Genomic DNA, 102,690 nt, shown 5'->3' with positions numbered 1-102,690 from the left:
GTTCTTCTTTTTGTGGTTTGTTTTAGATTCGATTTTCTCTTTATTGTATTTGATTGAATCTTTGATTTTGGAATGACCAAGTTTGGGTACATTTTCGTCGTCGCATTGGTGCAATGTTGGATCATCGAAGACTTCTTCTTCTTGGCTACTTTCGTTATTGTTGTTGTTGTTTTGTTTTTGCTGATCTGACATGTTGGTACTAATTTGTACCTTCTTAGTATATTTTGTTGTGTCGTGTTTTTTGTTGTTGGTTTTTTTTTGCTATTTTTTGTTCTAGACTGTCAAAAAAGGTTGAATTCAAATTATATAATTCTGAACTAACTAATTACAATCAGTGACAAAATATGTAGCAATTTCTTGAATAATCACTTCCCCCTAAGTAATATCAGTGTTCATGTGAGCTTTTTCTCGGCATGGTGACAGCCTTTCCACCTATCAACATTACCGAGTTTATGTATGTGTGTTTTTCTGAGACGAAGACAGTAAGGTTCTAATTTGGCTAGATCCTGACCAGCTGAGGACGACGGTAAATCAGCACTTTTACCGTCCTCGATTTTGCTGGTCAGAACTGCAGGTTTTTTCAAATCGCGTCAGTCACTCTACTGTCCTCAAAAGAGCAAACACATAAACTCGCTTTTGATACTTTCTTGTCAATACAATTTTTGCCACAATATTTAGTCACAGATTGTAGCTAAAATCCCTAATTATCAAATGGAAACTTCAGTAAAATAGTACATTATCCTACCAATTGCTTACACGTCATTTTTGAACAAAAAACGAACAACTTTCTCCCCTTTGGGCACCGCGGAACCGCGTTCACAAATTCTGCTTTGTCAGCTTATAGTTACTTTCTATGTCATAAAAAAATATCTTAAATGAACAAGAATCGCCCCCTCTGTGACGTTTTAGCAGCAGTCATATGCACGCTAAAAGACCAAAATATCGTCCCCACTGGAAAATTATCATCCAATTCTTGTCCCCACTAAAAATAATCAAATAAAACAATCCTCACTTAAAATCATTATGCTATTTTAGACAACTAATTCAGACATGGTAGAAGATAAGCAAAAAAAACTATGGAAAGGATAAATTGTAGTTTGATTTTATACAAACTGATTTTGTCTCATAGACAATGTTTCCAGTGAGAAAGGGGTCCCAGTGGTTCTGTGAGGAGGGGGTGTATAATAATATCAAATGTTTGTGGTTATTTATCAAATTGTTAAAAAATTATAAGCGTCTAAAATAGGATTTTGGAAATTGACCTCCAATTAGAGAAGGGTCAAGGGTAAGTACACGTTTTTTATAAGAACAAACTATATAAGAACAAAAGGCTTTGATGGAAAAAAATGTTAAGTACAAGTTAAAAAACAGTTTAAGGCTTTGCGGACTCGAAAACACCCGATTTCCTAGGAAAATGGGTAAAAATGGTCAAAAAAATGGTGAAAATAAGAAAATGTTAAGAAAATTTTTAGGCTTAAAACCCAAAAAGTTAAGAAAATTCGAAGGCTTCAAAAATTTTGGATGTTCTAACAAAAAAAGAATCATATTTATATCATTTCCGATCAAAAGAAATGCACCCTCCTTAACTCTAACATTCGGTAGACAGCTATCGAAAGAGGAGCATTCAGATCGCCAACGAATGCTATCCCCGGGGGATACTAGGTTTGCGAGGTGACGGGTATGTCCGAGCCTAAAATCGAAAATCGACCCTTAGTTAGAGAGAGGGAAAAATGGCGTTTTCGAGACCCTTAGAGAGACTTTTCTCAAAATTGTTTGTCGATTTTAACTCGATTTTGTTATTGAGACTCAATTTTCCTTTTAATGGTATTTGTACCCCTCCTTTGAGAGACTTTCACAGGTGTGAAAAAGGGACCCGTATGGTTCGCACATACCTAGCACCCATTTTGCCTAGGTGACCCCCTCCGGGATGCTATCCTAAGACTTACTTGTAACAGTCTGCCTAACGAAAGACTCGCTATAAATGCACCATAAGAGTATCCTATACAAAACAAGAATGGTAGTAGAAGAAATATAAAGTTTTCATTGACACAATTTTGTTTATAATCAAATTATTTTGAGAGTCAGGTTAAGTAAATGTTTTCACATTGCAAAATTGATTTACATCATGTAATAATGATTATGAATCATCAGAGAAAAAGTCCTAACAAAAATCTTCAACATATAAAAACTACAATCATACGTAAAAAATGTACAGTTGTATTGTAACTGGAATCTTTCATACCAACGCCACTCTCAACGAGCCCTCCCACCAGCGGTAACTCTGATCACGATATCGCGCAATTCTTTGTCTTCAATCACGATCACGCAAATCAGCAAAAAAATGGACAATCACGCATCCTTTTGAAAAAGTCCAGCTCACGTATCACGGCTCAAAAATTTTTCAAATCACAATCACGTTTTGACATCTCATCATGCAATCACGCAAAAACTTCCAAATCATGTAATCACGTTACAAAAAAGTCCTTATCACGTCATTGCCCAAACAGTTTGGGGAGGGGGCTTCCTCAACGGTAAAATACCAATATCCAGAAAAAGCAAATACAAAAATAACACAATACTTTTCAAGATTGCTGAACTTTGAACTACAATCTCTATTTCTCTTTTAAAATTAGAGTGTATGAAAAACAAAATATGAAACACCTACATCTCCCCAAGCTTGACGATGAACGACTTCTACCATCAGCGAAAAAATATGTGGAAATTTCTGGAAAAATTGCTTCCCCCTAATATCAGTGTTGATGTGAGCTTTTTCTGAGCCTGGTGGCAGCCTTTCCACCCATCAACATTGATACTAGGGGGGAAGAGAATTCTTGCCACAATATTTAGTCACAGATTGTAGGAGGTCCAACCTTAACCGAATTCGCTTAACGGAGAAATATTGTGATAGAAAGCAATCAAAAATCTAGAATAAAAATGTACAATTTTAAGAAAAAGAAAAGAGACAACCAACCTACATAAATCAATGGAAAGACAGCTAATTAGACGGTCTAATATAAAGAATACTCATGAGAAATTACGGCGCAAATATATTATAGAGCAGGATGACATGACATGACATACAACATTTTCCATGTCTACTCAGATCTAAACGAAATGCAATGAGTTTCAAAAGCACAAAATTCATGTCAAAAATATTCTCAAAACAATACCTAACCACATACCAACATCGTTTACTTACGATAAAATGAATTCAAATGCAATTTATTAAACAGTGAAAATTTCTAACCACAGTAGTACGTTAAATCTCTTGAACTAATATTTGAGAAAGGAATATTTTGAACAGAGAGATAGACATTATGCAATAAATGATAAAATATTCGATCTTTAGTCAAATATCTCACTAAATTTTGCTGTGTTACCGTGACTGAGGCAAAAAAATGTACTCCTCGTTTGTCAATGGAGATCTTATAGACCAGAAGTTTTATAAGATAATTTTCTGTATTTCAATTCTTATCAAAGTATCCATAGCCAACCTTATACGGCTCGAAAACTATTTTAATCATGAGTATGTGCCTCGCTTTCATATCCGAAAACTTATAATATTGGATTTTCTTTCATTTAAAGATTGGTTAGAAAGAGGAAAAAAAACAACGTTTTTTTGCTAATATCAGCATAATATAACAATAGGCAGACACTGTCCTGATATGAAATGGGAACACTTATATAAACATAAAACCTTTCAAGGGGACGTCTGCTTTGGTAGATCATTTCAGTCATTATTCTATGCCAGATAGCTAAATTAGTAAAAAAAAGTTTGCAGAAAAAACGAACAAAATCTTTAGTTTTGACTGACATATTCAGATTTTAGTGTTTTACAACAGACGTCCCCTTTAAGTTTTCGGATGTGTAAACGAGGCATAATAACTCATGATTAAAATAGTTAGATTTTTTGCCTTATCATTCACATTTAGTAATTTCACTGACTACTGTATTTCAAAATAGGTATCCATGAGGAAACTATCATATGCATCTTTTCATAACAGATAACACAACATTATTATTTTTGCTGAATAAACAAAAACACTTTTATTTGTCTTGCTCCACGTCAGTATCAATTTTAAAAGCAGAGTAAGTATAAACCAATCAATAAAGTTGACAAGTTAGAAAAGTACTTTATTTAATTGATAAATCATTTAAATAACTGGAATATTGCAAATCGAGCTGACAATATATTGCGGACACCTTAGCAATATATTATCTGCACTCAGCAATATATCACCAATAAATTGCCAATATATTGCCTGGTAATATATTGTGTAGTGTATGTTAGCCCTTCAAACTTTCAAGCAAAAAAAACCCATCAGTATCAGAAAAAAAAACGTCTGCAAACTACTCCCAAATGAAATAAGTGGAAAATGTGATAAAGACTGAGTATGTGCATAATAACAGTGAGAAAGGTTTAATTTTTACACTAGAATAAGAATCCTTCTATTTAGTGATAAATATCATAACAAGTACAAATCTCAGAAATGGTTAGAACATTCTTATAAAGAAAATTAACGTTACTTTTAAGTACCAAATGATAATAAAATATAAACATAGACATTTTCTTTCCTTAACCTTATCAACATCACTCATAAAACCTTTCCAATCTTTCTTATAAAGTACCATACATAAATCATATCTCAATAGAATAGTGGTAAAAAAATTAAAAAGCATTTTTTTATAATACTGTAATAGATCAATATCTCGCTATGTTCCATTTTATAATGGAAATGCTAATAGCTCAAAAGGAAGTTGTTTTAAAGATAGAAATACAGTTTTTTTATATGAGAACAAACTTTATAAGAACATGTAAGGCTTGGTTGGTCGAAAATTTAAGAACAAGTTAAGAACATCTTGGCTTTGTGGACTCAGAAACACCCTATTTCTTGGGAAAATGGTCAAAAATACTCACAAAATAGTCAAAATAAGAACATGTTAAGAACATTTTTAGGAATGAATGAATTTTGGATGTTCTTATAAAAAACGTGTCGCTTTAAAAGGAGGCTGTTTTAAAATAGAAATGATAAGTGATGAGTGATGGAAAATTATATCGTATTTTTATAGTTAAATCATATGAAGATCACAGATTATAGGTTCGATCGTTGTTTGAAGTTCTAAATCTTCTATAAAGTAGGGGGCAACTTTTAAGATCCGTAGCTTTTGTGGGACTCAACCGCATGTGATTGGTTCTTGGTTCGAAAGTAGATAAGATTTTGAGACTTTTTTGAGAGGGGGCTCGCGGATTAGGCACCCCAAAAATGAGTGAAAATTGACAATTTATTTTTCATTTTTCAAAAAATCCTATCGAGGGGGGGGGGGGGGGGGGGTCAGGATCCAGATACCAAACCCAGGGCCGGGGGGTGGTGTCAATTTTTTTTTTCAAATTTCAAAAAGTCAAGTTGGTATCGATACCACAATGAGGGGTGGGTCCCCCTTTTTGATTTTGCTGGTAATTTTGGTTATCTGACTTAAACTGTGTATATGTAAGTAAAAAAAAATTTGAATCTTACACTATACCCTATTCCATATAAAGCATTCTTCTTCCCTAATTATTCAACTTTTGCTGCTCTCAATCCTTTCAATCAACCAAAATTCATTCAAAACTAGAGTTGAACAAACTGAATCAAGCAGATATCTTAGAACTTTTTTAGTCGTGATAAAATTTTTCTGTACATAACGTTCATCCGGGGGGGGTACTAGGGTTGGCGAATGAGGGGTATGTGCAGACGGGACCTCCGAAAACCAACCCTTAGAGAGACTAATTTAAAACTTTTTGATTTTTCTGCCCTTAGAGAGACTTTGAAAGGGAAAAAAACCCGACCCTTACCGTCCGCACATACCCATCATCCATTTTTGCCTAAGTACCCCCCCCCCCGGGTCTCATATTAGGGCATGTACAAAGATGCGGTGCCTAGTAATACAATGAAATTTTTATCTAGTCTTGTTTTATGAATTTGATACATTTTGCCAATTTAGTTCACGAAACTTAATTTACTTTGTGTTAGAATGAGAAAAACTTGTTTTCATCTTCAGGCGTCTAAAGTGTGGTACATACAGGGACCGCGGCTCCACTTTGAAAGTGATAGAGCCATATACTGACGAATGAGGCCCCACCATTTTTGAGTTTTAGCACTTCTAGATCTGTTTTAACGTTATTAAACAAAATTTGGCTTGATTAGTAAATTTTCTTTTTACTTTGAAATAATGTGGTCGGGACAAGGCCGGGTGCCCCCCCCCCTGTGCCGCGGCATAATATAAGTGATTAATAAGAGGAATGTTCTTTGAATAAAAACATCCACAGATTCTGTTTAGCGTCCCTTGTATGCAGTATCTTATGCATGTAATTTCTTGCATTTTTACTGATTGTAAATTTAGGGGGGGGGGTCCCCCTTTTTCAGAAAAATCGGGATTTTCAAGTTCGTATCGATACCAATTTAGGGGGGTGGTCCCCCCCTTAGAAAATTGGGATTTTCAAGTTGGTATTGATACCAATTTAGGGGGTGGTGGTGTCTACTACTTTCAAATCTCGAAAAGTCAGGTTTTTGGGCCCTGGGTTGGTATCCTGGACCCTGACCCCCCTGTCCTATCTACTTTCGAACCAATCACACGAAGTTGAGTTCCACGAAAGATGCTACGGGTTCTTAAGTCCCTACTAATAGGCATTTTAACCCTGATATATTCGATCATATACCCCCTCTTGAGCATTAGAAGAGGCCTAACATCGTATGTTCCATGATTTAGACAAAAAACTTGACATAAAACTTTTCACTAAGCAATCCGAAAAGGAATCGGCTTAGAAAGTTGGGCTAAAAAAAGTTAAAAATCAGGTTAATCAGATTCTTTTTTTAGAATCTGAATTGAAACCTTTATAATTGTGCCTATAAAATGCCACCTGACTTAAGATTTTAAAGGTGAATGAAAATGAAATGGGAATGAAAGCATACAAATTAAAATGTACCATGTCATGACGATTGCTGGTGCGTCAGTGTTGTTTCATCAACAGCATTTCCTTTGCGTTGCCATTCAATTGAAGACACTCTGCCAAATCCTCCATGGCCCAATATTTCTATTTGGGGATTTAGACGATCCACTTTCTCAAGAAATGAGATTTTTTACACAAAATTCTTCAAATTCTTCCCACATTGGTACTTTTTTGGTATTTTATATTGTTAGCAACTAAAAAAAAATAACAGAAATTGAAGCCATTTTTCAAAGTTAAAAATTTAAAAACAGTCAAGCAATATCGGTGGTATCTATCACCATTCTTAAGCTTATAAAAATTACCACCGAAATATATTGCTTGACTGTTTTTAAATTTTAGATTAAGTTGATTAGCACAGACAACATTGAAGCAATTATTTCGGAGCGCAGTATAGCCACCAACCTTTATAAACCCTGTACTAAAATCTACAAGTCTCATTCTTATAATAACTAAACCCTGGATTAAAGTTTATCCGACATCTTTGATCGAAGTTGTTTTTTTTGAATTGGTACCCGTAAAGAAGCCATTGCAGTGTTTCAAATTAACGTCTACCCAGCGCTACATCATCAAAAGTTTTCGAGGAAAAGTAGATCTAGCGCTCTCGATGCATTTACACCGCTATTGAGTAGTGCCGCCATTTAGAAATACCACTTTCCATAAAAAATCCGATCAAAGATTTTGCCTGGCCAGGATTGAGAAACTTGGTCCAGGTAAAGGTCAGTGATTAAGACAGAAACAGGGAAAATCTGTCTGATTGATACAAGAAGATAAAAACGATGGAAATGTAATGCATTATAGTTTGAATTCTTCAAGGCTCTTTTCATGTGGAGGATTGACACAGCAACAAAGATATCATTATAGGAAATTTCTAAACAACTATCCGGGTCGGGGCTGTGGACAGCAAAATTTGTCGTTTCTTTTCGTCTATTTTTAGTATTAAATGCAGAATGCGTAAAGTTAAAGCCCTCTATGTCAAAAAATAACATGATACTAAAACAAAGATATCATTATATGAAATTTCTAAATAACGAAAAATAGTATATCAACAATAAATTCATAATAAAATAAATGTCTATTTCTAAATAATTGTAAAAATATCTACTAACTACTTTCTTAAGAATAAATTATCAAAAAAAACTTGTACCTTGGTATATATAATTCTAAATTTTTCTTTTTTAAAGAAAATCTAAAAAAAATATCTATAATATAAATCAACTTATCGAGGAACTTATCTTTCACCGCACTGCACTCGATAACCCAAGAAAAGTGTATCGCCCCTTCTACTTCATTCTCTCTTTGGTAATGTACCTTGAATCAAGGGAAATACCTCTCGTCTGGGACTGGTTTTCTTCAAATTGGACGAGACAAGACATAAAATTATTATGCAGAATCATTGTAAAATCAATAAAAAATCAAATTCTGTTACTTTTTCATGGGTACCATTTCCTTAAGTTCATATCCGTTGTCGAGGATATGAAATACACAAGAACTGCGCTCAAACAAAACCTCCGAGAGAAACCCTTTTAAATAAATCTATTTCCATCTAAGGGACAAGCTTATAGCTAGGTGATAGAGCTTGTAGCAATCCTACAAGAGAAGAAACAACTCCAGCCAGACCAACTGTTCCTTTACTCACTGTAATTTTGTTCAACATATTCAAAGCCAGAATCATATCTCCTCCATTTTTCACCAAATCTAAAACTAAAGGTGGATTCTTCTCCAAGACTTGTTCAATATTAGAACCACTGTTCCGTTGAGCCATCTTGATTTCGTACAAATCTCTTAGTAGCATTGACAATAAAGCCATTGCCCAAAATTGTGATGACCTGTGAGACAACTTTTGTGCATCTGCTTTCACAAGACCTGCTTTTACACTCCAAGACAGCAAATCATATAGGAAATATATAGCTTGGGATAGTTTAGATAGCATGAGCAAGCTCCTCAAGACAGGATCATGAATAAGATAAGCTTGTGTTGCGCCAAATAACATATCGACAGTCTTGAATAGTCGGAAAGCTTAAAAGTAAAATAGAATTTAAATTTAGAAAAGTAGGTGATTTAAGTATGATTTGATACTTTTTATTTGCAAATTTAAAAACAAAATCTTTGATAATTTTGACAGACTGGTGAATCTCTCGTTTAATGATGAAAGTGAAAATTAAAAATTCTTCTTGACGTTTCAGTGAATCTCTCATCCTTAAATTTTCATAGTGTCTTTAACTGACACCTGTTGGTAACCGACGAAAATGAAACCTAAAAGACTTCTTGCACAAAATGGAATTCTTACTTTTACGACTTGTACTAAGTATTCCTTCAAATTGTTTTAGTTTGACCAAAAGATTTGGGTCAGAGATATGGTGACCAACAAGCTTCGAACAATACTGCAAAAGCCTAGAGAAGAAAATAAAATGAGGTTGTTAAATTTCTGCGATGGAAAAAGTTTATGTTGAATAAATCAGGTATTATATACAGTGAAGACAAATTCAAATTAGGTTAGGAGCCAGAAATTTCTAGATTCTCTACATAACATCATTTCTTCCTGTTCTATAATTATGATGTACCTGTAAACTTTATCTCTGCTGGCAACTTTGCCACTTTGTTGCAAATAAATTGAAAGAATTGTCATCTTTGTTTTGTCTGTTTGTTTGTTTGTTTGTTTTAATACATTTTAGATACCTAAAAGTGGATAAATCAGTTATAATATAAACATAAATAGCCATCAAGGTGTATTTAAATTAAAATCTTTCCCCTAAGTGTTTGTTTTTCAAAGCCAAGTAAAGTGTGAGTAATTGACCTGAATTGACCAATAAGCCCTGGTTACGGACGAAACAGAATTTAATATCAATACCGATCAGTGAGACACAAAAACTTAACAGTAAGAATAGAATTTATTGGAATGTTTGGAATTCATAATGATACCCTGTTAAAGTTATAAGATTAATTAAAGTGAAAATAACACCTCCCAATGTTTTGCTATGTGGAAAGGTTACGGACAGGACACATTTTGTATACAAAAACATGTCTTTTACAAAAAGTAGGATGAGAAAAGCAAAAAAAGCAGATAAATGTCATGCTACAATTTAAAAAACTATTATTATCATAAGGTTTAACCATTATTAAAGGAAGAAACAGTCATACAGTGGAAACGAAAAAAACAGAAATATAAAACTTGAAAAATGGTCAAATTTAGAAAAACGCTCAAATTTCAAACTTCATATACAATTTTAAAGACAATAATACACAACTTCACTTTTTGTAAAGTTTGCCTTAAATTTGTGTAAAAGTGGCTTAGATTTAATAGGAAAAAACTTTATATATATCATTGAACCTTTTCACTTTTCCCCTACGCTACAAAAAGTGGTTACGGATGGGACAGTACAGATTTAGTGCAATTCACCTGGGCGTTCTGCGGGTGTTCTTGGCTCAATCCTCAAACAGCACACAAAATAGTAGAACTAATTTCTCTACTAATTTTTTCACCACCCTTCTTTAGAGACAGGAATAATATGAAGGTTGGAATCGCTGATTGAAACTATATTTTTTGCTTAGCAATCATGAGGAGTCCACCAGTTATTCTGAACTTCCTATTATTCAGTACAGCAAGTATCAATATTTGAGCTATTACGAAAATCGCTATTTTGGATGAATTTTGCTGTACTGTAAGCGCTTTCGTTTTTAACATAAGGTCTTAGCAACGGGTAAGTTGGAAGTAGCAATTCTCAAACCTCAAATCTACGCCGGAGATATCCGGCACATAAGCAGCAATTTCCAGACTGGCTTTGCAGAGACCAGAGATAGTTACTAAGGCGATGGGAATTTGATGTTCTGTTTACTGTCGTGTTTAAAAAAATATTTGATTGACCTACCTGGTGTTTCCAAACTCCAACGAAGTTGAATTCCACTGTGAAATCGAGCTGCTTTCGCTTTCGGAATCAAAATCTTTAATAAAATACAAAAACATGAAAAAAACGACCAAATTTCAACAAAAAACGGTATCGCCTAGCAGAATTTCAACAAGAGATGAAATCGAAAATGTTGCAAATCGATGTACAGAACAAAATTGCATAAAAGATGACGACAAAATGAGATTATGTCATAAATGTCAACGAACACTGCATTATGCATGCACAGGACTACCATCTTACCAAATACAAATGTTCCTGAATAAAGGCTATCGAAAATACCATTGCATAAATTGCTGTTCCATCGATCAAGAGCTATACTGAAAAATCTTGGACCAATCAGAGAAAATCAAAAGCTGCACACATAGCCGTAAAGAAATTGAAGCGTGCGAAAATATTATCAAGGTGAAAAACGAGAATGAAAGGAAGTTGAATGTTGCGGTTAAAGAATTACAAGCTAGATGTCAGGGATACGTTAAAGAAAGGAACCATGTTGCCGATACGATTCAAGCTCAATTTTTAGCGCTGGAAACTAAACTTACCACTAAAATTGAAGATACAATGAATGCGAAACCTACAGATTTAACAAAACGAAAACAAATTCAAGAAGTTTTGCCGAAATCACGAAAACCAATGACGAGTTAAATATATCCAGCATGAAACAAATACTTCGCAGCGAAAAGGTCGAAGAACAAATGGAAGAACAGAGAAAGCAATCAAGGGAAGTTAACATCATCATCCATGGAGTGGAAGAGAATGGCAATAGAGATGAAAATGATTTCGTAAACGAACTCCTAAACGACGTTAAAATAAACACAGAGCCAACTTAGTCTCCCGTATTGGTAAAGAATCAAATCGCACACGACCAATCAAAGTTGTATTTAATGGCGGGCATGTAAAATAGAAATTTATGAGAAACTTAAGGGAATTGAAGCAGTACGACAAGTACGCCAACATGAGCATCACAGACGATTTAACAATAATGGAAAGAGACCCAGTAAAAGAATGGAGAAGTAAGGCAAACGATAGAAATCGAGCAATGCCACAGAGCGATTACAAATGGAGAGTGCGAGGAAGTCCTCAAGGAGGATTATATTCAAAAAAGATATTTTGTAAAACAAGATCGGTTTAGTAACCTTTGTAATAAACTAACCAATGTATGAGCGATTTATAGAGGCCCATGTGCATGCACAGTGGCCTGGAAATCTGTAAAACATTATTATTATTATTATTATTAAAATGACATGCGCGAAAATTTAAACGCGTTCTAGACGCGTCTAAAACGCGAATTTCTAAAACGCCCTGATGTCGCCAATTGCTTAAAAGAATGCCTGCCCCATTCGCGGACGTGATTGGAACCATGTTTTTACTCGAGGCCAAATTTGGTTAGCGAAGATGTTATTTTTGATTCACTTTGAGTGTTTTGGATAGCTTGGCACAGGAAAAGAAGAAAATAATGAGTTTTTAAGAAATAATCAACTTTTTTGAGCGGTGGCTCAAGAGCATGCGGGTGGTCGACGGTAAACAGAACATCAAATTCCCATCGCCTAATGCATGATGGCGGACTTAGACACGACACTGAGACAAGATATGTTGAAATTACACAAGGCTACGGTTACTCTTAGGTTCCAAATAAACGGCCCCCCCCCGCTTGTTAATTTTTCGAAAATTTTCCAACCCCCGGACCTTATTAGGACCCCCCCCAAATTATTAATCTCAGCTGAATATTTTCAGCTGTCAAAGAGAAGGCCCCTTATTTTGCTACGACCCATGGCATGGCCTGAACATGTTCGGGCCTCTTGATTAATACTTTTTAAAAATGGCCGCGCAGTTTCGGACCATGTTCCGGCCAGATTTTCGAAAACTTGCTGCGATCGTGCGTGTAATTTCAGGACCCAAATATTTATATTTTAAATTCCTTATTTTAGCAAACAAATTTAAAAATTTTCATCCTTATTGAAATATATATTGTTCAAATATAAAAGTTAATCATCTATTTTCCAATTAAGTTAGGAAAATTATTAAAAAGAATGATTTGAATCTTACATAATATGGTCTTCTTTTTATTCTTCATCCCGTTCCCTTTTCTCGTGGTCTTCTCCTATTCGAAGCATAATTTTTCTGGATCGTTTTTTGTACTGTTATACAACTTTGTGAATCAAACTGGTATTTGGAACTTTGAATTTGTCTAATGAGAATATTTAACAATGGATGATGATAAACCAGGAAAGGTAAGGCAAATCTGGATCAATTGTAAATACATGGCCTGAACATAGTCCGAACAAAATGTTCGGGCCGATTCAATAATACTTTTTTGTGGCCCGAGCATGGTCCGAACAGGCTCGAACATGTTCGGGCCATGCCGTGGGTTGTATTTTGCTCTAAATAGCCTGATTTTAGCCTATTTTTACCTTATTTTTGGGTTTCAGAAGTACAATTTCCAACCTCCCCCGTTTATTATTAAAATCTAGAAAATTTTCCAACCCCCCCGTTTATTCAAACCCCCCGTTTATTTGGAACCTAAGCTAAGAGTAACAAATTACTCCAGTTAAGTAAATTTAAAACATAAAATATCTTGTACCTACACCTTTATACCGTGAGAACGGTTAACTTGCATCAGTGGAAGCTAACATGATGCATCTCAAATGAATGACCTGGCTGGCTGGTCATTAAAATACAAAGTTAAATCAAAACAAAATGGTAGTAGAGTAGAGCTGCGAGCGGAGCTGCGTAGTTCATTTGTTTTGAAATTTGAATTTTGAAATTTGCTTTGATTGGTCATTCATTTGACTGTTTGATGGCTATGCAAGTTTCCCTCCACTGATGCCATGCCAAGCAATCGAAGCAAGTTATCCGACTTCACGCTCACGGTAGCTGTACTGTAGCATAGAAAACTTATGAAATTCTAAAGAAATCTATTCTTCTAGATATAGAATGGAACATTTCATCCACAACAACCGTAACATGAACTGGTCCTCTTTCTGGGCATCTTGTTCTTGTCTTGTAGCCAAAGTAGAAGGACCAGAAACAACCAGACCTGATAAAAGGCTGCAGCAAAAAGGACGATACGGTGGGCTTCAAAAAGATGCGACTTAGTTGCGATAATGGGCTTTTGAGGTAAACGCGCTGAAAAGCTCAAAATTGATTGGAGCAAAATGACGTATGGCTGGTCCACAAGGTCCGAAAAGACAACTAATAAACAAAAATGGCGGGAAATCTTTTAGTTCACCAATCTCGACACCCCTTCTAACTTCTAATTCTATTTTCCCAAAAAATGTTCGTACATGGGGTTCGGAGGATATATTGTCCAGAGGGTAGTGAAAAATATACAAAATGTGCCTCGTCCTCGTCCGTTGCCTGAGGCGTGAACGGTGAAATATTATTTTTTGTCTAGAACTCTAGAGCACAAGAAAATTTGATAAATATACATCCTAAATCTTTTAAACACGCTCCATTATTCGATAATATTGAAAGTCACCGTCAGCAAAAAACCCTCATAAACGACGCGCGCTCTACTATTTGATACACTCCCTTTGATGCCGCCCTTAAGGGTACCTTTTTTGGATTTCCAAAGTCCCGCTAAGGGTCGGAAAAATCAGAAAATCAAATTTCAGTCCAACTAAGGGTCGGAAAAAGAGGAAAATTTCAACTTTCTACCACTGAAAGATCGAAATTAGTCAAATTTCTCCCGCTAAGGGTCGAAAAATTCCCAAAATTTACTTTTGTTTTCTCCCTTTTAGTCCCGGTGGTAAGGATCTATAGTTCGAAAGTCGGGCGGCACCCCCCCCCCCGTCAGCTCCCAACCCTAGTACCCCCCGGATAAATGTGAACTGCTCCAAGCCAACCGACCAAAATTTAGAATTTGGGCTTACAGAAAAGACATGAAACCCGATTTCACAGCCACAACAAGAAATTGTACGACAAAAATACTCACAAAATGGGATAAATTAGAACACTTTTATAGACTTTAAAGTAAAAAGGTTAAGAACATCCGAAGGCCTCAAACTTTATGGGCGTTCGTATAAGAAGCGTGTACATAAAACTTTTTCCACATGTGCGTAAAATTTTACTTAAGACCTTGAAGGGTGGGGAATTCCCCTTAGCTTACGTAGTTTTTTAAGGCCTTATGTAGAGTTTGCTTACGTTCAAAAAGTTTTGAACGGAAGGAAAAGTCTCCAAAAACTCTACATAATGTCGGGGAAATTCCCAAAAGACAGCCTTAAGGACAATCTTCCGTAAGGTCTAAAGTAAAATTTTACGTGCATGTGAAAAAAGCTTAACAACAAAAAAGCGCCTTTTATTTAAAACAAAAGAAGTGAAATTATTTCGAGGCTCAGGAATAAATCTTTAGAGATTACTTTTTGAGATTTAAATTAAGCTTTACCATGTTGTTAGCTTGCACTAAATATTTGAGCAATCGAAGCCTTATGTTCCTACATAGTTTGTTTTTTAAATCTAAAGACTAAAGAGTGTTTTTCAACATAATTTTTTTTCACAAATTTTACAACAATATATTACAAATGTTTGTTATAAATCTATTATATGGCGCGCCAAAAGGCTTTTTAATACCAACTTTTTTTTTTGATACCAACTTTTTTTTTTGGTACCAACTTTTTTTTTTTTGGTACCAATTTTTTTTTTTTGGTACTAACTTTTTTTTTTGATACCAACTTTTTTTTTTTTGATACCAACTTTTTTTTTTGATAATGATAGTGATACTAACTTTTTTTTTAAACCAACTTTTTTTTTAAACCAACTTTTTTTTTTTTATACCAACTTTTTTTTTTTTTGCCAACTTTTTTTTTGATATCAATGTTTTGTACAATACCAAATTTTGCCTCGATGTTTAATTGTTCAAGTGTAGAAGGGCCCTTAATTTTTTTTCCGGGGTAATAAAGTCGGGCGAAACCAACCTCGTTCCCTGCGCATCATCAGCTTTTTTATGATTTAACTATATGGCCCTATTCTCTGGCGTCCATCAGTAGTGTAAATAAAGCCTGGTATACACGGGCACGAGGTTGGGGCGAAACCTGATAACTGGAATAAGTTAAGGCAAGACACGGGAGAAGATAGACTAGGTATTAGTCGGTTTTTATAAAATATAGCTAGGAAGATAACCACGGATCGAAAATCGTTAAATTTTATTCCTTCGCCCGTACTCTCCTCCCCCATGCAAACTCTCAAAGCATCTGACAAGGAACTTTTTTGAAGTGAAGAGAAGCCACAAAAACCACAACAACAAGATCACATTACATTCCAACCACAGGACAAACATATATAACAGGCAGGAGAACTAGGAAGAAAGGAGGAACCACGCTCGATTTGAAAGCAGCGAGCGTGGATTTTTGCGTATGCGCGCATTATTAAAGCCCCATCTACATCACACAAAAGAAAATAGGAGTAAACGAGACAATAATGTTGATGTTATAAAACAAGGTTAGTATTACGTCGGTATTACGCCAATACTACGTCGGTATTACGTCGATATAATGTCGGTATTATAAAAATAAATTGGCATTGTAAAAAAAGTTGCTATCAAAAATAAAAAAAGTTGGTATCAAAAAAAAAAGTTGGTATTAAAAAAAAAAGTTGGTATCAAAAATAAAAGTTGGTATTAAAAAAAAAAGTTGGTATCAAAAAAAAAGTTGGTATCAAAAAAAAAAAGTTGGTATCAAAAAAAAAAGTTGGTATTAAAAAACCTTTTGGCGCGCCATACTATTATGTTACATGATGATATAATTCAGTTAGGGGCCGTCCACATAGTACGTACGCACTAAAATGTCGAAAATCGAGTACCCTCTCCCCCCCTGTACGCAAACCTACGCAAATGGCTATACCCCCTCTGGTAAGTACGTACTTTTTCATTCCCCCCTCCCTCGGTTGAAGAAAATTTCGAATTCAAATCGTTTGGTTCGGACATTTATTTCATACATGAAACTCAATGTTTATCAATAAACTTTTTCTTTTCCTTGATGCGTATAACAAGCGTGAAAGTCGACAAAAAAACAAGCGAAAAAGGGCTGTGAAAAATTTTTCTCGGCGTACGTACATTTTCCTTTGACCCCTCCCCTCCCCCTGTACGCAAGCATACGCTTTTGAGAAGACCCCCATCCCCCCTTAGTGTGTACGTACTATATGGACGGCCCCCCTTATTTTATGATAATGGTCAATGCTGGCAACAAAATTATTAATTTTTGGAGTTGGTATGATATATAAAAAACCTTAATATTTTCAGTTGTTTCAATCTCTCAGTTGGTAAAACCGTAAAAATTTTGCCTCCGAAAAAAACAAAAAAAACAATATAGTTTAAGTGCAATAATAATGATAAATAATTTTATAAATATTAGTTATATTTCCTATATGATACTAAGACAAATTTCTGAAGTAAATATTTCCTATAAACAGTGGCGTTGTGGGAAAATTTTTCTGGAGGGGCCAAAGTCAATTTTTTTTAAATGGCGCCCCCCCCTTCAATTTTCCAAACTGGTGCCCCCACCCACCAGTTTCTAAACTTTTACTAATTCATTTGCCTACGCATTATGACGAAGGGAATATTTAGTGGAGAATCTTTGATGAATGGAAAAGCAGGCCCCACCATGGTTGGGGCCGACTAGAAAAATTTTAAAAATCGACTGCCAAGACACCCTAAATCACTAAATAAAAATAGACAAATTTGACACTTGCTAGAGGGAAAAGAAACTTAAAGAAACAATGTAAAATGCGAGCGAAGCGAGCGAAAAAATTGATGTTCTATGATTTCAATATTGTTGTCAGCAAATTGGTCTTGGGGCGCAGTTAGATTTTCATTTAATAATGCTATATTATACACAAAAAAACTTATAAATAAGCTAGATTGCAAAGAAGTTACCAGTTAAACTGTATTGCGAGCGAAGCGAGCGAAAAAAATTGAAAGTATTTTAAGATTATCTCAGTAAAGTTGGTCCTGGGCGCAATTTAAGGCGCATAAAGTATGATTTTTAAGATTGGGGCGTTTAAAAAAATCTCTTTTGGCGCCCCTTGCTCTTCGGCGCCCCTTCAAAAAAGCTCCGCTGGGGGGGCCATGGCCCCCCCGGGCCCCCCCGGCCCCCCCTGCCACAACGCCACTGCCTATAAAAATCTTTAAAATTGTAAAAATTCTCAAAAATTAAAAAAAAGACAAAACCTCATAAAATTCTTACAAATAACTCATCAGTTAAAATACAAGACTAAAAATCGTCATTGAGGAAAAAGGGTTTTTGTTTCGAAAATATATCGATTTAGACCAGCGTCCGAGATTCAAAAAAGGCCTTTAAAATGGTTTTCGTAGGGCACCCCTTAGATCAGGGCAAAATTTTGATATTATGCTCCTAATAGGGTGTAGAATTAACAAAAAAAATTTGCCCTTCGAATCTCCTGCAGTTTTCGAGTGAATCGATTTTTAGTTAATCGATAGAACTTATCAAGGGTCCCCCCTTTACTAATGGTTTTTTCGATGTCTGAAAATCAAATATTTGAGAATACCAACGGATTCAGCGTGAAAAGTAGATAAAGAAAATGGGGTTATTTGTTAAGTTTCGACCACCTGGTGCTGAGAAATGGCATTTTTAAGGCGAAAAATCGATGTTTTTGGCGTTTTCCGATGACGTCAGCATTTTCCTATGAGCATTTTCAGAAAAAATTATTCCCACAGCTGGATAGCCCTGAATTAGTAGTATCCAAAAATGGTATGGTTTGTCAACTTTCAATGTATAGATCTCGAGATAATTCATTTTTAAGGTGGATAAATATGCTGAAAAACTGCTGACTCAGCAAAAAATATCGATAATTTTCAATATTTAAACTAAAATATCTCGAGATCTAGACATCGAAAGTTAACAAACCATACCATTTTTGGATACTTCTAATTCAGGGCTATCCAGTTGTGGGAATGATTTTTTCTGAAAACGCTCATAGGAAAATGCTGACGTCATCGGAAAACGCCAAAAACATCGATTTTTCGCCTTAAAAATGCCATTTCTCAGCACCAGGTGGTCGAAACTTAACAAATAACCCCATTTTCTTTATCTACTTTTCACGCTGAATCCGTTGGTATTCTCAGATATTTGATTTTCAGACTTGGAAAAAACCGTTAGTAAAGGGGGGACCCTTGATAAGTTCTATCGATTAACTAAAAATCGATTCACTCGAAAACTGCAGGAGATTCGAAGGGCAAATTTTTTTTGTTAATTCTACACCCTATTAGGAGCATAATATCAAAAATTTGCCCTGATCTAAGGGGTGCCCTACGAAGTGACACAATCCACTGCCTCGGCCGCTGGTCTAATTAAATCCCTGTGCCTCGAAAATTAAAAAAAGGTATTATTTCAATTATCCATTTACCGCCCTGAAAAGGAGTATTTGGATACTCTTGTGTGCTTAATTGTAGGGCGGGGGGGGGGGGGTGGAATAAGCAGGGGGTGGGTAGTCCAGATAAAAATCAACAAAATGGAGGGGGGGTCATAATTAAGTGCTATTAACCTGATTTTGTTAAAAATCCCTAGGAAAATGAAGGTTTTTGGCCAATTTTGGCACTTTGTAACATAAAGGTCATAAAATAGGGGGTCATTATAAACTGATATGGGGATTTTTTTCCAAAAATTGCAAAATAAACCCCCCCATACAATTAAGGACACAAGAGTATTCAAATAAACGCTGTATACCAAAAATATTGGGTTAAATATTTCATCACCAATAGAACACATAATATAATAATGACCATACCATATTGATCACGTTGGTCTCTGAAAAATGGATCGTTTTTTGATAGGTGTCGAGTTTAGAATGTCTATAACTCATCATGGCTCTTCCTTTTACCTTAAAAATAACAAGCAACATGCTGAATAGACCTACCTGATGATGAGAATCAGATAAAAATAGGACAAAAGTCGCATGACTTATAGTCGTAGATAGTAAGGTGAATAAATATTTTAAATTATTTTTTGAAAATCGGGCTTCATCAGATTTTAAATATTACCATTTTACATCCAAGTGTAAAAAAATCAGAAAAATATCAATCCAAGCGCGAGAAATGCTCTTTTCCCCTATAAATGACATAAGGGAATTTGACAGTTGTAGGATATTTTCTGGCCAAAAACCTGTTTTAACTGAAGACCTGAGAAGCACGAATGTGCATGGAGTGGATGAGTAAAACCAATCAAATTTTGCGGAATTTCGTTTGTCGGATTGTGGTATCAATTTTGACGGATTTTGGCTGTATCCCGCCCGCAAAATTTTCTTTCCGCCAATATTTCTTCCTTTAACCCGAAGAAGTAGAAGGGGGGATTTTTTCTGTACGGTGGGCGATGTCCCACATCCTATTCAAAACATTTTTTAACTATCATAAACAAGATGTGTAAGTACTCTCAGGTACCTAATAGCCGTCCTCCCCCCCGCTAATTAATTTTTCGAAAATTTTCCACCCAGGACATTCTTATTCCAACCCCCCCCCCCCGCTTATTAATTTTTGGGAAAATGCTTTTGAAAGTTCCCTTTTTTGTCTTAATTCTGCTGTATTAGCCTCCTTTTCAAACATTTTCCACCCAGGACATTTTTATTCCAACCCCCCCCCCCGCTTATTAAATTTTGATATTTTTTCCAGCCCCCCTGCTTATTCCAACCCCCCCGGCTATTAGGTACCCGAGAGTAGTTGGGAACGACTAGACAACGGTTTAATGAACGGTTAGGATAGGGGTTAGAAATCGTATTTCTGAAAATCAAAAAATCAAGTTCTGATAAGTAAAGTCGTGCGATAGAAAATTAGGCATTACGAAATTGCTAAAAACATTAAATTCAAATAATAACAATTCCTGTGGTTTTATCATTAAAATAACATCTAAAATTCATAAAATACTTCGTCTCCAATCAATTGTCTCAACAATACAACACCGATATTTGTTAAGTTTATCGTGGCTTGGATCGCGAGATTAACGGTTGGCTACGTTTGGAGAGGTGCTTCTCTCATCATCGGACACAACACCCTTCAACGTTTGATTTATCATAATCAAAAGTATCTATATACAACCTTGCAATGAAGTGGTTATCCGGAATTTAAAAAATATCTAGCTCGCGATTGAAATTAGAGTTTGAATATATTTTTAGTACTATACATATACATTGTGGCTTGTATCAATTCTTTGAATCAAAATAATAAGCCTCTTCTGGAAAGTTTTAGGCCGGAAAAAAATGGTCGAAATTCCTTCTCCAGGGGGTCAACGATGCTTTACTTGGGGTTTAACCCGGGGGATAAAAAATCTGTCCAGCAGGAAGGGGAGCACTTTCCATACACTTTCTTTCTGGAAGAGTCCAAAAAATATGATTCAAATTGTTATTTTCCATTTCAATAAACTCCAAGCGTGACAAACATTAACAGGAATCCACGAAAACCAGGGATCATTTTGGCGTAGATGAAAACGTTCAATATGCTGTTCATGTAAAATATACCAAATAATGGGTATGTTATTGCAGTATACAACATGAATATTTCGTAAAACAACGGTTTGGACGATTGAAGATATATATCTAATGCCCATGTGAAGAAAACGTGAATTCGTATCGGCATTACAGTGATAATGAAAATGGCAATTAACCCGTTGACGGTCCTCAATGCTGATCTATTTCTCGTGCAACTCTGGTGATTGGTCGGGAATAATGAATGGTTCTCGTCGAATTTCATTTTTTTCTTCATTTTATAATATAAGATAAGCATTATACCAGCAGGTAGAAAACTATCCATGATAAAATTACATAAAATTTGCACTAGACCAAATGTAAAACATAATTGAAACCCAGGGTAGTCAATAACTTTGGTATTAATAAAACCAAAAGTATCAAGATTAAGTACTGGCGGCAAAATCCAAACCAAAAAACAAACGACCCCATATTTCTTTTTATTGAGTTTGTAAGCGTGTAAAGGGTATGAAATTGTGCGATACCTGGCGAAAGATATCAATACCAATAACCAGCTAGATATTATGGGCAGAGCATTTCCAAGAAAAATTCTCAAGAAAACACATTCCAATTCACCATATTTCCATGACGGTTGACTCATAAGAGGGTAATTTATTGAGCAACCGACACTAACGAATAAATCAGCTACGGCAAGGTTGATTATAAGGAAATGGTACACACTCATTTTATTTAATTTCTTGAAGTTAATTTTGATGAAATATATAATGACAAGGACATTACAAATTGAACCGAACCCAAATATAACTGGTTCTATATAAGTTAATGAGTAGGTTATCATTGTCTCTGCAATTTGAGAAAGCTTGACTTCCAGAGAATGACGTAGAGGTGAAGTATAGTTTATAGTACCGTTGCTTAAGCTAAAATTCATCTTTCAATCTACAATTTTCTTAAATTATTTTAGAATTTACTATATCTCTGAAATATTTGTTATCAATCATCTTTCTTGGTACCTACAGCTGCTTTTTAAACTAAATTCTTAAGCTTTCAAACTTTCATCTGTATAGCGAAATTTTCGCCATTTTGTTTAATAGGTTTTTTTAATTATAATTTTAATCAATCATTTATTAATCATTTATTAGTACTGTAATTAAATTAGCACACCAACGTTTACGGCAGGTGAATCCTTTAAATTTTTTAATTTTATATTGCAAATAATATTTCGTAGAAACGCTTATTTCAGTTTCCTCATTGGACCCCCCCCCCGCTAAATTAAATGTAAGCAATTTCACAAGGGGCAACGTAACCACCCCCGGATAGCATTTATATTTGAGGTAGTTATAGAGAAGAGCGGTAGATTATCATAGTAGATTTCACTTTTCGCATCTTGTTTATTAAGCAACCAGGTTGCCAATACTCAAAACAGGGAATCACCTAAACTGTTAAACACTGTAGTAGGGGGAAATTTGTAAAATCGCTCGATTTTTTTAGTCAAAGCACTTGTTATACATTTTTGGAAAGCTAAGGGGTAGGGGAATCAAAATAACTTGGGTGCCAATTTTGTTTCGGACACTTTGGTGTTTTTTTCGGACAAATACGACGGTCTCGGGCAAAAATCATAGGGTGAAAAATTAATGAAAATTTCAGCTTGAGAAAACGGAGACCTGTTGTATATTTTTGGAAAGCTCTCAAAAAATTAAGATTAGTGATATATTGCGAGTATAGGTGATTTCAGTACCTAACTCGAGATATTGAGCTTCCGAAAGCGCAAAAACTGGACAAAACAGCTGTTTCTGGCTGAAAAACACTGAAAAACTCTGTTTTTAAGGATTAATATCTCGAGTTAGGTAAAGAAATCACCTATACTCGCAATATATCACTAATCTTAATTTTTTGAGAGCTTTCCAAAAATATACAACAGGTCTCCGTTTTCTCAAGCTGAAATTTTCATTAATTTTTCACCCTATGATTTTTGCCCGAGACCGTCGTATTTGTCCGAAAAAAACACCAAAGTGTCCGAAACAAAATTGGCACCCAAGTTATTTTGATTCCCCTACCCCTTAGCTTTCCAAAAATGTATAACAAGTGCTTTGACTAAAAAAATCGAGCGACCTAAAAAAAACGAACAAATTTCCCCCTACTACTGGTTTTACTCTTGAATTTGTTCAAATAAATGATGGCAAAATCCCGGGCAAAAGATAGTCCTTGACCCGATACATGTTTTTTTTATATTTTTATTATATATATATTTTTTGCACTTATAAGTTATAAGCATATCTAGGCTCAGATATGGGGAAAATTAAGCATATGGCAAGCATTACTTGAGCCTACGAATAAAGTTTTTTTCCTGATTTTGGCTTTTTTCGACTGGAATTTTACGGAACTTCAGTATTTCCCTAAATTTTTGCTTTTGATATAAGCATCCCTCAAGCATTTATCAGCCTTATTAAGCTTTCGACATAAGCTTCTCTGAGCCTGTTTTCGGATTTTTGTATGCTTATAAAAAAAAACATAAGCATAATAAATATTGTCAAAAATCGGTTAACTAGAAAATTTTGCAATGTTAGGCAATTCCGGCCTAGAGCCCAAAATGAGGCATGCTTTTGAAAATAAATTCAACCTACTATAAAATGTAATATTTCATAGTGAAAAAGGCAGGGTTTCAATAGGTCCTCGATACCAAAACACCGTACAATTTTTCCCGATTGCCGAAATACTAGACAAAATAGGGCAATACCGTGTCACCGAAATCCCTGACACCCTCCCCCATAAAAGCTTCACCATATTTTTTTATAAGAACACCCCTGTCTCAGTGTTTTAAAATGTCAACGGGGTTGACAATGTACTCTTTCTAATGACTGGCCATGACAGGGGATGTCAAATCGTTTAAAGTTTAACAAGCAACATGCTGAATGGACCTACCTGATGATGAAACTTAGATAGCAATAAGGAGAAAAACAATCATTAAGAAAATATAGCGGTTAGCGAAAATGCATTAAATTTCGTCATTGATTGTTGATGGGGGGAGAGGTTTAAGGAAAAAAGAAATAGAAAGTTCCGGTTGCAAAATTGCAAAAGTTTTATAGACAATTGAATCATGCTTGATGGTGGCATTGTTATCAATAATTTTTTAAGTGAAAAAACAAAGAAATATATGGAAAAAGCCCAATTCAAATCTGCAAAAACGGCGATTTCCGGCATACTTCCGGCATTTTCGGCCGGAAAACATGATTCTCAAAAATCCGAATCAGCCACACTTAGGGCATTGCTGATACACATCTTTGTGCAAAAATCGGGAAAAACGATTGATGAAATCTTGACAAAATGGCAACAAACCGGTTTTGACAGCATATTATCGGCATTTTTGGCTGAATTTTTTGGACCTACCTCCGGGTGCCCCGGTGGAGGTCCTATAAATTAACCCAGTCCGTTCGTTCGTTCGTTCGTTCGTCCGTTCGTCTGTTACCAGCTTTTCTCAGGATTGGCTCATTAGTTTTTTCTGATTTTTTGCACAATGATGCAAAATGGCAATACCCAGAACGTGACGGAGCCCGATTTTTGAGAAAAAATTTATTTGGGCAAATTTGGGCCAAAAACTGCCTAAAAATAGGGTTTTTTGGACTTTGTGCAAAATCCTGTCATTACTTTTTTCTGATTTTTTGTACAAAGATGGAGGGCAAGATCCTCTGAAGAATGGCTGAAGTGGTTTTTCCTGGAAAATTCTTATTCGCCTTAAAAAACGGATTTTCGTATCTTGGGGAAATTCCCTTTAACCAAAGAAGAAAATATAGCTTTTCTCAAAGTTGACTCGTTATTTTTTTCTGATTTCTTGCACAATGATGCAAAATGGCAATGCCTAAAATGTGACGGAGCCCGATTTTCGAAAAAAAATATATTTGGGCAAATTTGGGCCAAAAACTGCCTAAAAATAGGTTTTTTTGGACTTTGTGTAAAATCCTGTCATTACTTTTTTCTGATTTTTTCTACAATACAAAGATGGAGGGCAAGATTCTCTGAAGAATGGCTGAAGTGGTTTTTCCTGGAAAATTCTTATTCGCCTTAAAAAACGGATTTTCGTATTTTGGGGAAATTCCCTTTAACCAAATAAGAAAATATAGCTTTTCTCAAAGTTGACTCGTTATTTTTTTCTGATTTCTTGCACAATGATGCAATATGGCAATGCCTAAAATGTGACGGAGCCCGATTTTCGAAAAAAAATATATTTGGGCAAATTTGGGCCAAAAACTGCCTAAAAATAGGGTTTTTTGGACTTTGTGTAAAATCCTGTCATTACTTTTTTCTGATTTTTTCTACAATACAAACATGGAGGGCAAGATTCTCTGAAGAATGGCTGAAGTGGTTTTTCCTGGAAAATTCTTATTCGCCTTAAAAGACGGATTTTCGTATTTTGGGGAAATTCCCTTTAACCAAATAAGAAAATATAGCTTTTCTCGATGTTGACTCATAATTCTTTTATGACTTTTTGCACAATTATGCAAAATGGCAATGCCCAAAATGTGACGGAGCCAGATTTTTTAAGGAAATTTTTTTTGGCCAAATTTGGGCCAAAAACAGCTTAAAAGGTTTTTTGGGGCTGAATGGTTTAAGTGATTTTCGTATTTAGGGAAATTCCTTTTTACCATTTTACATTATTCAACACACAAGCTTTATTTTTCCATTCTGAATTTTTGTACAATTATTGTCACTTTTTTCTTATTTTCATCTGATGTTAATCATTAGGTAGGTCCATTCAGCATGTTGCTTGTTTTTTTTAAATCAGGCTCCGTCACATTTTAGGTATTGCCATTTTGCATCAGTGTGCAAAATTTCATGAAAAAATATGAAGTACAGCTCGGGAAATTCTAGAAAAACCGTTTTTCCGGCGATATTCGGCTGTTCTGGCGATTTATAGAAAGTCCCGGCATCAAAAATCAGTTTTATTCACAATTGAACCATACTTGATGGTTGGCATTGTTATCAATAATGATTTTGCGTGAAAAAACAAAGAAATATCAGGAAAAAGTCCAATGAAAATCTGCAAAAACGGTGATTTCCGGTATATTTCTGGCATTTTCGGCCAAAAAAGAATTTTTCTCAAAAATCAAACTCGGCCATGTTTAAGGCATTGCTATTACGCATCTTTGTGCAAAAAATCAAGAAACCGGTTTTTCCGGCATTCGGTAGGAAAAAATGTTTTTCGAAAATCGAGCTCCGTCACATTTTAGGTATTGTCATTTTGCATCAGTGTGCAAAATTTCATAAAAAAATATAAAGTATAGCTTGAGAAATTCAAGAAATACTGTCTTTCCGGCGAAAATAGGTTGTTCCGGTGATTTTCAAATAGTTTCGGCTTCAAAAATCAATTTTATTAAAAATTAAAACATGCTTGATGGTGGGCATTGCTATTAAAAATGTTTTTGAATGAAAAAACGACCAATTATAAGGAAAAAGTCCAATGAAAATCCAGAAAAACGGCGATTTCCGGCATATTTCCGGCATTTTAAGCCGGAAAAAAATGTTTCTAAAAAATCTGACTCGGCCATGTTTTGGGCATTGTTAATACGCATCTTTGAGCAAAAAATCAGAAAAAACTAATGATAAAATCTCGAGAAAATGCCAAAAAACCAGTTTTTCCGGCATTGCCATTTTACATCATTGTGCCAAAAATTAGAAAAAAATAATGAGCCTGAGAAAAGCTGGTAACAGACGGACGAACGGACGAACGGACGGACATCGATTAATTTATAGGACCTCTAAGGTAGGTCCAAAAAGTGTTGACAACTAGGTTTAAAATATTTCTTTTTATGATAAAGAAAGGAGGGCGTGCCTCATATGCTGAACAAGCAAAATTAACAAAAGAATTTCACAAAATTTGAGCTCAACGCACGGCACTGAAGGGAGAAAAAATTGTCCTTTTTGCTCCAGCCACGCTGAGCATTAAAATGGGTATCATTCATCGGGCGTTTAAGACTTCAAAAATAATTTCCCGATCTCACTTTGATTTCTAAACTTTCTTCCGATATCGGGTTAACTTTTTGGGTACTTTTAGCGTGCGTTGTTTTTACAAATCATAGTGTTTCAAGATGGCGGCTCAAGCGGTAAGTCAGATGTGATAGGTGTTGTGCCAAAGTATTTCCAGTGTAAATCTGTTGCAAGCTTCAATTTCTGTCATTTATTTTTTTAACTCGGCAAATCAAACACATGATTTTCATCAAGGGGATTCTTTTTCTACATCTTTTGAAGGTTTGAAGCCTTTTGCTCAAGTTTTTTTTTTTTCTGATACTTTTTATTGCTGCTTTTTTTTATTAGTTTTTGCAATAAAAACATATTTTTCTTGTTTGCCTCTAGGTGGGATTGATGGTGTTATAATGTTATTGGAATTTGATAAAGTTTACAAAAGTACAGCTACTGTCTAAATTTGATAAAGACTGGATGCAATCGTGCTTTTTTGGACTTGGTTTGGACGTGTTTGATAAGGCGAATCGCAAAAAATTGTTTGGCTCCCGTCATTTCTACTTTAAAAAGTGGTGGTCATTCGGTCGGTCGGTCAAAAATATTCTTCTTTTAAGAAGCAGCTACATCTTGTTGAAAGGGAATCCGTGTGAACTGATCCGAATTAAGAAATTGACAAACCGTGGATAAACTTGTTTTCGGTTTACTCCATTAGCATGCGGCTCGCTACTTCGATTTGAAAACTTGTAAACACAGAGGGTGCAGAGGTCGACAGTGGAAATCCAGACTCTCCAACTCTAAATCAGGGTCGGTCAGATGACGGGAACCAAATGATGACATCACATCTCCTATTATGGGACTTGCAAAATTATGACAAATGGTCTTTGGAATTTGATCAATTATATTAATATTAATATAAACAGTTCTTGTTGAAATTGATCAAACTATTTTTCACGCAGTTCCTGACGCAGATTGTGTTTTTCTAACCTTTTCTAACCTTGGCGCACGTTTTGACTGAATTATGGAATGGAATAAATGGCGATAACAGTTTATACATATCTCTTATCAGACTTGCAGAAAACGGGCTGCAGAAAGTTATGAAAAATGGTTTCTAGAATTTAATGAATTATACCGTCAAGTTACACAACATGCACACTCACTTGTTTTTCTGACCTTGCCAAATTTTGGCTTTCACTGAATACCGTGAGAGTGGGTAACTTGCATCAGTGGAGGCTAACATGCATAGCCCTAAAATGAATGACCTGGCTGGTCATTAAAATAAACTATATTCAGCTCCGCTCGCAGCTCTAGTCTACCATTTTTGTTTTGATTTAACTTTGCATTTTAATGACCAGACGGGTCATTCATTTGAGGGCTATGCATGTTAGCCTCCACTGATGCAAGTTACCCACTCTCACGGTAGCAGTCAGTTTTTACGTACCTCGTTGGCCTTGCAGACAACTGGCAAATGGTTTCTGTAATTTGACCAAGTCTACCAAAATACAGTTCCTGTTGAAATGTTATAAATATGAACTACGTTTTGCAAAGATTTTGATGCAAATTGTGTTTTTCTGGAGTTTGCGCTTTGTGACTTAAAGTTTTACGGTTGATGGTTTCTAGATATTTAGGTTGTATATTTTCAATTAAAAGTGTTTTGGGATTGTTCGCACCCCGTCCAATTTTTTTGTGACCTCAGCTGCCTGACTTTGACTATTTGTACCTTAAAGGAAGAAATTTTGGCGGAAAGAAAATTGGGCGGATTTGGCGGATTTGACTGAAATCCGCCGAATTAAGTTCCCGCCAAAATTTCTTTTTTCTGCCATCCGCCAAATTAAATTCCCGCCAAATTAAACATTTTGAAAATATGATCTCTTTTAAGGTGTTTTTGCTATTTTTTCGCTGTTTTGACGCCATCTTAAGGTTAAATTTTTAAGCGACCGCCAAATTAAATTCCCGCCAAATTTAGTTTTTTCGTCCATCCGCCAAATTAAATTCTCTTTGAAGAAACTTTTTTGGCCATCCGTCAAATTAAATTCCCGCCAAAATTTCTTCCTTTAAGGTAGCTTGTTAGTTTAAAGTGTTATTGTAGTTTTATCAAGTAAAACAAAAAGTACAGTTTCTATGTATATTTGATGGATATCTTTATTTTGGTTCTGACGTTTTGGCAATTTTCTTATTTATTTCTAGATAACACTTTGGTCAGATATGGATACTGTCTACATCCAACAGAAAAAATGTATCATAACTGACTGGAATGAAATTAACAAAAAGTTTAATTACACTATGTTTCTCTTTTATTTTATAGTAATGAACTATAGCTTAATTGTTTGATGTCATAGAAACAGTGCTACAAATGCTAAAGAGAAGTTTACTTTGATCTTCTCGTGGGGGTGGGGGGTTGGAGGAGCTCTCAGGCTTGTTTTAAATCATTTTAAATCAAGTTATGAAATGTTTCACATTTTGTACATTATTCAACATTATTAGTCTACTCTGTTTCAGTACATCTCTTACATCTGTTAACCCACTTATTAAAGCTATCTAGTTAAGCTCTATTGGGTGACCTTCCAGCCTCGGCTGGTTTATTTCGCTTGTCCGCCAAATTTAAGTTTCTCAACCATTCACCAAATTAAATTCTGTATTTTTCGCTCATCCACCAAGCCAAGTTAAATTCTCGCCAAAATTGATTCCTACCTTCTTTATTTTATTCTGTATTTTAGATCTATTTAATCCAATCTCTTATAACGTAAAATTCGCACACGTTTTTACTTTTCAACCTTTGTCTTCGTTCAAATCTTTGTGCTAATAATCCTTATAGCTGGAGCTTCCAGCGCAGCTGGTTTATTTCTGTTTAAAAATGCTGTATAAGCAAATGGTAGGAGATACGTTAATGATATCCCTTAAAATTCCATCTCAGTTTAGAGTCACTGGTCAAAATTCTTGCCAAGATCTTGTAAGTTCCAATAAGATCCTGCAAGATCTTGTCATATGTCAGATTTTGCAAGTTCTTACCAATAAATCTTACCAAGAAAATCCAAGATCTTGGATAATATAGGATCTTCCAAGATCTTATCAAGAATTTTGACTAGGGAAACTTCTTCATTGCCCCGCAGGGGCTTTTGTTGCTTCACGTAGCGGACCTGCTCGCCAGAAAAATATTCATGTTTCTTCCGATTTTTTTCGTAATATTTTTTAAAACTTTCGTGCATTTTACACAGAGCATTTGTGAATGCGAGAAATCGAAAGTCCCCTCTGCACTGCCAGTCCACACGGCTAAAAGCTTTCACAAACAACAAACAGCACACAAGATTTTTGCTTGGTTAATATATTTTTAACGTAGTTGCTCAACTGGATTTACTTGAGGGACATTGTTTGCTACTGAATGAATAACTACTGATATTAGATCAAACCTTATACGATTGTCAGAATGAACGATGGACATCTTCAATGACAGTGTGTTACACACACACACAGAGTGTTATGCGCTGCTCTACCGAAACCCTGCTGATATTATAAAGGCATAGACAAAAGGGAAATTGACCGTTAATTCATATTGTTTACCTATATAGTGATTTCATTTTGAAGGAAATTAAATTGAAATTTTTGGTGGAAAGACCAAACCCAGAGTACCCTATAATTATATGGATATTGCATGCGCCGAAAGTAATTTTTCAAAGAGTAAGCCTTGCGCCAAAGCGTGCCAAAAACTGGTACAAACATCGAGTTTCTTACAAAAGGTTTAGTGAGTGAGACATACCAATGAGAATATACTATGACTAACATGAACTGATTCATTCTCGTGGACATTTGAAGCACAGTGTTACAGCAAAAAAAAATGGTTGAGCATGGGAAGCAGCGAGCAGAAAAATGTAAACAGAAGCGGAACAAAAGCCGAAAACGATGGATTATGGAGTATTTGATGCTATTTTGTGAATAATTCTTTACCCCAATATCGAAGCTTAAGCAAACTTTGAAAATGCTGTTTATGTCACTGTGTCAGAACGGTACTTCGATATGTAATGTACGCCGAAGATTTTCAGCCTCATATTATGAACAGACTCGAACACTCTCTCTACTAATACCACCACGGCACACTGTACCGTATTGATGTTGAACGCAGGAGCATACTTTGCTCAAATCAAAACTGAACAAACTTTTTGACTTTTTAGAACCAGACGTCCAATAAAATACAAACACAATGTTGTACCTACCTGTGAATTGAAAAGTTTTTAACCATGTTGACATGGTTACAACAGGACACGGTATCTGAAATTCCCCTGGCAATTTTGAGAGCAACTATCAAATTCATATCTTTAGTATCCATGAAGAAATTTTATTCTAAACTGAAAACTTTTTGCAGAAACACGTATAAAGATTGTTAAAGTTTTTCAGATAATTTTCAGTAACCGTTGATACAAATAAATTATATCTACAGTATGCCACCAGTCCAAAGTTACTTACTTTTTAAATTTCAAATCAAATGACTGAAATTGTATTCAATTTCATTTTCGAATTCACCTTTTAATCTGCATTATGTACCGTGAGATTGGGTAACTTGCATCAGTGGAGGCTAACATGCATATCCCTCAAATGAAAGACCTAGCTGGTCATTAAAATACAAAGTTAAGTCAAAACAAAAATGGTAGACTAGAGCTGCGAGAGGAGCTGCGTAGTTGTATTTTAATGACCAGCCAGGTCTTTCATTTAAGGGCTATGCATGTTAGCCTCCATTGATGCAAGTTACCCAATCTCACGGTATTCTTTAGGAAAGGGAAGCACTTTCAGTTTCACAGTACACATTCTTATGTTTGGGTTTTCAAAAGGGATTTTTATCTGTTGATTGAAGAAAATCAACTTTGATATCATTCTAGTTCTTAATATGTTGCGAAACCTGTAATGGTTTTAATTTAAGTCACTTTGCATCAGAAAGGGTAGATTAAACATGTTTTTTTTGGATTGACACTTTCGTTATGTATGGATCTTACAGGGCCGGCGAATCAATTTTGAAAGTGGAGGGGCCAAATAGTAAGTGTCTAAGGAGGCGCCACCATGGTTGGTTGGCTTAGCAAAAAAGTGGAGGGGCCATGCCCCCCCCCGGCCTCCCCCGTTTCGCCGGCCCTGTCTTACTGAGAAAATTTTAACCGCATCGGCTCGTGCTTCCTAACTTTAGACAGCTCTAGTAACATTGAGCACTTTTTATGAAGACTCATTTCACCAATTTATAGTCTGATTATGATTCCCTTGCTCTCTTCATGACTAAGTTCCTCTGGGCTAATATCTGCTATCGGCGGGGCATTCATCTCAACTATAACTTTTGATTATTTTTTACCCTAAAAAAACAATTAAATAACCGTCGTGCTCACGGAAGAAACAAAGTATAACTCTAAATCTTTAATCTTGGGCAGGGGGAAGAGTATCTTTAACCCATTAAATGTCACGGTCATTTTTTTCTAAATTTCTTAAAGAAAACTGTCAAACTTTAAAGGTTAATATCTCCGGATCTAGAAGGAGTTAGAAGCCGCGCGGACCTGCCTGAATGATGGAAAGGTGACCAATGGTAAAACTTCAAATTAATTCACTGGAGGACAGAACCAAGTGAAGCAAGGCCAAATTTGGGGGTCAAGCTAGAGTTTTTACAAGTTCTTTGATGACTCTGTTGGTCGTTAAATGTTGAGACAAACGATTTTATTACTTTTTCTAAAGAACGCGTCATCCCTATTGTTTAAAAATAACCAATCAGCTAAGCATCTTGTAAAAACTCTTTCTAACTCAAACTGGGCATTACAGGAGGGCTTCGCCCTCCTACATAGCATACGACATTGGCACTTAAAGGGCTAAAGAAACTGAATTAAACAATGATAACATGCAACATATTAGAATCGCAAACCGCAAAGGACCGAGAGCGTTACAAAAAAAAAAACGAAGCTTTTATTTACCAAAGTTATAGGTAGATCCAACGTGGGAGGGGCGATTGAAAATTAAATATATTTATTCAGACGCTAAAGGGCCACTGACGAACTACCTTGAGTGCAATGTAGATACATCTGCTTTTTTTATTTGAGTATCTTAAAAATCATATTTCATCATAGTCAGAAATATCCTATCTACCTCCTGAATCAAAGAAAGGATCGAATCGATCTGATTGGTTGGTTCGATGAAGGTAGGCGGTTTGATTGGACGAAAGAAAAATACAATGGTTCAATGACAATATGAAAAGTCAAAGAGGAACCTGCATTGCAGATATAAACAAAAAGACACAAATCCACCAAGGAGGTTATACAGTTCATTCAAAGTTCTTCACTAGTCCATTAAATAGAAAATATACAAATGATAAAGCATTTATTTTTCTTTGGTCCTTACACGAAGAAAGATGACGAATAATTTTCTGTTGATGATGTTGGTGACGATGTTACCAGAACTGAATGCAACTAGCACTGACCATGATGTTAAAATGTTGAAATTGCAATTCAAAGCTTTAATGAAATTGCAAACAGATACAAGTCAGAAATTAACAAACACTAACCAAGTGTTAAGTCAAAAGTTAAGTCAAACAAGACAAGAGCTAAATGCTCTAAAATTGAAAGATCAAACTCTCAATGGATACTGCAAGATCAAATCCAATCAATGTGGTTCATGCTACTGCGTCCAAGATTTCAACATTCCTTCAAAATTTTATTGTGATTGTCGAGCGAAACCGGCGAGAAGAGATTGCAAAGAGCATTACATGCACGGCGAACGGACCAATGGGTTGTACAGAATCAATATCAATACATATGGAATGATCGTTCCAGTGTTTTGTGCTCAAACAACTGATGGAGGTTTGTAGCACTGACTTTTATATACTATTTGACCGATCATTAAAGAGGAAAATTTGAGTAGAATTTCTTTTCAGAATTTTTTCGCGAGCATAAATTTTCACGAATTACTCTCTCAAGAATTTTCAAAGACATTTACTTTCGCGAATAGGGCTAAAATTCGCGAAAACCGCAAAAGTTTCTGCTCGCGAAAGTATATCCCCTATCTTTGCTTGGAGTTTTTAGAAAAGTGGTACCCAAATGGTAGCACTACTCGATGCAGTTCACCTATATTGAGTAGTGCTACCATTAGGGTACCACTTTCAAAAGAATCCAACCAAAGAATTTGGGTGACCAGGATCGATTGTCAGTGGTTTGTAGTGACTCTCATAATCTTTTATTGAGCATTTCATTAGGTTATTCACCTGCTACCTAATAAACAAGATGGGTTGTAATGGGTAGACAGGCGAGTTTTGTCAAATGATTGATTTTCTTCAGGACATCACCTAATTTTGAAATACTAAAATTTGAATTACTCCTGAATCTGCGTCGATGCATGTTTGAATCAGGTCCATTTGTTCGTCAAATCCTTATTAAAAGCAAAACACGATTTTTTTTTAAGAAACTAGTTTTACCAAGCAGCCTCAATGTTTCTTAAGAAATCGGCCTTTTGAGCCTTAAATGTTTCTTACATGTAAAAAGAAACGTTTTATGAACTTCTTTATAATTTCATTTTCATGAAAAGAAAAAAAACACTTTTGTTTTGATTGGAAAGTTCTTAAAAAACCGAATTAAAAATGTTATTTTCTCATTCTCAGCCTCAGCATGTTTCTTAGATGTTTCTTAGTTTTTAGGCATTCTGAGCCTCATGTTTATTAAAAGTGTGTTTCTAAAAAAAACGTATAAAGCAAATATCTGATTTTCAAGGTGGATGGACCTTGGCGTGTAGACGGAACAACCAACTTCTTTCGCAATTGGAAAACCTATAAAGAAGGCTTCGGACAACTCCAACATGAACACTGGTTAGGGAACGACAATCTGCATCTCCTCACTGCACAATCTGTTTTGACTGGATCTGAAGTTCGTTTCGATCTTCAATACAAAGATTCTACATCATGGAATTACGCGAAATATTCGACCTTCCATATCGATGGTGAATCAAACGCATACCAATTGCATATTTATGGATATTCTGGAAATGCTGGTGATTCGATGGCCATTCAAAACGGAATGAAGTGGACAACTCCAGATAGGGATAACGATGTATTGTGGGCTGGAAATTGTGCTTATCGCGATCAAGGAGTATGGTGGTATAAAGATTGTACTTGGAGCAATCTGAATGCCTTTTGGGACACGTATAAACACAAGAGAGGAGGTTTCGCGTTTCAGTGGATGCACAACGGGCACCAAACTCATTTGCAATATTCAGAGATGAAGGTAAGAAGAAAATAGAACAAAAAATTGTAAATAGTTTTATCAAAGATTTTGAATTTCTTGGAAATAGAACACCATCAATACCAAAAACTATAGCCTATTATATAATGTATCACCACTCATAAACATTTTATCTGACATAGCTTTGATAGGTTAGCGGTTTACACCAACTGGGTAGGGGATAGATAAAAGTAAGGGGGGTGGTTGATAAATTGAAAATATTCGTGTTTCGCGGAAATTTGTTCCACGAAAATTTCTTCCCTTAAGATAAATGGTGTGCCAACCTTATCATTAAATGGCACGCTGGAATAGACATTTGATTCAATAGACTGCGCTCAGTACAGCACAAGCTAACACTAAGTACTAGTTATCGCATGATTTCGAGTGCAATACGAGAAATATTTTACGAGTTCCGAGATTTTTCCGTAATATTTTTCCGAGCCTTTAGGCGAGGAAAAATATCGGTAAAATCTCGGAACGAGTAAAATATCGAGTATTGCACGAGAAGTCATGTGATAACTAATTTATTGTCGACTCAAAAAAATTGTCCTCTTTTTGTTTCAAAACTTACTTCCGCCTTCTTCTGCTTCTGTGTAGTTTCGAATGTTTTTATTCGAAAATCTAATTCGAACGTTAGATTCGAACAAAAACATTCGATAACTTCCCGCTGAAAATATTCACACAAAAACAAAACTTTTCGATCATTTTCGATCCAGAAGTTTTGTTTTGAAAAGTTGCAGATTTTTCAGAGATGTATTTGAAAGTTTCTAGATTGATAATTCAAAATGCAGATGATGTACAGTATTGTTTCGATGAAGAAGAAACCCTCCATCATTGGATTAATCAGATTGATAACATTCAGTCTTTTTCTATTTTTTTGTTTCGATGACATATGGCCATGGCAAAGAATAGCAGAGGAAAGGATAGCCTGGGAATCCATGCTATGATTTCTTCTTTGATAAACTGATGTCGAAATGTATAGCATGGTATGGGTTGAGAGTTTGAATTTCTCAGATCCTAATAACGGTTGAAAACATGGCCAATCAAATTTTGTTATTCTTTTACTGGTCACACTTTCTTAGAGAAAGCGCAACTTTCGAAATTTGGTTTTATTTTAGTAAGTGAGGACAGCGCTAAATTCGAATTTCCCACTGTAAAAAATGTGAGTCCAATATTGGACTCACAGCTCAAACCCGTCTTGTGTACATCAAATTATAAAAAAACACACGACGGTTCTCCTGTCTAAGGAAAGGAGTCCCACGATGGAAATGTATGCTTGTAAAAATGGTTAAAGAACAACATTTTTTCAACAGCAAAACAATTTGGATACTTTCTTGATTATCGTCAAGCTCTAAATGTTTCGAATTTCAGAAGGAAGATGTAATGATTGTTGAGTTGAAAAGTCAAGGACGTACGTTGTTGTCGAGAAAGAGAATTAGGAGAGAACTTTTATAAAAATCACTCGTCATTTGGTTTAATACAAGACATTACACTTCCCTTGTTATGTTATGAGAATTTTTATTGGCAAACATTCAAGAATCTCAAGTTATTTTGTATGCATTGATAAAAAACTGTTTGGTTACCACACGGACAAATTTGCCAAAAGTTGAAAATATTTGGGTGGTGTCAAGTAGTTTTATAATTTCTTAGTTCATCAGATTTGATTTTAGTGTCTTTTATGGAAGAACTCCAAAGTAAAAGTTAATCTAAACATATTTTTGTTGCGTTTTTCCCTTTGATTCCCAAGTCAGTTTCTCCGAAGGTCAGTTCTTTTCGGCTGTTTTGTTTTGATTTTTCTCCCGCCGCTTACCCAGTCCCCCAAAAGTCAACCCGGTCATATTTCCAGACTAAAGAAATATGAAATATCGCAAATATCTCGATGCTCTCGACCAATCAAAACGCTGATATTTTTTTGGGTCGGCAATAAATAAACTTAAAATATTGTTTGCCCATTGGAAACCAAATATCTTCTATAAGAATATCAGGGTAAAAATTGGCCAGATCGTAAGAATACCTTAAGAATAACCTCTAGGGTGGGTTTCACAGAATTTGATAAGTATCAGTCATTTTGTATTTGGTTAATAGAAAAAAACTGCTTCCTTTGTTAGACTTGAATTTAACCTTTGAGGCAGAAATGTAATTTTAGCTCCAAATGTTCATTCAAAAGTCCAAAACTCTCAAATTGATCATTTCTCATGTTTGTAAAAAAAGTCAAGTCTGAAAAAGTAAGAATACGTTAAGAATATTTCACTCTCAATTTTGACAATTTCTTAAAAATACTTGACCCTCATCCAAAGTACACTATTCTTATAAAAAAAAGCGTGTAAAAAGAAAAGCACCTTACCGATTTTGAATTCTACTGGATAATGGTCGCTTATATCTTTCGCCTGAAAAACAAATAAAGTGAAAACGTTTACAGTATAATTTTTCAAAGAAAACAATTGATACAATTCTGAACGTAAATATTTGAGAATCAGTAGGACTTTCTGCGAAAAAAAGGAAGGTCACCTCTCCCTTCAGTTGCAATGTTGAGATATGATAATCACTGTCCTGTCAGCATTGGGCTCTTCCAGAAAAAAATTGTACATGGGGGTGGAGGATATTATTATCCGGGGGGTAGCAAAAAATCATCAAAATTTGCCTTGTCCGGGGGGTTAATTTGCTCTGTCCGGGGGGTAATTTGGGGTGTCCTGGGGGTCAGCAGATGCTTGTCCGGGGGGGTAATTTGGGGTGTCCTGGGGTCAGCAGATGCTTGTCCGGGGGGGTAATTTGGGGTGTCCTGGGGGTCAGCAGATGCTTGTCCGGGGGGGGGGGGGTGAAACCTATTGTCCAGGGGGCCAAAAGTCACCCTGTCAGGGGGGTAAATCACTAAAAATTGTTATATCCTCCACCCCCCCCCATGTACAATTTTTTTCTGGAAGAGCCCATCGCCACAGACAGGAAAAAGGGGTGAAGATCAAATTCTACTCTTGTCTATTCTATTCTACTCTATTGTCTCATCATTTAAATCCAGGATTGTAGACTGTTCCTACTTTATAGAATATTGCTGACTTATTTAATACTTTTAAGAATATTATCCAGATTTGCAGTAGGAAATACTACGATAAGATACTACTCCACAGAAAAAAATGATTTTTCTTACCTCTTCATTGGTCAAGCTGAATGCTTCATCATAATAAAACGCTTTCGCTGAGTCAGCGATAATCATTTCATTCAATGCTTGACCGTAGATAATGATTCTATGAGAATTAGAAGAAGAAAAATGAACATCGCGGTAATAAAGGCTATTGGGATTAAGACGCCCTTAAAAAATTGTTCTTCCTAAACTACATTTTACGTTAAATTGTACCCACTCATCAGATTTTACTTATGAATTACATCATTCAGAGCTAAATGACCGTATACTCGTTCTCAAAATCTCACTTTTTAGGTCATAACTCCTGACCACTTGATTTGAATGGGCAAAAACTGAACGCTTTAGAAAAAGAATATAAAAATTTCGTGCCAACTTTCAAACTACGACACTTTGAAGTTTTAAATTTCAATAAAAAAGTTTCAGTCAGGAAGAGAAGACACCTTTTTTATTCTGCCACTGGCAGTTTCATGCTACTTTTGTGACAATCTATTAATTTTCAGGCAAAGTTTCTAACTTTCGCATTTTTGAAAATAGTGAGCCCTGGCAAAGTTAAGGCTCTAATAGTCTAAGTTTGACAAAAATTGGGATGATAGCCATTTAACTCTTCATTTTAATTTATCAACCAAGCTTGTATCCATGCTGATCTATTCACACCTACCCCTTCTTTTGTGAATGGATGATTCAGGGGTCTTATTTAGGACCTGAAGAATTTCGCTGGTCCAAGGCAGGAAAGAAAATACGGTTCGCCGGTCTAAAAATTCAATTCGCAATGGATTCACGCTAATCAATACATTGAGCTTGCTAAGAATTCGCCGGCCTAGAATCTAAAATTCGAAGGAGTTAGTTTTTCATTCGCCAGCCTATCAAAATCAAAGTAAAATCAAAGTAAAATACCTAGTTGACTAAAAAAGCTCACCTGTCATAAGTATAATCATTCTTCGCCAACGTTGTATCTGTGTCTTCATCCAATATCCATTTGTAATCGTTGTCTTTGAAAAATGTCAATTTCTCTTTTTTTCTATTGCTCAGGTAACTGAAAAAAAGAAAAGAATGAGCAATGGCATGAATGATCAAGCAAGACTTAAGTCTTTATTTGTTGGGTATTATGTAAAAAAAACATCGGGCACCATTTTGCACCATTTTGGTGTTTTTGGTATGACTGTAGATCGAACACACGACCTTGCGCACCATAGCCGAATACGCTACTTTTATGAATGAATCAACGAATAAAGTGAATGAATGAAAACAATAGGGGACGTTTTTGAGAGAACCCATTACCTCATTGCCTGAATACAAAGAGACGCATACTATATGGTAATTAAAGTCAAAGACAAACATCAGGGCAAAATAACCGAACCGTCTTTAATTTTCATAAACTCGGACAAAACCCCTAAAATCTGCTGAAATTAGGTTTTCGTTAAAGAAGGCACTTACCTTCCGTCCGCATTGAAATCACCCATAAAAACAACAGAGATCCCTTCACTGAACTTCTCCTTAATAAAAGCATGTACTTTCACCATTTCTTCAAGCTCTTGAGCGACTTTCTTTGGTGCAATGTGAGCTCCCACCAAAATGATACCATTTGCTAAAAAATCGAAATATATTGCATTTTCTTTAACTCAAACCTCTATAACTCGAACAAGCTCCAGTAAATAATGTCAGAGAAACCTTAGTCTATAACTCGAAATTTCATTCACTCGGACAAATTTGTGTTCCCCGTGCGTGTTCAAGTTATGGAGACTCAACTGTATAATATGTTATACAGCAGATTAGGGGCGACAGAAAAGATTCCTCTTCTAGAAATATCCCTCATTAAAGTGACCAATATTGAGATTTAACATTTCCAATAAAGATGTTTTGAATTTCAGTGCCAGAGTGACGGCACCACAATGTCAGATTCTTTATAGCACTGCACTTATCAGTTAACTTACCTGGTAACAGATGAGATTTGATATGCATGATGTACGGTTCACGAGCGAACGTATCTTCACCTTTTGATTCATCACCGTCATCATAAATATCATTGTAAAAAACTTCCATCAAATCTCGTCTAAAAGAATAGGAAAAATTCTGGTAAATTACTCATTTACTAAATGAGCTGAGTATACAACTTTTCGACCGTAGCCGCCAATTGCCGCGCGGGCATTTTTTGTCCGTTTTACCACCCTTAAACCGTCCCAGTCTTTTTTTCGCACCGATAGACAATAGAAAAAGGTGTAAAAAAAGGATTGGATCGAGTTTAGAGGGATAATTTAATAATTAAGTGGCGCGTGCCTGAGCACGCGACTACGGTCGAAAGGGGAGTACGTACACGCACTAAAATGTCGAAAATCGAGTACCCCAACCCTGTACGCAAGCGTACGCAAATGGCTATACCCCCTAGTAAGTACGTACTTTTTCATTCATCACCCCTCGGTTGAAGAAAATTTCGAATTCAAATCGTTTGGTTCGGACCTTTACTTCACACATGAAACTTTACGTATAAGAAGTGTAAAAGTCGACAAAAGAACAAGCAAAAAAAAGCTTTGAAGAAATTTTCTCTGCGTAAGTGCATTTTCCTTTGACCCTTCCCCTTCCCAAGTACGCAAGCATACGCTTTTGAAAAGACCCCCTCCCCCCTTAGTGCGTACGTACTATGTGGAAGGCGCCAAGGTGTATTATGTACAGTAAACTCTCTCTAATTCGAGCCGCCATTATTCAAATCCTTCTGTAATCCGATGAAAGACATTAGACAGTAAATCTACATTACAGTAAACTTACTCTAATTCGGACTAAAACATTGGTCCCTTCAGCTTGAAAGTGGTTTAAATTACTCTCTGTGATTTGAATCTTTCTCTAATGTGAAGAACATTTTTAAGGTCGAACTAGAGAAGAATCAAATGTATGTACGCATTATGCGAAGAGCTTCAGCGTAAAAAGCCTCTGAAAAAAAATTCAAAATCTTAGAAAGGCCAGAGTTAGAGAGAGTCTTTTACATACAGTTGACGCTCTCTAATTCGACGTTCTACTATTCGATAGGCTGCTCTTATTCGATGAAATTTAAAGTCCCCGTCAACAAGACGCTCCCTTATTTGATAAGCTCCCTTATTCCATGAAAATCCAATTCTCCTTTGAAAATCGAATTAGAGAATATCGATTGTAATTTTAACTTTCAGTTCTTAAAATAAAATAATAATACCTGTAAATATATAAATATTGTTCTTTATAAGTTTTTCGGCCGAGACTTTCACTGATTTTGTATTCGTAATCTTTATTAGTGGCTTTCCGAAAGTTTTCCACAAAGTTCGGAACATTTTCCAAGTCTTGATCTTGTACTTCTTGTATTAAAACTAAATCGTAACGTTCCATAATCTAGAAAGACCAAATGGTACAAATTAGAGATTTCCGGTTGTCTGTACGCAGACCCAATATCTTATTTCAAAATTTATTGCCGTAGAGGGTCCGTTGTCATTATCTTTTCTCATTTGAGATTTTTCAAACCGACCGCTACGATATAAGTGTTGGTGAGAGAGGGGAGACGATGAGAGAAGTGTTGCTATTTTTAAATCATACTTAATCGCAGAGGTTCCCGTACGGGAATATTTTATCAAACAGACAATGCGCACTTTGAGTGCTGTACTACGAAGCGATAAACGTGAGATACACTCTGGTACAGAGTAAGATTTCCGGAGGCGATTTTGAAATTTGAAGATTGATTTTTCTAATTGATACATCCAATCTACCTTTCAGTCAATCTCTCTCTCAATCCGGCTAATAATCGAAGTATTGTTGACGTCAAATGAGCTTATCAAAGCTCAAAATTGCAGATGTAGAACGATAAGCTTGGTATACATTCACTCACCATTTGGGTAAGGCTATCACTGTGTCTCACTAACATTCTGCCGATTGGTTGTGTGAAGGTTTCGATCACAGGCTTGCACCGCAATAGACTGTGTTCGAATCCCAAACACTTCCAGATAGGGTGTACGTAGTAAGGGAAATATGGTGATCGACTCTCTACCTTCACTCATAACCTTTTAGCAAGTAGAGGAAATTTGGTTCGATTTCTCTGTCGCTTGATATTTTTAGTCAAAGCCCTTGTTATACATTTTCGGAAAGTACATCTCTTTGGAAATGGAAACTAGGATGTCTCCAAATCTCTTTCAAACACTTGACTGTGCATATACCGGGTGCGTCAGAAAAAACTTTGGACGTTTGGTGAGCCACTGGGGCCGAGCAAAGTCTTTTTGAAACTCAAAACCACTTTTATTAGAAAGAGGATAGTCTAACTTAAATTTTGAGGTATCATTCATTAAATTTGAAACAAAACTTTTTGAGATATTGCTATTTGAAGCTCAAAATTACTTATCAAAAAGAGCAAAAATGCATCAAAAACAGGTAATTAAATTTGTTCTCTTTTTTTCTATCTCTCTCTTTCTCTTTTGTTCTGATGTGCACGTTTTTAACGATGTCATTAATGTTTCCACTGGGTAATAAAACATACCAGAGCGGGAATTTGTAAAACAACAATTAAAAATTTTATTTTGGTGAATTTTTGAGAGAATCTATCTGTGAAGAGTGTGATGTATGGAAAAAAATCTCTCTTTCTCAAAATGCCGCGTCTCACTAAAGATCAGAGAGTTTGGGTTTGCCTTGAGTTCGCCAGAGTTAACATACCTCGACAACACTGTCTATTGTCACAACATTTTAATTACCCATTTTTGACGTTTTTTTACACTTTTCGAAAAGTGAATTTTAACTTCAAAAGCTTATAACTTGAGAAATACTTTACCCAACTTAAAAAGCTATACCTCAAAATTTAAGTTAGACTATCCTCTTTCTAATAAAAGTGGTTTTGAGTTTCAAAAAGACTTTGCTCGGTCCCAGTGGCTCACCAAACGTCCAAAGTTTTTTCTGACGCACCCGGTATTTTACAGACCAGAATAAAAGCTGTCCGAACTTCACAAAACACCAATAACTCAAAAACTATTAGTGGTAGAAAATTAAAATTTGTCATTAATATTACGATCCCAAAACTACACTATTCTACAGAATTTGATTTCCATACGTCGAACGGTGCAAATTTTACAGACCAGAATTGGTGAAAGCTTGCTTTGTCCGAACCCCACTGATGAGTCCTGGGAAAGACGAAACACGTTTCTGCGGAAAAAAATAACAGATAACAAACCTTATATAAATGTTTGACAACAAATTCATTGTTCATCTTTTTCTCACCGAAACGTTGAACATTGAACGAACCAATAGATAAAACACCTTCAACTTCTGCCTCACTTATCTTCAAATCATTGAAATCCACTTCGATGTGGTTAAGATCGTTGTTGTCAATGGCGTAACTGAAGCTGATAAAAAATCAATGAAACTAATAAAACAAATAAAAACTAATACTCCATTACTGTTGCCTAATCTGAGAACTGGGCGACAGTTATCTCCAAGCAGATTCAAATACTCCGCGCACGGCACGTATTCACTCTAAAGACCATGGCTCCGTAAGAGAATTAGCCCAGGTTGGCGAGCCGCTTTCATCTTTTTCATCCAGTTTGAGTTCTTGATCGCGCTGATTTGCTAAACTAAAAAAAAAACGAACCAAAATCAACTGTCAATCATATACATAAACAATTGCATAAACATTAGAACCCAGTCGGTTTCGGTTTCGCTTTCGTTTTCAAACAAAAGGCAACGCGGTTTTGATCGTTTTGAATGAACAACCAGGTCAGATCGTCACATTCGCCTTATCCCTTTAGAACAGAGCGTGGTGGATCATTGTTATGAGATTATCACAAAAATAATAGCAAAAACACAATTGATGTATATGACAAAGATTTAATTTGCTGATGAAAATTTGACCTGGAACATTAAAACGTACTCATAGAAATTTAAAATGGCAGCTTTAGAGTTTGAGACAATTTAGCAAAGAACTATTTTGAACTATTTTTTGTGTCTACCTATTAAATCTCAATCCATTGAGATTTCATTGTTACAGTGATTATTCTTACATGATGAAAGCATGGCCATGTTATCCTGAAACTAGAAGACTCTTTATACCGTGCCCCGTTTGCACAGCAAGCCCGGGGGGGGGGACTAGGGTTGCGAGCTGACGGGGGGGGGGGGGGTGCCGCCCGACTTTCGAACTTTGGACCCTTACTGGGACTAAAAAGGAGAAAACAAAGGAAAATTTTGGGAATTTTGCGACCCTTAGCGGGACAAATTTGACCAATTTTGACCAAATTTCGATCTTTCAGGGGGTAAAAAATTGAAATTTCCTATTTTTCCGACCCTTAGCGGGACTGAAATTTGATTTTTTGATTTTTCCGACCCTTAGCGGGACTTTTAAAGTCCAAAGTCCAAAAAGGTACCCTTAAGGGCGGCACATACCGTACCCTCCATTTGCCTAAGTACCCCCCCCCCGGCACAGAAAGTCATATGTCTAAAGTAATTTAGATTACCTGTTAGCTGGCTTTTCCTCGACATCATTCGAAAAAACTTTTGGACCTGAAAATATTCAAAAGAATAAATAGGGAAGAATAAGAGTAAGAGAAAGAAGGTTTTTGAAAGAAATTCTTATTTGAACAAATTTTTTCCCTAAGCGTCATAAAATACTTTAGTATTCTTCAGTATTCCTTTAGCTCTACTAAATAAGTTGAACAGTTCGAGAGCAAATAGCTAGAATCAACTGCGAGTCAATTTTTTTCAACATCTCAAAGGGACTACATTACATCAGCTCAAAATGATAACCTACCTATGACGACTTCTACTGGATAGTGGTCAGTTATGGCTTTTGCCTAAAAAGAGGGTATAACATGGTGAAATTTTCTAAAATACTGAAAAAGGAATTTCTGTTAATTCCCAAGCATTTTATATGCAGCTCTTATCTGAAAAATTAGTTTCCAGTATATACAGAGAAAAAAATCTAATTTATCGTTAGAGTTAAGTGGCTATGATTCCCTTATGGGGATTCGATGAAAACTACCGGTAGTATCTGGTAATACTTTAAAAAGAACCATAACTTTTGATTTTGAAACTTTTGCTTGCCTTTTTAATGCATTCTTGAAATCACGTTAAATTCTGCGTCCATTGGGTTACAATTTGAAGGCAGACACTAAGGCCACAGAAGCCTTTGAAAATCAAACTTTCGTTAAATTCAGTGACTGAGTTGGAACTCAAGGTTTACTTAATGTTCATTCAACGTTATACTAACGTACTGAGCTTCGCAAAACTCTTTACCTCGTCCATAGATAGACCAAATTCATCATCGAATCGAAATGCTTTTACTGAATCCAATTGAATATTCTCTGTAATATTCCCATAACCAATTATCCTGAAAATGGTCAGATAAGATTTCAAAAATAAAATTATTTATTTTCGAGTTTTAAACGCAATATATATATATGAACTTGTGTGCTGATCTCGCACAAGCAGCAATGTAGAAATTTCTTTTTTCAAACAGAAATGTAGACCATTCGTTTATATTCTTACGCTGCATGTTTTAAGGTCAAAACGTGCCAAATTTTAATGATCTCTAAAATGTAACTTTAGAAAGGAAACATTCTATTGCCAAAAAAAATCGCAATTTTTTGCAAGCTCAGCACTTTTCATACCTCACTTTTTATACTGTCAATCTGGCTTTAATCAAATTGAGAATGGGTCCTCAAGTAATCCTGTTCTTATTTGAGTTATTTTGTGTTAATACCAGCTAATCTTTACTGTTTTTACCTTCTATTTTAATTTGAATATAATTTTTTTTGACGATTTCAAGCCTCATTATTCTTATAAAAGTATTATTTCGTGTGAAGTAAAATCCACAATACCTGTCATAACAATATTTGTTTTTAAGGACGGTTGTGTCAATATTGTCAACAAACCACACATAATTTGAGTCTTTCTGCAAAGCTGTTTCTCTCAATTTTGTCTTTGATATGTGGCTGAAATAAAAGGAAAAACCATTCAAAAATATTAGGCGAGACCAATTTAATTTGTTGTTCTACGGGCCCGACCAACCCTAGGGTTTATTTATGCTTGTGTGACATATACCTTTTTAATTCTAATTGAAGCTAATATTTATAAATTTCTACGCCACATTGTATGTTATTAATCAAGATTTATTATTTTTGCTAACTAATCTGATAAGATTTTTTATTTATGCTTATGTTACATAGCTTTTTAATTCTAATTGAAAATAATATTTCTAAATTAAATATAACGTTGAAAATTTAATGACTAGATTTTTCCGATCTACCTTATTTTTAGCCATTTCTTAATTAAATGAATTTAGATTAATTTCCAATCATTTCAATTTTCTTTATAAAGGTCAAAATTTTCAAATTTCCAACCTTGATGGGTCAGAGCATTTTCTATTTAAATCGACTATCTATTTTCCGACCCGCATTTTCAAAACCTTACGTTTTCTTACCGGAATTTGACAATTTCGCAACTTGGAAAATGTGTGATATCCAAACTTCCGACCTTGCGTTTCGGGCTTTTTCCAATATAAATATTCAAAATATTTTTGACAATGTCTGGGATATCAACTTTTTCCGACCCGCATTTTCAAAACCTTACGTTGGAAATCACTGTTTTCTTACCGGGATTTGACAATTTCGCAACTTGGAAAATGTGTGATATCCAAACTTCCGACCTTGCGTTTCGGGCTTTTTCCAATATGAATATTCAGAATAATATTGACAATGTCTGGAATATCCACTTTTTCCAACCCGCATTTTCAAAAACCTTACATTGGAAATCGCGGTTTTCTTGCCGGGTTTTGACGAAATACAACCTTTGAATTTTCTAGTAATTTGTTTTCCGAGTCGGAATTAGACAATTTCGCACCTTGGAAACTAAAACTTTTCCAACACGGAATTTAGCTTGGTGGGTGTTTCACGATCCCATGGCATTTTCCGGGTCGGAAAGTTACAAATATCCGGGGTGGAAAAATAAAAAGTTCCAACCTTGGGATAAGATCATTTTTTCCTGTGCCTATTTTAGCTAAAATCAAAAAAATAATAATATTGAATTTCCACTGCAATGTATACTTATTTGTAAGAATCAAATTCGAATAAAGCTGAAAATTAATTCAAGAAATTGAAAAATTTAGGAAATCAAGCATTCCATACACTAAGATTTTATTATGATGTTCATCGAAGATAAAAAAACACTTTTGAACCAGATATTTTTTGGAAAACATTTTTGTTACTTAACCAACCCTGATAAATGAAAAATTTATTTTTATTTTACCTACCGACCGACCCATATTTTGCTAACAATCTGCCCGTAGAACAACAAATTAAATTGGTCTCGCCTTAGTGCTGAATTCAGTATAAATCATGATGATTATATTATATACTTTGCTGAGATAGAAATCCATTGAGACGGAATAACCTTTCACAATGGATAACAGTCAGTTTTCCTACCTTCCACCTGTCATGAAATTACCCATGATCAAGGTTGGTATATCACCCCAAAAATTTTTCATTTCTTCATGGACAGAGGCTAGATGGTTGATTTCAGCCTCTACTGAATCATAATGCAAACAAACTCCAATCACTGCAAACTCTTCAACTGCAAAGGAAGAAAAAGTTAAATCAACAATGACACGAGACAAACAACCTTGAAGTGGATTAATTTTCAGATTTTATGAGAATAATAATTTTATAAGGTTACGAGACTGAAATTTTAGCTGAAAACCAAGAATAAATTTAGAATAAGCCTCAACTTCAGCAAGAACCCCTAGGAACATGCTTGTACTGAAGCCCTCATTAAACAAATAAGTTCAATTATTGTAAGCTTTTTAGAGAGATCTAAAAAACAGGCCTGAAAATCATGGGGGAGAGAACAGCAACGGTCATATTTGAGCTAAAATTCATTTGTACAAATAGAAAAATAGTAAATAATGATGATTCATAACCTTAACAGGTTTGGTTTATTTTGATATGATTTGTACTTCATTTTCAATTTTTAATTCTTTGATACCAAATGTATACAAATCACTTCAAGCCAAAGACTTTGATCACAATTTTTGCGATTAAAAATAAGATACAACAGTCATAAAACCAAAATATTATTTTCCTTTCTTTTTACAATGCAAAATTTTGAGTATATCTTACCTTCGAGTTTATTTGATCTGAATTTAGCAATAAATGGCTGTCTTTCGAATTTATCATCATTATCCTGGTATTGATAATGATCAATCAATGTAAACAAAGAATCTCTACAATATAAGAAGGAAGAATATTCAATTTGTAAATAAGATTCTAAACTCACTGCTGAATCAATCATTCCAGAACGGATGAATAGAAACCACCCTACAACCCTTATCGTGAAAGCTTGATTCACATGAAATCTCTATTGATGAAAATAGAGCTAAATAAGAGAATTTTTAGATGCCATGAAATGAAAAAATCACTAAGAAAGTTTAAAGAAACCCACAACATGTATATACCCTTTACCAAATAATATTTCACTGAAAAAAATTTTATACTGTACCTATAGAGGAACATAAGTTGATTTTTCTTGCTTTTTCTTCCTGATGCCTTACCAAGCTTATATTTGTAAGATTTCCCTGTCATCCTAGAAAAACAGAAAAACACGGCCTTCAAATTTAATTCCAAGAATGATAATAATGATAAACTTGTGTCTTATCTCTGCGATTTTAAAATGAATTCTGAATTGAAATAACACAGACAGATTATCATTATGTCGCTTATTACGGATGACCAAGATGACCATATAGATTGTATCTAATAAATTTTCAGTCCTTCAAATCCAATCTCATTACCTGGCTATTCATGATATGCACCAGTGGAGAGTCTTCTGAGAATTTTTAAAATCTTCCACCCAATACGTCACTTAAAAAGTAGAAAAAGTGACGTATTAGGGTGGAAAATTCTCAGAAGACTCTACAGTGGTGCATATCATGAATCTAGGTACTAGAATACCATACCCTTTAAGTTCTTCAATAAACAAATGAATAAACTCTTCACTCTCGTCCTGTACTTCTTGTATGAAAATAAAGTCATATCGACTCAAAATCTATGAAAAAAAAAAAAAATGACAATACAATTTATCAATACATCTTTTGAATTCTAACGCACACCCTAGTTTCTAAACAAATTCTAAATTTGAAGATAGCCCACCTTAAATCTAATTTATTGAGATCTTTTTGTCTAGCATTTGCAATTTGGCGCTATAAGAATTGACTAAAATGATAATCTACACCCCCTCTTGAATGTGTAGTATATTTAACTTTATTTGAAAAATGTGTGTAAAAATACTGGACATATATAGGATCAACAACAAAAATACCATTTGATGTATTCCCAAAAAATAGTTATAAACATACCTTTAACAAATATTCTTTTACTTCGTTGTTTTCATATTTCTTTTGGTTAAATCTATTTATTGAAAACGTGGCAATGGTTGCACTATTAATGTTAGCACTTTTGGCACTGGTCACATTGTCTCTTATAATTGGTTGACTTTGAGGTCCATCTGGTTGATCATTATCCAGTCTTAAATTAAGAGGAAGATTTGAAAATTATGGAAAAAAATTGAATCCTAAATCTACCGAAATTATTTTTTTCCATAATTATGGCTATTGATTGTGATCAAGCAATCATTTTAGAGCCAGTAGTTGTTTGGGAAGATGCAGCACAGGGTCTTTTGAATAACTAATCACTCCAGGATATTTTTAATGATTACTTCATATAATTGATCTGTCTTTGACAACACATTGGTTACCTAGGGACAAGATAACTTATCCTGTTTGCACTGACTGAGGGAAAGTAATATCAGTTAAGGAAGACATACAGGATCCTGTCATTCTATCAGTAAGCAAAAACTAAACTCAAGTTTCTTGTACCATTTTCCATCAAAACAACCAAAACCATTTCTACTTTCCAAAGCTGGAGACCAAAACAAATGATCTTCCATGATGAGGGTACCCTTTTGGATCAATTGTTAAGGCCATGATGGACAAAGGTGTATGCTGCTTCAAGGAAGGTAAGTTAGTTTTCGTGTGAGCTACCTCATCCACTCCACTGCAGTGCATAACAAATTTGTTTTACAGTGAATATTAATAATTATATCATAAGAATATGTTATGTGCTTTATGAGCGCTGTTATGATTTTTTTGATTGCAACACTGCAACCAAGAACTCCTACAGTGAGATGGTAACTTGCATCATTGGAGGCTAACATGCATAGCTCTAGAATGAATGACCTGGCTTGTTATTAGAATACAAAGTTAAATCAAAACAAACCTGATTAACAAAATTAGCAGGTTGTAAAAATGTATAAATCTCCTAATCATAAAAGTGATGTCACATGTATAATTATTTAATATCATTATTGAATTTGAGATTACCCCTCCAGCAGCCATAGAGAAACATCTGACTTCCTTAAAATTTCTGATCTGGCTTGATTTTTTATCATCAAACCACGTTGTCTTATTTACATGCGATTCTGTAAGCAAGTAACTCAACAAAAATACTCAGGTGGTAAATATGGGATTCAAAAATCGTAGAGTAGAGCTGCAAGCGGAGCTGTCCTTGTACTGTTACTTTTGTTTTGAAATTTTGCTACTTTGATTGGTCAGGCATTTGATGGCTACGCAAGTCCCCCTTCACTGATGCAAGTTACCTTATCTCATGGTAACTGTATACTGGAGTAACTTGTTATTCAATAGACTGTCGCTTTCTCCCACTATCCATGCCATGATCAATCGATCAATTGATAAGCAATCAAGCCTCAATTAAAATCCTGATTATTGATTGTCTATGAAGCTTGATTATCGAAATCACAATCAATCCAATCTCAGGCAAATTTCCAGGCCTTTTCTGCTACCAGTTAACGGTGGCAGAAACTCAATCTTTGCTTGAATTTTGAAACTAAATCCTAATTTTTGTACATGAGCCATGAGAATCATGACAAAATATTGATGTCCTATGTCCTAGGCCTTAACAGAAAAAGTCCATTCTGAGGTAAATTTTTTGTGTTTTGATAGTTCCCAACTAATTAAACAGGTTATGTTGTTCTTTAAACTGAATCAAACTCAATCTTTGAAATAAAAACGATAGCAGCTCAAAACCCTGAAAATTTGCCTGAATCCATCTGTCCATAGACCTTTTTTCAAAGAGGACGTCCTGTTGAATAATTATGTAGTCCAGCCATAAAAACAATGATAGAGCCATGCATAATTACTGTATCATACATATTGTAATAATTATGCATGGTTTTATCATTGTTTTTCTGCTGGACTACATAATTATTCAACAGGGTGGCCTCTTTGAAAAAAGGTCTATTGGGGGCGTCATTCCAGTTTTTATCTGTTACCCCTCCCTCAACGCAACAAACGGCATAGAATTTCTGTAGCAAATTGCTTTCAAGAAAGTCCAAAATTACCGTAGCAAATCTACAGACACACTGGCACTGGCAGACACAAAAGATTGAAACAAAGTAGGTAGGATGAGGGAGTAGGAGGGAGCAGTCGCTGATTTATTTAAAAAAATATTTTTAGGATGTGCCTTGTTAAATATATACAGCATTGTCGACACTATAAAATTCTTACCCATTTTGATCATCTTCATTGGCCTGAATCTTTGTACAGGAACATAAAGCAAGAAGACTTGCCAAAAACTTCATCCTTTTTTTGAAACTGGATTTGGATGAACTGGAACTCCGAACTGGACGTGACTCAAAACACTTTCTATTTCGATTTGTGTCAATTCTAAGGAAAGAATTAAATCCTCATAGCCGACCCAGCCTCTTTTTTTAACTTTTTGTGCTTGTTAGATCCGGCACGGCTGCTTTATGCATTTTTCTCGGTCGCGGCAAAAAAGGCATCAAATATGGTGAAAAAATAGACTGTGTGGTGGAGCTCCATGTGGTAGACAGGAATCCGTGTTGACTGCCTTGATGATTTTGATTTTAAGGTATTTCTTTGCTCAACCACGAGGGGTCTAACATGCAGTGTCAACAGTGTTAATATTGAAATTGCAAGAGTATGTATCTTTTCGTTATTAAGTTATATTCTTACACTTCATCTCACTTAATTTTTCTTGTTGGAGGACTATAGTTCATTCACTGTTCGGCTAGCTGTTCAGCTAGGAGGCAGTAGGAGGACCCTACCGACGCACCGGACTGTCCGATGTATTTGTCCGGTGGCAAAAAGTATCCTTTCGCTACACCGGACGCAATAAGTCCGATGTCAGTCCAGTGTTGCATACAGGGAATTTTGGACGCCGGACATTTATGAAACAAAGAATTAAGAAACACCGGACGCACCGGACTGGTCATGTCAGGTGTTTTGATTGCTAGACGATCTCAATCAAACAGAATCAACGATCGAACCAGTCAAACCGAATCGAACGCAATCGAACGTCAAAATTCTGGGTAATATTCGATTGGTTCGATTGTTGTTCGACTGGTTCGATCGTCCATTCTGTTCGATTGAGATCGTCTGGCTTTATTCTTGCAGCTTCCAAACATCCATGCTCTCAAATATCACAAGCCGAATGAAATTACTTTCGATTTCCCGATTATGCGATGAAGAATCCGGTTGTCCTGTGGGAAAAATATACTTCTCCGACACCGGACATCTGACTTCCTTAAGTCCGGTGTAGAAATTGTCCAGTGGTAAAAAAATTCTCATTTTACACCGGACTTTCGCGTGTCCTGTGTTCGTTAAGTCCCGTGTGTCGGCAGGGTCCTGATTGAAAAGGGTTTGTTTCTATTCTAAAGGTAGGGCGACAATCACAAATATCTTTGTTTCGCGTCGCCCGACCGACTCTCGAAAATTGAGTAGAATTGAGTCGGTAAGTCGGTAAATTTGTCTGACTTTTTAAGTCAATGAACTTTCCTTCGTTCAAAAATTTTATTATTGCCGATTCTAGCGCATTCACAGCATTTTGACTTTGTTTATCATTACATGCGCTAAATCCGACAGCCCTGCCTTTATCCGATGCGGTCTTTCAAAGATACAAACTAAAATAAAAACAAACCTTTTGCTGTGACGCAATGAAGATACCAAAGTGTCAACTAAACTGAGAGATTTGATACACTAAACCAATTGAACCAAATAAAAATGATTGCTTCTTATACAAAACATAATCTTTTATTATAAAATTGTTAACGTTTTAATTTATGCACACAAGCAACGGATTCAGAATAAAAAAGAGGGAATGTTTGTAAACATAGAATTTTTTTCATAGCAGCCATTTGGGGGGGTCAGATTTAAGCAGGGCTGTCGGATTTAGGACAACTAACGGTTATTATGATAGCTTATTTTTCAACTACCTGAATTTTTTCTCAGGAAATCAGAATTTTTTGATATTATTGTTTTGATTGGAAGTGCGCGAACATGATTGGCTAACCTAATCAACGGCTTTTTTGGCACGAAATTCAAACCAAATGTAAATAAATTCAAACTGGGTCAACAATACCATACTCTCAATGAGTAGCTTCTGATGGGATTTTTGCCTATGTGGTGTAATGTTTGAATAGAGAGTATGGATCTCCAGACTAGTATAGTGTTATCTCGTACACGTTTTTTTTTCTATTAGAACACCTAAAATTTGGCTGAATGTTCTTAAATGCGTTCTTAATTTTTCAGACTACTCTAAATCGACAATATCATGCAAAATAATAAGCACTTAAAATTGGTAAAATTTGGACAATATTTGACTCTCGATTTTAGAAAATCCATCCCTAAGTTCAGTTAAAACTGCTTGAAAAGAGGAAACAATTGTAGTTTCTTGTCATTTTTTTCCAAACTGAAGCCTCAGTTTGGCATGTTCTTACGATGTTCTTAATTTTTCGACAAATTTCAGCATCAATGTTCTTATAAACTGGGTTCTAATAAAAAAAAAAACATGTATGAAAATAAAATTATCAAAACATAATTTGTTGAATTCTGTCGATACAAAAATGTGGAGGCACGTGGTAGACCAAATTTGGCGCTTTTTTTCTTGGTTGTCACTATGTCACTATGTCACTATGAATGATGAGAATATTTTAAATCTTTTTTGAAAAATTTCAACAATTCTGAAAAAATCAAGAAAAATTCTGAAAGAGGTTCTGCTGCTTATTTTCTGTTAATAGCACTCAAATTTGAAAAGCTGATTTGAAATATTGTTGGAAAATTCTTTTTTTTTATTTAGAAGAATGAGGTTTTACCAACAATAAATGATTTTGAAAAGTATTTTGTTAATTTTTTCCATTTTTGTGTTAAAACTGTGTAATTTATGTACTGTATTGAACAAAATATGTAATAATATTTTCATTCCTATAAAAAAATATTTCAAGCCTGGTCAAGGTCTGGCAATTAATCATTTCTATCTTTATCTGTTATTCTTTTATTCCAATTTGATCAAGAAAACGTGTTCTGTTTCAGGTTTCTATCAAAATAATTTCCCCTTCTGTTTCTTTGTTTTATCAAAATTTTGCTTTGAACAAATGTTGAAGTTCAAGTGTTATTTGATTTCTTTGAAAAAAGCTTCGTTTTTTCAATATTTTTCATCTATTTTTTGCTTTGTTTATGATTTCTTAGTCTCTAAAATTCGTCTTTTTAATATAAGAATGTACCTCAAGTCGATTTCATTTGAAAGCCATACAGTATATGACTTGTACTACCAGTACACAGTACTGATGTAACGTGTCTATTTTATCAAGATGGGTATGTGTAATGATGAGGCTTGATATTAACAAATCCTCCTCCCCAGGGAACAGATTTAAAGAGTACCTTTAGAATTCATAATCTTTCTTATAAAATTTAACCAAATAATGTAGATAAAGATAAAAGGGGGTCCTTTCTTTGCACAAATGTCTTTCATATATTAATCTCATCTAGCAAGCTATCTTTTGTTTTCATTGGAGTTCAAATGAAAATTTTAAACAAAGAGTTTTTTAATATCAACCCCTACTGGTTCTATACAATTTTTTCATGGTGGAAGATTTTTGTTTATGTTTTCCGTTTTCAAGTTTAATTTTCAAGAAAAGTTTCGTCTACTCATAGTGATTTGCTGGTTGCTTGTTGATTTTCTACTTACAACTTTTTGAAATTATTTTGGATTTACTTTGATAAAGGTAGCCTGTCTTTGCTATCATTAAGTATCGGTGCTGCTACATTTTACCCTTACTTTCTGTCTCATAATTTGATCTTTTTCTCAACAAAAGGTGATAGACTGTGAAAGGAGTTCAACAAAATTAACTAAGTCGAGAACTAAGTATACATCTAGTTTTTTGCAATATCCAATATCGGGGGGGGCGTGCGGGTTTGACGGTGTGACGGTATTAACCCTTTTTTCTATCGGTGTTTCGGTGTTTGAAGAAAAAAGTGACGGTATTTCGGTGTCAAACATGCCATGCGGTGACAAATTTAAGGATTTTATCAAATTTTGCGGTAATCCAAGAAATATGCGTCGGTATTTCGGTGTCTGCGACCCCCGTACGCCCCCCTCAATATCCAATTTCTTTTTTTAAGTCGGTAAGGGAGCACAGGAGAGTGGCTGGATCGATCATATTTGAACTACAGTAGTTCTTGGTTAGGGAAAATATTCGAAATTTATTGTTGTAAGTGTGAAGACAAAAAAGATAACGCTGATTGTATTGTATTGTTTTTTTGTGTGTGACACTTTAGTTTTTGTTATAATTTTGCATTTCGAATTTGAGTTTGAAGATCACGAGTCTAGCTAATTTCTCATTACTTGTTTTTCTCTTTTGATGGATAAAGAACTCCCATTATAAACCAAATATCGGAGATAAAACAATATATTCTTTAGCTCATACAAAAAGAAGACCCTTTTGCAGGATTGCTGTGCAATTCAACTTCGTACCTTGCAAATCTTTTGACCTAGAAAAAAAAGATTTTGTAAATTGATATTTGAACGAAAAGGCATCTGTTTCAATCTTAGATCTCATCAATGACTTTCGACTGAAGAATCGGTATTATTTTACTGAAGCAACAAAGAAGTATTAAGAGGAAATGAATCAATTATATATTTTTAAATGAATTTCAATCATATTATATTTGATGACTGAAATCTAAAGTCCATTCATTTTAAGTGTGAACCCTTTCTCGTTATAAGGTGGAAACCAGGTCGCCAGCGTGATCAGACTTATTCCTTCGAGAGTGGTTTCCACAAACAAATGCAGCGAATGTACTTTGAGTATATAAATAGTTTGGGTATCATAATGCTTGACACATGATGGGCATACTTCAATGACTTCATGAAATCATGCAACTTTTCAATCCAAGACATCACTTGTAAGGGCCCCCCTTGTAACTAATCATCAGACGTAAAAAATGACTTAGACATTGAATTGATGTATTTCCTAATTTTTGGTTTCTATTTCTGGATCTTATCTGAATTGTTTTGCTATTTTTATCCTTTCTGGATCTTATCAAGTGAATTATATTTTGCTAGAAGCATCTTTTAAGGAAAAAAATTTCTCACTCCACACCTTTTGATAATATATAACAGGAAATATAAATTTATCAAATCAGTTTCAAGATAAGAATTTATGAAATAAAAAGGTGTGACGTGCAAATTTGTGTGTTAAAAAAGTTTCTTGACAAGATGTTTTCAACAATATCAAAAAAAGTTTGAAGACTACATATATTTCCAAAAAAAGCTTGGGAAAGCAGTCTTTTTTTAAGTTAAACTTTTTCTTACTATTGCATGAAATGAAAGTATTTTACACCGTTTTGGAAAGAGATTGAGAAAATCGGATTTTTTTAAATCTTCAAATTCACGTTTTCCAAAAGATTTTTCAAAATTTATGAAGCCTTCGGATACTCTTAACTTTTTCAGCTTTAAGCCTAAAAATGTTCTTAACTTGCTCTTAATATTTTGGCCATCGAAGCCTTATGTTCTTATATAGTTTGTTCTTAAAAAAAAACGTGTAACTACTTTTGTTGATATTCACAAATTTCATTTTCAGGACCTTTATTTACCTTATACTTGCAAAAACTTATACCTATAGTTATTACAATTTAACCCTTTATTGGAGGGCCTGTAATGCCCAGTTTGAGTTAGAAATCGTCATTTTTTGTCTAACTCGTAGAAATTGGATTTGCTTCATGGTCAAGCAAAAAAAATTCAAAAGTGAATCTTTCCAGCGAGATTTTAAGCCAAAAAGTAAAAAAAATGCAAAGATTTGACAAAAATCCGTTTTTTGACCATTTTTGGTCAACGAGTGATCCAAGAACCTCATCTAGCAAATTGATTTGAAGTTTTACCACCGGGCACCTTTTTCATCATTCAGTCAGGTCCGTGCAAAAGAAAGAGGAGACTCTAAGCTATCTAACGAGCTATGAACGAGCTTCTAACTCCTTCTAGATCCGGAGATATAAGCCTTTAAAGTTTGAAATAGCGATTTTCTTAAAAAGCTTAGAAAAGAAAGACCGTGGCACTTAGAGGGTTAAATCAAACCAACAAGGTGTTTGATTGATAGGTTGTAAGGCTAGAATTAGCCTTATCGCGACTCATCTTTAAAAAACGGCATGTGTGCTATCTCAAGGTATGCGTCATGATTCTTCTCAATTTCGGTCTTCAAGAATTTTTAAAAACAATCCTAAGCAAAAAAAAAATAATTAAAATTTAGTTTAATTAGCTGGAAAAGTATTTTTCTGCTCTTAAATTTTAAGTAATTTAATGTCTTTTTGACGCGCCTTTTAATTGGGATTGATGCTGTGGATAATCATAATAGTTCTTATAAAAAGTTCTTATTATTTTTAAATTCATTTTTAAAACACTCATTATTCTTTATTTTACTTTATTTATCAATTTCTTCAAAATATTTGATAAACTTTTTGAGCCGCCTTTTATTTAAGACTTTTAAGATTTAAAGTTTTTAAGTGAATACAATATAACTTTATGTATTCTTGAGAGCTAGTGTCAAAGAAAAACACGTTTTTCGTTTTTCAATGAAATATTTGAATAATATGAATAATATCCGAAAAATGTTTCGCAAAAAAATTTAAACCCCCTCTATGCGATTGATATTAGTTTTATAAAAGCTCACTGTTTTAGGTGCCGAACTAAAAAAGAAAACGAAAAGAGAAAATCTTTCGAAATTTTTTAGATTTTTAAAATACCTTTAAAACAAAGCACCTGTCCAGTAAAAACACAAAGTCTTTTCTCGTCACCTACTCGTCTCTGAACTAGTTTGAAACATCTTAAAGACGTCCCAGATACGACGTATTGAATTAGTATTGAAATGCACATTTAAGTCTTTTATTTCTGATCAATTTAATCAAAGCTAATCTAAACCAATGTAACTTTTGCAGAAAGATATCCACTAGCTAAGCTGAACCCTTTCAGTCTCAGAGCTTTGCACTTTTTGAAGAAAAAAAATTCAAAAGTTTCGCACATGCGTCTTGTGTCAGTAAATCATCGGTTAGGAGTAATGGCGCTGCGAAACCAACCTATATTCTTCAAAATTTTATGAGATTCCCGGAAACTTCTTAGTTCCGGAAATATAGCCCGGTAAAGTGGGTCCCAGCAGGTCTCTGGGGCTGAAAGGGTTAAGTGACCTCAACTTTAAAAGAGTTGCCAATACCAACGACAAAAAAAGAGCTACTACCGTCTCACCGTCAAAAACGTACGCCCTTTTAAAACCTCTATTGTTTCTGGATATTTGTTATTCATAATCTAAATCTAAAGAAGTACTAGAGAGTGTTCTTGTTTTTACCATCACCGTATTTCTTCGAATAAACACCCCCTTGAATAAACGCCCCTCCTGAAATAATTCAATAACGCCCGGGGCGTTTTTTTCGAAGTAATATGGTATTCTCCATGGGCTCAACATCCCATAATTACGAAACGGGAGATTTTTTTATAATTTTGTAGAATCGAATAAGTTAATTGATCCGAATTCTTAGAATAAATATGGTTTTTTAAGCTGAGTCTTGAGTTGAGTTTCCAAGAATAATAATTCTGAAAACATTCTTCAATTTATTAATGAAATTTTTCCAAAAAAATTCAAGAGGCTTTATATTGAAAATATTGATAACTAATTTCTTAAAAAAATAATAGCGAATAGTTGAAGAAAATGTGAAAAGAAAATAGTTTTTCTTCGAAAAAAATTCGAGCTAGCTTATGCAAGCAGCTGCATGGGCTTTAAAGACTTCCCAAATAGAAAGACTCGAGTTTTGGATATCATTCAAGTAGAGGCATGACTAAGTGTTTAATATAGCGAGGCTAGGTAGCGATATCAAACATGTAGCCTTCATCCGTTCTAACGGCAACTTTTTACAGGCTAAGCAGTACCAGAGCACTGATCTAGAACCTAAAGGGCTAGATAGGAATCTTCAACCTTTCCAAATTAAGAAAAAGTGAAATTTAGATTCGTGGCACATTTTGGACGATGGATTGAATCTAGAGATTTCTATATTTTCGCGCAGCAAATTTTTCGAAATCTTGCAATAGACTCTACTTTCAGTCCGGTGGTTTTACGTGGGTTTTGGTCCGGGAATTAAATGACATAGCTTCCAAACCGAGAAATTCATCTCTTATCGGGCTATAAGTTCAATGTAACATTGCAATGTGGTCCGCGCAGATCGTCTCTGCTTCCAGATCGGCTCACGGCATATCTGCTTAGCTTTCGAGTTATCCAGTAGAATAGAGTCATGTCACAAACCAGTTAAAGCGAATTCCGATATAAACCCCTTAAATACAGTAACTGATTCTAAACGAATGAATGGGCTCATCTAGAAAAAAATTGAATATTGGGGGTAGAGGATATAACATTTTTGGAAATTTAACCCGGACATTATGACTTTTGACCCCCGGACAACAGATCTAACCCCCAGGGGCAAACATCAGTTGACCCCCCCCGGACATTCATAATCACCCCTAAACAGAGCAGTTTTGTTCCCCAAACAAGGCAAATTTTGAAGATTTTTCACTAAACCCCAGACAAAATATCCAATATATCCTCCACTCCCATGCACAAAAAATTTCTGGAAGAGCCCAATGCATCCTAGCTTTGATGCTGTATATTTTTCTTGTTAGTCTGCTCTCTAACGTAGAGTGCTTTGTGATTTTTACTTTTTTATGTGCTATCTGGCTTGATATTTGGTTACTAGAACTCTTCAATGAAAAAAGAAATCATTATTTGTTCAATGATTTTTTTCATCTTCAATTTCTGTTTCTTGTCTGAAGTGTTTTGTGTTGTGTTGTTTTTTTGCAAGGGTTTGCAAGTTTCGTTCGGAGAAGAAAATTGTTCCGTTTCTTACGAAGAAAAATTTGAGTGCTTCTTTGAAGAATGAAATAAACTCGGTCATGCACGACTGACACAAATTTGTTCAAATTATGGAAATTTCGAGTTGCATGGACTGGTTTATAGGGCATTGTTAACTGAAGGGACAAGAAAACTTCAAGTTCAAGTTAAGGAGACATTCAAGTTATAGTTGGCCGAGTTGAGTTCCACTGAAGATTGAGCTTTGACCCTCTCCTTCTGTTTGTAGACAGTTTTTTTCTTAAATTTATCAAGAAAAATTTTTAGCTATAAAAGTAGAATTATACCTTTTTGTGAAAGTTTATAGTGAAAAACCTGGAGGAGGGTACAAGGTTTACCTGGGTTTACCGGATATATGATGGATGGGTGCCGCCCGATTTTCGATAGTTAGAAAATTTAGGGTCAAAGTTTTCAGATAATAGTCAAAAATTTTGGAAGTTTGGGACCCTTATCCGTTTTCCCCAAAAATTTAAGCCTTTTGAAGGGTTTTTTCCTTTTTTTTTGTAAAATGGCACACTTTAAGGGCGGCGCATTCCCATAACCCCTTGGGAAAAAACTACGTATAATCTGTAGCTTTTGGATTTATGAAAGTATAAATTTCCAGAAAGTTTTGAAAATCTCAGTAGTACTGTTGCTGCACTATATTTCTATAGTTTCATAATAGCGTAAAACTATAAAGTTTAACACCCATCTGATGTGCGAAAAAAAAGAGTTTGAGCTTGTATCGAATATCTACTGAACATCAAAACAAAAAGCCAAAGTGTGTTTCAGAGGTTTAAAGTAACATTGGGCTCTACTTACATTATCTTTGATCTTGCTGCGAAAGGAAGATTCAATTAGAATCATTTTTTTCTGCAAAAAGAGAGCCCTGGTTGAGAATAAATTTTCAAAGACAAAAAAGGTTTTCACGATAATCTTTATTTAGTTTTTCTCTTTACGTAAAATTACGAGTTGCATGTTATATTTTTGGTTTACTTTGGTTTACCTTTTTTGTCCCCATTTGAGCTATTACTGATAATTTTATATGTAAGACAAAGTTACAGACTTTCAAAATGAGAAAAAGAAAAACAGTTTTCCTAGCTTATTCCTTACTTTGCCGAACTTTTGCGAATATACATAAACCCGTTAAGGCGAGACAAATTTAATTCATTGTTCTATGGCAAGACCTTCATAAAATAAATGGGTCGGTCGGTCGGTCGGTCGGTCGGTATAATGAAAATAAAATATAGGTCGGAATTTGAAAATCTGAAAAAATTGTGACGTTTTGAAGCAGTGGACTTTTTCTCTTTATCGAGAATTTAATTTTTTTATTGGTACTTTCGTACCATTTTCATTATAAAATTATAAATTCATCTATGTTCTGAATTGAATTTACACTTTTTCAACTTGTTGTCATTTCTGCAAAATTCCACCCTCCAGCTTTGCAAATTCAATATTGTTATATTTTCGATCTTGGAATAAACAGAGTTGGGCGGGCCCGTAGATAAATTAATTAATTTGGTCTCGCTCAATGAAACAGAAGCATCTTTAAAGTATTTGGCAATTATTGCAGGTGTGAATATAAAATATTATTTTCTCCTTATCTACAGGGCACAAGTAAAATCATAAAGACTATTTCATCCTCGAAAACTGCGACACGTATCTTTGGTCACCATTATGGATAACAAGATGGCGGATAAAACAGTGACAACATGTGCTTCAATGTTATACGCTTTATTTCAAAAACGAAAGCGAAAGTGTTCATGCTTATGTCATACAGCTACAAATAAAAATACAGACGTTGCAGAATTAAATGCTAATAAGTTCTTCCATTGTAAATGTAGTTTAGAGTGTCATACGCCAAAACTTCAGTGTCCGAAATGCGGAAAACCTAAGTATCGGACAGTTGAAAAACGAAAAAAACCGAAAAAGAAAATTATTAAACTACAGATAGAGCATACTGGGAGTAGTTGTAATTTAATGTCACCGAAAAATAAGAAAAGTCTACTTTGTACTTGTGATGTATTTCAACCTCACCTTGCAAAAGGATCTCCGGCGTTCGGCAAAATATTAAATGTCAAACCTGCCGCTCATCTTTATTCACCAAAATCTTCACCGGGAAAATTTTCCCTTCAAGATTTTAAATCATCATCAAAAGGATCGCCTTTTTTACCAGGTATGTTACATTGTATATTTCTTAGCTTGTTATTTCTCGTTCACGTTTTGTTCATTCAATCGTTCATCGGTGGTGACCACTGACCTTTATATAAAAAGGCTTTAGCTTCCATCCTTTTTGCTTGGAAAAATAGATTACGTCATAAAAATGTAGCGCGCGCTCGAAAAAAAGTCGAACACATTTCAACTTTTTTCAACCGTTAAGTCAGATCGCGCCAATGGAGTTGCTTCATTTTTCTTTTGACCAATAGCGTGGAAGCTTTGCTCGAAAAAGTGCGATCAATGCGCGCGCAAGTGGAGACCGGCCTTAACCCTGGAACAAGTTTCTAAATCCTGGCCAAACCAAATCTTGGATCGGAGTTTATCCTCGAATATTAGCGAGTTTATGTATCTGCACTTTCGAGGACGGTAAAGTGACTGAAGCGATTTGGAAGAACCCGCACTTCTGACCCGCAAAATCGAGGATGGTAAAAGTGCTGATTTACCGTCGTCTTCAGCTGGTCAGGATCTAGTCAAATTAGAACCTTACCGTCTCCGTCGCAGAAAAACACACATACATAAACTCGGTACTTTTAATGAAGTAGCGACATTAGATGTTAATTTTTAACACTAAAATGGCTTCTCTGCGGGTACCACTTTCAAAAAAATCCGATCAAAGATGAAGGATATAGCTTGGTGCAAGGTATATAAAGGTCAATATGGTTGACGCAGGATACTTAAGCAATCACCAGACGATTACCTTATTGACATCTGCTGTAACGTCAAATTGATTGTTTCATTCTCTAAATATGTATTCTATACGTCACAGCGTCATCGCGACTTTTTTTTAATGTTTGGAGGAAAAGCCATGGTCGTCTGAGTACAGGCAAAGGTTTTTTGGGCTCTAAACATTCGATTCATTCCATTGACGTTAATTTAAACTTTCGAAGCTCAGTAGTGAAACTTTCGTCAAAACACTCCAAAGGCAGGCTTCTTTTTTCCGGAAGTCGTCAAAGTGTAATTCACCAAGAAACGTAATAGAAAAACTCCGGGTTTTTGGAAAGGTACTCGCTAAAGATAATAACTAGCTTTCACTCAATGTTCATTGAACATTCGTGTAACGTCCATATAACGTTAGATGTGAACGTCGAAACAACGTTGTTTGCCAGCTGGATACTGGATGATTTTGGACTACAGTAAACTTTCGCTTATTCGAGCTTGTTACTAGTCCCCTTCAAGGAGAAAGCGCCTTAAAATAATTCCTACAATTCGAATCTCCCTACAATTCGAACAAATAAGATTTCTCGTTCGAATTCGAATTAGCGAGAGTCCACTGTATATTTTGAAAAGAAAACTTGATCCCTTGAAGAGCCCTTTGTTTAATCATTAATCATTTTTTACTTTAACGTCATAGGAAGCGGTTATTCTCATCCGAAACAACTCACTTTCAACAGGTATGGTCTTTCTTTTACACGCTTTTTTATAAGAATATACTTTATAAGAATGATTGCTAATTATTCCATAGCAAGCTAACGGATTACGCACAAAAATGCCAAACTTTTGCTCGAGTGTGTATTACATGCTTAATTTTGGCATTGGGTCTAAACCTAAGAATACCGTAAGAATATTTTAGGGTAATTTTTCCCTTATAAAAAAAGCATTGTATTCACGATTTTCGTAATCATTTAACGACTTCTAAAACCTGAGGATCGCATCGTTTTTTAAAGGTTTTATTTTTACATAAGTGTTTCCGTTTCATATCAGACACATATTTTCATATCAGGACAGTGTCTTGCTCTTGTTATATTATGCTGATATAAGCAAAAAAATGTTTTTCTTTTCCTCTTTCCAATCCAATTTTGCTCCACATCCGTGTCAATTTAATGTGAAAAAGCTTGAAAATTAAAACTGATGAGTAAGCAAACGATATGACTCTTAAAAACAAAACCTTTAATTTGATCTTTGGTTTTTACCCGATTTTTGTTTCTTTTTTGGCTTATTAAAAAGTTTACTCTTGTCTCCCGAATAGACGGGGGGGTCCGAATAAGCAGGGGGGTAGGAAAATTTTCTAAATTCTGATAAGCGGGGGGGATGGAATAAAAGGGGAGGGGGGGTAATTCGAAGACAGAATTTTTTTAACTGATATCAATTTCAACAACAAAAGTGAAACTTTAACAGATGAACACGTGAAATAAGAACCAATACTAACAAAAAGGAAAATTTTAACAAGTTTAAGGTCTATCTACACTGTAATAAAATATTAAATTATTCGAATTTAATTAGCGGGGGGGGAGGTCTTAATAAGAGCGGGGGGATGGATTTTTTTTCAAAAAAGTATAAAAATCCAATCCTTGGATCGAGTTTAGGATGGTAAAACGGACAAAAAAATTCCCGCGCTTCAATTGGCGGCTATGGTTGAAAAGGTGTACTACGTTCAACCTCACTCAGAAAAGAAGAGTTTGGTACAGGCTACACCAGTCTGATCTAAAGAATGTATTTGACAGGCGTCTATCGCCTTTATTTAGAATTTTTTTCTTTTTGCGTAACAAAATTTCTAACATCTTTTTAAGAATTTTTGCATTAATATGATCAATCTTGCTTTGGCACCAAAACATTTTAACTACTCATGAAGGTTGTCTTCTGCTTCGCCGAAATTTGTTTTCTTTTTTGTAAGAAATTATAATCGGTAGATTCTTTTCGATATTTCAATGTTATTATTACATTGGAAAAACCTTCAGTACATTAAAAATTTCATGCAGAATTTTAGAAGAACTTCTGATATCTGTTATTTGGATAGGGTAATCTGAGAAAAATTTCCAGGGGATGTTTTTTAATTTTTCTAAGGGGGTAAAAGACTGACTTTAGTTCGTCCACCCCTACTTTTAGGTATGAAAATAATTTTTCCTAGGGTATTTTTGCAAATTTCGCCATTTCCCAGGAGGTATCCACACATTTTCAATAATTCTTATTTTTTATGACTTGAAAAGGTTCGTCCACCCCCTGTATGTTTTTTTAATGGAACAGCCCATTCATTCCTAAAATATCTTTGTTTTCACTGTTTTATTCTAATGAAAAACACATTTCTTCATTTTCAGAACACCTTGTGAAAAAGTTGAAAATCGGGTACGTATAACATTAACATGTTTTTCTTTCGTTGTTTTTTTTGACCAAATTTCTTTCTTTTTTGTCACCAAATATTTATTTTAAGCTGTGTCAATGTTAGATTTCCAGACTTTGGCACGCAAGAATTTATCTGTTTTCTTTTTAAGCCATGTGATGGAGAAAATTATGTTTCAGCACACCATACTTTTGTACATACTTCACGTTTTTCTTCATAAAAACATCCAAAATTCTTGACTTGATTTCTTAACTTTTTGGGGTTTTTAAGCTTAAAATGTTCTTAAAAACATGTTCTTATTTTCACCATTCTTTGAGCAATTTTGTCCATTTTTCTAAGAAATTGGGTGTTTTAGAGTCCCCGAATATTCTTAGCTTGTTCTTAACATTTTGGTCATCGAAGCCTTATTCTCTTATATAATTTGTTCTTATAAAAAAACGTGCACTTCACGTTATTAGAGCCCGTTTAATTTGAATATATCCGTAACTCGAGCGTTTTTTTCTGATCTCTTGATAGCGCCTGAAAATCTAGTCTGTATAAACCTTTTTTATTTATGATGTTTCTGGTTCACCGTCTGGTATTATATTATTATATTATATTTTAAAGCAAATTGCATTTCAATATCAGAAGGCAGTGTACGATTTTTTTGTCGATTCAATTATGGCGTGCAATTCGCCGACCCTGTGTGTTACCCTAATGTCCACGTTTTCTTAAAAGAGCAAACTACGATGGCCAAAATATTAAAAACACCTAAAACAAAGCACTAAAATACTCACAAAATGGTGAAAATAAGAACATTTTAAGGACATTTAAGCTTAAAATCAAAAAAAAAGTTAAGAACATCCGAAGTCTTCGAAATCTTCGGATGTTCTTATAAAAAAGGTGAAGATATAATAAGATTTCCAATCGCATCAAAATGTTTTACTAGTTGTATAGAATTTTAAGGGTTTATTTTATATATTGTTATTTTAGTTAGCAAACCTTCCCACTATCTATCTATCTTGGTATCAAACCATGAGAATCTAAACAGATGGTATCCTCTAAAATTTTCTCACTGCTTCTTCCCTAAACTGAGAAACATTACACATTAGTTTTATGTAAAATCCTTTTTATAAACTATTTTTACTCGATTACTGCTAAAAGCACATGATCACTAGGTTGAAGTGCTTACAAATGATAAAATATAGGTTCAAAAATCCAAAGTTTTTGAAGCATTTTTGGATGTTCTTAACTTTTTGAGTTTTAAGCCTAAAAGTGTTCTTAACATGTTCTTATTTTCAAAATTTTTTGAGTATTTTTGTTGAAATTGGCTGTCTTAGAGTCCGCAAAGCCTTAAAATGTTCTTAAAACTTGTTCTTAAAATTTTGGCCATCGATGTTCTTATATAATTTGTTCTTATAAAAAAACGTGTACTAATTTTCAAGAAAAAACCAGAGAAATGTTTAAAATTGTGATACAAAAGAGAATAATCATATCTTTGCCTCCTCAGTATTGAAATTCCCTAAACGGTGACATTATTATCTTATAATGGGTACCTGGGCCCCGTCAACCGAGAATCAGGGGCCAATGGCTCTCTCACTTTTTTGTAGAATAAATTTTTCAAAAGCCTGTTTTCATCCAATTAAAATAACGTTTTATGCTGTTTATAGAAGGAAGGTGCAAAAAGTGAAAAAAGTTTCTTCCCAAAAATTTCGTCCCCTTTTTCTAACAGTTTGCCGGGGCCTATGTATTAAGAAAGGTAGTAAGAGAGAGGAGAATGACTGAAAACGATGCTTTATGTTTTGTGTTACAGCCCAAATCGTTTTACGAGTGGAGTATACCATATACAAATATCGAGTTTGGCGAGAAAGTAGCTGTGAGCCCGAACGGACCTGTACATAGGGGGCGTTGGCATGGTGATGTTATGGTGTATATGCAAGCTAATCACGATGAAAATAAATTAGATGAATTTTTGGATGAGGTAAGGAAGGATTGAGCGACCGTAGTGCAGTGGTAGAGCATCCGGCTACGGTGCGCAAGGTTGTGGGTTCAACCCCCGGCCGGGTCATATCAAAGATTTCCAAAATGGTACTTAGTGCCTCTCTGCTTGATGCTCGGCAATAAAGAGAAGGGTCAAGGGTAAGTGAAGCAATCCTGGGAGAAAGAGTGGCGCCCTCCCCTACATTCGGGTAGATAGCTAACGAAAGCGAAGCCTTCGGGTGGCCTCCGAGCGCAGTCACAGACTTACTTACTTATAGGGAAGGATTAATATACCCCTGGGCCACAGACCATGCTGTAGCCCCGCTCCATAATGAAAAAATTTGGCCAAAATTTCGTCCCTTGTGCAAAAATGACCCTACGATTTCAGCCCTACTGGGAAATTGACTTTTATTTCATCCCGTAAAATTGGAAGAAATTGCGCTTTAAAACCATTTCCACTAGAATCTTTTAATTGGAACAATAGAATTTCCATCCTTATTTCACCCGGCTGTGGAAAAAAGTTCAACTGGGGCTGTGGGGATGTTAAAGAAAATTTTCGCGCCAGTTTTACTATTAGCAACTACTGTGAATTATTATACTTCTTTCTTTTGTTTTGGTTTCTCTATCTTTTCAGTGTGCCAGATTTTTAAATTAGATCCTCACAAAAAGTTACGGCAGCCGGAAAGTATCATTCCAAATGGAACGAAATTAGCTGGGGCCTTCCTGAAAGAGTTAAAGAAAGTCTTCACCCCGGTTTTTACTATTAGCAACTACTGTGACTTATACTTCATTTTTTATGTTTAGGTTTCTCTATTGGGTTTGATTCGACACGAGAATGTCGTACTCTTTATGGGAGCATCCATTGAACCTCCAAATCTTGCTGTCGTTACTAGGTATTAACTTTTAAATATTACAAAAAAGTTAACCGTTAGGAAACCATTAGTAAAAAGTTCATATAGCTGAGAAAAAGTCGCCATTCTCAGATATGATTTAGGCTTCTGCCCTCCCCAGGTGGGGGGGGGGGGGTATGCGTGGCGGTTATGTTTTCATGTTTTTCAAGATAGCAGAAATGCACTGTAAGGGTTGACTTTTGATAATGCACTGTAAGTGCGGAAGTTTCAGCAAATCAAGGGGAAGATATTGCAATTGTTTGCCCGAAAATTATGATTTTTTTGCTCTAAAAGAGTTTTGAGAAAAAAAATTTGAAAACTGTAAAGGTATGAATTTCGCCGATCTTTTGCTGCACTGTAAGGTGCGATCCTAACTCAATGAAATAATTTTGACACTTGCTAAATCGTCTAACATAGAATTTAAATTTCACTGTATCTGTATATTCATTCATTCATTCATTTATTTATTCATTCAATCAGTGTTCGTAAAGGGCATACATTACATCATCATTTACACATCAAACAAACCGCTTTCCATTTCGGATCAAAATTTTCTATCGCCAAACAAATTGCTCAAGGAATGGGCTATCTTCAAGCTAAAGGAATCACTCTCGGCAAATTATGTTCCCGAAATGTCTTCTTGGAAGCCAAAGTCAAAATCGGGATTACGGAATACACAACAACAACACAGCCAACTGTCAAGTATGTAATCCCGATTTTCCGATTTCCTTCATCCGCCTGATTTAGTAAAATTCTCTTATACCTTATCGGGGAAAACTTCGTCGGGGAAAAGTGATGAAATTTTGGCCAAGTGACGAATATTTTTCCCCGATGAAAATTTTCCCCGACGAAGTTTTCCCCGATAAGGTATTGCATTTTTGCCATTTTGAAAAAAGAAAACGGGGATGAAACGTTGAAACAAAAACCTTGGGGTGATGGTTAAGTGGAGACGGTAAGGACAGATTTTTTTATCTTCCAAATTCTCTCTAAGGGTTACACAATCAAAAGGTCGAAATAGTTTCTCTAAGGATCGGTCTTAGGGGGCTCGGTTGGCAAAAAGCCGACATTCCCCTAGTACTCCCCTCCCCCGGTAAAAGAAACTTCGTCTAAAGTGTAACTTTTTAGGAAAGTCACCAAAATTTGCCCAACTTTCCCTGGTATCTCGGTGGGACGTAATAAGATTTACTAAAGACGTTATAGAGTAGAAATAATTTCTGGATGACCGCTACTATTTTTATAATTAGCAGAAATTTGTTTAGGGTATTTTTCTTCCCTGAAATATTCAAATTTCCCTCTTCTAGGTCTGGGTGTGGCTTTTTACCGGACGGCCATCTAGCATACATCAGTCCAGAACTCATGCGAACATTGAAATTATGTGGTATCTATTATCTGACGGACAAACCGGACACGCCAAAAGCTGATGTTTACGCTTATGGGTAAGTTAAAATTAGTATTTTTAAGAAACCCTTGGATATTTTAGTTAATTACTTTTGAAGTAATCACTCACTTTTGTAACCAGGGCAACTTGCACCAATTTCTGACTTGAGTGATGAACTTTATATAATCGTGAGTGTACCTTTTGTAAGCGCTGTTACAATCTTATAAAAGCGAACTGATAAGGGGCTGGATTCGAGTTTGATCATCCTCTTTATTTTCGCCTTTTGTTAACAGACTCCTCTTGATCTCATTGATATCGTGGCCTCTGTGCTCTATGAAAGGCATTCGTAGCCTACCTCAACACGAAGGGTTACTTCAATGGGATTAATTTTCGTGGGGATTAAATTTCGCGGTTAAGCTCATCCGCGCAAAATTTTAAGATTTCGCGGGGAATTAATTTGGCGGATGGTACTACTTTGTGACAATATTTTCACGATTTCGTGCCCTGTCAAATCATGCATATGTTAGTTGTTGAAATGCGCATGTTAGCGCCTCTTTGATACCAGTACACATTCAAAAAGTATTTGTATTGAGTTTTGTTCTGAATAATTTCGTGGATAATAATTTGCATGTTGAGAGGGATTGTTTTTGTTTTTTTCGATTTCCTAAGAAATTTGCATTAGGACTTAATTTTACGGATGACACAAAATCCGAGAAATTTAATTCCCGCGAAAATTTTATCCTATGAAAGTATTTTTTAAGAACAACCCAATAGTTGACGTCAAGAACCTGGGATATATATGTTGTATTTTTTCGTCTCATAGGACACTACTTTACGAGATTTTCTTGGGACGACATCCATACAAAGGACTTGAACCACAAACATTGATATGGAAGGTTTCCAAAGGTCATGTGGCTTCAGTTGATGCTACCGATTTCCCGCTCGTTTTCAAGGTATATTACTTTTTACATGAACATACATTAGTGTGGTGATGAGGTCGACCAACCAAGCCACTTCGACGAAAGCAAAAAAATCTCAAAAAGATGAAAATTCTCCTTAGAAGTGTTGAAATGTTGATGCTTTTGATGATGTTAATGATGACTTTGTTTAAGCTGGGAACACTATTACACCCTTGTCCCATATTCCTGGTTGGAACTTTTTATCTCAGTGGGGATAAAAATTCCTATTGAAATTCCCATGGGGATAGAAATTCTATTGTTCAAAGGTTGAAAAATACAGTAGGAATGGTTTTAGAGTGCAATTTTTGAGCATGGAATATCGAATGGGGATAAAATCAAAGTCAATTCTACAGTGGTATTGAAATTCCAGGGTATTTTCCCATCGGGGGCGAATTTTTTGCCAAATTTTTCAGTGGAGCTGGTATCCCAGTAGGTCTATGACACAGGGGTGTACTATTGATTTTCTTTAGAAAGTTTTTGAAATATTTCTTTATCCAAAACGATTCTACTCCAAATTATCTTTCCAACCTGTATTTACTTCCTTGTTTTAGGGGTTGATTCAATCATGTTGGCAGCAAAGAATCGAGAAGCGACCAGAATTTCAAGAAATTATCAACAACATGAAGAAGATAAACATACCAGTATGTATTTCCCTCAAGATATTTTCCATTTTATGAAAACAAAACCATCACTCAATAACCACCCAATGAGACCATATCCTGGCAAAAATTGTCCTGGTGATAAACTTTAGCTGACATCAAACTCCTATAAGAATAAAACACTTATTCTCGTCCCCACTGGAAAAAACTGTAACAATTGTAACAGTGATCTACTGGAATTTTAATCTTTTACAATTGAATTTCCCTACACACAAATCCTTCGACTTCATTTTGATTTATCACCATAGGCTATTAAATACTCACCAGGAAACTGGACGAACCAAGATGATTTTGATAAGTCTTTGTTCAACTAACCAAAAATCAGGGCACCTACTTAAACAATCTGAATGGACTATTCCAGAAAAAAATTGTTCCCCTTATGTTGAGAGGGATTGTTTTTGTTTTTTTCGATTTCCTAAGAAATTGTTTCCATCCTTTGTGTTTCCATAAAGCCGCAATATGTTCTTTACTTGTTCTTAATATTTTGGCCATCGAAGCCTTATTCTTATAAAGTTTGTTCTTATAAAAACCGTACATTTTATGTTACTTACGTTCTTCTTTTCAGCGATCATTACAAAAGAAGTTGAGTTTATCAGACTCAGGTGCCATTAACAAAGAACAACAAAAACAAATCTTGAACCATCAAAATGCTTTTCGAATTGATGCCACCACGCCCCAACATACCGCCCAATGGCGTAAAACATCAAACCTGAGTTGAAATGGGTAGTTAGCTTTTAATCAATGAAGTACTTTGATCTTCCGAGAGTCATATGACAATATCTAGGCTGTCGCCAAAAAAATCATGTTTGCTTTTGCTTTGTCATTTTCAAATATTGGTATTGTAGATATAATTTGAAAATACGTCTTTTTGGACATAGCCGCCAATTACCGTGCGGGCATTTTTTTGTCCGCTTTATCCCACTAAAACCGTCCCAGTCCTTTTTTCGCACCTATAGACAATTATAGAAAAAGGTGTCAAAAAAGGATTGGATCGAGTTTGGGTTTATAATTACTGACCGCGCGACTACGGTCGAAAAGGTGTATTAAAAGAAAATGGATATAAAATTTTGAATACAAGAAACTCGTTTCAACAACAAACATTACAAGTATAATAGTTAATTGAAAACAGACTGTTTTTAATGTACAGACATATTATGGTAAGATGCTTGACCGACAAGAAACAGCTATGGAAATCTGGATGGCACCACGTGATTGAAAATATTATATTCATGACGTAATGTTTTCTACGGAAATACCCGGTTTTAGCCAGTAGTGGCAAATTTAAACTAGAAAAAAGTTGTATAAGATTTGCCACTGCTGGCAAAAACCGGGGTTTTTCCGTAGAAAATATTACGTCATGAATATTACAAATTATTTCTCCATTGCAGCTTTCGTTAACTTACTTGAGTCTCCTTTTAAATAGATTTATCAAGAATTAAATTTTGTGGATGGCAGTAGAAAAATAACTTTGGCAGGGACTTATTTTGGTGGCTTCCAGGTAAAATTGGTCGTTAACCGGTAATAAGACAGTTTTGTTACTTTTTTCTAAAGAACGCGTCATTTTTATTACTTCAAATGACCACTTATTAAAGTATAAAAACTCCATCTCATCTGCAAAATTTCTGATCGGTATTTTAAAGCTGCTCGTTTATGCTGGTCATTCGACGAGGTAGCAGATACCCTTCAGAAGATCATTTTTAGACCTAAAATGTAATACACGTTTTTTTTTTATAAGAACGTCAAAAATTTTCGAAGCCTTCGGATGTTCTTAGTTTTTTGGATTTGAAGCCTAAAAATGTTCTTAAAATTTTCTTATTTTCATCATTTTTTGAGCATTTTGATGTAATTTCTTAAGAAAATGCCTGTTTTTAAGTCTCCATAGCCTTAGAATGTTCTTAGAATGTTCTTAAATTTTTGGGCCTCGAAGCCTTATGTTCTTATATAGTTTGTTCTTATAAAAAAAAAACCTGTAAATGTCCTTGCTCCCCCAGGATGAAAATATAGAAATGTAGGAATTTCATATCAGGACAGTGTCTGTCTATTGTTATATTATGCTATGATGTAAGCAAAAAAATGTTTTTCTATTCCTCTTTCTGACTAATCTTGCTCCACATTCGTGTCAATCCAATGTGAAAAAGCTTGTGAATTTAAATTGATGAGTAAGCAAACGATATCAGTCTGTTATAAACAAAACCTTTAAACCAAAACCTTCATTCGGGCTTTGCAACTCTTTCTTGAAATAACAAATGCCCCCACAAAGAGTACATGTTTTTTTATAAGAATTGCACTATAAGCATATCTAGGCTCAGATATGGCAAAAATCTAAGCAAATGGCTAAGCATTACCTCGAGCCTACATTCTCCGATTTTGGTTGTTTTTGGTTGAAATTTTATGGATTTTCAGAACTCCCCTAAAATTTTGCTTACAATACAAGCATCCTTCAAGCATTTTTCAGCCTTGCCAATCTCTCGATCTAAGCATCTTCGAGCCATTTTTTGGATTTTTGTATGTTTAAAAAACATCACTTGTCTCGTTTTGAAATTATTGTCATGGTGATTAACTCCCAGCTGATTTTATGTTTACAACTACTTTTCATAAAAAAAATCATTTAATGTCTCAAGGGAAATTGTGTGAATACGAGGCAAGTGATGTTTGTGACATAATTTATGAAAAGGTCTATTACTCATCAAGATAAAAAATAGATTTTGGGCCCGGAAGAAAATATATCTTTTGTCTGCCAAACATAGATCTCATCTCGAGGTTCACCAAGCTATAAAGAAAAATATAATGTAACCTTTGTAAATAGAACATTTCTTAATTTTTAATTTCAATCGTTGTACAATTTACAAGATTTTCGCATCATAATTAATTAGTAGATGCTCATATATATTACTTTGTAAAATTTCTTTGAAGATAGATTCTTATTATATCGAGATCCATCTCATTTGTTTCTCTATGTTATGATAGTAATTAAAAGTAAGTTTGCGACCGCACTCGGAGGCGACCCGATAGCTATCTACCCGAGGTAGGAGAGGGCACCACTCTTTCTCCCTGGATTGCTCCACTTACCCTTGATCTTTCGCTTAATTGCTGAGAATCAAGCAGAGAGACAACATTTTGGAAATCTTTTGTATGACCCGGCTGGGGGTGGAACCCACAACCTTGCGCACCGTAGCAGGATACTCTACCACTGCACTACCGTCGCTCTATGATTGTGTCTCTCCCGTCAATTTGGACATATGAATGAGTGATACTATTGTTGCGGTGTCAGGTTTCGTGGTTAGACGAGCAATTTGCGCTGTATCAGGCTGACACCTATTAAAAGGATTCGTGCTCGGCGTACAAACTTTCTCGAGCAGAGACTTTCGCGAGGACGAAAAATCGCGAAATTCACGACATTTACTTTCGCAAATTTAACGGAAAAATATTTTTCACGTGCATAAACTTTCGCGAATGGCATGAAACATTTGTCCTTTGACTTATTAGTATTTTAGCAGGCTAAAAAAAGCCATAAAAGTTACATTTTAATCAAAGTTTGAAGTTTTACAGATTTTCTATTTTGTCAAGAATTTTTCGCATGCATAAACTTTCGCGAATGGCCTTTCCTAGAATTTCTAGAGACATTTACTTTCGCGAAAAGGGCTAAAATTCGCTTTGTACGCCTAAAGTACATGTGATAAGTGTAGATTCTGTGACTCAGACAAACATTGTAAAAGTTGGTTTAAACTGGTTGCACATATATTGTGCTTCACTGTTGAAGCGTGAACCACTAAAATTTGAGCAAACTGGGGAAGCAATTTTAGTAAATTTTGATTTTGGCGCCCCCTATAAAAAGTAAATGTCTTTGTAAAATTTACGCGAGCGCCGTGTCAAATTTTTTTTCCGTAAGCGATCAAAGACCTCCGATAGCGATCAAAGACTTCCAAAACTTTTTTAACTTTTAACGCAAAATCTAGCTATCCAAGACCTGATTTAGCTATCTAAGACCAACTTGTTTTGCCGCACGGAAGCATTTAGCCATCCAAGACCTGATTTAACGATCAAAGACCTTTATAACTTAGAAATCGATCATATTTAAGCTATCCAAGACCTTCAACTCAATTTGCATCGAAAATTTTCTCTGAAAATGGCGGTAATACTCATTGTAAATAACATTTTTGTACACAAAACACGTGCGAGTGGGTAAAAATCTCAGAAAAAGAAACGAAAGAAACCTTAATCGGGAAACAAATAAAGATGTTAAGATGGATGAAGATGAAGAAAGCTGTAGAGAAATTTATCTGAATATTTTCTTGAGAATTTTGTATTCTTTACGATGAAGGTTTCGTGATGAAGGTTGACCTCACGAACATTGATAATCAAAGTTTTTTCTCATGGTCAACCGCCCATTCCTTCACCAATAACTCGGGCTCTGCCGCTCTCTCGACAACGAAGTTTTGAAAAGATGAAAATAAGAGAACTTGTTTGCTATTATTAAAGGATATCTTCAAAACCGTTCGATTAAGGAACGCGGGACCCAATTTCGACCAAGGATCAAACAAAAGATATGACAATAAAACTTTTGGGCCATCAATTAATTTTTTTAATTTCCAACCTTTACCAGCAAAAGACAGTAAACTTTTCGATATAATTGATGGATTTACTTTAAAATCTTGATTGGGTACTCTGAAGGTTGCATTTCTTAGCCATTGGTCCTCATCAACTACGTTCTCTTTGATTTTTTTTCAATTTTGTAAACATGAGTCTCGTTGATAAGGACAAGTTGTGCCCAAAGTGCGTTTAAGTGCACTTAAACGCCATTTATGTACTCACTAGAAATCGATTTGAATGAAAGAGAGGGGAAAAGGAGTTAGTGTTAGAAGTCAAAGTTAAATAAACAGATCCAAACGCGATGAAAAACCCCCCTCTCTCTTCAAATTTCAAAAGAACTGTATCAGGGGGGGGGGGGGTCGGGGTCAAAAATCCGAAGCACGGAGGCCATCGTTTAATTCATAGAGGTCGCCGTAGAAATCATCGATGTCGTCGTCTATTACATAGAGGTCTTGAGCGGACTATAGAGAGGTCGTAGTGGGTCGTAGTGTAAAATTTAACATTTTAAGATCTGGTCTTTGATTTATAACATTAAGATCTGGAAAATACACGTCACTATCTAATCATAGAGGTCGTTGTCCAACCGTAGAGGCCGACGTTCAACCGTAGAGGTCGTCGTTCAACCATAGATGTCGTCGTCCAACCGTATAGACGTTCCCGACTTCCCCGATTTTCCCGATTTCTTGTTTTTTGTCCATTACTCTTAAACTTTCAGTATTATTCAGTAACAAATCTTGGATTTCTCCATAAAAAGATTCTCTATATGCCGTGTTGCATTTCTTTTTTAAATTTCATTTAGTAATTAGCGTAAAATTACCCTGGACGACTTTTTTCTGCAATAAAGGAAGATAAAAGGTAACTCGAAAACCTTAGCACAAAAAAAACAAAACCGAGTTAGCTAACTCGAAAAAAGATTTTGTGAAAAAGAAAACCGAGATAGCTAACTTGAAAAAACAAAAAATCAAGTTAATTCTAACTCGAAAAAGATTTTTTTTAAATAAAAAATCGAGTTAGAGTCAAGTGACGTCATGATTTGTACTTTTATGACGTCATAATATAGCTAACTCGATTATTCAAGGCCTCTCCTACAATCTCTATAATCGATTTTACTGATTACGACCTCTACGGATGAACAACGACCTCTACGGTTGAACGACGACCTCTACGGCTGGACGACGACATCTACGATTGAACGACGACCTCTACGGTTGGACGACGACCTCTATGATTGAACGACGACCTCTACGTTTAAACGACGACCTCCACGGTTGGACGACGACCTCTACGGTTGGACGACGACCTCTATGATTGGACGACGACCTCTACGTTTAAACGACGACCTCTATGATTGAACGACGACCTCTACGGTTGGACGACGACCTCTATGATTGGACGGAAATTTTGTCATCTTCCAGACCTTCGCGGATTTTTGACCCCGACCCCCCCCCCCCTGATAGAACTGAATAGTGTTTACACGCGGTGTCTTTGATGATCGCGTCGCAATATCAAAACTTTTTGATATTCGCGTTTAAAGTAGTAAAATGTAAACATTGCGCGAACCACGTGTCATTAAAGAGAACAATTAAAATCACTTGTCCAAAACAAACTTGTAAAACAATTGAACAATCAACATTAACCATATTTGGTTTGATTTTTTATTTTGACATGTGACATTTGTTTTGATTTTGTATCCGCTGCATACAGTTTGTTTACAAATTTCGCAAGTACTGTTATGTCCCTTTAAAGCTTGGTATTCACTTCAAAATCAAGGCGTTTATGTGCGTATATGTGCGTCTAAGAACGCTTAAGTGCGTTTAGTGAACGTACAACTAGAAAACAAAAATGTGTTAGACGCACTTAAACGCACTTAAACGCGATTTTTTACATAAGTAAGTACCAAGCTTAAAGGCCATGGCTTATAAGAGAATCTACTCAGTTTATGGTGGAAACAATCTGGTCAACTTCACGCCAAACTTTACCACTCCTTGTGCCATTATAGGTGGCACTTGAAAAAGAGAGTTAAGATTTAAATTTGAATTAATGTGACTTATCATTATTATAAAATTTACACCATAATACATAAATTCCTTTTATAAAAATATGAAAATTAAAACTATGTACTTTTATAAAACTAAAATTTACAAACCAAATAATACCAAACAAAACAGGTTGAGTCTACCTAATACATCGAACATGGAAGTTTTTAATACCATAAAAGTCGTCTATTGAAGTCAAAAATTTAGTTATCACTTGAAAACCAACGTAGAATCTTTTTAATTTTCACTTTTGATTATCTTTTCAACGAGCGCAAAACCGCAATTTAATTCAAATTCTAAAACAATTTAATTATTTCAGGCAGACTTTAAAAAATTGATAAGCTAGGAAATCAGAAAAAATAAAGAAACATGTATACAGTAAACTCTCTATAACTCGAAAATGTATTTTTGAATTCTTTCAATATAATTCGAATTAAAATTTTAATCCTCACAGCTGGAAAGGGTATAAAGGACTAAAGTCTGTCTATATTCCACTCTTAAATACCCTTTCAAAAAAGCACAAAACCGCTATTTATTTCGAATTCTATCAAAAGTTTCCTAGTAAGTATATGTCGGGTTAATAGGTACACACCCATCTCACAGACCCACTGGAAAAATTAGCCAAAATACCGTCCCCCAGTTAAAAATAATACTCCAATTTTGTCCCCACTGAAAATAATCAAATAAACCAATCCTCACTGCAAAAAAGTATGCTATTTTTCCCATCCCAGCTGATTTTTCTGACTTGAAAACAATAGAATTTAAATCCCCGGCCAAAATAAAATATGGAAATATCAATCCCCATTGAGTTTCAGTTCGTTATTTTTACCCCCACTGGCTGAAAGAATCCTAGTGTGTGAGAAGGGGGTGTATAGGTTCGAGTTAAGGAGACCCCACTGTATGTATGTAGTCCAATGACGATCGAATTAGAGAGAGTTAACAATACTACTTTGGTGAATTCATCAAAATAAGTTCCCAAAAGGTTTTTCAAATAAAAAGATTTTATAATAAACAGATTCAATTGTGTACAGCAAATAAAAAACAACATTAAGAAAATTGATCGATTTATTGACAAATTCATTACTTACAAGGTAATTTCCCCTTCTACATAGCCTATACTAGACGTCACCCGCGTTTTTATAAGCAATTCAACGGAATTTGAAAAATCTTAATAATATCTCTGATTATATGAGGACCCTTCTTGATATCCAGTTTCTCATAATATATGGTCTATTATCCAAGGTATTTCAGGAGTTTCACTCATCTATCCTTTTTATCACTAGACAAAGTCCCCAGAGTATCCAGCAATTTTTTGATGAAGTTACATTTCGTTTTTAAAACAACATTCCCACAACATCAACAACAGAAAACAAATGTCTGTACCATACATCCAGCTAAAGACGTACATTTTGACGTAAAACACTTAATAATTGTATTTTCAAAAACCTTTGAAGGTAATTCGATCCAGCGAATTTTAATATCAGCACCCACCACTGACCTCTCGAAAGTCCGCTTGATAGCCAACTCAATGTTCAACTTAACATGACTCACCATAAGCATCAAATAGCGAAAGATTGTGACGGGTCTCTCCGCAGATCATGAATTTCGTGTATTAAATAGACCTCGCTTGAACCACTGCATATAGGTATGTTATGAGTCATGTGATAAGCGATTAAACCAACCACAGTGTCGAAAGAGTGGTCACGTGTTCTCACCTGAAACAATGGAATACAGATTAATTAAAGTCTGTCGCAAAAGTATGTGGACACTTTAATTTTTGAGCATTTTCTCAGCATCCATTTATGCTATATTAGAAAGTTATACACCGTTGGAAAGATATTTCCTAGGAGAATAATCTAAAGGATAAAAGATTTTTGAAAAATTGAAACATGAAGAAGAAAAATGAAGATGAAAAAAATGAAGATTTTTTCTACTGGTTCAGAAAATCGTGACACTTTTTTTTCAGAACGTATTTGTGTAATATTTTTCGATTTATGATTCATTTTGAAAGATCTAGCACTGATGATGGTTATAGCAAAAAAAGTTTTACATAAATAAAATCTTATTGAATCTCTACTTTAAAATGACTGACGAAACTTTATTTGTATTTTAGATGAATACCCTTCTCCTACATACATTCCTCTAACCTTTTTAGCATTTTAAAATAATTTATTTCAATTCAATTTTATTTCAATTTTTTTGTTCTACTTTTAAATCACAGATGGACTCACCCCTAATTTACTCGATTCATGCGCAGGTTCGACACATGTTCACTAGTGAAAGTTTTTCAGATTTTTTGGTGCTTGTGAACTCGAAAAAACTATTTATTATTTTCTATTTAATAATATTCCACTCTGGAATATCTCTTTAACAGGCACAAAACCACTTTTTAATACGAATTCTATCAAGAATTACAGCGTTTTTTGTCTCGTCTGCAGATTATATTGAGACAGACTTTAGAAAAATACTGATAGATTTTGTCCAATCCCATACCGTTCTCATTCTGTTCAAACTTTTTTTTAAAACAGAAAAAGAATTGAAAACAGCGACATACCTTTCCTTCCGGATCGACCAATAATAAATGTCTGTGCGTACCATTGCGCATGCCCGTCAGAACGTATTGACCTTTGGAACCACCGCTTTCACGGACCAGAAATTCACCGTCGATATGGATCATGCCTGTCATATGGAAATAAAAGAAATCTCATAAGGTTATTCCACTGACCTTTATATATATTATATCCATCATTTTTGATCGAAGTCTTTAGAGAAGTGGTACCCTAATGGTAGCACTATTCGATGTGGATCAATTATCTGTTTAAAAATTTTATTTAGCTTTAGGAAATATAACTATCAAAACTCCGAGGAAAGATTTTGCTTCCCAGGATCCAGAATGTCATATTCCAGGAAAAGTTTTAAGTCGAGTTTTTATTCCTCGATCATTCAATGAAATAAAATAAAATCTAAACCAATCACTGACCTTCTGCTGAATCACGTGATAGCACTCCGTGGAACCATGATTGAATTTGAAGCTTTTCAGAGATTTTCAGTCTTTGTTTCATGTTAGGGCGTGGTGGGGCGGTAGGTGTCGGAGGAGTAGGTTGAGAGGGCGTGTTCGGTTGAGAAGAGGGCGGTAAGGGTGTTTCCTTTTGTTTGATTTTTTGTGAAGGGGAAGGTACAAGATACATTGTTTCGTGTCTTGTGTTCATGGATTCATCTGCGGTCGATGAGTTGTCGATTTTAATGTTCTCTATAGGGGAAGAAATCTAATTATTAAGAACTGGGGAGTAGATATAACAACTTATTAACTTGTTCCTAAACATCGTGGGACACTCCAAAACAAGTTAGTCACTCACGGCCTTATTTCAAAATAATCAATTCTGTTAGTTTAAAAATAAACCATGAAATAACTTTGAGAAATAACATCACGAATTAATAATACACAAAATTGTTCTATAGAATAAATATTTGAGTTCATAACTCGTGTGGCTGATATTTTTCAAGGTGATGGCGCGAAAGACTGGCGAATTCTAGATTCTAGGTCCGTTGAATTTTTAACAACTCCAGCGTTAATCAATACACTGGAGTTGCTAAAAATTCATGAAAATTAATATGCATTTGAGGAGGCGAATTGAATTTTTAGACCGGCAAATTGTAATTTTTTTTTCGTGCCCTGGACCAGCAAAATTCGCAGTTTGCTGGGCCTAAATAAGCCCCAGTAATACGGATACACTTACCAGGTTTATTAGCTTTGCGTTTACCATCCTCCATATCAAAGGAAGTGTGACCATTCATTGCTGTTTTCTTCGCGTTCATTTTGGAAATTGGATTATCGAAGACGGTGGCAACTGATTGATCTGGACCCATAAACGTCGCACCCGGCGCGATAGAGGGTCCATGTTTAGGGGATATCAAGCCGTTTGTGTTCATACTTAATGTGTTATATTGTTCTTCCTGAAAATGAAGAAGAAAGAAATTAAGATTTCATAAGAAGAAAAATAAATTTAAAAACATCTCCCCCAATTATATTTTAAGTAAACTACAGTGGAGTCTCTTTAACTCGAACCTCTATAACTCGAATGTCTCCTTGACTCGAACAAGTTTTCTAGTTCCTTCAGTTAACAATGCCTTATAAACCAATCTTCATAACTCGAAATTTCCTTAACTCGAACAAATTCGTGTTTCTCGTGCGTGTTTGATTTATAAAGACTGTAGTAAAATCTGGGAATACAGTCAAAGACGACCAGAAGATGTCTTTTTTCCGTTAGCTTCATAGGCTTGATCTTGGTTTGGGAGCGAACGACTTTATCTTTAGTTCTTTCTGCTAAGCCTTGATCAATCTCTTTAGCTGCAAGATACTAGTTAAACACAGAAGGCAAAGCTACGATTCACAAACCCTTTGAAGATGTTATCTTCCGTAAAGCTCTATGCAGGGAGAATATGGCGCTCAAGGTTTATGGACGTGGAAGAATAACACGGTGTGAGTGATGAACTGTACAACAACAAAAAACCCCGTCTTGGCATTTATTCCTCTAAAGTGAAACCCGTCTCAGCCGATGAAATAGTGGCATTATCAACCCACAACCTTACGCACACGAATTCTCTTTATGCAGCCGTTACTCTAAACTGGAAAAAGCCGACACGAGGAAGTTTAAAACAAAGGTGTTACTGTATTTTCAAAACCTTAAAACCTTCTCATTATGGTCATAGTTTTTAAACCCGAAAATTTCTTTAACTCAGGGAGAACGGACCGAGTCCGAAACATGTCGGGAAAAATCAAAATATAATAGCCGCATTCTTTTTCACCGTCCAATACTTTAACTCAGGCGGAAGATAGCCGTAAAAATCAATCAAATAATGATGGCGATTTGAAGCTACAGATCTAACACAACATCCTCATAAACAGGTCAGAGACAAGAAAAATGCTTTAAATGTATAGTTGAAAACTTTTTTTTGGTGAAACAAGTTAAAAAATGTTAAACAATTTGTCAAGAATGCCAAAACGAGTTCCATCAAGCCAGTTGATAGAATAAACAAAAATGATTACGTAATGTTTACAATCAGCTAATCTTATGTCAACAATGATGCAAATTAAATGATCTTCAATCGATTAATGTCATGAAATGGTTTTTCTGGAAGGCCTAAAATAATCTCCAGTCTTTAAGACACAGTACAGGCAAACAAAGTGCTCACTCTTTTATTAAAAGATATAATTCATATCTCCGACCTTTTTCTAAGGCAGAATTTCTAAAACAACAACGAGCACAAATTTGAAAAACCATTTCTGCTTTGTCAGCAAACGAGGGGGGTGGGGGGGCTCACTTGCTATATTATGAAAAAAGAATATCTTTAAAATGGCAGGCACTTCGAAAAGAGCTACCGAGAATATACATCTCCATAATGTGTATGTTATTGTTTGTGTGTTGCATATCAAGGCTCGTTATAATACTCAATCTTTCTAAAATCTAGAGACGGAAAAGCTTCTTTTCATACTGTGTACGATTCAAAAAAATTGTTCTTTTAGACAACGTCTTTACCAAAGATTCCGAAATTTGATAAAAAAGGTCATAAATTATTTGTAAGCGGTTGAACCACAATATTTACAATATTTAACGTATTTGCGCCTCTTAAATCCTTACCAAAAGCCGTTAAAAGAAGCTAATTTTGTAATCATTAAAAAAAAAAAAAGCAAACGAAAGGGAGAAAAATGCTAACCTGAGTTTCGAGTCGTTTATTATTGTTTGCAAGATGGTCGTAGTCCATCTCTGGGGCCGTCGCACCCTCAAAATCATGATGATTTGAATAGGTATGTTCTTTAGGTGTGGTATCTTCATATCTGTTCTGTACTTGAGCATTTAAAGCACTCGACGGGTCACCAAATCTAAAAAGAATGAAAGGATAGTTGATCTTCAAAACAAATCATATTCCTTTTCAAGGTGAAAATGTTCATTGGCCGATCTAAAGGCCGATGTCCACTTTCGTGCGAAGCACGCGAAAGATTTTTCTTAACCGTTTTTGCCTGAAGAAAAGATCACGTCATAAAAAAGTTTCGCGCGAACAAAAAAAAAGTTGAAGGAAGTTCAACTTTTTTCAACTGTTACGTCAATTTTGACCAATGGAATTGCTTCTTTTTTCAATCAACCAATGACGTTACAAATAACGTGAAAAGTTTCACGTGCTTCGCGCGAAAGTGGACACCGGCCTTAAGGTCTATTAATATTTCTAACTTAGAGAAAAGACTGGTTCAGAAAAAAGGTGACAGGTGACATTTGAGTTTTTGAAATGTTACCTGTAAGAAATTAATTGCGCCCAGCTGACACACAACGTTATTTTAACGTTCATACAACGTTATATGGACGTTATGGACGTTGATTTGACGTTGTTTTGACGTTGTGTGCCGGCTGGGGTACATGATATTCTCTAATCAATATAAGCAAAATCTGAGGGTAGCACCGAGTCCTCTTTCCAAAATCTGGCCCATACGCTAAGGGTTTATTTTTTATATATCTTTGACTCAACAAGCTTTCTCGACAAATTAGATAGTTGACACTCTCTAATTCGACGTTGTATTATTCGATACACTAAAATATTCGACAATATTGAAAGTCACAGTCAACGAGAAACTCTCATGAACGGCACTCTACTACTCGATACTCTACCTTCTCCATGAAAAAATTCAATCCACCTTGAAACTTGAATTAGAGAACCTCGAATTAGAGAGCCTCAACTATACATCAAAAGTTACAAAATTTCGTAAGTAAAGAGTAAAAGAAGTAAATAGTCCGCTAATATCATGTTTTGTATGTCTATTTTACCTTGCGACAACGGGTTGGATGACAGGATTTTTATTCAGGAAATCTTTATATTTCAGTTCAAATGCTTGCCCGATGGTCAAGATCAGGTCGTTGGCTAGCCCAGGTGCACACTCGAAAATGAAACAACCTATAATAAATTATATACAAGAAAGTGAAAACTAACCAAATCTCACAACCTTTCCTATCATATATATAGGTTTTTTACTCTACAGAAAATAAATTGAATATTGTTTTTTTGACCTGTACTTTACATAGTTTGTCAAAACTAGTTCGAATACAAAAAGAATACAATTATTGTTGTATATCTAATCTAAAGCTTTGTTTCAAATAAACGTCCCTCCTATGAGGCGGTTATTTGAGGGGTGGGGGTTTATTGAAAATTTAAAGTAGGGGCGTTTATTCGAGGGGCATTTAAAAAAAGGGAGCGTTTATTCGAAGTAATACGGTTAAATAATTCTTTTGTACATTAATTTTCTTTTGAAATAATACAGGAGATTTAATAATAGGAAATTTCATTTATAAATTCATCAATATTTTAAGCAGTAGTTGAAAGTTTTCTCTAAATAACGATAACATACCTCTTTCAAGCCGACTATCTTTTGCTACATATGCCACCAGATTTTCATATTGCTGAAAATAAAATAAAATCAGTAATTTAAAATATTGGGTTCACCTTTTCAAAAATATTCAATTTTCCACCAGATTAACTTGCCTTTTAGCGGGCAGCCTTAAAAAATCCAAGAAAAGAGTGTGTGGAGAAATAGAAATAGCCTAGCCGTCACCCGGCTTGAAATTGGGATTTGGGAAAGTTTTTCAACTGTTATCAAACCGTTTTTTACTTTTCTTTCTTAAAATAGGTTAGTTTTCCCTGTCTTTGCTATGAAACAATCTATAGAAAAGAATTTGTGTCTCAACTTACTCCCTCTCCTAAGCTTGCAAATGAGATGCTCTCCATGGGATGTTGAAATAGTTGAACACCGGATTCCAAAACAAAAGCTTTGACTGTGGTCTTGGAGAATGTGATCATAGATTTGTCGCCACAGTTCTGTAAATCAACATCTTAAAATAAATGAGAAACAAAAGTGAACTCATACCATGCTAATTTAACTTGTCAAAATACTGTATGATTTCAATGGAAAAAGGGTATGCATCATGATATTGAAGACGTGATGATTTATAGAGAAACAGCTTTTCAAATTTTTATAAAAAGCGGAAAATATTTTTTTAGGTCATTATAAATAACACGAATTTCAGAATAAAAAATAGAAAGTTTAAACATATTTTAAGGTTTCTTTACATACCTCCTACTACTCCATGCGTCACAGATATCTGAAAATCATAACAGCATATAAAATTATTGCTAGAAATTATATCTTTTAAAAATCATTGATGATGTTTTTAAACAATATTCGATTGTAACTGAAAAAATTCTTTAAAGATTTGAAAGTCTTCTTTGGTGCTTTTCTGTTGAAAAATTCTGCATGAACAGTGATTAAGGGTCATTTTTAATATCTGAGACACCCTAATAGGCACTTTTATTTTCTAAGAATACAAACATTAAAAAAAGCCCAATCTCTTGATTTTTAGCCTTTTTAGATTAAAAGATATTGCTTACTTGTGAATATTTTATTTTAATGGAAACCAGGTCTATAATTTAAGATTTCAAACATGGTTTCTCTTAAAAAGAAATCCATAAAGGTAGGCATTTTAATAGTTAATTGGGAGGACATCCAAAGACACACAAAATTGCTGTCATAGAGTTTGGACTATATTTAATCACGATCACACAAATCAGCAAAGAAATTGGATAATCACACACCCCTTTGGAAAAGTGCGAATCATGTTTATCAAGAAACAAAAATCATGTTTTGACCCCTAATCACGCAATAACAAATGAAAAATTCCAAATCATGTTATCACGCTACAAAAAAGTCCCAATCACGTCATCATGCAAACTGTTGGGGGGCCTCATTAAGTTCCTCGCAAGATTTTCACTTACCTTGCTAGGCTTGAAATTGAAGAGTTTGCTTTGTAGACAACACCTTGATATTGCTTCCCTGTGAATTCAAAATGACAGTAACATTCTTATATTTTCTGATTTCTTCTGGAAAAGTAACAAAAATCCTCATAAAATGGTGAAATCAAAAACTTAAGCTTTTAAATAACTCAAAACGTTTTTAAGAACATCTGAAGGCTTCAAAAATTGTGGATGTTCTTAGGCGAAGCCAATTCAATTTGTTGTTTTACGGGCCAAGCTACCCAAGGGCTGGTCGGTTGGCAAAAGAATAAAAATAAAAGTAGCATTTCATTTATACTATCTCCTAAAAACTGCATTTGTTACAGTAAAAACTGCTACCATCATGACAAAAATGTGAAATAGAAAATAAAAAGACACAAAAAGCTCATAAAACCAGGGGAGTACAGACGCAGGGTACTGACCCATAGCCAGGTGGTGGTGTCTATTTTTGCATTTCAAAAAAGTTAGTACACAGTACTACTGGGGGTGGGGATACTATTTGGGTATTTTTTCACAGAATTTTGCTGTTTTTCAAAAAAAAAGTAGTTTGTTGTAATATTTTGACTTTTTTCAAATATTAATTTTTTTGATTTTAAATTTTTTTAATCTACAAATTTTTTTTACTCTTTTGAAAAGAAGTGTGTGATGAAAATCAAAGGACAAAAGCTTCTGACTCCATCATTGATAGTTTGCTTGAATTATCTGTCAATTTTCAGTCTGAAAAACTAACAATAGTACCCCTTTATTGGTCTAATCTGTAAAATTTAAGATTTTAGGGGTGGGTGTCCCTATTTTTTACAGCAAAAATGAAGTAGTACTCGGTACTAAATATGGGTGGGTGGTAGTAAACAAAATTTTAGTAAAAAATCAAGTTAATACCCTATGGATTAGTACCCTGCCTCTGTACCCCCCCCCTGATAAAACAACTAATCAAATTGGTCTCGCCTTAGAGAAAAAAAAACAGAATACTGTCAACAGACCTTACAACAGCACCTCTATGCTCAAATGGTACGTTTCTCATGGACTCAATAATCTTGACAGCTCCAATATACTAAAATGTAGAAAATATATGACAAAGTCATTCTTATGATAGTTGAAATAGTGAAAATTATTGTATAATACTGAGAGTTTCATGTCTTATTCAAACAATCCTTAGTTGAAAAACTGCCCTCTTATAAATCTTTATGGTAAAAATGTTATACACTTACAGTACAGTTCTTTTTTATTTCAAATCATCAATAAGCCCTAATAGAATACTAATATAATTATATACGTATACTAGATTTGTAAAGACCATGTTTTTCTAAATAAAAAGACACTTGAAAGTATCGAAATATTAAAGTTTGAATTCCTCTCGACCATTACAGTAATTTGTTGTTTTTTTTTTTCTTGATAATTGTGTTGGTATATATGATTATACTAAAATTGTATGGAATAGGGGTCTGCCTTTTCCCAATTATAAAAAGTCCAACCTCTAATAATATTTATATAAAATGTCTAGAGGAATTAAATTTTACCTTTGCTTCATATGTGACACCTGAACTTTCCAGCAAACGGTCAGAATGAAGCCATCCTTTTACAGGTTTCCGAACAAAGCTTCCAGTAGCTTTCCAGTCATTTCCCACCCCATCTGGCTTTGAGCGTTTGCGGAAAAAATTCATTGCCATGATTTCTTTATGATTTGCCAATTGTAATAAAAACAGATAATAATTCTAAATTCCTTTCCCAACAAATTAGCAATCCATAAATTTTCTTTTTAACATTTTGCTCTAGATAGAGAAAAAAGTATTAATTAAAAAAAAGTGCAGGAGATTCGAAGGGCAAATTATTTTGTGAATTCTACACCCTATTAGAAGCATAATATCAAAAATACTGTTTTACAAAAACCTGTTTTAAGGCCTTTCAATGTTTGATTAGCAATGCAATTTCTTCCTTCTAGGGAAACCTCGAGTTAAATGTTTGAAAAAATTTATGAACTTGTTCAAACATTGTTTCAAACATATTTTTTGATCTTTTTGTTGAAAAGATACGATTTTCGACGCCGCAAACGGTCAAACATCGATTTCAAACATGAAACGTCACGATGTTTGAAGAACAATGTTTGACGGTTTGCTCCCAGCTTTTACCATTATCCTTTTATTTTCATTTCTGGAACTTTTGCAAAAAAAAGGAAAAATACGAAAGACTAATTTTTGACAAAAAAACTGATTTTTGTCCTGCTCTTGCGGAACTTTAGCTTAAGTGTGTGTGCGTGAGGCATTGAGTGCAAAGTTCAAATATATGTTTCCCATAACTTTTATATGAACAGTTTTAGAGCTATACCGTAACTTGGTCTAATGTCGACATCCCTCGTCTAAATTCAACACCCTTTTCTAAAGCTGAAAATAGTAGAAGGATCAAAACTATTTTTCTTTGCTTAGTGGTAAGAGATGAATAATTCTTTTTCAATCACCGATTCCAACTTTCATATTATCCCTATCTCTAAAGAATGGTGTCGAAACGAAATTAGAAGACGGATGTCGAGATTAGACCAAGTTACGGTATTAATCAGAGGTCATTCTGATACACCCACTCTTAAAAAGTCTTTGTCCACTTTTAGGAAATCTAGCATACTTAAAATTTCTAGCATTTTTTAGTAAAGCAGCAACGCAACAGAAATGCCCATCCAATGATAATGGGTGTCTGTTGTCTGTGTTGTGTTGTTCTGTTTTGTATAGACCTTTTTTCAAAGAGCCCACCCTGTTGAATAATTATGTAGTCCAGCAGAAAAACAATGATACACCCATGCATAATTATTACAATATGCATGAAACAGTAATTATGCATTGCTGTATCGTATCCATTGTTTGTATGGCTGGACTACATAATTATTCAACAGGGTTGCCTCTTTGAAAAAAGGTCTAAACTTAAAATCTTATGAGGTAATCAGTGTCACACATCAGACATCAGATTTAGATAGTCAGCTAGCTATAGTTACAATTTTTACACTACACATGTAATGTATGTATACACAAAAACACTTTCTTTTTTATCCTTACTGAACTGAACTGATAAGCATGTGCTGGAAACTAGAATGAGTAACAAAAAATTAGTTAAATTGCTGAATATGTAAAGTGAAACGGTAAAATCACATAAAAGATAAATTATCACAAAATAGAATAAAGAAGAAGACACCCACACACCAAATTTTTGTCAAAATTGCCCCAATTTATTCTGACTTTCAATTTCGAATATTTTTTCTACATCCTATCGGGGAGAGCATCTAAAACACAGATCTATAAAACAGCGAGTTAGATCGCCCTAAAATTACTGAACAAATCACTGCTTGCTGTGGATGACTACTACTTGCTGTGGTAGATAATCAGATTTCCCCGATACGAAATAGAATAAAAACAAATATGGTAGCATCGAAATCGAAAGTACTTTCTAGCATCAACACATCAACCTGCATCAACACACAAAACCAGATGATGGCGCATTTAGACTCTGTTGAGTTTGTTATTATATCAATTGGAAGCAACAATTCAGCTCTAAAGGACATATTAAAAGGTGAATTTTATCAGCATATTGGTGTAAAGTAGTAGAAACATTGAAAAATATTGACTTCAAACATAGGTAGCGTCTGAGACAACTCTGATGCTGCAATATATTAAAATTTCCTCAGACCTCACTTCGCGCGCGCCCTCCTTTAAACAACCTTACTGGCCAACGCACCGGGAAGTCCAGTGTGTTTGTCCGTGCCAAAATCCCTCAGCCAGACGGGAACCTTTTGTCTGGTGTTATGTTAATTTTTTGAACTTCTTGACACCGGAGACAAAGTTTGTTTAAAAACAATAATGTGCACCGGGCCAGTCTTGAAAGAAGAGAATATTTACGCCAGAGATTTCTTGGCGTAGCCTTTGTTTAAGCCTATGAAATCCAAAGTCTGTGCCAGAGATATCCGGCATACATGCCTTATTTTCCAGATTGGGCACCGGGCGGACGCACTGGTTGAGATAGATTGTCTGGTGTTAAAAAGTTTTACTTGAGATTTGTTCTTTTCTAAAGAAGAGATTTTTTTTTTTTAATCTGAAAATAATTTGAATGTCATTAATCATTAAACATTAAAAAAGATGAAAAAAAAAGAAGAGTAAGAGCAGAAATTATGCAATAGACCGCTGTGTTTGCCTAAAGGAGTATTATTTCTATGTTAAGTTTTCCTGTCTTTTAAAGCTTCAGCATGATAAAAAATGTGCCCAAGACCACCTATGTCTAATATTTGCCAAAAATTGGTCTTTTTCTTATCTACAGTATGTCACTGCTCAAAAGACCAATTTTTGGTAGATATTGGACATAAGATAATAAGACAGAATATAAACCCTAAACAGACAAAACTCTGATCCTTTCAAACAAAATTTGGTCTTCTCAGATGCAAAGTTTCAATTTTTATCCAAACCCTGCCAAAACAGATTCAACTTTCAATATCTAGTAAATCCCTGCAGATTTTTTTACATTTTGAAAAAGTGACTCTATAGTGGCACATCCTATACAAAATTTTGTCCGAGGGGACGGACATGGCAGCTCTCAATATCACAGTAAATTAAAAAAACCTAAACTAAATTGAAATTTATAACAAAAATGGCCTGTGAGGTAATTGATGATCAAGGATAATTTGAAATTTTTCTACTAACAGTAAACAAGTAATTAACTTTAAACAATAAATCTCAACAAATAATATAAATACAGATAAGACATACCATTTATCAGTAGAAGGTTCTCCTTCATTGATTAATCATGTCAAGAAAATATAGTAAAGCATTTTAAAGAGAAGACTTGAGCACTTTGCTCCAAAACCTACTTACAAGTAATACAATTAAGTAGCAGGCAACCTAACTGGCAAAAGTGAAGTTATATCATAGTATGTTGTTTGATGCTGATTCTTGTAATATATTTGCATAAGACAATGAAGCCTAATCTCGCAAATTCTACATAAAAATTACGAAAATGAAAAAGTTTTAAATGTGCTGTCAGCAATTAATAGGTTAAAACATCTTGTCAAGTAAAACCAAAAGTATTAGATTAAAATATGAGTTAGAAATGTATAAAAAATTTGTTTGTTAAAATCTAGTATAAAATATAAATAAGCTAAGATACAAAATGATGTTTAATGTCAAAATTTAACCTTAATCTTTATATTTCAATTCAACTTTAGAACTTGATCCTCATGATGAAATTGAAAGCAACACTTCATATACTTGGCACTTAAAAAACAAATATTTCAAGGCTGACGTCAACATTTATTGCTGTAGTAGAGAAGAGTTTTTGAAAAACTTTTTAGAATTTCGAAAATTGGAGGCTGTATTATTCACTTTTGATGCTGCATCTGTAAGTATGCAACTCTTTATTTATTCTAAAAGTTTTTTCTTCATCCATACACTTATTGGTATAAAATAAAGGCTCAAAAGTAATCATAAATAGTAAATCTATCTGAATCTATCTATATATTTTAAAGTATTAAAAAGCTGTCCTAAGACCCATTATCTATACATACAAATAAGAAGATTTTAAGAAAATAAAAAAGTGTATAAAATTTTAGCAATTCCAATAAGAGTGACACAAAGAAATTAGCTCTGGATCTTTATCATTGTGTATAAAAATTAATCATAAAATTATTATTTTAAGCCTGTGCTGTTTTAGCCTGTTCTTCAAGAAAAAAAAATGTTCTTTTTTTAGATTTTAAGCCCTAGAATTGATAAATTATCTTATTTTGTTTCATTTTCATCATAAGAGTGATTCGTTTTGTGAAATTGAAAAAACATCACACCTTTTCAAAGAAGATGAGAGCCCAGAGCTTCGGATGGTCTGGGAAACAAGCAATAAAGGATTAGAAGGTAAATACTCTGATCTCCATTTTGACAACCCTGTTGCTAATTTTGTTTTTTAATTTTCTGCCCCGGACATTTTTCAATATTTTGATCTTTAGCACTTTAAAGTATTTTTCATTTTTTTAAATACAAAGTGCCTTAAAAAGGGTTTGAGACGTTTGACTAAGCACAAATATCTTATATAAGACACTAGAGCTCTTGCTTCCTTATCTTGAATGAAGGGACGTCACAATTTAGCTTGCGCCTGCTTGAGGGAGCCTTGAAATATTGATGTCATTGCAGTGTCAAAAAAACTTTAACAGTCAAGGTTTCTACTGTGGTCTGCTATTAGCAAAGATGGCGGATTATTTAGCTTTATTCTGTCTTGCTTTGGGAGGATAGGGTGGCTCTATCTAGTGTTTCATATAAGATATCTGTGGGTTGAAGGGATGGGGTTGTTCTGCTGCTTCCATATGGATACAAAACAAACAATAGAGAGAAATTTATTTTAAAATAAAAAAACATTAGTACAAAATGCTACCTAACAGTCCATGTTCCAAGCACTACAAATTTGGTTTTTCAATGTGAACACGGATTTTATTATTTACTTGACTAAAATTCTAAACTTTTGGGAACTGAAATGTACTTTAAGTTATATTTATTTCTTTTGTTTTTGTTTAGATGCAACAAAGGATAAATATTTTTCATGGTGTTTGGATCACCAATTCGAGCTGATCGAAAATATGGAGACTGGAGAAGAGGCAGATGAAGGTATAGAATTTATCATATTCCTTTTTCATTCAATTTTTAAGAATCGATATGATTCCTAAAAACGAAAAGTACCCTTTTTTAACCTTCGAAACTGAAAATATTTTAAGTTTTTTTACCATCTCAAAAAAGTTCCATAATCCTATCTACTTTCGAACCAATCACATGCGGTTGAATCCTACGAAAGATGCTACGGATCATAAGGGTTGGCCCATCCTGTATGGCATGAAACTTTGAGTATGAAATTAACTTATTCAAACTAGTAAAAAACAGATTGCAAATGTGTTTAGCCTTCTTTATACATTCGACATTGTATTCAATTTTCTGCAAGACTCGTGAGTGGATAGTGTAGAAATCTAAGCTAGTAGACTCACGCACTAGGATAAATCTGATGGTAAGTTGTGACAAGTTGTATTATAATTTTGTCGGAAAAGTGATTGAAAACGAGGACCGTAACGATGTTGCTTATTCCAATAAGAGTGTTCTTAACGTAGTAGTCCCATTTTATGAGAATTTGAGGCCGCAGCATGAAGGTAGAGCATCCAGCTACGGTGTGCAAGATTGTGGGTTCGATCGCCAGCAAATGTCCAAAACAAACTTGTAAAACAATTGAAATAATCAAAATCAGCCATATTTGTTTTTATTTTTTATTTTGACATTTGACATTTGTTTTGATTTTGTATCCCGCTGCAAATGGTTTGTTTACAAATTTCGTCAGTACTTTTATGTCCCTTTAAGCCTGACTATTCGATCGATGATCAATGTAGAGCCACGATTTATTAGTTCTCAGAGAACAAAAAATATGATTTGTAATTCTTTTTTTTTTTCAGATAGTTTTGGTGTGAAGTATGGCGTGGACAGGATAAAAGAAGCCTTGCGTTCACATATGTGGGCCAACCATCAGATGATAGGTTCGTTGTAGTACAGACTTCGTACTTAGTACAAAATGGCACTTAATGCCTCTCAGCTTGATGCTTAGCAATTAAGAGAAAGGATCAAGGGGAAAGTCGAGCAATCCAGGGAGAAAGAGTGTCCCCTTCTCCTACCTTCAGGTAGATAGCTATCGAAAGGGGAGCCCTCGGTTCGCCTCCGACTGCGGTCACAGACTTACTTAATTATCAGATGCCTAACAATTACTTTATTCAATCTCATTAGTCTTACTGAAATTCCAAAAAATTTTAAAAGCCCATTTTTTACCTTAATTTATTTTTCGAGTTTTTCAAGCATAGTTACACCCCTTGTTTCAACTATCCAATTCGCTTTTAAATGTACACTTTTTCTCGCTATCATGTGAAAACCACGTCGGCGTTAGTAGAGTAATTCCCTTTAGAGTGGTTTCTATATTGTAGTAAGAAAGAGTACACATGTTTTCTTTATTATAAACATATTTAAAGCACTTATAAGCATATATCTAGGCTCGGATATGGCAGAAATTTAAGCATATGATAAGCATTACCTTGAGCCTATGAAAAATGTATTTTCCTGTTTTTGGCTGGGATTTTACAGATTTTCGGAATTTCTCTAAGATTTTGCTTGGGATATAATAATCCATATAAGCTTTTTTCAGCCTTGTCAAGCCCTCGACCTAAGCATCTCCGAGCCTGTTTTCAAATTTTTGCATGCTTATAAAAATAACATGTACACTCAAAGTGAAACTTTATGAATTTTTTTCTCATTCTTCACGTTTTCTTTTATTAATTAAGAGCCAGATGAAAAACCGAAAAAACCTTCAACAACAACAGTGCATAACGAACAACAAACAATGACAGAACAGAACGAAGATCTTTTTCACGATAATGAATCATTCGAAGATCTTTTCAACAAATTACACGTTATGAAAGGTAAAAACCAAACCTCGGCCTAGCGAACACCTTACAAAAAACTGGGATTTTTCATCCCGTTTCTTAGTGAGTTCCACTTTGACGATTTTCGAAAAATAGAAGCCTTTCAAGTGCTTTGAAGCAAATTCGATTTCTTTGCTACTGCAAGAGCTTCGATTATTATATTGACGTCAAAAAGTCGAATGTTTGGAGCCCGAAAACCTGGGCTCAAAACATTCGAAAAAGTCGCAAAGTGGAATAGACGTTAATTGCGTAAAAAACGCGGGTCGCGTCTAATATAGGCTAACCTCGGCCTTTCCTAATACTAATTTCGTTTCGCAGTGCTGCAACTCCGTAGACAGCTGGATTTTATAGCATGAATTTCCGTGCCAAACGAGCCTTTTCGAAAGCCTGTACCAGAAATTTGGATTTAAATTTTAGATCTTCCGCACAGATTCACCAAAGTCGGTTGCAATACTGATATAAAGAAATTTCCTACTTTAATCATTACTAAAAAATACTTGATTCCAAGCTACTTTACACAGACTCTAGGTCTAGACAGTCGTCTTTCTGTCTTGCCTTCCGATTTTTTTAAAAAAGTCGGCGAAGAGACAAGCTTTTAAAGTCAATGCAATGCCTTTTACGACCTCAATATTTTGACTGTCTTCACTTCAATCTTTTTGAAAGAAAAATTTGAAACTGCCTCATTCTCAAATCGTATCGTGGGCAGAAAGTGGACCGTTTCAATTTGGTCTAACTTTGAAATATAAGGAAGACCATGTGTTTTGTATTGTGTTTTTAGAGCAAGCACAAAACCTCGATGGAGACGCACGGAAAGATTATGCTGAAAAAGTAGCGTACGCTTTCATGGAAGCACTTGGTATTGATGATGGAGAAAGTGATTCTGAAGATAGGTAATCAATTGAGTAATAAGCTCATTTATTGAAAATGGGAGGAATTATACTCTCCACTTGTACGCGTTTCGATCGCACTTTTTCAAGCAAAGCTTCCAAGCTATTGGTTAAAAGAAAAATGAAGCAACTGCGTTGGCGCGATCTGACGTAACGATTGAAAAAAGTTGATAAATGTGTCCAACTGATTTTTTCGAGCACGCGCTACATTTTTATGACGTAATCTTTTTTTTCAAGCAAAAAAAATATTAGCCAAAAAATGCGATCGCAGCGCGCGCAAGTGAAGGCCGGCCTTTAAACCGATATACTTTTTCGAGATTAATAACGTACTGAAGCATGGGCAGATCATTTTGTGTGATGAAAGATGGATCTCAAAGGCTGCCAAAATTATTAAGTTATTCAAAGGGATTGGAACGGTGGCAAGATGCATGAATTATGCTTTGATGATTACAAGAACATAATTTATATGAGAATATAATGAAGTCGTGATGGAAATTCGTTGTTTAAACATATAACAGTATGTTGTATAGAATTGTATATTTACAGATAATATGTATGTATGTTATCCCCGGGGGGGGGGGGCACTGGGTTTGCGGACTGACGGTATGTGCGGGCCAAAAAATGGCTTTTAAAATTGCACCCTTACAGTGCAGCAAAAATCAGTGAAAATCATACCCTTAGAGTGCATTTTCCCCCAAATTTTCGATCCCTTTCGTGCAAAAAATGGTCAAAATTCTAGCATTTTTGGTCAAAATATCTAGATTTTTCAAACATTTTCTGAAATTTCTACCCTTACAGTGCATCTCTAGTTTTTCCGACCCTTACAGTGCATTTTAAACATATTGGAAAAGGTACCCTTAGGACCCGCACATACCCGTCGGTCCTTTTGCCCAGCTGCCCCCCGGGATGTTATCCCACTTTATCCCAAGTTTTTCATTGCCCATTTTTTCGCCTTTTTATGACTTACCTTAGACGTTTGTTTACAAAATAATTTATTTGGAAAAAAGAAATGGAGAAAAAATCCGTATAAAAGTTGGTATTTTTTCGAAAAATTAAAAAAAAACATTTGCTTGTTCATCATGAACTTATTCATGGCTTCATTGATAATTCATGAGTAAGCGTAAGTCCCATTTGAAATTGGTCACTGCATGCCTGAGAAATAATCATTTTACCATATATGGTAGAATTAAGAACTTTTATATGTTATACTAAACGCTTTTTATAAGAACACAAGGTTTCGATGGCCAAAATATAGAACAAGTTAAGAACATTTTGAGGCTTTGTGAACTCTAAAACACCCAATTTCTTAGGAAAATGGACAAAAACTCACAAAATGGTGAAAATAAGAATAGTTTAAGAACAAATTGAGGTTTAAAACTCAAAAAGTTAAGAATATCCCAAGGCTTCAAAAACTTTTGATGTTCTTGTAAAAAAACGTGTAAAAATTAAAGAGCCTGTTATTCTGAGATAAAGTCATTGGAAATAATTTCATAAAAGCAAAAGCATGACGTCAGGAAACCCTTTACATTTCACTATGACGTAATGATTGACGATACGCAATACGATCAAGCAATCTATTATAGCAATACGACTTTATCAAATTCTCATGCTGATATGACTTCGAGAAATAGAGACTCTGCCTGTTTAAGCTATGTTTTTATATTCTTTGATTTTAAGGTATAATTGACGCAATAATACGTCGGATTGGTTTGAGCGAGTTGATTAAAAAATGTCGAAAATTGTCATAAAGTGGTCTAATAGTCTTCATAATAAGATTCCAATCAGAAAATTGAAGTCCGAACTGGACCCGGACAAAATTTAAACCAGTTTCTTATAAACTGATGCATAAACAACTTGTAATATAGGATATCTAAAAGGTTTTATTTTTACATAAATGTTCCCGTTTCATATATGAAACATATTTCATATCAGGACAGTGTCTGCATTTTGTTATATTATGCTGTGTTGTTCTTTTGCTTAAATTCTGACCAATTTTGTTCCACATCCGTGTCAATTCAACATCAGAAAGCTTGTAAATTAAAATTGACGTATAAGCAAACGATATCACTCTTATTTAAAAACAAAACCTTTAATACCATTAACCGTTAATAAGATACAAGGACACTAATCCCCTTATTATCGATTCTGGTTTATAATTAAGAATTATTCAATCATTAATGCATTGGTTTGTATTATCTTTCTAAAGGTTGTTTTCGTTATAGTCTAAGCTTTGAAAGCGTTTAATATGTGTATTGAACAGGAAGAGCGGAGAGGAAAATGCTATCGGTGAGATTTGTTTTATGTTTTGAATTTTGCTGTACGAGACGTGCACTGGTTCTCGTGTTTTAAGACATGTCTGGTGCTTTTTCTTGATTTAAAAAAGCTGATAAGGTAGTAGCCCGGGGTCCACTTAAAACTTTTTTTATAGACTGGATGGCGCGATAAAGTGGCCCGGTAGTATATGGTGATATGCTTTTGCTTAGGCGGACTGTAAAACAGTCCGCCAGATTTAAGTTGTTTTTGGAAGGTAAAAACAGTATGAAGCAATGTTTTTATTTGAGAATAAAGGATTGCAAATCTGTTATTGATGTTTTTTCTCATTTTTGGTTATACCTTTCAACTCCAAGTAGTTTTATTATTATTTGGATTTTTAACCTTTTTTTTTCAAAATGGCGACCTCGCCAAATGCTCCTAGTCTACTTCACTGGACTCAGCGTCCTAAAAAATTATCAAAAAGCAAAGTTCAGCCAAAAGAAGACTCTAGTCCGATAAGGTAGTATCTTTAACCTTCGGTTGACTATATTTGAGAATGTGGTATAAAATTGGTTGAGCTTGTATTTCACCATGCATTAACAATGAGGGGTACCGTAAGTTGGTCTAATTTCGACATCCCTCTTCTAATTTCGTCACCCTTCTTTAGAGATAGGAATAATAGGAAGGTCGGAATCGCTAATATAAACTTATTTTCTTTGCTCAGCAATCATGAGGAGATAGACCTTCATATTTTTTTCTATCTCTAAAGAAGGATGTCGAAATTAAAAGAACAACTTACGGTGTAGTTACGGTTTGCCGGCTGCTTCAATCATGGACAAAAATGTTTGAGACAAACAGGAATTTGCGGTAAAAAGGTAGAAAACAGACCCTCCTTTCCCCATTTGCAATGTTCAGTGTGCACGGCCGTCCCACCGTTCATCGAACATTACCGAGTTTATGTATGTGTGTTTTTCAGCAACGGAGACGGTAAGGTTCTAATTTGGCTAAATCCTAACCAGCCGAGGACGACGGTAAATCAGCAGTTTTACTAGACTAGACTAGACTTTTACTAGAGTCTACTTTTTTGGCTGAACTTTGCTTTTTGATATTTTTTTATGACGCTGAGTCCAGTGAAGTAGACTAGGAGCATTTGGCGATGTCGTCATTTTGAAAAAAAAAAAATCCAAATAACAATAAAACTACTTGGAGTTGAAAGATATAATCAAAAATGAGAAACAAACACGATTACTCTCGGGTACCTAATAGCCGGGGGGTTTGGAATAAGCGGGGGGGGGGGACTTTTGAAAAGGAGGCTAATACAGCAGAATTAGGACAAAAGAGGGAACTTTCAGAAACATTTTCCCAAAAATCAATAAGAATGTCCTGGGTGGAACATTTTCGAAAAATTAATTAGCGGGGGGGTGGCTATTAGGTACCCGAGAGTAACAGATTTGCAATCCCTTATTCTCAAATAAAAATATTGCTTCATACTGTTTTTACCTTCCAAAAACAACTGAAATCTGGCGGACTGTTTTACAGTCCGCCTAAGCAAAAGCATATTACCATATACTACCGGGCCACTTAATCGCGCCATCCAGTCTATAAAAAAGCTTTAAGTGGACCCCGGGCTACAGTTTTACCGTCCTCGATTTTGCGGGTCAGAACTGCGGGTTATTTCAAATCGTTTCAGTCACTTTACCGTCCTCAAAAGTGCAAATATACATAAACTTGCTATTGCAAATGGGGTGAAGGGAGGGGAAATAGATGGGAATGTCTTACAATTTATGTTCATGATTTTCGTTTTTAACCTAAATTTTGTTGTTGACACCAAAGCTTTTCTTGCAACTTTAAAGGGACATTAAAGTAGTGAAATGTAAACATTGCGCGAACCACGTGTCATTAAAAAGAACAATTAAAATCACGTGTCCAAAACAAACTTGTAAAACAATTAAACAATCAAAATTAGCCATATTTGGTGACATTTGTTTTGATTTTGTATCCGCTGCATACAGGTTGTTTACAAATTTATTCGCAAGTACTGTTATGTCCCTCTAAAATTAATAGCTAATTGCTTATAGCAGTAAGATGAGTTCAAATGAAAAAAGGATGAAAGATCCTCTGTTAGACATCATACTCTAGTCAAGTTTCAAATATTTGATTTAAGATTTGATATCGATTTCGCTTTGTCAATAATGACAAGAACATATTTTGATGATTATTAAAGGTGTTTGTGTGTTTTAAAGAGATTTAAAAAGCCTTAAAATCTAGATTTCATTTGGATACGTGAAAGGTAAAGTTTACTTTTCTTTATTGAGACTTGTATTATATGTATGGAGTGAAATGAGTGTCATAAATACCCAGTTCAGACACTTGACGGAAGTTTGCTACCAATCGGGTCAGTTCAGTTTATGTAGCGATGGCCAAGTGGTCAAAGGCGTCAGCATCTTAAACCAGGGATTCGCGGTTCGAATCCTCGCTCCTTCCAATGTTCCGTTCAGTTCATAGATAGCCGAGCCGGCTGGCCGTGGACGCTGTGAAAATAATCGAAAGACTGTCTAAGAGTCCTAAATTACTGGGCCATCCACGTAAAATATCGACTCTAGAACCCAATTAAGTCAGTTTAGAACCAGTTTAGACAGAGAAATTTCCTTTGTTTCTTTTCTGGATTTTGATGGCAGTGGAATTCTATGGTAGTCCCACTCTACTTCAGTGGGACTATTTGCACCATCCTTATAATATAACACCCCTGTCTCGCAGCCAGTTGGAGTTTCTTCCCACAGTGGGGATGAAAATTTCTATCAAAATCCTGATGGGATTTAGAAATAGTATTAGTCGCTCAGGTCAAAATATCCAGGGGGAATGGATTTGGAGTGCAACTTCTTACATTGAATTTCAAATGGCGATGAAAATAAGTCTGGGCCTTGAAATTGAAAATAGGGGCAATGAATATAGAGTCCAAGAAGGCGAAACCAAAAATATTTACTTTTCAAAAGCCCCCCTGGCCCCCCGGTGGCGTGGGCCCTGAAGTTTCAAGTAGACCTGAATTTGTAGAGTATTTTTCCAACTGGAGACGAAATTGTAGCCAAAGATTTCCAGTAGGGTGACACAGGACTGTCTTATACAAGAAGTATATCCTAATGAGGACTAGTTTGACATACACGTTTATTTTTTTGTTCTTCTTTTAACCAATTTTTGACCATTTTTACCCATTTTCCTAAGAAATCGAGTGTTCTTGACTTATGGACGCCTTAAAATGTTCTTAATTTGTTCTTAACTTTTTGGCCGTTAAAGCCTTGTGTTCTTATATAGTTTGTTCTTATAAAAAAACGTGTGGATCACTGTGATGTCTCATTCCTTGTAGATAGTATTTTGACATTTTGATGTATGCGTTTGTTTGGTTATGAAATATCACAATTTAGAAAAACGCTGACACATTTGCTAGCTTGTGAACTCGCGATAGGTTAGTTTGTAGAAATAGGTGTTTGATTATGGATTTAGATTTCCAACACAAAATAAACATCGAAAGAAAAACATAAAATTTGTTTTTAGAAAACAGGGAGTTCGATAGAAGAGGATAAAGTAAGTCTTAACTGGAGTAAAATTAGAGTATTCTAACGTATGTCATCGTATCGTAGAGGGAATCTTGGTCGGAAATCTGGTTAGCTAGCTATTTATTGAAGTTT

At 34.9% G+C, this 102,690-nt stretch overlaps 5 protein-coding genes across 6 annotated transcripts; 2 read left to right on the top strand and 3 right to left on the bottom strand.

Annotated features, from left to right (window-relative positions):
- Nucleotides 1-8,287: 8,287 nt before the first annotated feature.
- LOC136813070 (peroxisomal membrane protein 11B-like) lies at nt 8,288-9,678 on the bottom strand. The gene is made up of 3 exons (XM_067069598.1): nt 9,550-9,678; nt 9,276-9,379; nt 8,288-9,004 (listed from the first exon to the last, which is right to left on the bottom strand). The coding sequence occupies exons 1-3, from the start codon at nt 9,612-9,614 to the stop codon at nt 8,532-8,534; spliced, it is 642 nt and encodes a 213-aa protein (XP_066925699.1). The 5' UTR covers nt 9,615-9,678; the 3' UTR covers nt 8,288-8,531.
- A 9,644-nt stretch (nt 9,679-19,322) lies between these two features.
- LOC136813068 (uncharacterized) lies at nt 19,323-52,388 on the bottom strand. Of its 2 annotated transcripts, none has more exons than XM_067069592.1 (18): nt 52,187-52,388; nt 49,961-50,129; nt 49,562-49,650; nt 49,105-49,188; nt 48,726-48,829; nt 48,033-48,180; nt 46,431-46,544; nt 45,847-45,940; nt 45,362-45,404; nt 45,069-45,114; nt 43,793-43,958; nt 41,804-41,976; nt 40,557-40,675; nt 40,060-40,210; nt 39,542-39,658; nt 38,632-38,728; nt 37,834-37,876; nt 19,323-19,722 (listed from the first exon to the last, which is right to left on the bottom strand). In XM_067069592.1, exons 1-18 carry the CDS (start codon nt 52,258-52,260, stop codon nt 19,694-19,696), a joined length of 1,860 nt encoding a protein of 619 aa, XP_066925693.1. In that variant the 5' UTR covers nt 52,261-52,388; the 3' UTR covers nt 19,323-19,693. The 2 variants fall into 2 exon arrangements, with proteins under 2 accessions (XP_066925693.1, XP_066925692.1); XM_067069591.1 differs by having other exon boundaries at nt 19,325-19,722; nt 43,793-43,964; nt 52,187-52,387.
- Nucleotides 52,389-62,451: 10,063 nt separating this feature from the next.
- Nucleotides 62,452-72,757, top strand: LOC136813057 (kinase suppressor of Ras 1-like). The gene is made up of 10 exons (XM_067069576.1): nt 62,452-63,013; nt 64,406-64,445; nt 66,087-66,114; nt 67,902-68,069; nt 68,873-68,961; nt 69,439-69,660; nt 70,260-70,394; nt 71,160-71,289; nt 71,847-71,936; nt 72,520-72,757. The coding sequence occupies exons 1-10, from the start codon at nt 62,515-62,517 to the stop codon at nt 72,670-72,672; spliced, it is 1,554 nt and encodes a 517-aa protein (XP_066925677.1). The 5' UTR covers nt 62,452-62,514; the 3' UTR covers nt 72,673-72,757.
- A 6,296-nt stretch (nt 72,758-79,053) lies between these two features.
- On the bottom strand, nt 79,054-89,183 carry LOC136813056 (SHC-transforming protein 1-like). The gene is made up of 12 exons (XM_067069575.1): nt 88,930-89,183; nt 88,393-88,463; nt 87,395-87,452; nt 86,697-86,724; nt 86,315-86,454; nt 85,974-86,025; nt 85,396-85,522; nt 84,296-84,461; nt 82,318-82,534; nt 81,561-81,830; nt 81,135-81,259; nt 79,054-80,295 (listed from the first exon to the last, which is right to left on the bottom strand). Exons 1-12 carry the CDS (start codon nt 89,077-89,079, stop codon nt 80,140-80,142), a joined length of 1,560 nt encoding a protein of 519 aa, XP_066925676.1. The 5' UTR covers nt 89,080-89,183; the 3' UTR covers nt 79,054-80,139.
- A 1,612-nt stretch (nt 89,184-90,795) lies between these two features.
- Nucleotides 90,796-96,757, top strand: LOC136813055 (alpha- and gamma-adaptin-binding protein p34-like; the record flags this gene model as incomplete). Its single annotated transcript, XM_067069574.1, is given in 7 exon segments — nt 90,796-90,961; nt 92,604-92,776; nt 93,180-93,282; nt 93,937-94,026; nt 94,854-94,934; nt 95,727-95,864; nt 96,646-96,757. Coding segments are annotated over 7 exon segments (848 nt in total), but the record flags the coding sequence as incomplete, so codon positions are not given.
- Between the last annotated feature and the right edge of the window lie 5,933 nt (nt 96,758-102,690).

The sequence above is a fragment of the Clytia hemisphaerica genome, unplaced genomic scaffold (assembly GCF_902728285.1).
Source record: "Clytia hemisphaerica strain Z4C2 unplaced genomic scaffold, Clytia hemisphaerica genome assembly, whole genome shotgun sequence".
Classification (NCBI taxonomy): domain Eukaryota; kingdom Metazoa; phylum Cnidaria; class Hydrozoa; order Leptothecata; family Clytiidae; genus Clytia; species Clytia hemisphaerica.
Note: the sequence above shows the minus strand (reverse complement) of the source record. Positions and strands in the feature narration are given on the sequence as shown.

Excerpts from the sequence above, each read along its gene's own strand:
- LOC136813070 (XM_067069598.1), bottom strand. The coding sequence starts at position 9,614 with ATGACAATTCTTTCAATTTATTTGCAACAAAGTGGCAAAGTTGCCAGC. Across the intron at positions 9,380-9,549 it reads AGCAGAGATAAAGTTTACAG|GCTTTTGCAGTATTGTTCGA; the intron begins GTACATCATAAT and ends TTTCTTCTCTAG. Across the intron at positions 9,005-9,275 it reads ACTTAGTACAAGTCGTAAAA|CTTTCCGACTATTCAAGACT; the intron begins GTAAGAATTCCA and ends TTTACTTTTAAG.
- LOC136813068 (XM_067069591.1), bottom strand. The coding sequence starts at position 52,260 with ATGAAGTTTTTGGCAAGTCTTCTTGCTTTATGTTCCTGTACAAAGATT. Across the intron at positions 50,130-52,186 it reads AATGAAGATGATCAAAATGG|ACTGGATAATGATCAACCAG; the intron begins GTAAGAATTTTA and ends TCTTAATTTAAG. Across the intron at positions 45,115-45,361 it reads TCCAGTAGAAGTCGTCATAG|GTCCAAAAGTTTTTTCGAAT; the intron begins GTAGGTTATCAT and ends GAATATTTTCAG.
- LOC136813057 (XM_067069576.1), top strand. The coding sequence starts at position 62,515 with ATGGATAACAAGATGGCGGATAAAACAGTGACAACATGTGCTTCAATG. Across the intron at positions 63,014-64,405 it reads AGGATCGCCTTTTTTACCAG|GAAGCGGTTATTCTCATCCG; the intron begins GTATGTTACATT and ends TTAACGTCATAG. Across the intron at positions 71,290-71,846 it reads ATTTCCCGCTCGTTTTCAAG|GGGTTGATTCAATCATGTTG; the intron begins GTATATTACTTT and ends TCCTTGTTTTAG.
- LOC136813056 (XM_067069575.1), bottom strand. The coding sequence starts at position 89,079 with ATGGCAATGAATTTTTTCCGCAAACGCTCAAAGCCAGATGGGGTGGGA. Across the intron at positions 88,464-88,929 it reads GTGTCACATATGAAGCAAAG|TATATTGGAGCTGTCAAGAT; the intron begins GTAAAATTTAAT and ends TCTACATTTTAG. Across the intron at positions 81,260-81,560 it reads ATCACGTGATTCAGCAGAAG|GCATGATCCATATCGACGGT; the intron begins GTCAGTGATTGG and ends TCCATATGACAG.